This window comes from Taudactylus pleione, unplaced genomic scaffold (assembly GCF_031769625.1).
Source record: "Taudactylus pleione unplaced genomic scaffold, aTauple2 ptg000256l, whole genome shotgun sequence".
Classification (NCBI taxonomy): Eukaryota; Metazoa; Chordata; class Amphibia; order Anura; family Myobatrachidae; genus Taudactylus; species Taudactylus pleione.
Window position 1 is genome coordinate 1,059,449 of NW_028284658.1, and position 144,179 is coordinate 1,203,627.

General features: G+C 44.6%; 1 protein-coding gene across 1 annotated transcript; it reads right to left on the reverse strand.

Moving 5' to 3' along the window:
- Window positions 1–14,558: 14,558 nt before the first annotated feature.
- Window positions 14,559–103,502, reverse strand: LOC148514861 (bactericidal permeability-increasing protein-like). The gene is made up of 15 exons (XM_088480775.1): window positions 103,394–103,502; window positions 103,196–103,298; window positions 102,945–103,073; window positions 100,330–100,485; window positions 99,977–100,040; window positions 96,535–96,595; window positions 75,772–75,863; window positions 73,764–73,940; window positions 71,437–71,490; window positions 68,601–68,768; window positions 43,972–44,042; window positions 25,748–25,790; window positions 23,224–23,287; window positions 23,056–23,132; window positions 14,559–14,639 (listed from the first exon to the last, which is right to left on the reverse strand). The coding sequence occupies exons 1-15, from the start codon at window positions 103,491–103,493 to the stop codon at window positions 14,559–14,561; spliced, it is 1,440 nt and encodes a 479-aa protein (XP_088336901.1). The 5' UTR covers window positions 103,494–103,502.
- Window positions 103,503–144,179: the final 40,677 nt, after the last annotated feature.

The window sequence follows — 144,179 nt, forward strand, 5'->3', positions numbered from 1 at the left end:
GAATCCCGCTCACTTCCTAGTAAAGTGGGGAGGATGGGGAATTTGCGGGTCTGTATGGAGAGGGCGGAGCTTAAATGACACGACCATGCCATTTTAGCCCTGTCACCTGCTCACAGACCCACGAATCGCTGCATTTTGCCACGACAGGGTGGGACCTAATGATGTAAAGGGCCCAGCAACGCTCCCTACATGTTGAGGCTTCTCCCGGAAAAGAGATTTAAAATGACGGCAACTATGTTTTGTAGTTGATAATCATGCTGGTACTGTAGATACCAAAGGGCATATTATACAATATTATTTTGACAAAAAGTTTGTGAAAACGGGTGTTTTCACACCCATTTCACATTATTTTAGTATCACCTAATTGTATTAAAGGGCAATTGTAGGAGAATTCACCAAAATTAATTTTACATGATTGCAATGGGAAATGTGATCTGCTCAGATTTACAAAAGTTGATATGTAAAAAAATACCGGGTGAAGCCTTGTGATAATAACGCCACCTGGAGATGACGTTATTAGGGCTTTCCCCGCTTCACTGACTCCTGCTCTGCACTGACAGGCAGAGCAGAGTCTGGTGTCAGCACCTGTGATCAGCCTTGTGTGTCTAATTCAGGGATGGGGAACCTCCTGCCCGGGCGCCGAATATGGCCCGCGGAATCATTTGGTCTGGCCCTCTGAGCTTTCTTCTGCTAGCCTCATCTGGCTAACATGGTGCCTAGAATGGCACCCTGCAGCCAGAATCTATGCAGCAGTGCCACCTGGAGCATGGCCTGCATCGGGCCAACAAATAATGTTATATATATCAAAATGGCCCTCGGCAGAAAAATGGTTTCCCACCCCTGGTCTAAATAGACCACAGATTACAGTACAATAGAAAACTATATAAAAAAGAAAAAAGATACACTTATCTGCAGTCAGAGGTCATTGAACGGTGATCCGGTGAACTTCTTCATGATCCGGTCAGCTGATCTCCGGTCTCCTGCTCTGTGACTCCGGTCATCTGATTGGTGCTGTAAACTGGCATCTCAGTTTACAGCACACATCAGACAACCAAGAACAGGAGCCCGGAGATCAGATGACCGGATCACCTGAACAGAGGTAAGTGTAAGTTTAGCAGAGTGATTGGGACGGGTGTTTAGCTGGCAGTGGTGGCGGTGCAGTCACATTCTCAGGGTATTTTTTGCAAAAAGTGTGGATACTTGATTCACAGGGACAGAGCTTTCTCAAAAGCTCTGTCTCGGCATGCAACATTTCATACACAATATATTCAAATATTGCATGGCAAATTTATCACGTCCGCCTCTGAGATGTGGATTGTGATAAATATGCCCCAAGGGGCACATTTATTAAAGCTATTTTGCATAGGGATCACCGCAAAATCTAAATACCCCCAAGATGTAACAAGGAGGGACCACAGCAGATATCTGCCACTGCTTTTCCATTGTCGACCACAAAAGCAACTGCCATAGGTTTCTACATACATATATACAGTACAATGTTTTGCTCATGGTGTCTTCCCTAGACACATTACACTTCCTGTCAGTAAGCCTATTGGACAGCATTGCATGGATTCTTTCTGACCACAACATGTAGTTATATTAAGGACACAAAATGCATTTTATATGAGTGGAGTGGAGTGTCATAAAATTCTAGAGCAAGGAAGTCTGATGCTATCACAATTTGGTATGGGTTAATGCTGTTGCTGGGTTTCTTAGTTAGCCTATAGCAGGGTTACAAGGTTGTAAGAGAAGGAGTTAGTTAGTTTGAGGGTGCCATTTTAGTTTAACAGTCTCTTCTTCTGGAACATTTCCAACCCTCCTGCCCTGTTATTGGGGGGTCGGCTTTAGCGGTGGGACGGCCTTTCTATGTGAAAAATTATTTGTTGATGCAGTGGGGTACGGAGAGGAGGTGAGGTGCCTTTCTGTGGGAGGGGGAGTACCATCAAGTCTTTCTCAAATGGGGTAACCATAAAGGCTGCATCTTTGGAGGGTTATACGATGTGGTTGGCAGAAGGCCACCATCCTTGAGTTGTTGCCCCGAAAGGGTAGGAGCAGTAGTTGGCTCTCCCCCTTTTCGAGGTGTAAGGGAGTTTGGGACGAAGTTCATGTTGAATTATGTACATGCACACTTATTTTCAAATCACATTTATTCATGTTCAGGCTGTCCCATTGGCCTCCATACTCATGACTGAAAATTGGATTTAAATAAAAAGTGACAATTATTAATATGCAATCTTGGTGTCTGTGTCATTATTCTATGTATTATAAGAGTAAGAATTGTGGGGAAGAAGACAAGGTGTGGACGATAGAGGTGTTATTGCACTGTAATTGTATACTATTAATCATTGTATAATAAAACTTTTATATACACATTTTTGAGTGTGTGATATACTCTTTTTTCACAATGCTTTGTACATTATGGTTCTTTACAGTAAATATTTAGTACAAAGTTGTCAGTCATGTTAAACTATATATTTTACAACCAGAAAACATGTCCAGCCAAATCTTGAAAAGTGCACCTGACAGACTAGCAGGCGAAAGCTGTATAGGCTTGTGAAGAGGTAAGGGTCCTGTTTTTTTTGCTGATTGGCTGTCTTGACAGCCTTGTTACTAGGTAGATTAGCTGAGTTATTGGTCAGGTGGTTGGTTATCTGACCAATGGAGTGAATTGTGGGTGTGTTTGTGAATTATGTATAAAAGAGGTGGTTGTGCATGTGATTAGCCTCTTTATCATTTCTGGAGCCCACCCTCCTGCCCAAAACTTTGCTGCTGGTGTTTTGTTATGCTAACTTTTTATTCCTTGATTCAGAGAAGGTGCAGGATGGCGGGAGAACGATGCATCTCAGTGGCTTTATTGTGGTGCAAGAGAGCTGGACCTCAATGTATAAGCGAGTTTGTCCTCTCTGTGCGAGGGGACCCAAGCGCTTTTGTACGGAAGCGCTAGGACTAGGCCCAGGAGGGAGGCGAGTCCTTCGCAGCGTAACTGTGTCTTTAGGGGGAGCATTTCAGTTGTTCCCTGTGTATGTCTCCAACTTGAAAGCTAGAACTGAGTGCCACCTTGGTTAGGTGAATTAATTAATTGGTAAATAAAAGTTGTGACCTTTTAGCCAAGCTGTTATTGTGTCCGTCTCTTTATATATTAGATAAGTTAAGTGTTAAGTTAAGTAAGGATGTTTAAGGTATTAATCAGCAATAAACCAACGGAGGTCTTATTATAGTTGTATGCTTCATTTAACTAAATACATTATTTTTACAAGGTAGTGCAAAGGGTTGGGCAGCATTCCATGTCTCTTAAAAATGCTCCAAGCAAAATATTGCTTGCTTGGTTGCCATGGAGAGTACTGAGGTGTGAGCCAGTGCCAAATCTATGTGCCAAGTCCCGATGGCAAATTTGCATACAGTTCCCAAAGACACAGTTCTGCATTACACTTATGATGACAATAGACAAAAAAATGCAGTTTGTGTGTCCTGCCAAAGACAAATAAATATGTCCTTAATGTTCTCACATTGTAAATTTACTTTATGCTGTAACTATTATAGGCAGTACATGCAATGACCTTGCTGGAAGTGGGAACCCGTAGGTAAACACTTGTGATTGAGGTAAAGCTATCTTTACCCATAGCAGCTTCCTTTCTTGTACTGATTTGTACCCTGGTAATAAGCGTGTAACACCTGTTAATCACCAATAGTGTGTACAGTGAAGAAGAAAAACAAACATGAAAGGAAATTACTAACAAAGCTGTATAGATGAGCCGCAAAGCCAGCAGCCAGCAGGACACTGAATGGCCTATTTATCAGAGCCATAACTAGACATTTTGGTGCTCTGTGCCAGAAATAGCATTGGTGTCCCCCCTATTTTGTAATTATGGACAGGGTTTGTTGAAGGCGTAAGCCAAAAATAAGTGTGTGGCCTCGCAGGAAAGGGGTGACGCCACACAACAGTACCAATTCAATTTATGCCACATAGTAAAGTCCCTTTCACATTATACCATACAATAGTACACATTATGCCACATAATAGTATCCCTTATTGTTAGTTATGCCACGCAGTATAGCCCACAGTAGTACCCCTTATTGCACATTATGCCACACAGTAATATTATGCCACAGTAGTACCCCTTATTGCACATTATGTCACACAGTAATACCCTTATTACACATTATTCCACAATATAGCTCCATATTCACATTATGCAACACAGTAATGCCCCTTATTGCACATTATACCACAAAGTATAACCCCTTATTTACATTATGCCAGAGTGGTACCCCTTATTGCACATTATGCCACCCAGTTGCACCCTTATTGCACATTATGCCACACAGTATAACTTCTTATTCACAATATGACACACAGTAATGTCCCTTATTGCACATTATGTCAGACAGTAGTGCCCCTTATAGACCACAGAGTACAGCCTCTATACACAGTATGCCATACAGTTTGGGCTCCCATTACCTCTCTGTTAGTAAAGAGTGGCCTGGATTTAATGCCCAGCCATTCACCAGGGGCTCATACTATTGCCTTCATATCTTTGGTCACATAAATCGACCTGGGCCTAGTGCCTAGAGTCACTTATACTACGCTCTGCCTGCCTAACATGCCTCACAGGCCTGATTGCACCCATCGGCCTAATGCCTGACACCTGGTGATCTAGGGCGGAGGGGGAGTAAATTACGGGTGGCCAAGGCCGCCTAAAGGTAAGCTGGGAGAGGCTGCAGTGGGGAGCTTCGTTTAGCTCTCTGCTTCCCACCAGCTGGAACACTCTCCTGTCCTCAACTTCTTTCTTCTGCCACTGGCCCGTCCTGGCCAGCAGTGACGTTTTCTCACCTCTTCCACGGCGGCCGGAGCTCTTCATCAGACGTTTCGGTCACCGCCGATGCAAAACTGAAATCTCCTTCTGGCGGCGTCTGTCAGATGCCGCAAGCGGGTGGAGCTATGACATGGTGAGACATGTTTGGGTTATTGCGGTTGCTTGTGATTGGGTGCCAGTCCATGAGCTGTGATTGGCTCACGGACGGTGCCAAATTTAAACAGGTGCCACACAAGCTTGCTGGTGCTGTCAGCAGCCCAGCCATTAAAGATAGCGGTGGCAGGTGGTACCGCCCACAAGGGCGTTCTGCTTCCTGAGCCTCTGCACTGACCACACTGCCCTAGTTACGGCCCTGCTATTTATTAAATGGAAAAAAGCTTTGTAACAATGGGTGTAGCAGCGTTACTGTCATTGGTAGCCCTTTCCGGAGAAAGGATTTGCCATGAAAGTTCCCCAAGACTATTCAACAATGATCGCTTCGAAATTAGTACCACCACAATCCATCTTCTGCTATAACCATCTCTGGATGATAATAGCAGGAAAAATTTATTTTAATAATGATTATTTATTCAACAAAGAATATTTGCATTCATTTACGACATTAAAATGTTTTTTTCATATTTTTATTTTTACTATTTATTTAGCCTGGGCTCTTAGTTCTACTGTGCCTACACAAATTGGCTAACAGGCATTCACATCCTATAAAGAAATTGTGCGCTCTGGGTCTGATTCAGAGCCGGACGCTATTTGCGCTTGCTCGTTCAGAAAAAGGGGGTGGCTATTTAAATTAACCATTCACTCTTTGCGGTCTGTTGATGCCTCCATGTCTGAATGAGCGAACAAAACATGCGGTCGTTATTTTGAAAAATACGCCCCCTGGCCGCTTGCATCATACGTCATGTCCGCTATTTATTGGATTAATCGAGTACATCGAACAGCGTATGAACTGCTCGCTATTCTTGTGGTTGGTTTTTCCTACCGCAATCATGCGAGCAGTTCTGGCTAAAAGACACCCAACTGACGTGGTCGATGACGCTGCTTTGTTAATTATGCACACCCCGTTTTGACCTTTAGGCACGCCTGCATTCTGATTTCCACTCCCCGTTTTCAAGCACCTTCCCCTGTTACCACCCACAAACGCCTCACTCTGTCACTCAAATTAGCAGGCATTCGCTATTTTGCGAGCACACGATTTTCGGCCGCACTGACTGGTTCGCGCATGCGTATTACAACCCGTACGCATGCGCAGATGTGCGACCATCGCTCGGAATGAACGAGCAGCAGCTTACGAGCGGCTCTGAATGAAGCCCTCTGTATTAACTTTACAGACCACTAAGCCAGGTAGCTGCTAACACAGTGGGGTTTGCTCCCCACAAATAGAAACATACAAAAGGAAAAATGTGAAGCGCTTACCCTGAGTTTAGTAGATGAGTCAATTAAAACATTTATTAATAGGTCTCAAAAGTAATCAATACAATCATAAAACAGTTGTATAAATCACAACTATAACATCCATAGATAACACTCTGCGTGGTGCAACAGAGAAAAAAAAACTGTACACGAATCTCTAAATGTAAAATGAATTAAATGAGCAATGCACTTGATCTGGTAAATTGCAACAATGTATTCTTTCACTTCTAGCATATATTCATTTGTGCAGTCCCTGGATGTATAGATATCCTTCAGTGAGGGAGTGAAGCTGAATATCCTTTTAAATGGGAACAGTGTTTCTATGGGAAGTGAAAGGAGGAAACCAGTGAAAGTTCTGGCCCGGCTAAAGCCGCATACACACTTCAAGATTTTCTGTCCAACCATCCAACTAGTTGATTGGTTGGAATGAAAATCTGCTAAGGTATGAAATCAAATGACAATCAGCAATTTGCTCCCAAACGGACAAAAACTGTTGTGTGAACAAATTGTTTAGATCAAAACATTTAACAAACTTGTCTGAACGACCATTTTCATCTGTTTCCTGGCATTTAGGAGCAAATTGCTGATCATCAGTTACTCCCATACATTACCAGATTTTCATTCCAACCAATCAACTAGTTGGATGCTTGGACAGAAAATCTTTACGTGTGTATGCACCTTAAGAATTAAGCTTATTGCTGCAGATTGATAAATACACCCACATCGGAAGGTGGTTCAGGTCCACTTCAAAGACATGTGGCAATCACGCAAAGTAAAGCAAAAGCATGTAGGCAGATGCCATAATGAAAATGGCACCAGGTATGAGTAGAGTAGAACATATTACTTAGCTCTTGGCCTGGCCTTAAATAGAGACTTTAGTGCTGGGGTGTTGTGTAGTACATAAATATGCCTGAAGTACTCATGCCAATGCACTGTGGAATATTAAGATGCAGTTCTACAATTGCAACTGAATGTACCCCATTAGCGTCCCTAAAAACACCAACAGCGGAACACTATGATTAAATGGCTACGCATGTACATAAAAGGGTGCCCATGATGACTTCCTTTTAATTTACATTTGCCTAATAGAAGTAATTAAATAATCATTTACATAATGTTCCAAATAATATGCATGTAACTACAATTAATTTGTCATTAAATTATAAAAATGAAAGTTACTGGAAGGAATCTCTCACAAAGAAAATACACCCATCTTAATCAGCTGAATTATTTCTGTTACTGAGATTAATAAGCTAATGAAGCCATTGTTCACACAGTCTACACTGGGCGTAACTTATTGATACATTCTTCTATTGGTCCTATCATGGATGACTCTGCTTGTTACATACTGCATAGTCAGAATTCCGTGCGTGTAAGAGCTGCTGCCTTGTGATGCTGGAAGCAGAAATACTCATTTTATTTTTATGTTTGTAAGCTTCACTACCAGGCTTGACACACCTTTAACAAGTTGGTGCCAATGTCATGGATGCAAGGGACCCAGCCTTGCAGAACATTACTGTGCTAAGGTGTGGGGGTGTTACTCAACCATGAATCAGACTTAATACACAGGTTTGATGTAGACATGGCCCAGATAGCGTCTGGGTCTGGAGTACAGCACAATATCTATGTATGAGGCATGTATTTGTTTAATGTATGTATGTCCACTATATCTGTATGGCTATGTGTATGTATATAAATTGCTCTTAGAAAAGTGAAAATCTTTACACTGTTGTCATTTCATGTTATCTTTACCTCCAAATGGCCAAAAAAGAGTTATGGAGCATACACACGGTCAGATTTGTCAGAATTGTCAGATCTGTCAGATGAACATTTGAACGATTTGAACGATTTTACCAAAGATTTGAACGATTTGAATGATTGAACGATTTTTGACTGCATTAAAATGAATGGAATCGTCCAAGTCTGACTGCAAACACATCAGATGTCAGATATCGTTATCTGACCATTGGGATCGCGCATCGTTCATCGTCCAGGCATGTCACATATATCAGATTTTCCTTCAGATATGAATGATTGAATGATTTTTTAAATCGTTATCGTTCAGATCTGAAAAAAAATCTGACCGTATGTATGCACCATTAGATTGTAATGAAATTTCCAGGTGAAATGTTAAATTATTATTATTATTATTATTATTATTATTATTAATAATAATAATAATAATAATAATAATACCCTTTATTTATAGGATGCCACAAATTATTAAGTTATTTATATAGTGCACACATATTCAGCAGTGCTTTACAAATAATATTTCAGTCAATCACATCAGTCCCTGCCCCAGAGGAACTTACAATGTATATTCCCTAATATAAAATGCTGGCTGATTTGAGCAACTACCATTTTATATTACTGTTCTGAGAGGCATGGATGGGACCAGCATTTAGAAGGGTGTGCTGAATCCTGTAGTGCCATTTGAAGGATTTGGCGCTCAATTTACATATATTAATGTATGTACTATTATCATGTAGCCTAACAGTATGCAATTATAGGACCCAACATGGGTGCTATTATCACGTAGTGTTAGGGACCACCAGAATAGAGAAGCCTTGACGCGGCCTGGTGGCTTAAATATATTTTAATATATGCAAACTGAGATCTCTGTGTTTCTAATACATCCAGTATTTACGTCTTCTTGCTGGTCCTTTGCAGAATGCTGGGTGACAGTTTTCCTATTACTTGTCTAGATTAACCCCTTCATTTTCATGCACCTGTGAAGGGCCATTATGTGGATATGAGCAACCACTATTTTTAATTACTGTTCTGAGAGGCATGGATGGGACCAGCATTTAAAGGGTGTGCTTATTCTTGTAGAGCCATTTGGAGGATTTTGTGTTTCTTCCAGGTGAGTTGGTTCTCAATTTAGATATATTATTGTATGTGCTATTATCATGTTGCCTAACAATATGCAATTATATGACCAAAAGTGGGTGCTATTATCACGTAGCATTGGGGACCACTAAAACAAAGAAGCCTTGATGCGGCCTGGTGGCATAAACCAGTGATGTGCGGTCAGGTGAGGCAGATTAGCAGAGCCTTTCTTATCATACTTAGGTATACAGGTTGAGTCTCCCATATCCAAATATTCCGAAATACGGAATATTCCGAAATACGGAATATTTTTAGCATGACTGAAATAGTGAAACCTTTGATTTTTGATGGTTCAATGTACAAAAACTTTGTTTAAGGCACAAAATTATTAAAAATAAAGTATAAAATTACCTATAGGCTGTGTGTATAAGGTGTATATGACATATAAATGAATTTCATGTATCTACACAAACTTTGTTTGAGCCACAAAATTATTGAAAATATTGTATAAAATAACCTTCAGGATGTGTATATAAGGTGTATATGAACCATAAATGCATTCTGTGTTTAGATTTGGGCCCTATTCCTAAGACATTTCAAAATGGTATGCAATTATTCCAAAATACGGAATATTCCGATATCCAAAATACCCTTGGTCCCAAGCATTTTGGATATGGGAGACTCAACCAGTACTGCAAAGTTTTGACTATAAAAATGATAAGAAAAAAATTAAAGAAAATATTATAAATATCTTCTTTGTATTACAGGTTGAGTCTCCCATATCCAAATATTCCGAAATACAGAATATTCCGAAATACGGATGAAACCTTTGATTTTTGATGGTTCAATGTACACAAACTTTGTCTGAGGCACAAATTATTAAAAATATTGTATAAAATTACCTTATGGCTGTGTGTATAGGGTGTATATGAAACATAAATTAATTTCATGTAAGTACACAAACTTTGTTTGAGCCACAAAATTATTGAAAATATTGAATAAAATGACCTGCATGCTGTGTATAAGGTGTATATAACACATAAATGCATTATGTGTGTATATTTAGGTCCCATTCCCAAGATATTTCATTATGGTATGCAATTATTCCAAAATACAGAATATTCCGTTATCCAAAATACCCCTGGTCCCAAGCATTTTGGATATCAGAGACTCAACCTGTATTGTAATCATTTTTATAAGCAAAACTTTGGAGTAAAAAGTTTATGACAGGTGAGGCACTGCCTCCCCTGCCTACCTTTTCCGCCCATCCCTGATAATAAACAAATCAAATTTCCAGCACTATATACTGCTGCACCTCTATATAATGCCCACATGAACCCTCCGGTTCATATTGTATGTGTAAATCTGGCTCTGATATGAGCCAGTGCCCCCCCCAGCCATTTACCTCACCGCACGTCACTGGCTTAAACATATCTTTGCAAATATATGGTAATTTAGATCTCTGTATTTCTATTATCATATAGTATTCAATTCTCATTGCTGGTTCATTGCAGATTGCTGGGGGAACATTTTTCCTTTTTCTAATCTATATTCCCTATCATATGGCCACACATACATACTAGGGTTAAGTTTTGTTTTTGTCAGAAGCCAATAAACCTACCAGTATTTTTTTTCAGAGTGTAGGAGGTTGCAGAGCATTCAGAAGAAACCCACAAACACGGAGAGAACATACAAACTTCACACACCTTTATCAGAAATGTAATTTATGAATTTAGAACTGTAAGGCACTAATTCTAACAACTACACCAACTGTAGTGACATTCTGAAGATAATACTACAGGAATATTTTACTTATCCTGAAAAATTAATTCAGGAACCCAAAGAAAATTAATGCTGAATGGTTTGGCCATTCTCTGGTCTCTCCAAAAAATGTGTGCTCCAGGACAAACATCCATCAATGAAGTCCAGCAATTGCAACATCATTGCAGGACTTTTCGTGACTGACTAGGAAAGGGCTCAGAATACCATTACTCGGGCTGTTTGCAGTGGTGGAGTATCACTGTCCTGTCCTTTTGATGATTGGGATATGTTTCTAGTTGTTTTTAGGATGAATTTCACAATAATATAATGGCTTATCTAGCTTCCCCAAAACCATTAGATCAAATTTAATCTTGAGCTGGTAAAAATAGCAAAAATATGAGCATGAGATATAGATCAGAAGTAATCTATCTAATCTATCATTGGTGAATATAAATGAGACTCCAAATAAAGCAGTTTTATTATGGATTTTTTGTGTTTTAATAAATGTGCCTTTTTAAAACTTTTTAAACTTATTTTGGGTATATGAATAAATCGTATTTGACCATTTGAGACCAAAGGTGGAGTCTTTTGAAATTTGTGAAAGTACACGCTAGGTGCTGCTGGACCAGTGTTAAACCGTGAGTGCCTCATGTGGGCGGGCAACCCTGATAGCTATTCTACTTTAAGGTGTTGGTGTATACCATTGGATTCATATCATAATATGCCTAAGACCAGCGCACAACTGTGAGTGCTATGTGTGGGGGCAAACCCATTAATCTTCAGCTCTTTAGGGAGTGGACTAATAAGATTATAGCCACATGATATGTACCTTATATGATGAACACTGTACAACATAATATATACAAAGGATTCCACGATTGGTTGTTGTGTTTTTATGTCTCTACTATGTTACCCTGAAATATGAATCCATCTTGTAAAAATAAGAAAACAGGATAAAACAGGGGAGTACTATTTTCATTTATATTTATCAGGAAGCACCATTACACTCAATAATATTTTTTGTTTTAGTTATACAGTTTTCTGGTGTAACTTTTATTATTATGGTGTATAGGCTGCATTGGATAGCACCCTGGGAGATACCATTTTCTAAAACTTATCAGTGTACCCTATGGTCTAGCTGCATATCGCCCGTTCTCCTGAGACTGCAAAAGAAAGCAGAGTTATTCCAGGTTTAGCATGCTGAAGTCTTACGTTTGCCAGTGGTAGAATTATTTAAACTAACTGCACATATTTCACAGCAAGCCTGCTAATTCATCAAATAAAAGTCATTTACTGTACTTAACTGAGTATCAACTGGGAAGCAATTACTTTTCCCGGAAACAAAGCTGTATTCAAACAAATGGAATGTATTCAAACGAATGGAACTTCCCAATTATTTACTTTATGCAGTCCATTCTGGGAAATGATCAATCTGTATTCACAAATCATATGATCAGCAGCAGTGCTAGCATTCTTCATATCTGTATAATTCAGTTAGTCATAGAACGAACCAGGGAACTAGCCATTCTAATGTGCTGAAATAGAGACTACATGCCAGCTTAGGCATTGTGGGAAGGCATAAATGAACTGCGCTGTGGATATGTAATGCCAATTGACTATAAAAAACTGCAAATGTGCCCACGTGTATATAAGATAATACGATTTATTAAACATATATACATCCAATGTTCAGATATAAATATATACCATATTTAATAGAAAAAATATATAAAGAATATGTATTTGGGTGCATAATTATAACACCACAATTAAAACCATATCACTGTATTGGTGAAAGTATTATATTGTGTCAACAAGTATATGCATAAAAAAAAATTATCAACATGAAATTTAAATGAAATACTCTGCAGCCCCAGCTTGTATTGTGTTACCCTATAGCCACGTCCGGAAATAGGTATATGATAGTTCTCACCTCTTAGATTGGCACATGTGAGCTAAGTATTTGAGTTGGTGTGGCAAAGGTGTCCAGTGGTGGCTTTTAATAGGTGTAAATAGCCACTAGAGTTAGGAGCAAGTAACCTGTTTTACAATCCTCCTCTGGTTATTCCTATGCTATAAACATCTGGTTATTTACTCTGAGGATACCAGTTCTACTTTATTAATCTGGGACATCCTTGTGGCTCCTCCCAGATACATGCATATGTGCTTTCCCTAGGTGAGGGAGTAAGGGAATGCCTAGTTACAGTTCTGTATCATAGACACATGTTTTATGTTTGTACCCTCCCAGTGCCTGAGAGTCCCCTTTTATTTCAGTTTGTGACCTAAGGACTGGGGAAACCCTTATATCTCTTTAGGCTGCAGGTACAGTGTACCCTTTGGCACAACCCATACCCCATGAATCCCACTATGCGATATGTCGTTCGTACAGCCGATAAACGACATATCAAATAGTGCATCTACAGGTGTGTACAGACAATTTGTCTGTGAACAACGCTGTTCACAGACATATCAGGTCAGCCCTGCAGCACAGCTGATGCCTATATATCTTGCAGATATATTGGTATGTCTGCCTGTGTGTACAGATGACCAACAGATCACCCGTACACTGGCCACAGGAACCGCCAATACTGACATCTCAACTGGGCGGGCAAATGTAAATGCCTGTCCTGTTGTGATGTCTGGTCAGACATATGGTCATTTGGTAAGTGTGTATACGGTAGCTTATCAAATCGTCCGCTTAACAAATCAGTGTGTACCCCCAACTCTTGCTTACCCACCTATGGAATTCCCCAAATAGACGTTTTTCCATGCTTCACACTTTTAAATACTTTTGTATGTTCCTCTGTTATACAGGATCTGTTCATCCCATGGATATTTACAAATCAACAACATTAATGTGGCCACCATGTGTGGGCAGGGGCGTCTTTAAAAAGGAGGGGGCCAGTGTCCACTCCCTGTCTGGGACCCTCTCCTCTCTTCCCGGCAGCCAACTGATGCGGCTGGCCGGCCACCGGCTTATTAGTAGACTCTGGGCGCTAGAGTGGGCTCGGAGTCTACTGTGCATTCGCAAAACAACAGAAAAATGGCTGCGGCGGCCATTTTTCCATTTTTTTGTACAGCGCTGACACCTGGCGCAGGACCTCGGAGAGGGAAGATTTAAACAATATGGGTGCAGGGTGTGCGGTGCGGGTCCCCACTGGACCGGGGGCCCATGTGCACCGCACACCCTGCACCCATTATAGATACGCCCCTGTTTGTGGTGTTGGCATGGCACTATGTATCTGTTCCAGTGATTTGGCCAGGAACTCTTACTGTGGTTTCTGGCCACCACACAATAGTTTTCCAATAGAATGTTGAGTACAGCTATGAATGGAAGTTTTTGCTTTCACACTAAGAGAAATCCTGTTAGCTAATAGGTAGTATGTAGCAGGAATTTCTATTGGTGGAAGAACACCAGTAATTGTAATGGATATGTCTCTCAGCTGCTGTTAGCTCAAAGTTACACAGCAATTATCAATGTTGGCTTCATGATAGAAATTATACCATTATTCCTGGCATTAACTACTGAAGCTGCAGCACACTCTTTCCTGTTCACATGCCTACAGTATGATCCATGAAAGAATACAGTAGCCATTACTAGTCAGTGAAATGTGTTTTATTCAAATGAAACACAATGAAGTATAGAAAGGTGTCTGGTCCCATAGCATACCATGACCATATTTCTTCCATAAAAGATGATTTGTAATTTGCTTGTATACTGGAATAAATGTGTGGGAAGACTCATGACCGTGGTTTGGGTACAATGCCCATGAGTCCTCTCCAAGGTATGTAGTACATATCCGTTGACACCAATAAACAGCCCTAAAATTAAAAGACATTGACGGCTGTAACTATATAGCAGTCTAACTTCTAACCTGTATTATACAGTACATACATAGATGCAACCTTATGTGGAAAATTCCATTAGCTGCCAATTTGGGTCCTGCGAGCCATTCTCGCGGCGAACTCACACCATGAATTTCAGTTGCAAATCTTTGCAAACTCGCATTGTTTTTTTTTCTGTGCACCGCTCTGAGCAGATAGGGAAAATCATTATCTTTAGGAACAGATGTAGGAACACAGGGGGTGATTCAGCAGTGAATCCTAGCGCACTGCTGACTGTAGATTCCCGATGGTCGGGAATCTGCGCATGCGCCAGTCCTGTACTGTTCAGCAGACTGTAAGTGATTGACAGTCTGTTGCCATTTCTGGGCGTGGAGGGGGCGGCCATGGCTTCCATTTTCCAAAATGGAGGCGTGTCACCGCCGTTGGGGGAAGAGGGAAGAGGCCAGGATCTCCGTCGGCTGATGCAGATTTCCAGGCCTCTTTAACCCCATGATCACTCACCCTGCCGATTGAATTTCACATGATCTGATGCTGCGTCCTTGGACGCAGCTTGGATCAGTAATGCATGCAGGAGGCATGACGCCTCCTGCTGCATTACCATTACCATGTTAGCAGCTGTGATAGCAGATCCATCCTCTGCTGAATCACCCCTCCCAATGAAAATTCATACACTTGTATGGCCTAAATAGCATAATTTAGCCAATAAAGATATGACAGTTTTCAGGTGAATTTCTTTGAAAAACTCAATAATGGGATAAATGATGTGGGAGAGGTATGTGGAGGTGTAAATGATGTGGGACAGGTATATGGAGGTGTAAATGATGTGGGACAGATATGGGGAGGTGTAAATGATGTGAGACAGGTATGTGGAGGTGTAACTGGTATGTGGAGGTTTAAATGATGTTTAACAGGTATGTGGAGGTGTAAATGATGTGAAATAGATATGTGGAGATGTAAATGATGTGGGACAGGTATCTGGAGGTGTAAATGATGTGCAACAGCTATGTAAAGGTGTAAATGATGTGAAATAGATATGTGGAGGTGTAAAAGATGTGGGACAGGTATGTGGAGGTGTATATTATGTGGGACAGGTATGTGGCGGAGTAAATGATGTGGAACAGCTATGTAAAGGTATAACTGATGTGAAATAGGTATGTGGAGGTGTAAATGATGTGGGACAGGTATGTGGAGGTGTAAATGATGTGGGACAGGTATGTGGAGGTGTAACTTGTATGTGGAGGTTTAAATGATGTTTAACAGGTATGTGGAGGTGTAAATGATGTGAAATAGATATGTGGAGGTGTAAATGATGTGGGACAGGTATGTGGAGGAGTAAATGATGTGGAACAGCTATGTAAAGGTGTAAATTATGTGAAATAGATATGTGAAGATGTAAATGATGTGGGACAGGTATGTGGAGATGCAAATGATGTGGGACAGGTATGTGGAGGAGTAAATGATGTGGAACAGCTATGTAAAGGTGTAAATTATGTGAAATAGATATGTGGAGATGTACATGATGTGGGACAGGTATGTGGAGGTGTAAATGATGTGGGAGAGGTATGTGGAGGTGTAAATGTCATGGGACAGATATGTAGAGGTGTAAATGATGTGAGACAGGTATGTGGAGGTGTAACTGGTATGTGGAGGTTTAAATGATGTTTAACATGTATGTGGAGGTGTACATGATGTGAAATAGATATGTGGAGGTGTAAATGATGTGGGACAGGTATCTGGAGGTGTAAATGATGTGCAACAGCTATGTAAAGGTGTAAATGATGTGAAATAGATATGTGGAGGTGTAAATGATGTGGGACAGGTATGTGGAGGTGTAAATGATGTGGGACATGTATATGGAGATGGATATTATGTGGGACAGGTATGTGGCGGAGTAAATGATGTGGAACAGCTATGTAAAGGTATAAATGATGTGAAATAGGTATGTGGAGGTGTAAATGATGTGGGAAAGATATGTGGAGGTGTAAATGATGTGAGACAGGTATGTGGAGGTGTAACTGGTATGTGGAGGTTTAAATGATGTTTTACAGGTATGTGGAGGTGTAAATGATGTGAAATAGATATGTGGAGGTGTAAATGATGTGGGACAGGTATGTGGAGGAGTAAATGATGTGGAACAGCTATGTAAAGGTGTAAATGATGTGAAATAGATATGTGGAGGTGTAAATGATGTGGGACAGGTATGTGGAGGTGTAAATGATGTGCAACAGCTATGTAAAGGTATAAATGATGTGAAATAGATATGTGGAGGTGTAAATGATGTGGGACAGGTATGTGGAGGTGTAAATGATATGGGACAGGTATGTGGAGGTGTAAATGATGTGGGACAGGTATGTGGAGGTGTAAATGATGTGGGACAGGTATGTGGAGGAGTAAATGATGTGGAACAGCTATGTAAAGGTGTAAATTATGTGAAATAGATATGTGGAGATGTAAATGATGTGGGACAGGTATGTGGAGGTGTAAATTATGTGGGAGAGGTATGTGGAGGTGTAAATGTCATGGGACAGATATGTGGAGGTGTAAATGATGTGAGACAGGTATGTGGAGGTGTAACTGGTATGTGGAGGTTTAAATGATGTTTAACATGTATGTGGAGGTGTAAATGATGTGAAATAGATATGTGGAGGTGTAAATGATGTGAGACAGGTATCTGGAGGTGTAAATTATGTGCAACAGCTATGTAAAGGTGTAAATGATGTGAAATAGATATGTGGAGGTGTAAATGATGTGGGACAGGTATGTGGAGGTGTAAATGATGTGGGACATGTATATGGAGATGTATATTATGTGGGACAGGTATGTGGCGGAGTAAATGATGTGGAACAGCTATGTAAAGGTATAAATGATGTGAAATAGGTATGTGGAGGTGTAAATGATGTGAGACAGGTATGTGGAGGTGTAAATGATGTGGGACAGGTATGTGGAGATGTAAATGTTGTAAGTGATGTGGGACAGGTATGTGGAGGTGTAAATTATGTGGAACAGCTATGTAGAGGTGTCAATTATGTGAAATATAGTAGATATGTGGAGGTGTAAATGATGTGGGACAGGTATGTGGAGGAGTAAATGATGTGGAACAGCTATGTAAAGGTGTAAATGATGTGAAATAGATATGTGGAGGTGAAAATGATGTGGGACAGGTATGTGGAGGTGTAAATGATGTATGACACGTATGTGGTGGTGTAAATGATGTGGAACAGCTATGTAAAGGTGTAAATGATGTGGAAATGCACAGACAGTGTAGTGGTTAGCGTTACTGCCTCACAGCACTGAGGTCGTGGGTTCAATTCCCACCACGGACCTAACAGTGTGTAGTTTGTATATTCTCCCTGTGCTTGCATGGGTTTCTTCTGGGTGCTCCAGTTTCCTCCCACACTCCAATAATATACTGGTAGGTTAATTGGCTCCGAACAAAAATTACCATAGTGTGTATGTGTGTAGAGAATATAGAGTGTAAGCTCCACTTGGGAAGGGACTGATGTGAATGGCCAAATATTCTCTCTAAAACACTGCAGAATATGTGTGTGCTATATAAATAACTGATAATAAATAAATAATAAATAGATATGTGGAGGTGTAAATTATGTGGAACAGCTAAGTAAAGGTGTAAATGATGTGGAACAGCTATGTATAGGTGTACATTATGTGAAATACAGTAGATATGTGGAGATGTAAATGATGTGTGACAGGTATGTGGAGGTGTAAATGATGTGAGGCAGGTATGTGTAGGTGTAAATTATGTGAAACATATATGTGGAGGTGTAAATGATGTGTGACAGGTATGTGGAGGTGTAAATGATGTGAGACAGGTATGTAGAGGTGTAAATGATGTGAAATAGATATGTGGAGGTGTAAATGATGTGGGACAGATAGGTGGAGATGTAAATGATGTGGGACAGGTATGTGGAGGTGTAAATGATGTGGTACAGCTATGGAGAGGTGTACATGATGTGAAATAGATATGTGGAGGTGTAAATGATGTGGGACAGGTATGTGGAGATGTAAATGATGTGGGACAAGTATATGGAGGTGTAATTTTTATGGGTCAGGTATGTGGAGATGTAAATGATGTGGGACAGGTATGTGGAGGTGTAAATTATGTGGAACAGCTATGTAGAGGTATAAATGATGTGAAATACAGTAGATATTTGGAGGTGTAAATGATGTGTGACAGGTATGTGGAGGTGCAAATGATGTGAAGCAGGTATGTGGAGGTGTAAATTATGTGAATATATATGTGGAGGTGTAAATGATGTGTGACAGGTGTGTGGAGGTGTAAATTATGTGAGACAGATATGTAGAGGTGTAAATGATGTGAAATAGATATGTGGAGGTGTAAATGATGTGGAACAGGTATGTGGAGATGTAAATGATGTGGGACAGGTATGTGGGAGTGTAAATGATGTGGGACAGGCATGGGGAGGTGTAAATGATGTGGGACAGGTATGTGGAGATGTAAATGTTGTAAGTGATGTGGGACAGGTATGTGGAGGTGTAAATTATGTGGAACAGCTATGTAGAGGTGTCAATTATGTGAAATATAGTAGATATGTGGAGGTGTAAATGATGTGTGACAGGTATGTGGAGGAGTAAATGATGTGGAACAGCTATGTAAAGGTGTAAATGATGTGAAATAGATATGTGGAGGTGAAAATGATGTGGGACAGGTATGTGGAGGTGTAAATGATGTATGACACGTATGTGGAGCTGTAAATGATGTGGAACAGCTATGTAAAGGTGTAAATGATGTGGAAATGCACAGATGGTGTAATGGTTAGCATTACTGCCTCACAGCAATGAGGTCGTGGGTTCAATTCCCACCACGGACCTAACTGTGTGTAGTTTGTATATTCTCTCTGTGCTTGCGTGGGTTTCTTCTGGGTGCTCCAGTTTCCTCCCACACTCCAATAATATACTGGTAGGTTAATTGGCTCCGAACAAAAATTACCATAGTGTGTATGTGTGTAGAGAATATAGAGTGTAAGCTCCACTTGGGAAGGGACTGATGTGAATGGCCAAATATTCTCTCTAAAACACTGCAGAATATGTGTGTGCTATATAAATAACTGATAATAAATAAATAATAAATAGATATGTGGAGGTGTAAATTATGTGGAACAGCTAAGTAAAGGTGTAAATGATGTGAAACAGCTATGTATAGGTGTAAATGATGTGAAATACAGTAGATATGTGGAGGTGTAAATGATGTGTGACAGGTATGTGGAGGTGTAAATGATGTGAGACAGGTATGTAGAGGTGTAAATGATGTGAAATAGATATGTGGAGGTGTAAATGATGTGGGACAGATAGATGGAGATGTAAATGATGTGGGACAGGTATGTGGAGGTGTAAATGATGTGGGACAGCTATGGAGAGGTGTACATGATGTGAAATAGATATGTGGAGGTGTAAATGATGTGGGACAGGTATGTGGAGATGTAAATGATGTGGGACAAGTATATGGAGGTGTAAATTTTGTGGGTCAGGTATGTGGAGATGTAAATGATGTGGGACAGGTATGTGGAGGTGTAAATTATGTGGAACAGCTATGTAGAGGTATAAATGATGTGAAATACAGTAGATATTTGGAGGTGTAAATGATGTGTGACAGGTATGTGGAGGTGCAAATGATGTGAAGCAGGTATGTGTTGGTGTAAATTATGTGAAACATATATGTGGAGGTGTAAATGATGTGTGACAGGTATGTGGAGGTGTAAATGATGTGAGACAGGTATGTAGAGGTGTAAATGATGTGAAATAGATATGTGGAGGTGTAAATGATGTGGGACAGATAGATGGAGATGTAAATGATGTGGGACAGGTATGTGGAGGTGTAAATGATGTGGGACAGCTATGGAGAGGTGTACATGATGTGAAATAGATATGTGGAGGTGTAAATGATGTGGGACAGGTATGTGGAGATGTAAATGATGTGGGACAAGTATATGGAGGTGTAAATTTTGTGGGTCAGGTATGTGGAGATGTAAATTATGTGGGACAGGTATGTGGAGGTGTAAATTATGTGGAACAGCTATGTAGAGGTATAAATGATGTGAAATACAGTAGATATTTGGAGGTGTAAATTATGTGTGACAGGTATGTGGAGGTGCAAATGATGTGAAGCAGGTATGTGGAGGTGTAAATTATGTGAATATATATGTGGAGGTGTAAATGATGTGTGACAGGTGTGTGGAGGTGTAAATTATGTGAGACAGATATGTAGAGGTGTAAATGATGTGAAATAGATATGTGGAGGTGTAAATGATGTGGAACAGGTATGTGGAGATGTAAATGATGTGGGACAGGTATGTGGGAGTGTAAATGATGTGGGACAGGTATGGGGAGGTGTAAATGATGTGGGACAGGTATGGGGAGGTGTAAATGATGTGGGATAGGTATGTGGAGATGTAAATTATGTGAAATTGATATGTGGAGGTGTAAATGATGTGGTCCAGGTATGTGAAGGTGTAAATGATGTGACATTTATATGTGGAGGTGTAAATGATGTGGGACAGGTATGTGGAGGTGTAAATGATGTGACATTGATATGTGAAGGTGTACATGATGTGGGACAGATATGTGGAGGTGTAAATGATGTGGGACAGGTATGTGGAGGTGTAAATGATGTGGGACAGGTATGTGGAGGTGTAAATGATGTGGGACAGATATGTGGAGGTGTAAATGTTGTGGGACAGATATGTGGAGATGTAAATGATGTGGGACAGATAAGTTGAGGTGTAAATGATGTGAAATAGATATGTTTAGGTGTAAATGATGTGGGACAGGTATGTGGAGGTGTAAATTATGTGGGACAGGTATGTGTAGGTGTAAATAATGTGGTACAGGTATGTGGAGGTGTAAATGAAGTGGCACAGATATCTGGAGATTTTGTATTGATGCAACAGGGGTTTTTGAAATTGCAGATGGGAGCTAAAAGCGTTTATACCAAATTTTTACAAACTTATAAAAATACTGAAAAATCACTGTATTAACATTATCCAGTACCCAAAAATGCTAGAAAGACTTTAATTTGATGAAAAACACTTGCTGGATATCATTTTTCAACCATTATCACAAAGTACAAGTAACAGATATTTTACACCTTTTAAAAACCTCCAGTACTTCCTTATGGCCACTAACAGCCTCTGTATGGTCCTGCTATCTCAGTTGTGACTTTTTTGGGGTTCAGTACAATTTTCACACTTTTTCATGCTCTTCTCCCAGTTTGCTTTTTGATCAAAATTGGCATTTCTAATTGGATTGTGCATTTCTCAGGAGCGCGCATTAGTGCAAAGTGTGCAAGTTTCGTAAAGCGAATGCCAGTTCTCAAACTCACACCTCATTGAATTCCCCTTATATGTTATTGAGAACCACCACCAATAGGTAACAAAGTAAATGGTCCTATGGAAGATAATTTCAAGTGGCTAAAGAATTGTTTATTTATACCCTCTGCCTGTGTCCCCTTTTAAATGCTCCGAGTTCTTGGGCAAATGCTGTACTCACTGCACATCACTTATTCCCCTCCATCAATTCTCTAATTAAATCAGATTACTTTTATATTGTTTTATAGTAGAAAAACATCATTCATATATATATTATATATATATGTATATATATATATATATATATATATATATATCTGTCTGCAAACACCTAGACTATTCATTATGTGATGTACTCCTGAGGAAATACATTGTACACAGTAGCAAAACTCTGAAATTGCTGTTGATCACAGCTGTACCAAAGGTGGTGTGACCAGTTTTGGTCCCTGAATAGGCTACCAGCTTTCTGAAAATCCAGCTCAACGTGACATATACATTTTAGAGATGTGCGCAGATCCCCGTGTTTTGGTTCAGTTTTGGATTTCTTTAAAAATTTATAAAAACAGCAAAAATCTGGTAACTTGGACCTGTTTTTGTCCCTGTCATATTATTAACAATAATTACATTATTTTGCTGTTATTTCCAATAAATTTTTACCACCTTACAACACCGGAAATCACAAGGGAGGGACTTAAATGTAATCCAAAACACCCGAGATCCGTTTTTTAGTTGGGACTCAGTAGTGCAGAACCCCAAAGCAATCCGAGCCAGGACCTAGTAAGACTCGGGACCCCAAAGTTTGGATGTGTTTGGTTCAGCAAAATCGAAACAGCTCATCTCTAACTCAGGTACGTTACTGCTGCTGATTCACAGCAACATGGCAATACCGTCTACTTCAAGGGAAAATGTTGATTGACACCTTCCCTGCTTCCTGCACTAGATGAAATTGTGGCTGACAAATGTTAAGTCTTATTTTGAATAGACAAGTGAATAGAAGAAAATCCTCCATATATGTCTCCAATATCAATGATAAGTAAAATATATCTTACAGGAGTGATTGATATTGCTGATTCCTGTAGCGTTACATTATCAAGTGTAGGCATGGGAATACCACCACGGAGTCCATCTGGAAATGAAAGTAGTATATCCATTTTAATCACCAAATGTAGGAAATGAAGCGATTATACAAGAAAGTGAGACAGATATGAAGATCTTACGGTTTATTGCGTGCAGTATAGATTCTTGCAAACTGCGCCCTAGAGAATTTTCTAACTTTGAAACCTGTAAAGTAAGTCAGTAACATGCTTATATTAATTATAGTATGTAAGTTATCCTGAGTGTAAAGGTCTCACAGAACAAGTATTTTTATCACTTCCTGCACTACTTAGTAATATGTTGCTTTTGAGTGTAATTTATATATTACTTTTAGTCTATACAGCACCTACTCATTATGCAGCACTTTACTGAGAATATTTTATCCTTCAAATGCCAATGATCTCATCCCAATGAGATGTGAGCACAAAAAGGGTGAGACTTTCTCTCCAGTACTTGCCAGCAATGTGCAAAGTTCCTAGAGAACCTGACTGTAGTCATAGTTTTATGTGCCGGCTATGAACATAGTTAAAAAATTATGTCTGGTATGTATTTGCCTGTTCACTGCTATATTTCCTTGACAACATGCCAAGGCCTCAATGTTTTGTATTGTGGGAGGATTATCAAATGTCAGTTAGATTGACAGGAGAGTTCTGAGATTAGATAAAGGAATTATGTGGAAGAGAACGCAAACAATGGAGCCATAGTAAATGGTGTCCTCTTTAAGCGCACCTACCATCACCATCAATATCAAAACTATTTTTATGCAATAATCTCTAAATAATTACATTACACAAATACAAAGGGGACTGCTTAGCTCTAAAATGCACTGACACACAGTGACGTATTAACAATGGGTGCAAAGTGTGCACTGCACACGGGCCCTAGAGCTTAAATACTACAAGATACTAAATACTACTTCTGCCAAGGGCCAGAAGTAGTATTTAGTATGCAGTATAATTGTCATCCCCATCAGTGCGGCCTTTGGCTCCCCCCTGACCTCCCATGCTGCAACTGCATCCGGGACTCGATAAACAGGCAAGTCGCAGACCAATCAGCGCAGAGGCTCAGACCACAATGAAAGGATTGTAGCAAATCTCTTGCTATGCTCCTGCTTGACCCTCTCCCCTCCCATGTTGCTAGAGGGCATTGCAAACTGGCCAGCTATTTTCTTAATAAGCCCCTACCGAAACCTATCATTCCTTATCACTGCGTACCACGGTTATAAGGAACAATTTTTACGGTCAATTTATCAAAGTGCTGATACTAGGACAGCTGCTTCGATAAGCAACTATACTGGTGAATGCTACATGCTGTAATTTTGCTGCAGATGGCAGCAGCAAAAATGTACACAGCCGGGTTCCTGCCCATGCATGACGTTAGGTCGCACATGTGCACTAAAACAACTGGAGAGAGCAGAAGGCTCTGCAAAGATCCCTCTTCACACTTTTCCTAGCGCCTTCCAGATGAAGACAAGCTTGATAAATGGCACAGTGTGCACCGATGCTACCATTAACACAGGAGAGATTTGTAATATCTTGCAATTTTTAGAAACTGCGCATGAGTCAGAGTCTGCAAACGTAGCTTTAAACAGCTACAGGTAATTCAAAGTCATACGTACTGTATATCAGCTGCATCTCCACTTGTGGCTGAGTAAGTGTAACTGAGTGCCACTCAGTGGCGTTCCCATGTAGGATAAGTGTGCTGTGGGCATGTAGTCGGGATTGCGGGCTATTGAGATAAGCGTAAACAGAGATTCGCCTGATTTCAGACGTATCTCTTGCACCAAGGAAAGGGCTGGTGTAAATACATACTGATAGCGATGGCGGCTGATTTCACAAGAGGATGGATAAGGTGGGTGTTTCTGCATGTTTGTTGCCAGCTCAGAATACAGTCGGGGATTCACATTTATATCTAAGCCTGCACTGTAGATGCAGCCAAATTCAGTCTCATTCTAAATACTGTTTTTGTGCCTGTTTCATCTTGTTTAATGACATTCTCCACAGTGTCGTGTGGTGTGCGTTGGAGTTATTTCTGTGTTAGGATTACGAAAGCATCAGGAAGGATGGGGCGTTCTTATGTATATTGATAGAGCAGCACTTATGTGACAAGGGTAATTGAAATGAGATTGGTAATTGGTTCATATTAGAGATGTGCGGGTTCGGTTTTACTCGGTTCTTTTCGCCAAAATTATTGCAAGTTCAGATTAGTTCAGATTTATTTTATTGGCTATACAAAGCACGTGATAGCCTATAGCCAATGAGATGCTGTTTTTTAGATCCGAACATATCCGAGTAAAAACGAACCTGCACATCTCTGGTTCATATGTGTTTGGGTATGACTACTGTATAACCTATTCATGTGTGATGTAAAGAAATAGCTACAACTGTTCTATTAAAATAAACCGAACATCACTGTATATTTTGAAAATGTTACTTATTGATGAGAACAAGAAGACATATTATATTGAGACTGTTCTTGAAAACTGTGCTCTCTGTCTTATATCAATGTCTGAATGTTATGTAATGTGCCATAGTAACAGTGCCTTTATGCATTCCAATCTTCAATATTTTTTTTTTTTTAATTTTGAACAGCAAATCAAATACTTTGTAGCTTGTTGCTCTTGTATATGGATGACTATATACTTACATTAATGGGACCAACAGCACTGCTGAACTCATAGAACTGAAACCTAAATAGGAAAGGAAAAGAGATTGTGGACCTGCTGCAGTCACGTCTACATCTTTATGCTAATAAAACACTTGTTGTTATGGTTATAGGATGAATAAACTAATGTGCCTATATGACCAACAGTTGCAGTAATCTATAAGAGCTGTGGAAGCTCACTGATAAACTTTCAAAGTTGAAACAGAAATCAATAAACTACAAATAAGATACCGAGCTTATATAAACAATTGGCATTGGCCTGGCATTTTGCTTCTAAATGTAAGCTTTATCAAAGCTTTGATAAAGCTTACATTTATGTAACACCGCTTTAACCTCTAAAAAGGGACTCTTGGTTACTAACTCCTTTGTGGCTTAGTGTACCCATTATATCCTCCAACTAAGTGGTGTACCCATTATATCCTCCCACTAAGTGGTGTACCCATTATATCCTCCACTAAGTGGTGTACCCATAATATCCTCCCACTAAGTGGTGTACCCATAATATCCTCCCACTAAGTGGTGTACCCATTATATCCTCCCACTAAGTGGTGTACCCATTATATCCTCCCACTAAGTGGTGTACCCATAATATCCTCCCACTATGTGGTGTACCCATTGTATCCTCCCACTAAGTGGTGTACCCATTATATCCTCCCACTAAGTGGTGTACCCATTATGTGGGCCTACTTGGAAAAACCATAATTTTAACGTGTTAATAAATAATAAGAAATGGAATATGTTAAGTATGTAGACTTATATTTTAATATAGGATACATATTAAAAATGTTTACAACATATGCTAGGACTAAGTATTAATGGGTACCTGCACTACCATCTACCTGCACATTGCACCATTACATACACCAACATATACTTATTACCATAAACTCACTTCCCTTGTCCATTACACTAAAACAGTTACACAATGAATATTACTATATTACTTTACACTAAACATTTATACAAATACCTATAACCAATACTTGCATTTAAAATAGTAATACAACCCAAATGTTTGGTGATGAAACTCACAGAAGGATGCAATAGGAAACTTAACTGTATTATGGCATAACAATATAAATGGTGACATTCATTACTATTCCCACTGAGAGTGATGGTTAGAATTGGTTACTTATGGTGTCCAAATATAGTTACATATATAACTGTAACATCGATTCACAATCTTTCTCAAGGTGGGTTGAATTAATTCCTGAGAGTATAGTTGCTTATACTCCTGTTAGCTTTTATATAGGCGACTATTTATATGCCTCAGCATTAGTTTAAATGTCTCTGTAAGAACATTACTTAATGCAGTCTCTTCACATGACTGCACTTAATGGCTCCCCAGCGTTTCCCTCAGGCAGTCATCTATGGATATAATGAATCCTATCCAAGTCTATTTTAAGTGGCTTGCACTGCTAGCACAGGTAAGTGATCCATAACAGACCTCCCTTCTCCACCTTTCATTTAGTGCCGGCCTCTGCGCTGCTGCTGAATCTATTATTCTAATGACAGCTGTTATGGCAGTCCTGTGTACGCTGTCGTTCTCCTCCACTGAAAAGAAACCTGGGCTCCCCCAAATATCTCCACTACCTGTACCCAGGGTAATTTCCCCTATCACATCTGTATGCCTTCAGGCTCTCCTCACACGTGGCCTCCAGGCTCTCCTCACAGGTGCTGCTGTAATATTAATACAAATAGTATGTATGTTTACCTGTATGGCTGAGTAGCGTCTAGCTGAGTGTGGTGGATTAAACGGTATTCACTATGGGCACGGCGCTACTGCCATTATCCACTTGCCACTGGATGCTCTCCACTAACATCTCCTAGTGCTACTGAAACACGCTCCCTTCAGACAGCCTACAACACCGGATACACTGACAGCGCTGTCTGGTCAGGCTATGTGCTGACTGGTTACTAGCGCAGCAACATCTCTTGGAATTCTTTGTTGCTGTGAATATACCTCCTGTTCCATACAGCTGCATGGTCTACAGTAGCCGCTCTGGTACCTTGCAAAGTGAGTTCACACCGGACTGAGGGGGTCATTCAGACCCGCTCGCAAGCGGGTCGATGTTGGGCGCATGCGCGAGACCCGGCAAGCAACGAGGAATACAGCGCTCGGGGTCTCGCACCAAAGGGGGCGTGCTGTCGATGGCGAGTGACAGCACACCCCCTTTGGTGGGCATGCCGGGGGCGTGGCTGCCAGACGGAGGTGTTCCCATGGGAACTCCTACCGTCTGGATCCGGCCCCACTGACATCACTAGTGATGTCAGTGGGAGTGATTTTGGCTCTGATAGAGCCAAAATCACTCCAGGGCTTGCGGTCACCGAGACCCTACCGAAGGGTCTCGTCGCAAGCCCGATGGTTGCGATGGTCTGGACCAACGCGACCATCATCATGGACGCTCGCATAAGCTGTGGGTGGTAACCCACAGCTATGCGAGCGTCCAAGAGGCTGCTCCATTTTTAGGGAGGAGGGCACTGATTCAGAGCGAGCGCTCTGGTCAGAGCGTCCGGCTCTGAATCAGGCCCTGAATTTCCAGGGAAGTGGCACTGACTGTAGTAGTATCCATATAGGGATCCTCACCGAAGGAGCATTGTATCAACACTGCACAATTTTAGTGGTAAATAAAACTCCTTTGCACGTGGTTTGGATCTATAGCAACTATACGTGCAGCATAGGACTCAAGTAGTTCTGTGTGTTGGACTCTCCTCTGGCCAGTACATCACTGATTAGTAGTGCAGTGTACTGCTATTTATTTTTATTGTGCTTATAAGGACATGAATATCTTGAGTGACATTTCTGCCATTCCAATACCTTTTGTTTCTATGAGCACAGTATCTGATATGTATGCTACAGTAATGCCACATACAATTTTTAAACAACTGAGATGCCCACTTGCAGCATCTTAAACCAGCGCATTTCTGTCACTGTGCGGATTTAGACGCACCATAGACGCAGCATTGAAGTTTGCACCAGCTATATGGCAGAAACAGATTCTCCGTCCGAGTATGGCCTCCTGTGTGAGTGGCGGTGTTTGAACATAGCCGCTTTCAGCAACATGCCCGCAACCAGTGGCGTAACTTCATCCCAGGTGCCCGGAGGCAAGATAAATGTTGGTGCCCCCCCAAATTAAAATGTACCACCCCCCCAGCACCTATGCCAGCCCCAGCTGCCACCCCCCTATGCAGTTCCCCCAGTAGTGGTCCCCCTGTGCAGTGCCCTCTGTAGAGGTCCCCCTATGCAGTGCCACCTATGTAGTGCCCCCCAGTAATGGTCCCCCTATGCAGTACCTCCAGTAGTGGTCCCCCTTTGCAGTGCCCCAGTAGTAAGGGCCCCTGTAGTAAGCCCCCTGTAGTAAGCCTCCAGTAGTAAACTCCCTGTAGTGTCCCCAGTAGTAAGCACCCAGTAATGCCCCCTGTAGAAAGACCCCTGTAGTAAGCCCCCAGTAATGACCCCTGTAGTAAGCCCCTTGTAGTAAGCTCCCTGTAATGCCCCCTGTAATGCCCCCTGTAGAAAGCCCCCTGTAGTAAGCCCCCATAATGCCCCCTGTAGTAAGCCCCCTGTAATGCCCCCTGTTGTAAGCCCCCTGTGATAAGCCCCCGTAATGCCCCTGTAGTAAGCCCCCAGTAATGCCCCCTGTAGTGAGCCCAGTGCTGCTGCCGTCTGTCCCCGACGCCCGCTCCTCGGAACTATGGGAGTGATGCCATGACGTCACTCCCATAGTGCATTGCGGGACCCAGAAGCGGAGCTCAGGAGTGAGCTCTGTTCCTCCAGCTACCGCCGGGGGGAAAGAAGGGGCCAGGCGCCCGCTAGTAACACACTCAGCGGGCGCCCGGCAAATAATAGGGGGTGCGAGCGCACCTCCCGTATTGCAGCAGCTGGAGGTGGATTGCCGATCATCTCCATAGCAGTGCCCGGAACGGTCCGGGGGACAATGGAGCCAGGTGCCCCCTTAAGGGCTGGTTCCCGGCAGCAAATGACTCCATTGTCTCCGGGAGTTCCGCTACTGCCCGCAACACGCCTGTTTCGGCTTTGCCACCCCCATTACTTCCCAGGAACGTCCACAGAAATTCTCAGACTGTGCGTTCCATTTTGTGCTGCATCTCTGTGTGCAATCAGGGTGCATGCATGTCTGACTCAGAGGCCTATTCATCATTACTAGAAAATTGATGGAGGTAATTAGGTTTAGAACTCGCATGGAGTTCTACCTAATTACCGGAGGAATTCATCATTCCTCCTCTCCATAACTATCTATTCCGAAAAGCTGTCATTTTTGCTTGACAGCTTTTCAGAAAATAGATACTTTTCCCTATCTGCTCTAACTTACCGCAGCTGTAATCAGTGCTGTGCATGCACCGTTACATCCGTAAAAGCGGCGCATGCGTAGCACTGATTACAGCTGCGGTAATCCATCCTAATGTATGGGGAGTGTGGAAATTAATGCAGACAGACTTAACCAGGAGATATCAGTGAATCAATGCCAAAAAAACAGTAATTAAGGAAAAATGTCCTAATTTTAGTGTTGATGAATAGGCCCCACAGACACATACACAGGTCCCTATTTACAACAATCCGCATTTCAAATGCGTTTGTAGTGTGATATTTTTGCCTATATTTGCATTGCAAATTTAGGAAATATCGCAGGAATTTAAACAAATCCCTTGCAAGGACAGAGCTTGCGAAAAAGCTCTATCCCTGCGAATCCCCTCCGCAGTGTTCTCACTGTATTTCTTCTACAGGGTCTATAGGGCTCCACAGGGGAGACAATGTGGTATAGGCAGGGACGGTTCTAGGGGCGGGCTAACAGGGCTGTCGCCCGGAGCGCCGGCCCCTAGAGGGCGCCGATGAGTCCCCCTGTCATTTGCAGGCTTTTTTAAAATGTAATTAGAATTGCTGGCTGCTGGGCTGCTGCTGCTACTGGCAGCTGGATTTATATAGCAGCAGCATACTCGGAGGCTGAAGCTGGCCACACAATAGACCAACTTTCATCCAACCATCCAACTAGTTGATTGGTTGGAATGAAAATCTGGTAACGTATGGGAGTAAATGATAATCAGCAATTTGCTCCTAAATACCAGAAAACAGATGAAAATGGTCGTTCAGACAAGTTTGTTAAATGTTTGATCTAAACAATTTGTTTAAACAGGTTTTGTCCATTTTCCAGCATTTGGAAGCAAATTGCTGATTGTCAATTGCTTTCATACCTTACCAGATTTTCATTCCAACCAATCAACTAGTTGGATGGTTGGATGTAAGTTGGTCTAGTGTATGGCCAGCTTGAGACTGAGAAGCTCCGCCTCCTCTGCTCTTAATGTCAGTGCTCTGATCTCTGGGAGCTTCCCGCCCGGGCATGACTGCTTACATCGAGTGTGTGTGATGATGATAGCAGACTACTCAGGTAAGGACTAAAAAAATAACTAGTGTACTGTGGAGGGAGAAATGTGCAGCTGGGGTGTTGGTAAGGGGGGGGAGAAATGTGCAGCTGGGGTGTTAGTAAGGGGGGGTGGGGGGAGAAATGTGCAGCTGGGGTGTTGGTAAGGGGGGGAGAAATGTGCAGCTGGGGTGTTGGTAAGGGGGGGAGAAATGTGCAGCTGGGGTGTTGGTAAGGGGCGGAGAAATGTGCAGCTGGGGTGTTGGCAAGGGGGGGAGAAATGTGCAGCTGGGGTGTTGGTAAGGGGGCGTGGGGGGAGAAATGTGCAGCTGGAATGTTGGTAAGGGGGGGAGAAATGTGCAGCTGCGGTGTTGGTAAGGGGGCGTGGGGGGAGAAATGTGCAGCTGGGATGTTGGTAAGGGGGGGAGAAATGTGCAGCTGGGGTGTTGGTAAGGGGGGGAGAAATGTGCAGCTGGGGTGTTGGTAAGGGGGGGTGGGGGGAGAAATGTGCAGCTGGGGTGTTAGTAATGGGGAGGAGAGAAATGTGCAGCAGGGGTGTTGGTAAGGGGGGGAGTGTGCTGCTGGAGTGTTGGTTAGTGGGGGGTAGTGTGCTGCTGGGGTGTTGGCTAGTGGAGGGGGAGTGTGCTGCAGGTGCTGGGATGTTGGTAAGGGGTGCTGCTGCTGGTGTAAATGAGGGGGGTGTTGCTGCTGGTGTAAGGGAGGGGTGTAACTGCTGCTGGTATTAAGTTTGTGGTCAAGGGAGGAGCGAGTAATGGAGGCAGGCTCAGAAACATACCCAGGCAGGTACCCCTAACCACTAAGAGGCATCCATATACACTTGGGGGCAACACAACCAAGGTACACCTTCTGAAGCAGTAGGCTCCTCCACATACCCAGGTACCACTCACCACTGGAGGCAGGCTTCACCACCTACCTCTATACCTTTTTCTACTGTAGGCAGGCTCCACCACATACCCAGGAACCAACAGGGCCAGCGCTTCCATTAGGCAGCTACCTATGGGCGCCGGGACCTGAGGGGCGGCATCTGAGGTAATGGCTGCTGCTGCTACATCCACTCTTATCACCCACTGGACTGGCTGGTCAGTCACACAATCACAGCAGTGCTCGCTACACTGACAATGTGACGTGTGTTGTGATGCAGCCTCCTCCGCTCACCACCTGAGTGAAGCAGCCGGCGCAGCCCGCCCCTTGTGTGCTGATAGCCGATCACAGAGTTTGCTGTTTGGGATCGATTGCCTCCACCGCCCCGCGCTGCTGCTGGCGGTAAAGGCAGTAAACTGTAGAGTAGAGGATTCACTCCCCGGGCAGTGCGGTGGCCGGCGCCAGACACCTGTTAGTCCTGGCTCTTTACAGTCCTCCGGCTGTGATGTGACAAGCCGTGAGCGACGTTTTACTAATACTGACACGGGGCCGAGGGGCAGGAGGCTGGATTCTGTCAAAACTGTAAGCCTAAGCGGAAGAGGGGTGATCATTAAATACATAAGTGCTGGTGGTGAGAGGGATAATTAGAGATATAAGGGCTGGGGGTGAGTGGGATAATTAGATAAATAAGGGCTGGTGGTGAGGGGGATAATTAGATATTTAAGGGCTGGTGGTGAGGGGGATAATTAGATAAATAAGGGCTGGGGGTGAGGGGGATAATTAGATAAATAAGGACTGGTGGTGAGGGGGATAATTAGATAAATAAGGGCTGGTGGTGAGGGGGACAACTAAATATATAAGGTCTGGGGTGAGTGGGATCATTAATTATAAAATATATTTGGGTGAGGGAGAAAGAGAAGATCATTAACTATATTTTAAGGGGTGGGAGTGATGAGTTGTTGGGAGGGGGAAAGACAAAATCACACACATATATATATATATATATATAGATATATATATATACATACTATATATATATATATATATATTCACACATATATATATATATATGATAAATATATATTTATATTTATAATTAGTGGAGGCACAGTCAGGGCGGGGGCAGCATCACACAGTTGGTGAGCGGAGGAATGTGGGAAGGTGCTGCATCAGGTATTGAAGCACTAACTATGACGTTTTGTTCATAGGCATATAAAATATATTTAAGCACATTTCACTTGTTTTGGGTTGTAGGTATGTTGGTGAAGAATAATACCCCTTTTCCACCTAAATTCCGGGTCTGACCTGGAGTTGGAACTGGGTTCCTATTGGGATCTGACCCGGAATTTATCCAGCGCCAACCCAGGACATTCCCGAGTCGGCGCCATTCACACCGGAGTCGGGTCTGCATAGACCCAGCTTTTCCGGCGTTGAAGTGGACGCTTGGAGATGACGTCATCTCCAAGCGCCACTGAAGCCGGACCAATCGGCCGGCTTGCGGCACGCTCCAGGTCATCGTGACCCGGAGTGCGCCATTCACACTGCAGGGTTTCATGGGTTACGCCCGTGTCAAACCCTGCTAGTTACCTGGGTTGGATTGCCGGGTCACTTGACCTGGCGATCCAACCCTCTCCTCTTTTACACCAAGGAGCTGCCCAGGTTAACCCTGCAATAACCCGGGTTTTAGGTCCGGTGTAAAAGGGGTATAACCAATAGCAAGTGTGCTTCTGCCCTAATATTTCAATCCTGTGGAGGATTTGGCCCTGTGACACTTTGTAGAATGTGGTCAAATCTGGTCTTTGTAGACATTTGGTGTTCCTGGCTCTGCCAACATATAATACTGATCTCTCTAATTAGTGGGATGCTGCTGTATATTTTCCCATGTCCCCGTTATTAATATTGACTATGTATTTATGTATTCTGTTCCAAATCAATCTGTTTTATATTTATATTTTTATATATATATATTTTTGTTATTGATGTTATGTTTATTCCATTTGACTTGCAAATACAGTCTTATTTTTATTGGTGGGGGGTGCTGAAGTTTTGCCTAGGGTGCCGGGAAACCTGGTACCGGCCCTGGGAACCACTCGCCACTAGAGACAGGCTCCGCCACATACCCAGGTAACACTTAACCCTAAAGACTTACACTGACTACTGGAGGCAGTCTTATTCACTGAAGAATGGCTCCTGCAATGTATTCTAAAGGGCATTACTGCATGTGGCATAATATGTTATAAAGGGCATTACATGTGTGTGGCATAATGTGTTATAAAGGGCATTAATGCGTGTGGCATAATGTGTTGTAAAGGGCATTACTGTGTAAGGCGCATTACTGCGCACAGCAATTATGCATCATGAGGGGAGAGCTTGGGGTAAGCACAGCACTTCCGTAAGTGCTGGGCACGACCCAAAGTGTGATGAATTGGGGGTGTTCTGCAAGGACACGCCCCTTCCACGATCAGTCATGCCCCCTTTCCGGAAGCGCGAGCTGAGGACGCAGTCTGTAAGAACTGTATTTGTGAAGGCTGTCACATACTACGTGTGTTGCACGCTGCTCAGTGCCATATTGTGTGTTATACTGTCCATGTAGCTATGTTTAGCAAAGGTAAGAGTAACAAGTAGGCTGCTGCTCCTATACTGGTCTCTTGCAGGTCTTGTTCAGCAGGATTAACCCAGGAGGATTTAATTCAAGATGGTCTATGTGCATCTTGTTATACTGCCCCAGGCCAGTCAGCCCCTCCAGCCCCTGCTCAGGAACCCCCCTGGGCTTCCTTTTCACAGGTGCTGGCAAAAATTGTGGAGCGCCTAGCAGTCCCTGCGGTAGCTCCCCCTGTGGGATTGCCACAGCAGGTCCACCCACCGATTCCAGTAACTCCTTTGCCTCCTCCATGGGTAGACATGCTCTCTACCTCAGTGCAGAGTCTAGCAGCTACTTCTACAGCTTTTCAACAAATGTTGCAAAGTGAAAGGCTCTTACCCAGTAAAGCTACGTAATGTATTATCCTCACAGTCAACACAGTTCTCGTATCATCTGGGGAGGCAGAAAACGCAGATCTCTCTCTCAGTGAGTCCCTCTCGTGCGAGGAGGAGCTTCAGTCTAAATTGAATGTACCTGCACTAGTGAGGGCTGTCAAATCAATTCTTCAAATAGAAGATGCAGATCCCATTCCTAAGGCAAAAGAGCCACTCTTTAAGCAACAGAAAGTGGTTTTGGCATAATTTCCTCACTCTGATCAGCTTTCTGAACTCATGAGTGAGGCATGGAATACACTGAGTAAAAAGTTCCAGCTGCCAAAACGCCTGCTTTCTTTTTATCCTATTCCAGTAGCTGATTGCGCTAAGGGGGAAGTTCCCCCAACGGTGGATTCCCACGTGACACTTCTAGTTAAAAGCTCTACTTTACCTATTTCTACAGAATCCCCCTTTAAGGAGTCGATGGATAGAAGGATTTAAGCTTGCCTCAAATTTGCGTCTTCTCTTACAGGAGCTGTTACTCGTCCAGCCATGGATACTGCCAGAGCTGGCCCTAGCCAAATTAGTGCCCTAGGCAAGATTTTGGGTGGTGCCCCCCTCCCTGTCGGATCCTGAAAAGGGATGTGGCCAGCACAGCACGGTATCAGCATCCACCCCCACCCACCACCACTATCCCAGCAGAGCACCCCTCTCCAAGCAGTGAGCGCCACAGCACCCCAGCCCACTCCCAGTTCCAAACTTCCTTTACTCTAGCGCAGCCTGCAGAGCTGTCCAACTCAAGGTACAGCAAGCTGCGGGCGGCGGATCCGCTTTTCCCATCTCTGGCTGGCAGGCCACGGCTGTGTGATGATTGCTGGAGGTGGTACCCAGAGCTGTGAGGTGTGACTCACTACTCCTAGCTCCGCAAAGGCCCATAGTGCAGCAGCCCTCCCATGACCATTTACTTATAGTCCTGAATGAGCCTTTGCCCATGCACATAAGCTCCTTCTGATTGTGTGACGCCTCAAAGCTGGCCCATCGCTAACCACTAGCCGCCGTCCAGGTGCTCCGCCCCCACAAACTGCTGCTGGCTGCTCTGCTGCTGCCCGCTCACTGTTTGCTGCTGCCAGGCCCAATAGGATCTGTCAGCTGAGCTCCGATCGTGGACACTACACAGCTGCAGTAGCAGCTGCCAGAGTCTCTGCCCAGCCAGCAGCAGGTGCCCCGGCCGTTCATGCACCAAACCTCCACCGGCCCTAGGAAGACTTGGATAACCCTAGGCATTCCAAATGCCCTAGGCATTTGCTTAGTTTGTCTATGCCTAGGGCCGGCTCTGTCTACTGTCTGGGTGGCCAAAGCCATTGAGAGCTGGGCAGATGCCCTAGAGAACTAATTTCTCTCTGATGCTTCTCGGGAACAGCTGTCCTACATCTCGCACATCAGGGATGCAGCCTCCTATTTAGGAGAAGCTGCTTTGGATACTGGTCTCCTAGCTTTCAAGACATCTGATACTTCGGTGGTAGCCTGCCGTATCATTTGGCTTCATTCATTGAAGGCCGACACAGTCTCTAAGAAAGCCTTGGAATCACTGCCTTACACTGGGGAGATCCTGTTTGGCCCAGAGTTGTACAAGATTGTGGCTACCTTGGCAGCTTCTAAGACAGCTTTCCTGCCCTCCGCATCTACACCAAGGCCTCGGATGTCATTCTTTAGGTCCTTTCATCCCCAGGGAAAAGCTAAAGGTCAGTACTTTTCACGGAAGTCGGCTTCCACAAAAGCCTCCAAGCCCAGGACCAAGCAGGCCTGGGCTACTAGACGTCTAGCTGCCAAATCCGAGGACAAGTCTTCACCCTGATGGGGCAGACCTCCCCCTGGGGGATCCCAGGGTGGGAGGCCAACTTCTTCAGGTCGTCCAGTTCTGGCGTCAAACCACCACAGACGACTGGGCACAAGAAGTGGTTTCTCACGGGTATGCCCTCTCATTCCTGAGATGGCCCCCCCCTCCATCAGACCCGAGCAAAGCCCTGCTCCTCTACACAGCCATTCAGTCCTTGCTGCACTCGGGGGTGATAATTCCGGTCCCATTGTCACAGCGAGGTACCGGTTATTACTCTACCCTTTTCTTGGATCAGAGGCCCAATGGGTCTCATCAACCTATCCTCAATCTCAAGTCTCTGAACAAGCTTATCAGAGTGCCCAGGTTTCGGATGGAAACCCTCTGCTCTATTGTCCTAGCTATGGAATGGGACTTTATGGTGTCTCTGGACATTCAGGACGCTTACCTACATGTATCTATAGAGCCCTCTCATCAGCAATAGCTCTGGTTTGCTGTCCTACAGAAACATTTACAATTTCAAGCACTGCCTTTTGGGCTTTCTACAAGATCATGGCAGTTATGGCGGCCCACCTTTAACATCAGGTGGTTTGGCTACTCCCATACTTGGATGACCACTTGCTGTTAGCACACTCTCCAGAGGTTCTTTACCACCATCTTCAGATAACCATATCCTTTCTACAAAAACATGCTGGTTGATCAACTGGAAAAAGTCTTCCCTGACCCCTTCTCAAAGGATGGTACATCTGGGAGCCCTTCTGGATTTTCAAGTTCCGAAAATCTTCCTGACAGCAGGTTATTCCACAGTCGCCGAGTGTCCATTCACTCAGCAATGCAGACCTTGGGGTCCACGTATCCACCTTCGGCATGGTGGAGTTCACTCAGTTTCACTCCAGGCCCCTACAACACCTAATCCTCTCCAGGTGGAATGGGCTGCCCCATCTGATCAGATCCAAGATGATAGTCCTCTCTCCGGAACTTAGTCTATCCCTTTCCTGGTGGTTACAGACGTCCCACCTAAACAGGGGTGGCCCCTTATGGATTCCAGATTGGGTGCTCCTCACCACAGATGCAAGCCTCCGTGGGTGGGGTGCAGTGACCAGTCAGCACTTCTTCCAGGGTTGTTGGACTCCCACCGAGGGGGTCCTACCAATCAACGTCCTGGAGCTTTGAGCCATCTACAGAGCCCTCACTTTGGCTCAGGACATTCTTCAGGGCAGGCCAGTACAAGTACAGTTCAACAATGCCACGGCGGTGGTCTACCTTAATCACCAGGGAGGCACTCGCAGTCAGACGGCAATGGCAGAAGTGGCACGTATTCTCACATGGGCTGAATTCCATCTACCGGCCATCTCTGCGGCGTTCATCTCAGGGATTCTCAATTGGAAAGTGGATTTCCCTCAGCCATTGGTGGTCTCTACACCCTGAGGTCTTTCAGCTCCTGGTGGACAAATGGGGTCTACCGGACGTGGACCTCATGGCCTCACAACACAACTACAAGCTTCCAGTATACGGGTCCAGGACAAGGGACCCCAAAGCAGCCTTTGTGGCTGTCAGTGAAGTGGACCATACCTCTTCTATTTGGCATACCTCTTCCTCCCAGTCTCCCTTCTTCCTCGGGTCCTTCAGAAATTCAAGCAAGAAGGGGGCACGTTTCTGTTGGTAACTCCGGTTGGCCCAGATGCCTTTGGTACTCCGATCTTCAAAGATGCTCCTCTGCAACTTTGGACCTGTTGTCTCAGAGTCCCTGTCTACATCCAGATCTGGCCCATCTGTCTTTGACAGCATGGCTATTGAGATATCCCTCCTAAGGTACAAAGGGTCTTCTTGCTCTGTGGTCCAGAGCATGCTCAGAGCGTGTATGCCAGCCTCCGTCCGGATCTATCACCGTGGGGTGGCATACATACTTGCAGTGGTGTAATACCAGAAGCTATGACCCTCAGGTTTTTTTGGTTTCTTGGATCCTTACCTTCTTTCAAACTAGATTGGATCTTGGACTCCGCCTGGCCCTCTCTGCTATTTCCATCTGGTTCCAGCGCAGAATTGCTCCACTGCCGGATGTTCACACCTTCCTTCAGGGTGTTCTCCATAGACAACCTCCCTTTGTCCTTCCTGTGTCTTCGTAGGAATTTGTCAGTGGTTCTCCATGCACTTCAGGGGCTTCTGTTTGAACCCCTGGACTCAGTAGATATCAGATGGCTCAAAGTAAAGACTCTTCTTCTGGCTATCGCATCTGCCCATAGGATATCAGATTTGGGGGCACTTTCCTGTCACTCTCCATTTCTCATCTTTCATCAGGACAGGGCTGTTCTTCGAACTCGCCCTGGCTTCCTTCCCAAGGTGGTCTCTCCTTTCCACATTAATGAGGAAATTGTAGTTCTGACCTTCCAATCACCAGACCTCTCGGCAGGTGGTCTGTGCTCTACATGGTCTGTACTGGTTCCATCAGGAAAACTGATTCCCTCTGTGTCATATATGGATTCCACAAGAAAGGCTGTCCAGCTAACCAACAGACTCTGGCCAGATGGCTTCGCATAACTATTTCACAGGCTTTCACACAGGCTGGCTTTCCTATGCCGGATACAGTACCTGCTCATTCTACTCACTCTGTGGGTCCATCATGGGCAGCCTGCCGTGGCATGTCTGCCGAAAAACTATGCATGGCGGCCACGTGGTCTTCTGTCCACACCTTTCTTAGGTTCTATGCCTTTGATACTTTTGCCTCTCAGGATGCTTCCTTTGGGCGTCGGATTCTCCTCTCAGCACCCCGCCCTTGAACAACGGCTTTGGGACATCCCCATTGTCTCCCCTGTGGAGCCCTATGGACCCTGAAGAAGAAAAGGAGAGTTATGGTAGACTTACCTCTGTTAACTCTCTTTCTTCAAAGTCCATAGTGTCCACAGGGCACCTGCCCTGACACACCTGGCTTCTATGGTTTTTTTTCTTGGACACCGGTTTCCTTGTCTATTGTGGTGAGAGTGTGATTCTTAAGTGTACCAGTCTTCCCTCGTTCCTATCTTGCTCCTGCCTTGGGCTTGTTGACAAAACTGAATTGCCTCAGGCTGAGGGCGGGGTATAGGGGGAAGGATCGGAGCATCCTGAGACAGAAAAGCGTTAACTCTTGATGTCCAGTCCTCCTAACCACCATCTATACCCCATTGTCTCCCCTGTGGTCCCTATAAACTTCGAATAAAGAGAGTTAACAAAGGTAAGTCTACAATAGCTCTCTTTTTTTCACAAAAAATACAGTGAGGTGTCTGCGCATGCGCTGCCGACTCATCAATCCCCTCCCCATGACCCTCCACCTGCCCCCTTACACTTACCTCGGTGATCGGTGCTCTGGTGAAGTCCTCCCTCTGGGGCTCTGGTCAGCTGGTCTCCTGACTCCTGCTCTATGCAGCAGCTGACCAGGATCACAATGTAGGAGTCCGGAGACCAGCTGACCGGAGCCCCAGAGGACCTCACTGGAGCACCGATCTCCAGTCCCTGGAAGCAGGTAAGTGGGTTTTTTTAACTATTTTTTTTTCCAGTAATCAACTTGTGGTCTATTTAGACCACAAAGCTGATCACAGGGGCTGGCTCCCTGCTCTGCTCTGCCTGTTAGAACAGAGCAGGAATCGGGGGACCAGGGGGAAAGCCCTAATAACGCTATCTGAAGGTGGCGTTATTATCACAGAGCTTTCCCACTTATTTTTTTAATAATTTATTTTTAGTAAATCTCAGGCAGATCACATTTCCCATTGCAAGTATGTAAAATGTGATGTGCATACTAAAAATCTGCGAATTAAAGGGCATAGAGTAGTTTTCATGAAAACTACTCTAATTGCCCATTAATAAATTTATGTGATACTAAAATAATGTGAATAGGGTGTGAAAACACCCTTTATCACATTTTGTTTGTAAAAATATTGATAAATAGGCCCCAGTCTTAAACATTGGTCGCTTGCGAGCAACATCTACACTGCATCTACCTCAGAATCAGACCCAGATCGGTATGTAGCTGATGAACAACATCACAGTAGCATCATTTTTACTGGATCAGCTAAACTAAGGATGAGTCCAATTCTGCTCTCAATCAGAATGCATCATAAGCAAACTGCAATAAAAATTAGCAATGTATCAGGATCGTGGAAAGCCGTAATAGGAACCATGGGTCTCAGCAAAATACCAGAACTGTTTGAACGGCAGTCACTAGGACTGCAGCACAAACAATTCTGTGACTTTGTTTATCTGGATAAGCTTTTGAAGAAAAACTCCAGTGAATCCATAACTACAGGACCACGCGCTCTACCCACCTAGTTGAACTGTGATGCTTTATGTCCACGGTTCGGGTTATACCCTCACCAACAGACCAAGATTTATTGCTAGACACCAAAGATAAATGCTATGGGCCCCAAATTCTGAGGGCTTCAAAATGTTATAACAAATTAAAAAGAATAATTTTTAATTCACATGGAGAAAATGAATTAAAATACGGGGTCACAGCTGCTATGGGGACATCGGCCGTGCCCCTTGCTGGACCCAGAGTGGGCCACACAGGCTCTGCATACCTCTTGTGTTATTGTGTAATAGCACACTGTGGGGCCTATTCATCATAACTAAACTTTCTCTGGAGGTAATTAGGTTTAGAACTCGCATGGCGTTCTACCTAATTACCAGAGGAATTCATCATTCCTCCTCCCTATAACTATCTATTCCGAAAAGCTGTCATTTTTGCGATGACAGCTTTTCAGGAAATAGATAGTTATCCCTATCTGCTCTAACTTATTGCAGCTGTAATCAGTGCTGCGCATGCGCTGTTACATGCGCAGCACTGCCTACAGATGCGGTAAGTTTGTGTCCCCCCCTCCGCTCACCTGCCCCCCTCCCCCCCCGCTCACCTCCCCATGTGTCCAGCACTTACCTGCCTGCGCAGCAGCCTCCGGCTCCGGCTCCTATGCTGTCATGTGGTCTCCCAACAGCACACAGTACTGTTTAGAAAAAAAAAAAAAAAACATTTTTTTTTTTTTTTTACTAAACTTTATTGTGTTCTGCTGGGAGAACACATGACAGTATAGCAGACGGAGCCTGAGGAGAGACCAGAGCGCCGGAGGGAGATGCCGGGGGACCTGCCCACGCTGACACAGGTAAGTGTTACCTACTATTCGCCACCTCACAGTGGCGAATAGTAACTCCATCAAATTCTGAAAATACATAATTTTTGGAATTTGATGAATACCATAATTTCCATATCCCCATACTAATGTATGGGGAGTGTGGAAATTAATGCAGGGGGACTTAGCAAGGAGATATCAGTGATATCTCCTGTGTTAAGTCTCTTCATGAATACTAAAATAACGTTATTTAAGGAAAATGTCCTTAAAAACTTTATTTTAGTGTTGATGAATAGGCCCCTGTGTGTCTGGGTTGATATAATGCAGTCAGACTGCCATGGGCTCCAGGCCTTGCCCTGTGTGATGAGGTGTAGGGCCTGAAGAGATTTCTGCTCCCCAGTAACACTTTATCCATGCAACGTTGAGGACATGATGTATTGACGTTATGATGCACGTTTCACTTAAGCTTGTTCACATGAACAAGCTTATGCAAAACAAACATCAGCATTTCTGAGACCTCAGTTTAAAGTGAGAAATACTGTATGCTCTGCGCTGATAATTGTCAATACTAAAGGGCATCCGAGAATAGGATTGTGACCTCATGAACAATTAATATGAGGAGCAATGAGACCAGCAATTTTTCTGAGTATTTGTAATTCTAAGTAATTGTAATTTATGTCTGTTAGGAGCCAAAGCAGATTGAGCATACAATTAGCCATTCGGTACTAATTACATAAAGTTCATCTTGTTGAATGCGTGTATATTATTTGTCAATTTAGGAATGTACGGGGATTATGTTATGTATATGTTTCAATAAGATCAGCTTAACGATACCTAGGTATAAAAGCAGGGAGTTATGTACTAAAGATTGAATACCCCTAATTAACCTACAATATTAGGTAGGATATAATCCTTTTACTAATTAATACTGAGTTTAGCCATTAATGAGATGGATATCCATCAGGGGCCTAGGGAATTTTTATTTGGCCTTAAAATACTGGGTATTAAAATTCCAATTTGTAAAACAAAATTAGTAATAACCACTGTACTGTCTACACAGGTTCACTATGTCACTTAATCACAAGGTAGAGAGAATATATGACATCTATATGGCAAAATAACACATCATCACTATACTTGAACTTTAATATCAATAACTACAACATATACCTATGCCCAATGTTAGAGGTTACCTTTGCTAAAATATTAATGTGCTTATTTATACTTGCTAAAGCTGTCTACATGAATACACAGAGATACCATTAACAGGTATTATCCAGCAATCAAACAAGCATTATAAAATTGATTTGGTCGGGAGCCTCCCGACCTCCCGGGAAGGCAGGTAATCCAAACCTCCTGTCCCCCCGCAATAACCCCTGCAACCCCCAAAGCAGAGGGGGGGCAGTGACGTGATTCGCGTCATTTTGGCCCTGCTCCCTGCTTCACAATGCCTATATTATCGGCATTGTGTAGCGGGAGCGGGGCCAAACTGACGCGACCGTGTGGCGCCGCCCCTGCCACACCCACAAGTGCCTCTCAACCATTCAGCCACTCCCTCTTGTTCTGGCCATGCCCCCCATTCCCCCCCGGCCTGCCGATCTGGCTGCTCCCTCCCGGATGGAGCAGCCAGAAAGTCGGCAGTTATGGATTATACACCTTGAACATTTCAACACACTGTATATAGTGCTTACTCCACTCGGGACCTCCGAATCCACACTGCGGTCGGCGCTACACTGGCTAACTAGGGCGGGCCGGACCGTGGCCGGCGGCGCCCCCCGCGCCGCTGGTCCCACGGCGCCCAGGGCACACACCCTGCTCGACCCCCCCTAGTTACGCCACTGCCTGGTGGTGATCATAGTCCTATTTGATTCAGGGGATCTAATAAATGACAGAAGGTACAGGAAAGCAGTTTCACTGTGGTTCTAACAGCTTGGAATGATCTGCAGCTCTGGAATCAGAGGTTATCAGTGAAAAGCTGGTTCCTCTAACATTGGGTGAAGGGAGTAATGTTATTGATGAAATATTTGGCTAGGTCTATGAATTAAAATTAATCATATTCAGTATTACCTTTCAATACCAAAGGAAATAGCCAAGTTCTGATTTAAGAGGTGTATTACATCTGCTACAAGAGTTGCACCCTGCAATGAAAATAAATATGTCACTTGGGTATAGCCTGGTTTGGATGCAATTTTTAAATACATGTATTTTTTAACATGGACTTTGGCTTCTATTCAAGGAATGAGAAAATCCATACTTTATCATGCGTATGGAGTACAGATGCTTTATCTTTATGTGAAGTGGAGCAGATGAAATTTAGTGATTCCCTTTAACCTTTGACCTCTTTTTTTTCTACCTTATATTCACTAATAACACACCATTCCATGTTACATAATCATGAAAACATTATCAAGGGTTTCATCTATTCCAAACCTCCACCACACCATAGTTTATTCAACAGGGAGCCACTATAATGGTGCCTTTGGCAGTCACTGTTTCTCCTGCACCCTGCACCATACTTGCCTAGATTTTTTTTCCTCCCCGGGGAGGAGAAGGAGGTGGACGCCGATGGGGGGTGGGACCTGATGTGTTACATCATTAAGCCCCGCCCGCTCATTGTAAATTGCCATGATTAGCCAATATTTAAATAGGGGGTGGAGCTAATTGACACAATTCTTGTAGAATTGCGTCATTAAGGCCCACCCCCTACTCTGAGACCCCCGATCGTCGTGGAAATTCTCCCCATTCTGCCCACTTCACTAGGAAATGGGCAGGAATGCGGGAGAAGTGCCTACTCTACCGGGGGTGTGGGGGGGTTACCCAAAAAATCGTGAGCCTCTTGCGACTTCCGGGAGGGTAGGCATGTATGCCCTGCACCTATAATACATTTACACTTTACCATACAAGGACTCCTCCACCCGCTCTGTGCCAGAATCTCTGCTATTTTCTGTGAATATACAGTACCATCATTTCAAAGACATTATGGTAAAGATACTGCTGCCAGCATGTGGGTAAATAGATTGGGGGTGGGGAACCTGGGAATGCTGAACACAGACTCCCTATTTATTAAAATGCCCCTGACTGGAGCATTCTTTTCTTAGTACAGATTAGGTGCCGTGGTATATCTGTCATGGGTTCAGGGTGTGCAGTGCACACCCAACTTTGTACTTTTTCGCCCCCTTTTTCAAAGTAAGTTTTTGGGGCCTTCATTTTTTTTTAGGATTTTTTTGACGCAGTTATGCTTTGGGGGGCTGTCCCAAGGGTGCTGAGTGGTTTCCCATCGTTTGCACCCCAAAACCGCAATTCTGCACTTTTTTTCACCACCTATTCATAGGCAAATCTCTTTCGCCTATTCATTGCATTGCGTTTTCGCGTAGGTGAAAAGTCTTTGGAATTGAATACGGCGATACTTTTCTGCCTGGCGAAATTACATCACCTGCGATACTTTTCTGCGGAAAACGGCTTTTCGCGTCTAATTGAATACTGCCCATGGTAGGAGTGGATGTTTGTCTAGGACAGTGGTTCTCAAACTCAATTTGTCACTTTTTCTAGGTCACCCAGCAGGTGTATTCATTACTCACTGACATGTTTTAAAACATCCACAGGTGGAGCTAATTATTTCACTTGTGATTCTGTGAGGAGACCTGGAAAACGTGTACTGTTTGGGGTCCTGAGGACAGAGTTTGAGAACCTGTGGTCTAGATGCAGGTCTCTTGATTGCCCACTAATGTTCTGCAGTCCTCAGAAAGGTTTAGTTAGAAGAAGCAAGCAATCAGTGATTTGTGACTAAATTTAACTTATGAAATCTAAATCTCCTGAGTGTCACATTTTCCATACAAAAACATATTTATTTTATTCTTGCTTATCTTTCCATAATTCACCAACATTATAGTGAAAGCTAATGTAGTGTCCTATCACTAGTTTACCTTATTTGGGACCTACAAAGAAGTAGGACTTATATTATGATATTAGTGGCTGAATAAATGTCAGGTCACATGGATATCCATGATTTTTATTTCAAATGATATATGGAGGCATATAGGGCTATATTCAATTTGAAGCAAAAATTCTGTTGCCGGACTTTTCGCTGTCATCTGAGGTTTTCAGGCCAAAAACTTATCGCGCTCGTCCCCGCGTATCCCCGTATTCAATTCCAAATCGGCGAAAACGGGACCCGCAAAAACGAAAACAGAGAAAAATCCTGTCATTTTTGGGGAAATCAGCCTGACCCCCCCCAAAAGATGCTCTGACATGGGGGTTCACTATGGGTACCCCTGAATAGCCCTGCTAAATGTATTTGGGTTTTTTAAATGGTCTCAATAGGTGCTATTTAGCGTCTTTCAGCAAGTTGTGAATAAAAGTATTTACCACTGTTTTTTTTTTAAATAAGTAGTCCCATCAAATTTGGGGTACATGAAAATGGGTGCAAGCATATTTAAAATCGCTAAAGTCAAGCATTAAAAAGCACAAAAAAAACACCTTCAGCAAACACCTGCAATCAACAAAACACCCCCCATACTTGCAGACCCCCCCAAAGGCTATTTCGCTAGTTTTTGAATTCGTACCCCCACTATGAACTTTTTCGACCACATTTTCAAAGTGCTTTTTTGGGGTGTCCTTTGTGTGTTTTAAGAGTTTTTTGACGCAGTTAGCGTCAAGGGGGGTGTACAAAGGGTGCAGATCGGTTTCCGCACCTATGCACCCCAAAACCAGCAATTCTGCACTTTTTTCCGCCGGGTAATCATAGGCGAAACTTTTTCACCTATTACATTGCATTGCTTTTTTGCACTAGCGAAAAGATGCTACAATTGAATACGGGCATAAGTGTGAAATGCGAAAATGATGTCATTGGCGAAAAAGTTTCGTTGAGTACGGCTTTTCGTTCCAAATTGAATAGGGCCCATAGTGTGCATAGGCATTAAAATACTCCTAATAGCTTAATCAGTACCTCAGTCAATTTGATTTAACCACTTTTGCTCAACCATGGATATTGCTAAAACTTGAACTGTTTGGGAGCCTTGAGGACCGCGTTTGGGAACCTGTGGTGTAGATCATTTGTCTATTCCTCATGTGTAACAACAGTGACATCTGCTGGTAATGCAACAAATAAAGCATTCTGTTCAAAATTAAAGATATTTTTATTGCAAGCTATGAAATTACTGTAATATTAGGGTGCATACACACCTGTATGTACGATATCGGCCCTATTTGGCTGATTTAGCCAAATCGGAATGACAAATCGGGCATATCGAGCAATGTGTATGGTCGCAAACGATATCATGCGATTGGCTGTGCTGCACAGTCAATCATACGATATCGCATGTGAGCATGTACAAGTTAATGAAGGACGGAACAGTAATTGTTCCGTCTTTCAGTAAATCTTTCAAGTGTGTACCGACAATCATGAGATGTCCAGGGTGAAGGCAAATCACCCTGAACATCGGCACGATTGGCGGTCGTTCAGGTGTGTACCCTGCCTAAGTGAGTTCATGTTACCCCACTTGTGATGTGTGAGAGAATGTAACGCCTGCAGGGATACTTCGAGAACTTTCAGTGAACCCTAGTGTTTAGGACTCAGGATCCTGAGCTGGGCTAAGCTTCTAGATCAGTGGTTCTCAAACTCAGCCCTTTGGAACCCAAACAGTTCATGTTTTCCAGGTCTCCTAACAGAATCATAAATGAAATAATAAGCTCCACCTGCGGATATTTTAAAATGTGCCCGTGAGTAAGTTCCCATTGCTAGGGAATGAAATGTGTTGACGCGCACATCGTACTTTGAGCAAACTCCCAGCAGCCACTGGCCAGTGGATACTAGGACCCTGGCTGAGGCGGAACTATCCTCCACCCTGGTGTTTCTATCAGAAGATCTTGGTTACAACAGTGCTGAAAATGATTAGATTGAGTCTAAATTCAAGTTGGCTAAAGGAACATGATGCTTCCCCTCTCCCTCTGCTCCTGCAGCCTAACCCTAACCACCCCTCCCTGCAGTCTAACCCTAACCGTCACCCACCCCTGCAGCCTAACCGTAACCGTCTGCCCCCCCACAGCCTAACCATTTCCTCCTGTAGACTAACCCTAATTGCCACTCCACCTGCAGCCTAACCACCCCTTACCCCGCAGCCTAACCCTAACTACCCATTCCAGTAGACTAACCCTAATCACCCCCCCACCCACAGCCTAACCTTAACCGCCCCTCCCCCCACAGCCTAACCCTAACTGTCCCCTCCCCTGCAACCTAACCCCAAACCTCTGCCCTCCACAGACTAACTCTAACTGGGTCACATGGTTGTGACATCATCAGATGTCCTTTAGCCCACTTGGATGCTTTTTCTATGGGCTGGGTGAGTCGGTGCTGGCTGGCAACAAGTGGGGGCAGATCTGACGATGAGAGGGGACGGACCGGATGGTGAGTGTCGATAGGCCAGATGACAAATATGGGCGGGCCGAATGATGAGTGGGGATGGTGCTGACGGATTGCGTCAAAGGAGCCGTTGCATTTGAATATACAGGAGGAGCACAGTCATCCCCTGTTAAGGGAGCTAAATACAACTGGGACATGATTATAAATTTTGAGTTGACTTCTTATTAGTTCCATTACTGTATACCAACTGTTTATTGTATCAAACTGTTACTAATTGGATACAACAATTCTACATCTAACAATTCTGCCTATTAACTATGGTATATCAGCCAGTGCCAATTTGCTTTGATAGAACATTGCATGATTAATAAATCCATTTCTGTTGGGAGTTATGCCATTTATTTAATTTATTTATTATATATTAAGTATTTACAACGTCATTATATGTGATGTTTTATCGATTATTTTTATGTTTTGTGACATTGGGCCTGATTCAGAGGAGGACGCAGGGTCGTCGTCTGTGCAGTTGAGCGATTGTTTGGGCATGCGCGAAAAGTCATGTAAACCCCAACGGCAAATGCGTGCTACTAAGTGTACGCAGAGATCTCTGTTGCGTACGCGACTCCAATTAGAGCAGACATGTAAAGCAATTGGTGTTCCTGGAAGGGGACTGGAAGGCAGTTTGAAGTGATCGTAAGGAAAGGCTATGAGATGGGCGTGTTATGGGAGTGTCACAGACGTGTCAGTGAACACAGCTGCATTCTCAAACGCACAGCCGCAGCCACAGAGGCCATGTTCAGAGCATGCCCGCAACATTTTTGCTCTTTGGCCTTCCTAAAACTGTTGCAAGGCATGCTGGGATTTGTAGTTTAACAACAGCTGGAGGGAAACTTGCAAGGCATGCTGGGATTTGTAGTTTACCAACAGCTGGAGGGCCACTTATTGCCCACCCAGGTGCTATCCCATTCAGCTTTATTGAATCAGGGTGTATCTTTTAACTCACAAAGTGCCTAGGCTTTTTTCTATTCTTTCGCCTTTGAATCAGGCCTATTCTAATGTTTTTGTTTATATGGGTTAGTGAATATTATTTCCTATTAAATAATTTATTATTTTATAATTTTTTAAGTGTCCTTATTTCTCATATCAAAAAGCAGATATATCCTCTGGTACTTTAAATATCATTAGCACAGTTAATATTTATTTTTTGAGCTCTTCTTTTGAGGCATTCACACAGCCTGTTTATCACTAGCAGCTGATTTTGGATATAGGGTCTCATTCAGACCTGGTTGCAAGCACCGATGTGCTCGCAACAGGGTCGATAGTTAGCCCTGCACACGCGCAGCGGCCGCACTCTACAAAAGGGGCGGCTGTCAATGTTGATCGACAGCTCACCCCATTTTGTAGGCGGGCCAGGGGGGTGGTTTCCAAAACTGAGGCGTTCCTTATGGAACGCCTACCGTTTTGTGGGCGGCCGCACTGACATCAAGCCCTGGGGCTTGCGGCTGCCGAGACCCAACCTTAGGGTCTCGTCATAAGCCCCGATGGTCGCGATGGTGTTCACTATCGCGACCATCAACCCGGTCGCGATAGTGAACCCACAGCTTACCTAACGACTAGGAGGCTGCACTTCAAAAATGAAGAGAACGAGTGCTCGCTTCTTGCGAGCGCCTCTGAATGAGGGCCATAGTGCACTGTTGAAGCACCAGGAATTTTTATTTCTTTTTGTGATCTCATGATTACATAAGAATTTTTGTTCTGCATGTGAATTGAGGAATGTGAGTAGGGGTGCACATTCATGTAGAAAATGATGGCCTAGAGCCAGTGTCTCCTCAGCATGCGACTGCACACTCTTTCAAGGGGGAGGGGGCCCACTGACATCTACCCATCTTTTCATGAAGCAATAAAAAGGCCTTTATCAGTGATAACAGGGCTTTTCTCTGCTTCTCCCTATTCATAGAAGGGGGTGCCCCAGCTCTGTGTTAGGATCGCTTCCCCATACAGTAGTATGGGGAGAGAGATTCATAGAAGCACAAAAACCTCAGCTTTCCATTTCGCTTCTATTTTTTTTCTCCATCTCAGGATGGAGGTGACAGCCTCCTGAGGGACAAGAGCAGGGAAGACAATTGTCTCCCTGCCTTCTCCCCACCCCCTTGCCTGACACCGGCCAATCAGCGGTGCATAGGGAGAAAGTGGGAGGAAGAAAAACTCTCCTGCTCTCTGTGTTACAGGGACGTTCGGGAGAGTATAGTGAGGTGACCCGAAATATGCATATGTCGGGTCACCTCACTTTGCTGACTGGCAGTTGCTCTACTTCCGGCACGCTCAGCACAAACCCCGCTGCCGCACTGTTGTAACTCCCCTTTACTCTCTATAAGCAGGTCCGGATTAAAGGGGGGGCAACAGGGGCGATCGTCCCTGGGCCCCCACACCTGAAGGGCCCCCACACAGGGCCGCCATCAGGGGGGGACAGCCGGGACTTGAGTCCCGGGCCTGGACGCTGGCAGAACAGGGGGGGGGGGCCCGCTGGCTCCTACTACTCGGGCACAGCCAGCTGCTTATAGTGGCCGCCGCAGACATGGTCCTCCTTAAGTAAATGGTCGGGCCGCTCCTCCAGGCGGGCACACAGAGACCTGCCGGCCCCTATGTACACTAAAGACGTCCCTGTAGTCAGTGCTTGTGACGTTATGACATCACGCTGCGCCACTGAGGTGAGAGGTCGGAGGAGCCGTGTTGATCGAGGAGCAGCGTCTGCCGGGGGATGTGAATAGTCAGAAGGAAGAACTCTGAGCCTTCTTCAAGGAAAAAGGTAAGTAAGTCAGAAAATGCTGGGCAGGGCTGAAGGCTTGTGTGTGTGTGTCTATATATATATATATATATATATATAACAAATTGTGTTTGTGTGTATATATATATATATTAGGGGTGTGCACCGGCCACTTTTCGTGTTTTGTGTTTTGGTTTTGGATCTGGATCTTTCTTCGTGTTTTGGATCTGGATTGGTTTTGCCAAAACCACCCTTCCGTGTTTTGGGTTCTGGGTTTTGTGTTTTGGATCTGTATTTTTTTGAAAAAAAGCATAAAAACAGCTAAAATCACAGAATTTGTAGGTTTTTCTGCTCCTATGCTATTATTAACCTCAATAACCTTAATTTCCACTCATTTCCAGTCTATTCTGAACACCTCACACCTCACAATAGTGTTTTTATGTCCAAAAGGTTGCACCGAGGTAGCTGGATGACTATGCTAAGCGACACGAGTGGGCGGCACAAACACGTGACCCATCTAGGAGTGACACTGCAGTGGCAGGCAGGATGGCAGTTAGAAAAACTAGGCCCCAAACTGTACATAATGCAAAGAAAAAAAGAGGTGCAAGATGGAATTGTCCTTGGGCCCTCCCACCCACCCTTATGTTGTATAAACAGGACATGCACACTTTAACAAATCAATCATTTCAGCGCCAGGGTCTGCCACACAACTGTGGCTGAAATGATTGGTTCGTTTGGGCCCCCACAAAACAAGCTGGCAATTAATGTGTCCCTGCACAAACTGGCTCTACGGAGGCAAGATGTCATCCTCATCCTCCTCATCCACCGATTCCTCACCCTCTTCAGTGTGTACATCCTCATCCTCACAAAGTATTAACTCGTCCCCACTTGAATCCACCACCACAGGTCCCTCTGTACCTTCTGGAGGCTGGTCTCCCTGGAAGAGCTGATAATTCATTTTGATGAACATCATCTTCTCCACATTCTGTGGAAGCAACCTCCTACGCCTTTCGCTGACAAGGTTCCCGGCTGCACTAAACACTCTTTCGGAGTACACACTGGAGGGGGGGCAACTCAGGTAAAATAGAGCCAGTTTGTACAGGGGCCTCCAAATTGCCTCTTTTTCCTGCCAGTACAGGTATGGACTGTCTGACATGCCTACTTGGATGCTGTCACCGATGTAATCCTCCACCATTCTGTCAATGGTGACAGTATCATATGCAGTGACAGTAGACATGTCAGAAATTGTTGCCAGGTCCTTCAGTCCGGACCAGATGTCCAAACTTGGTCCTGCCTGCCCTGCATCACCGCCAGCGGGTTGCTTAGGATACCTAAGTTTTTTCCTGGCAGCCCCAGTTGCGGGAGAAAATGAAGAAGGAGCCGTTGACGTGTCACGTTCCGCTTCAGCTGACAGTGTGTTCACCAGCAGGTCTTTGCACCTCTGCAGGCTTGTGTCGGCCGGAAAGAGAGACACCACATAGGCTTTAAACCTAGGATCGAGCACGGTGGCCAAAATGTAGTGGTCTGATTTCAACAGATTGACCACCCTGGAATCCTGGCAAAGCGAATGAAGGGCTTCATCCACAAGTCCCACATGCCGAGCGGAATCGCTCCGTCTTAGCTCCTCCTTCACTTTCTCCAGCTGCTTCTGCAAAAGCCTGATGAGGGGAATGACCTGACTCAAGCTGGCAGTGTCTGAACTGACTTCACGTGTGGCAAGTTCGAAGGGCTGAAGAACCTTGCACAACACGGAAATCATTCTCCACTGCGCTTGAGTCAGGTGCATACCCCCTCCTTTGCCTATGTCATAGGTGGATGTATAGGCTTGTATGGCCTTTTGCTGCTCCTCCATCCTCTGAAGCATATAGAGGGTTGAGTTCCACCGCGTCACAACCTCTTGCTTCAGGTGATGGCGGGGCAGGTTCAAGAGTGTTTGCTGGCGCTCCAGTCTTCGGCACGCAGTCGCTGAATGGCGAAAGTGGCCAGAAATTTTTCGGGCCACCCAAAGCGTCTCCTGCACGCCCCTGTCGCTTTTCAGAAAATTCTGCACCACCAAGTTTATTGTGTGAGCAAAACATGGGACGTGCTGGAATTTGCCCAGATGTAATGCCCGCACAATATTGGTGGCGTTGTCAGATATCACAAATCCCCAGGAGAGTCTAAGTGGGGTAAGCCACTGGGCGATGATTTCCCTCAGTTTCTCTAAGAGGTTGTCGGCGGTGTGCCTCTTACTGAAACCGGTGATACACAGCGTAGCCTGCCTTGTAACGAGCTGGCGTTTCTGAGATGCTGCTACTGGTGACGCTGCTGCTGTTGCTGCGTAAGGTGATACATCTACCCAGTGGGCTGTCACAGTCATATAGTCCTTAGTCTGCCCTGTTCCACTTGTCCACATGTCCGTGGTTAAGTGGACATTGTGTACAACGGCATTTTTCAGGACACTGAGGACACTTTTTCTGACGTTTCTGTACAGTCTCGGTATCGCCTGCCTAGTGAAGTGGAATCTAGACGGGATTTGGAACCGGGGACACACTACCTCCATCAATTGTCTAAATCCCACTGCACTAATGGCGGATACCGGACGCACGTCTAACACCAACATAGCAGTCAAGGCCTCAGTTATACGTTTTGCTTCAGGATGACTGCTGTCGTACTTCATCCTCCTCGCTAAGGACTGTTGGAGGGTCAATTGTTTAGTAAAAGTAGTGGTGTTCCTACTTCCTCTCTGGGATGATGAACGACTCCCAGCAGCAGCAGCAACAGCAGCAGCGGCAGCAGTAGGCGTAGCAATGCAGGATCCTCCGGAGGAATCCCGGATAGGAGAGTCAGTCATGCCAGTGATATGGCCTGCAGGACTACTTCCGATCCTGACTAAGGAGGAAATTGACGAGGAGGGAGTTGACGGTGTGGTTTGCAGGCGCTTGGATACAACAGGACAACGGGATTTAGGTGTCCCTGGACTGCTTACGGTCTGAGCCAAAGTTTCTGAACTTGACAGTAACTTTTTATGAACGCGCTGCAGGTGCCGTATAAGGGAGGATGTTCCTAGGTGGTTGACGTCCCTACCCCTACTTATTTCACCTTTACATATGGTACATATGGCAAGACAGTTGTTGTCCGGATTTGGATAGAAATATTGCCAGACCAAAGAGGTGGAATGTTTGGTCTTCTGCCCAGGCATGACCGTGATGGGCTTTTTCATCCCACGGACAACAACTGTCTCCCCCGGAGCCTGATTTAAACAAACCACATCACCATCAGAATCCTCCTCGCCAACTTCCTCCTCAGCGCCAGCTACACCAGTATCCTCATCCTGTTGTACTTCAACAGTGACATCTTCAATTTGCATATCAGCAAGTGGACTGTGGGTGCTCCTTTCAGCACTTGCAGGGGGCGTGCAAATGGTGGAAAGAGCCACCTCTTTCCGTCCAGTGCTGGGAAGGTCAGGCATCGCAACCACCACCACACTTGGACTCTCTTTGGGGATTTGTGATATCTTCTTAGAAAGCACAGTTCTTCGCTGTGCTTTTGCCAGCTTAACTCTTTTGATTTTTTTAGTGGGAGGAGTGCTTCCATCGTCATGTGAAGCTGAACCACTAGTCATGAACATACTAGGGATCGACCTTAGCCGTTCCTTGCCACTCCGTGTCGTAAATGGCATATTGGCAAGTTTACGTTTCTCTTCAGCTGATTTAAATGTCTTTTTCAAGGTCATTTTCCTGAACTTTGCCATTTGGGATTGTATGTGCCCTCTACTATGACATTGGGCATCGGCCTTGGCAGACGACGTTGATGGCATGTTATCGTCTATGTCATGACTAGTGGCAGCAGCTTCAGCACTAGGAGGAAGTGGTTCTTGATCTTTCTCTATTTTATTTTTATCGGAGAAAGTTTGGTCCTCCATTTATGTTATATCGATTTGATATATACGTGCGGCTAAACACAGAAAATAAATTTTTTTTTGGTTCGGACTGGAGTGTACTTTGTGGGTTACAGCACCCTTTAACGGTCAAGCCAGCCGGCCCTTTACTTATGACACAGGCGCACTCTTGGCACTACTTTGTTGATGCACGTGCGGCTACTGCGCACACAATTCACAAACACAGAAAATAATTTTTTTTTGGTTTGGACTGGAGTGTACTTTGGGGGTTACAGCACCCTTTAACGGTCAAGCCAGCCGGCCCTTTACTTATGACACAGGCGCACGCTTGGCACTACTTTGTTGATGCACGTGCGGCTACTGCGCACACAATTCACAAACACAGAAAATAATTTTTTTTTGGTTTGGACTGGAGTGTACTTTCGGGGGTTACAGCACCCTTTAACGGTCAAGCCAGCCGGCCCTTTACTTATGACACAGGCGCACTCTTGGCACTACTTTGTTGATGCACGTGCGGCTACTGCGCACACAATTCACAAACACAGAAAATAATTTTTTTTTTGGTTTGGACTGGAGTGTACTTTCGGGGGTTACAGCACCCTTAACGGTCAAGCCAGCCGGCCCTTTACTTATGACACAGGCGCACGCTTGGCACTACTTTGTTGATGCACGTGCGGCTACTGCGCACACAATTCACAAACACAGAAAATAATTTTTTTTTGGTTTGGACTGGAGTGTACTTTCGGGGGTTACAGCACCCTTTAACGGTCAAGCCAGCTGGCCCTTTACTTATGACACAGGCGCACGCTTGGCACTACTTTGTTGATGCACGTGCGGCTACTGCGCACACAATTCACAAACACAGAAAATAATTTTTTTTTAGGTTTGGACTGGAGTGTACTTTCGGGGGTTACAGCACCCTTAACGGTCAAGCCAGCCGGCCCTTTACTTATGACACAGGCGCACGCTTGGCACTACTTTGTTGATGCACGTGCGGCTACTGCGCACACAATTCACAAACACAGAAAATAATTTTTTTTTAGGTTTGGACTGGAGTGTACTTTCGGGGGTTACAGCACCCTTAACGGTCAAGCCAGCCGGCCCTTTACTTATGACACAGGCGCACGCTTGGCACTACTTTGTTGATGCACGTGCGGCTACTGCGCACACAATTCACAAACACAGAAAATAATTTTTTTTTTGGTTTGGACTGGAGTGTACTTTCGGGGGTTACAGCACCCTTAACGGTCAAGCCAGCCGGCCCTTTACTTATGACACAGGCGCACGCTTGGCACTACTTTGTTGATGCACGTGCGGCTACTGCGCACACAATTCACAAACACAGAAAATAATTTTTTTTTTGGTTTGGACTGGAGTGTACTTTCGGGGGTTACAGCACCCTTAACGGTCAAGCCAGCCGGCCCTTTACTTATGACACAGGCGAACGCTTGACACTACTTTGTTGATGCACGTGCGGCTACTGCGCACACAATTCACAAACACAGAAAATAATTTTTTTTTGGTTTGGACTGGAGTGTACTTTCAGAGGTTACAGCACCCTTTAACGGTCAAGCCAGCCGGCCCTTTACTTATGACACAGGCGCACGCTTGGCACTACTTTGTTGATGCACGTGCGGCTACTGCGCACACAATTCACAAACACAGAAAATAATTTTTTTTTGGTTTGGACTGGAGTGTACTTTCGGGGGTTACAGCACCCTTTAACGGTCAAGCCAGCCGGCCCTTTACTTATGACACAGGGGCACTCTTGGCACTACTTTGTTGATGCACGTGCGGCTACTGCGCACACAATTCACAAACACAGAAAATAATTTTTTTTTAGGTTTGGACTGGAGTGTACTTTCGGGGGTTACAGCACCCTTAACGGTCAAGCCAGCCGGCCCTTTACTTATGACACAGGCGCACGCTTGGCACTACTTTGTTGATGCACGTGCGGCTACTGCGCACACAATTCACAAACACAGAAAATAATTTTTTTTTGGTTTGGACTGGAGTGTACTTTCGGGGGTTACAGCACCCTTTAACGGTCAAGCCAGCCGGCCCTTTACTTATGACACAGGCGCACGCTTGGCACTACTTTGTTGATGCACGTGCGGCTACTGCGCACACAATTCACAAACACAGAAAATAATTTTTTTTTAGGTTTGGACTGGAGTGTACTTTCGGGGGTTACAGCACCCTTAACGGTCAAGCCAGCCGGCCCTTTACTTATGACACAGGCGCACGCTTGGCACTACTTTGTTGATGCACGTGCGGCTACTGCGCACACAATTCACAAACACAGAAAATAATTTTTTTTTTGGTTTGGACTGGAGTGTACTTTCGGGGGTTACAGCACCCTTAACGGTCAAGCCAGCCGGCCCTTTACTTATGACACAGGCGCACGCTTGGCACTACTTTGTTGATGCACGTGCGGCTACTGCGCACACAATTCACAAACACAGAAAATATATTATTTTTTTAGCACTTGGGGGGAGCACCCCTGATGGACAGAGCACCCCCTGGACAACACTACAGCACCCCTTTAGGACTGGGACACTGCACAGGACTTTGGAGTGGACACAGCCCCTATGGAGAACTGACTGCACAACACAGTCCAGCCAGCCCCTATGGACTTTGAAGTAGTGGACACAGCCCCTATTAACAACAGCAGCACAGCACAACACAGCCAGCCCCTATGGACTTTGAAGTAGTGGACAACAGCAGCACTACACTACACTACACTACACAGCACTAACTCCCACCCTCCCTCTTCACTGTCCACAGCCGAGTGAGAATATGGCGCCGACGCGGGTACCTTATATAGGATCCAAAACCCGCAAGACTCGGAAGGCGGGATGATGACGTTTTGCCTCGATGTCAGATCCGAGTCAGGCGGGAAAAGTCGAGCCTGACTCGGATCGGACTCGGATCGGGGGGGCTCGGGGGGGTTCGGATTTCAGAAATCCGAACCCGCTCACCCCTAATATATATATAATGTGTGTGTATATATATATATATATATATATATATATATATAATGTGTGTGTATATATTGTGATAGGATCACTGGTAAAGTGGTCTGTGGCAGGTACATTTGTCCCAGATTCCTGTCTTATGTGTTCTAAACCCCCAGGAGAAAGTCTGCAGTGTAGCAGGCTTGAGTCTCGGCTTTTTGAAAAGCCGGTTTGGGACCTGGGGGCTGTGGGTGAGAGGAGAGGGAGGGCTCCACCCACGGCCACTCCAGGTTTTGGTTCTCGCAGCCTGGTAACAGGCTTGTTAGGGTTTCCACCTGAGAGTGGCCAATATAAGCCATGTGTGTTTAGGGCTGAGTGTCTCACCTGGGAGAGCAGGCAGGGAGTTTGCTCAGAGACACTTGAAAACCTATTTGTAAGTGCTGTGCTGTGCCTTTGTTGCTGGTGAGGGCATTAGGCCCTGCCAGGTTCTTGTAGTGAGGGAAGTCACTTGTGAAGTTAGTGCCCCGACAGGGCTAGGATTTATGTTTGTTTTCTTTATGTTATTTCTGACATTGTACAATAAAGACTGGCGCCGACCAGCTTGTACCCGAATCCAATCTGGCGTACTGTTTCCCAGCTGCTGTGTGTGAAAGGAAGGAGTCCTCTACCCAGGAGAGGGACCCCCTAACCTGACTGCATCACAATATGGTGGAGAATGCAGGCACCCACACACACTGAAGTTGCAGCGAGAGGAAAACTTTCCGTTTAAAAATTAAAGGGACAGACACCCAATTGGTGAGTGTGGAAATAACACTGTGTCCTTGGAGTCCCATAGAGGAGGCGTCAGCCAATGCTCAGAGAGGCAAGGTTCAGCTTCCAACCTACACCCCAGTACAAAATGGAGGACATTATTAAGGCCTTGCTCCAAGCTACAGCAGCTCAGCAGGAGACAAACAGAGTTCAGCAGGAATCCACCAGGGTGCAACTGTTGGCCTTGGAGACAGCCCAAAGGCAACAACAGGTCGCCGTCGAGGAAACCCGTCAGGCCTTAGCGGAAAACAGCCGGGCCTTAGCGGAAAACTGCCAGGCCATAAAAGAGGTGGTACAGCACCTGGTCGCCCAGCCCAGAGATTTTACTACTGGTCCTCCCACCACCACTCACTCCATACGAGCCAGTCACTTCCTCCAAAAGGACTTCAGGCGATGATGTGGAGGCCTACCTCACTGCATTTGAAAGAACGGCCGAAAGGGAGAGTTGGCCCAAGGAGCAGTGGGCACGTCTGGTGGCACCTTTTCTGTCGGGGGAGCCACAAAAGGCCTATTTCGACTTATGCCTGGCTGATGCCAAGGACTATAAAAAACTAAAACAGGAGATCCTAACTCGCTTGGGAGTCACCACCTTTGTTCGTGCCCAACGGGTCCACCGCTGGGAGTTCCATATGGACAAGCCTCCACGTTCACAGATGCATGACCTCGTCCATCTGTCCTCAAAATGGCTACAGCCCGAGATGCTGACGGGACCACAGATCGTGGAAAGGGTCGTGATGGACCGGTACCTGCGATCATTGCCTGTGACTCTGCGCAAGTGGGTGAGCCATGCAGACCCTAAGTCCGTGGACCAGTTGGTCGAGCTGGTGGAGAGGTACGTGGCGGCTGAGGATCTGATGAGTATGCCCCACCGAGCCCCGATGGCGCACCGGCGAACTCCCACAGACACTGGTAAGACTGTTCCAGGGGAGAAGGGTGCTGGGTGGTGGAATGTACCTAAGACTGAGGGTGTAGAACCTGGAGACAGGCCTGCCAGGCCAGGAAGGTTCTTGCCCCGTAAACGACTAGACATTAATATGACTCAGTGTTTCCGATGTGGTGGCTTCGGCCATATTGCCGCTAATTGTTCACTTACAACTGAACCAATGCAATGTGATACTGCTCATGTCTACCGCAGGGGGTCTTTCTTTGCACAGACAGCCTGTATGGCTGACCGGCAGGCTGAGACTGATAAGCACATGTGTGTACTCACTGTAGATGGCAACCGAGTAGAGGCACTGTTAGACTCTGGTAGCTTGGTGACTCTTATGAAAGCTGAGCTGGTGAACCCCTTGAGGCGTAAGGGGAAAACTGTTGGTGTGACCTGCATACATGGGGATACTCGATATTATGTTACTGCCGAGGTGAACATCGAGACACCATGTGGTTCTGCTATAGTTTCTGTGGGTTTGGTGCATGGTCTGATGTATGATGCAATATTGGGGAGAGACTTTGCTCACTTCTGGAAGTTGTGGGAAAGCCGTTTTGTTCCAGAAGTGAACAACCCCGACCCATTTGAGAAGGTTGTCGATGTAGTGGAAGAGGGAGTTTCTTCTGAGGCAGAGTTATTCCCTTTTTCTACTATGATTGGCGAACTAGAGAATGCGGAGTGTGACGGTGGCCCGGCAACTGATGTGCCTTCCCTTGAGGTGGGAAGTGTTGTTGGGCCAGGTGATCATCTGCCTGATTTAGAGGTCAGAAGAGAGGTCTTTGCCGTGGAGCAGTTGAATGACCCTACTTTGGTAAAAGCCAGGGAGAATGTAAAAGTAGTTGATGGTAAACCCGTAGACCCTGATAGTCCTTTGTCCTATCCCCACATGGCAATGTGGCAGGATTTGTTATATCAGGTGACTAAGAAGGGGGAAGATGTTGTGGAACAAATAGTTCCCAAAGCCTACAGAAGAACAGTGTTGGATCTGGCCCATGGTCATATAACGGCAGGCCATCTAGGGGTAGAGAAAACCACTGAGCGAATAATGCAGCGGTTTTTCTGGCCCGGGCTTCATAAAGAGGTATCTGACTTTTGCGCATCCTGCCCTGAGTGTCAGTATCATGCTCCCAGGCCACATTTTAAGGGTCCACTAGTTCCATTGCCTATTATAGAGGTGCCGTTTGAAAGAATAGCGATGGATTTGGTTGGACCCTTAATGAAGTCTGCCAGGGGACACCAGTATATTCTGGTCATAATGGATTACGCTACCAGGTACCCGGAAGCGATCCCGTTGCACAATACGTCAACCAAGACCATTGCCAGAGAGCTAGTTTATGTCTTTAGCAGACTGGGTATACCTAAGGAGATACTAACTGACCAGGGTACACCGTTTATGTCAAAAGTCATGAAAGAGTTATGCCGCCTGTTCAAAATCGAACAGTTAAGAACTTCGGTTTATCACCCCCAAACCGATGGGCCGGTCGAGAGGTTTAACAAGACGTTAAAACACATGCTTAGGAAAGTGGTCGACAAGGATGGTAGGGATTGGGATTACTTATTGCCGTATTTATTGTTGGCCATAAGAGAAGTTCCCCAGTCCTCCACCGGGTTTTCACCCTTCGACTTGTTGTATGGGAGACACCCAAGGGGGTTACTAGACATTGCCAAATAGACATGGGAGGGGCAGTCTAGTCCTTACAAAACAGTGATTGAGTATGTTTCTCTAATTTAGGAGAGAATTGCTGCGGTAGTGCCGATAGTGAGAGAGCACCTGCAACAGGCTCAACAGGCACAGCAGAGGGTATACAACCGCAATGCTCGGTTACGCAGCTTTGCTCCTGGGGACAGAGTGTTAGTATTGGTTCCCACTGTGGAAAATAAACTTTTGGCTAAATGGCAAGGGCCCTTTGAAATCTTAGAAAGAGTGGGGCAGGTCAATTACAAAGTTTACCAGCCGGGGAAAAGAAAGCCAGAACAGATATACCATATAAATCTGTTAAAGCCCTGGAAAGATAGAACGGTACTGTCGGCCATCCGAGCCCCTCCAGTAAATCCAGGGCCCTTAGTTCCCGAAGTGACAGTGGCAAAAACCCTGTCGGCAATTCAACAACAAGAGGTCAAGGAGTTTCTGATCAGAAATAGGGTGCTGTTCTCTGACGTACCTGGGAAAACCTTGGTCATTAAACATGACATCATCACTGACCCAGGGGTTAAAGTTAATCTAAAGCCCTATAGGTTACCAGAAGCACAAAGAGAATCGGTGTCGAAAGAAATTAAAAATATGCTAGAGTTAGGGGTTATTGAAGAATCACATAGTGAATGGTCAAGTCCCATTGTGTTGATTCCAAAGCCCGATGGGAGTGTGCGTTTCTGCAATGACTTCCGAAAGTTGAACAGTGTTTCAAAATTCGATGCCTACCCGATGCCAAGAGTGGATGAACTGATTGAGAGACTAGGGACGGCAAGGTATTTAACCACTCTTGACCTAACCAAAGGGTATTGGCAAGTACCGTTAACCGAGAGCGCCAAACAAAAGACAGCTTTTTCAGCGCCAGAGGGCTTGTTTCAGTACAAGATGTTGCCCTTCGGGCTACATGGGGCACTTGCTACCTTCTAAAGAATGATGGACAGGATTCTAAGGCCCCATAGACGGTATGCGGCTGCTTATCTGGATGACGTGGTCATTCACAGTCCTGATTGGCAGTCTCACTTACCCAGGGTACAAGCAGTGTTGGACTCCATCTATAAGGCAGGTTTGACAGCCAACCCAAAAAAGTGTTGTCTAGGCATGGAGGAAGTAAAATATCTGGGATACACCATTGGCAGAGGCCTGATAAAGCCTCAGCTCAATAAAGTTGATGCCATACAAAACTGGCCACGGCCTCTGAATAAGAAGCAGGTGAGAGCCTTCTTGGGAATTACGGGGTACTACAGGAGGTTTATACCCAACTTTGCCACCATGGCAGTCCCACTGACTGACCTGACCAAAGGCAAACAAAAAGTCATGGTAGAATGGAGTCCTGAGGCAGAGAAAGCTTTTCAGGAGTTGAAAGTAGCATTGTGTTCCCAACCAGTCCTAATGACTCCTAATTTTGAAAGGGAATTCATAGTACAAACCGATGCATCAGAAGTAGGTATAGGAGCGGTCCTGTCCCAGAACAAGGAGGGTGAGGAACACCCTATTTTCTATCTTAGCAGAAAGTTGAATGTACATGAGAGAAACTATGCCACAGTGGAGAAGGAGGCGTTGGCCATAAAGTGGGCATTAGAGGCTCTCAGGTACTACTTGGTTGGAAGAAAGTTCAAATTGATACTGACCATGCCCCTTTGAAGTGGATGTCCGAAAATAAGGACAGTAATGCGAGAATTACGAGATGGTTCTTGGCGTTACAAACTTTTAAATTTGCAGTGGAACACAGGCCAGGAAGCCAGCTGGCCAATGCAGACGCGTTGTCATGCGTTCATTGTTTGGGGGCTTCAGTTGTTCTGCCCCACGGGTCGAAACAAAGGGGGGATATGTGATAGGATCACTGGTAAAGTGGTCTGTGGCAGGTACATTTGTCCTAGATTCCTGTCTTATGTGTTCTAAACCCCCAGGAGAAAGTCTGCAGTGTAGCAGGCTTGAGTCTCGGCTTTTTGAAAAGCCAGTTTGGGACCTGGGGGTTGTGGGTGAGAGGAGAGGGAGGGCTCCACCCACGGCCACTCCAGGTTTTGGTTCTCGCAGCCTGGTAACAGGCTTGTTAGGGTTCCCACCTGAGAGTGGCCAATATAAGCCTTGTGTGTTTAGAGCTGAGTGTCTGATCTGGGAGAGCAGGCAGGGAGTTTGCTCAGAGACACTTGAAAACCTATTTGTAAGTGCTGTGCTGTGCCTTTGTTGCTGGTGAGGGCATTAGGCCCTGCCAGGTTCTATATAAAATGTGTGTGTGTGTAAAAAATAATATATATATATATATATATATATATATATATGTAGACCAGCACTCAATACAGCAGCACTACAGCGTGCCCGGGTGCCCCTCCAAGTGGAACTCGTATATAGCAAAAAATAACAGATGGCACCCCAGGTCTCAATAAAGAAAATCACGACTTCACTACTTTAGTTTGTCGTGATTTTCATTATTGAGATCTGGAGTGCCGTCCGGTATTTCTTTCTCTCTCTCGCTCTCTCTCTCTCGCTCACGGTTTCTGAGCTATATATGGGAAGGGGGGGCCCTGCCTATTTTCTAAGTCCTGGGCCCCACAATTTCTGATGGCAGCCCTGCCCCCACACCCAGTCATCGGGGTTAAAGTGAACCGGAGGAGACGGAACCAGTTCCGCCTCCTCCGGACACCTAACCCCGATGCCGCACGGAGACACCAGGCGCCCGCTGAGATTGTAACCAGCAGGCGCCCGGCTCCCTCCCGCAGCAGCAGCCAGAGCCGGAGACTAGAACTCACACGTGAGCTCCAGCTTACGGCTCAGGCAGTGAACTATGGGAGAGACGTCATGCGTCTCTCCCATAGTGCAGAGGAACAGCGCCAGCCGAGCAGATCAGAAGGGAGCGGGGCTTAAGGTAAGTATGATTTTTTTTTTTCTCTTTAGTGCAAGCGGCTTTTCCACTGCTGGGGGAGAGATTACTATAGGGGGCATTACTCGGGGGGGACATTACTACTGGGGGCATTACTCGGGGGAGGGGGCATTACTACTGGTGCCGTTACCACAGGGGGCATTACTACTGGTGCCACTACTACAGGGGTATTACTACTGAGGGCATTACTATTGGGCACACACAGGGGGCATGACTACTGGGGGCACAACTACAGGGGTATTACTACTGGGGGTATTTATACAGGGGGCATTACTATTGGGAACACTACTACTGGGGGTATAACTACAGGGGGCAGTGCATAGGGGGCACTGCATAAGGGGCAACATTCCTGGGGGCACTACTACTGGGTGCACTGCATGAAGGGCACGTAATAGAGCCCCCACATGTTTGTTGCCCAGGGGCCCCCACAGACCTTAATCCGGCCTGTCTATAAGGGACACTAGGTTACTAACTTCCATGTAATCTCTTTTACCTACCCTTAACCTCTTGCAAGGGGTGTACCTCTTTTTGTTAGCAGTGCCTGCATCCAAGTATTGTAATGATGTAGGTTATTTTCTGGTCCTTACCACCATTGCTTCCGTGTCACTCCGCCAAGAAAGTACACTCCATCAATTACAGGAAATAACAGCTTTATCATGGATAAATGACATCTATTAACAGTAAAGTCTTTTTCAATTATAAGTCAGTTCACCAACATAACATTTGCATGCAATCAATTACTAGTGCCATACATTGGTACACACATAAATAACATAAATAAACACTATTTTAACTCTGAACATATCTTTGCAAAATATGATTTCATGAAGGCTAACCGTTACTATGTTTGGTTCATTTTCCAGTTCTCACTTATCCCCAGAAGTGTTTATAACGGATATCCAGTGGTTTCTATGTCCCAGCTGTAAAGAGTTACTTAAATCAATTTCTCAGGGTTCATATTTATTATAAAGTCTAATCCACTAGCAAGGTTATAATAGCGGACTGTGGGCCTGATTCAGACCCGCTCGCGAGCGCTATGCACTCGCAAGAGGGTCGATGGTGGCCCAGTGCGCATGCGCACGACGGAGCCGGCTCCATCGTGCACATGAGCGAGACCCGGATAGCGACGGGCAAACCGTCGCTCTGGGTCTCGTACCAAAGGGGACGTGCTGTCGATGTTGCGTGACAGCACGCCCACTTTGGTGGGCGTGCCGGGGGCGTGGCTGCCCAGACGGAAGCGTTCCCATGGGAACGCCTACCGTCTGGGGCCGGCCCCACTGACATCACAAGTGATGTCAGTGGGAGAGCTTTCGGCTCTGTTTCAGCCGAAAGCTCTCTTGGGCTTGTGGCAACGAGACCCTACCACAAGGGCTCGTCGCAAGCCCGATGGTCGCGATGGTCTTGACCATCACGACCATCTTCCTGGCTGCTCGCTATAGCTGTGGGTGGTCACCCACAGCTATGTGAGCGACCAGGAGGCCGCTCTAAAAAAACAGAAGGCCGGCCCTGATTCAGAGCGAGCGCTCTGTCAGAGCGTCTGGCTCTGAATCAGGCCCAGTGTTTTCGAGAGATCCTGCATAAATATATTTGTTCCCTTCTGGAGTAAATTACATTAACATCTACTTTTTTCTATATTATCCACTCTTGGAAAGACCCAGTATATTTCTACACATAAGATGCAATCAATAGTCTCAAGGTCTGGTATATATATAGCTGAGTTGGAGGGTCCACTATACAAGAAACCAAAATATGGATTTATGTAGATTAGTGTAGTCTCTGGATTCCCCAACTGCTAAATATGCTCTCAGTAAGATACTTTATGCTATTAGCTTCTTCTTCCCTCTAAAGTCTTGTTGTTATATACTTGTACTTCCCCAACTCTTTTCTTAATTACTGCATATATACTGTATATCAATATCCCCTGTTATGGAGATTCTTTCAATGCCTGCTGTGTGGTGGGTACTTGGTATGCTGCAGTCCGTATAACCCCTTTAGCGCTGCTCAATGAACTCCAGACCACCGCTGTCCTTGCTCTACTAACTGCAATGACATGAAGACAAGAACCACCTTTTGTCTTGACAATTTCCTTCTATGTTGCTATCTTTCCTGAGCTTGTAACCTGGGACAGCTCCACTATGGCATATCTGTCACTCCTCCAGCTGCCCATAGCTACACTTCTGCCTCACCTGGCTGGGAACTCTGGCCTCCCTTTCGGACAGCTGATGTACACCGCCTTGTAGCAGCTGATCAGCTGCTTGACAGTAATCTGTGACTAGCTGTTCAATACTACATCTGCTCAATGGAACCTGCAGGAAGCTGAAGGAGACCCACTGACAGCATCACTCTGGCATCCCTCTTCTGACTCCCAGTCACCAGCTCTGCCATACAGCAGCCCCATCAGGCACCTCTTTTGATGGGTGTCGCGCTGCTGCCACTAGCATCACAGCTCCTGCTGTGACATGCTCCCTCTCCTGCTCCACCCCCGTGCCTGGCAGGGCACAGGAGGGGGGGGGTTTGAGCACTCTAGGAAGGGAACTCCTAACTATCTCTCAACTGCTGCTGACAGCTGTTATATACCTCACTATGGCCCCCATTTACTAACGAGTTTTATCACCAAAACGAGTGATACATTTCATTGTGTATGATAAATGGTGCTCCAGCCAATCAGCTCCCAACTGTCATTTTTCTAACAGTTGACAGTTGGGAGCTGATTGGCTGGAGCACCATTATCATACACAGTGAAATTTGTCACTCGTTTTGGTGATAAAACTCGTTAGTAAATGAGGCCCTACAACCGGATTCCCTTTTGCTGACAGGAACCAAACCACTCCCAGACATATCACTCCGCCCCTTTTTGTACAGTGCATGTGTATCCCATACACTGAAGCATATTTTGAGCTCAAGAGGGTATATTAATACATATTATACCCAAGCGTACCTCCCAACTGTCCCGGATTTAGCGGGACAGTCCCATTTTTCTGGGACTGTCCTGCCCGCGGGCCGCAGTGTCCCGCGTTGGGGGAAGCATACACCGCTGCTCTCCTATGCACTGCATCAATTCAGTATGGGTGAAGCCAGGGGGCAGCCTAGCATCTCGGAGATGCTGGGAACACCCCATTAGTGATGTAAACGGGGGCGTGTCATCAAACCATGCCCCCTTTATGATCAGGCCACACCCCATTTTCGGGCGCATATGCCTTCGCCGCACGCAGGTCCCGACTCCTTCACTGCAAATGTTGGGAGGTATGTACAAGTTATATAAATGTACATTCATTTATACACAAGTAACCTCAATAAACAATATAGATAAATAAATTAACATATATCTGTATATATAGTTTTACCTCACAACTAGTACATACAATAAATATATATTTTATATTTTACCTCAATATTGTCATCAATACAATATTTCTTTTAACCCTCAACCAGGGTTACACTGTTTTATATATAGCTGAAGAGACTCTGGTCCCTTCAGACTGCCACCCACATGGCACGCCACTTTTCCCCAAACCCCGCCGTGGCGCTGACCTTTGTAATGCTTATTTATGAATTGCTACATAACTAAGCTATATATTGCATTGAATCGATGTGATATGTAGTGAAAAGTAGCAATTCACACCACATGATGTACATGAATAAACCGCTTAGTCTTCAAACACTCATGGACAAACTCTTGCAAGAGTGTTAGCCCAGTGAAACTACTGTCTCTGGGCCTGATTTACTACCAATAGCAACTGCGATTACACACACAATCGGGTGATTGTTGCGTTCTGCACATGCGTATGCATCGCAGTGCGCGAACCGGCTACTACGATTGGGACTGCGATCACAGTGACTACACAGACCCATTGCAGAGTGATTGACAGGAAGTGCCATTTGTGGGTAGTGATAGGGGCGGTGGTCAGAGAAACCCAGGCATGCCAGTGCATTCATATGCCGTTACAGGGCGGGCATAAATTATCCACTGAGATGCCATATGCAGCTTGAGTACACACAGCTTGCGATAAAGTTAGCAATTTCTTAGTAAGGTCTGACCTTGTCCGATTGTACTCAATGTTACCATTGGTTTCATAATCTTGCTAAGGATTACGGATGTGTGTAAGGTAAAGTGGGCGTCCTTGTGTACTGCTGCGACGGCATAGCGATCGCAGTGGATTAGCTTAATATTGCAGTTGAACTGCGTGTGTAATCGCTATTGCAAACGCAGTTGCGATCAGTAGTGAATCAGGCCCTATGTAACTAAGTGTATATGTTTTTTTTAATCATATGAGATAGCCATTCACATCAGCACTGGTAACTGTACTCCTCCACCTCCCATATATGTACTTTTTCGTACATGTAAAGGGGCACCAGTTTCCAGTTCACCAAAAGATGCCTAAAGTAAGATTCAGTAAGCGTCAGCGCTACCACATAAAAGATAACACTTACCACGGGGACAGAAAATACTTGTCTTGTGAGTAAATACGGCAGGACAGCCAAAGCTTGAAGAACTCCTTCTATTTCCATAGTTAGCTGGGATGTCAGGTGCACCACAGGAGGCTTGGTGGCTCTTAAAGTAAGTATCATAGCCTCAGACTCAGGATAATATTTCTTCATCTTCAGTAAGAAAAACACAGCTATGTTCAATTGTATCAAATTTTATAAAGTCAATTTAATAATCATTGATTTGAATGTGTTTTTGTACTGGGTTTCCTATTTGGCCCGCCACAGCAGGGATGCTGTTGATGTTTCTCCATCAATGGATTCATTCCATTGATGGAAAGCCCCGATGGCAGCACTGATTGAGACCATCAATGGTGAACCTTCGATGGCCATTCCTTTTTCACAATTTTCATTAATTACTTAATTAGAGACTTTCCCCAGACAATGAGCGCCTGATTTTGAGTCATACGCAATGCCAATATGCATGTATCAACAGTAGGTAGCAAAAAAGTCGCACAGCGCATGCCTACCATGGTGTTAGCGTACAAAGGGGCTGATTCAGAGATGGACGCTAAAGGCACAGCTGCTGAGTGAAATTACGCAAAAGATGCAGTAGACATCTTTAGTAAAAATATGCCAGTGCAGGCTTCTGTGATCCGCTGCTGCGTCCAGTGGCGTATCTATGGGTGCACTGTGTCCAGGTTCTTTGCTCCCTGCTGCACATGTGCTGTCTTTCCAAATATCAATGGAAAGATGACAGTGCCGGGACCACTTACAGTACACAGGATTGCCGGAACAGGTATGGGAGGGCTCCGCTGCTTAATTGGGGGGCCAGCTGCACACGGACCCCCTCATCTGTTAAAACGCCCCAGGCTGTGTCCAAAGACTATGTGAACATCGGACATCTGAGTAACCCTCAGGATGTCTGGTGTTTAGAGGCAGCCACTGATTTTGGCACGCTCAGAAAACAGGGCTGACATCTCCCCATTTTCTGGAACGCTGTAAGTCGACGCTCCCAAACACCAGCAGCATTTCAATCATGCTGCACCTTTTGGGGCACTGCGAGTGACATCGCAGAAACAGATATGCTTATGCGCAGTGTGGCTTCTGCGCATGTGCAAACATTGGAGAGGTACATAAATAACAAATTGATGTACTTTTCCGAATTACAGAAGGCCCAAAGTCACAAAACAATTGACACTCATGGTCTCAGAAATGTATTGGGCATTCCTGGGCAGTGACTGGGAGGTAGCTATTAAGACATGGAGATGTACAGTCTTATCGGCGTATAATAAGAGTGTCTCAAGTGCGCTGCTGAACCGGTTACGAAATCAGAAGCCCCATTACTCACATTGGAGATTCTGCACCTAGCAAGTTTTGATGGTGCATCCAATGGTTGCATCTAAAGATGCACAAAGCGATATTGTGGTGCCCAAAGTAGACGTCTCAGGCCTTGCACATTAGACGCAAGGATATATACCAGGATAGGGCTTCTACTAGTATTTAATATAAAGTCACAGACCCAACTGCACAAAAAATGCACACACGGTCACCTCTGTGTACGAATCAGAATCAGCCGCCTGATAGCCAGTTTATATTCTGGTAAACCATGCTAAATACATTACTGCAGTCATAGGGATCACTAAAGCATAAGCTACACACAGTGCTATTTTTTATTTTTCAGCAGGAACAAGCAGGAACTCAGGAGCTGATTCAGACCCGGACGCTAAGAAGCGTTCGCTAATAGCTGCAGATAGTTCGCATTGTGCGTGCTCAAACCACTGTGAAAGATCGGGAATCGTTTGCTCGCATAGACAGCCCACCAGAGTGAGTGACAGGAGAAGTTGTTTGAGGTGGTAACAGGGGGCTGGCCACTAGAAACGGGGGAATATAGATGTGAACGCAGGCGTGCCTGACTGAAACAACGTCATTTCAAAGGCGTGCATACTTAAAAGGAAGCATCATAGTACACGTCATCTGGCTGTTTTTTACACTCAAGTGATCGCAGTGCTTGAGGTAGGGTATAGTCAACCTCAAGCGCTGCGTTCGCTTCCTGATGAACCGATGCCTGCATACACTTCCTGGAGATGACGTGCTTTAGTGGGCGTCTTAAGACAAGCTGGTGGGGGCGTCTGCATACATAAAGTGATCGTACGCCAAGACATAGAGGGCATGCATATGCCTTGCCGTGCGATCGCCTGCCGTGCCGTCACTTAAGAATAATACAGATAGGCATAAGCAGTCATGTTACTAAGCCTTGGAAGCAATCAAAAATATTTTGTTTTAAATCTATGTTAGATGCATTTACTCATGTAATAGTGATAAACTGGTATTTGGCCATTCATGGATAAAGTAGAGCTGTTCTGACACATACAGAAAGTAGTACAATTAAAAAAAAAAATTTAGGTTTAGTTCTAATGTAAATATTAGTAAATGATAGCAGTAGCTATCATTTGGGTTGGGTTGGTATACGTTGAGGATGTTGACATGTAGAAATGTCAATGCAAAAAGGTCGACAGGGTATGAATGTTGTCATGAACAACACTACCCTAACAATAGCCTAAACCTAATCCTAACTCTAAAATCAGGTGTTAACATTCACAATGTTGACTTTCTGACAATGCCGACATTTTGAATGTCGGCATTGTCAGAAAGTCAACATTGTGAAAGTTAACACCTGAGTTTAGAGTTAGGATTAGGTTTAGGCTGTTGTCAGGGTAGTTCAGAATTCAATAAGAAAACGCATTATCAACATGCCGACATTCTGAATGTCGACTTTTTATACAGCACCCAATGTGAATATGTCTAGAAATAAGGCACAAAGCTGGGAGAAATCACATACCTCAGGGATGATTGATCCATAGTCCCCTGTTCGCAGCCAAAATGCATGTGGGTACTGTTATATAAGAGACATCATTTTAATGATATCGAACACATTAAGGGTATTTTACAAATCTGCAAATCTAGTGTAAATGCCATTTCCCTGTCTGTCATTACTTTATGCACTTATTTTTGTTTGACCCATCCATTTATACATCTACACCAACGCCAGTATGCAGAGTTGCATTCCTCTATGTGGCTGCAGCCGCCATCGCTATCAGTGTACAATCTCGGTATTAGAGATGTGTGCCGACCCCTGTGTTTTGGTTCTAATTTATCACCGCATTTTGGTTTTGCCAAATCCACCTCACGTGTTTTGGTATTGGATCTGTTTTTTTTTTTTAAATGCTAAAAACAGCTAAAATCATGTAATGTGGGCCTGTTTTTTTCCCCTAAAGTATTGTTAACCTCATTTCCAGTCAATTTTGACCACCTCATAACAGGGTCAGACTGACCCAAAGGGTTACAGGGGAAATCCCCAGTGGGTCCCACTTCATGAGGGCCCCATCCCCTCCTCTAGGGGTCATGTTCCAGACTGTGCACTAAATTGTACATTGTTACTCTATTAGAGGATCAGTTACCTTGTGGAGCAGGACCATTGGTTCTTGGTGTACTTCTACAGAAAGTTAGAAACGATATTAATATTTGCCTAATGGTTAGCCAAGCAACTGTGGTGGCTGGCCACACCCTTTCTGGTGGTTGACCAGACCCCTTAAGTAGGGGCCCCTATTACTGCATCCCCCCCAGTGGGCTTTTTATGCCCCAGTCCGACACTGCCTCACCAATATTGGCCAAAGGCTGGCTGGCTAAACTAAGCAGCAGAGCAGCGGCACAAACACACAGCAGTTATTTTTGTTTAAAATATGTTGCAAAGTAGTAATGTGTTAGCAATAACCAACTCACAAGTACTTTCAATAGAAAACAATACAACACAGAAATTTACTAAGAATAGTGTGTGGAATATCAATACTCAAAAGTAGTAGTACAGTAGTTAGCAAACATCAAAGAAAAAAACCCTAACCCATGTGTAAAATAGCAACAGCAGAAGTTGATGTCCCCTACATTAGTCCACACACCCCCAGCACATGCCTATTCTCTATGCCCAATCTGCACCTCCCACCTGGAGGCTCTGGACTACTGATGACTGGCACTCTGGATACAGTGAGTGTCAGATATAGTGCGTGTCGGATATAGGGCCTGATTCAGACCCACTCGCGAGCGGCTGTCCGCTTGCAAGTGGGTCGATGGTGTGCACTGCGCATGCGCACGACGGAGGGAGCTCCGTCGTGCGCATGCGCGAGACGCGACGAGCGAAGGACTTTCCTTCGCTCGTTGTGTCTGATCAAAGGGGGCGTGCTGTCGATGTTGATTGACAGCACGCCCTCTTTGGTGGGCGTGCCAGGGGCGTGCCTGCCAGACGGAGGCGTTCCCAAGGGAACGCCTACCGTCAGAAGCCGGCCCCACTGACATCACTAGTGATGCCAGTGGGAGTGATTTTGTCTCTGATAGAGCCAAAATCACTCCTGGCCTTGCGGTTGAGAAACTCAACCACAGGCTTCTGCTCGCACTGGCGATGGTCGCGATGGTCAAGACCATCGCGACCATCATCCTGCACGCTCGTATAGGCTGTGGGTGGTGACCCACAGCTATATGAGCGTCCAGGAGGACGCTCCATATTTATGGAGGTGGGCCCTGATTCAGAGTGAGCGCTCTGGTTAGAGCGTCCGGCTCTGAATCAGGGCCATAGTGCGGGTTGAAAACAATGCGGGTTGGATTGGATATAGTTTAAGTAGACATGCCAGCTCTAGGCTAATAGTCCACTTACTGTGACAGCAGGCGAGAAGGGGACCCATGGTGGTAAATGTGGTGGTGGTGTCTGTGAGGATGATGATGGTCTGGGCGATGCAGTGTACACACCTATCTCTCAGCTGTGCCTCAAGTCAGAGTGCGCGGCCATGGCTGAGAGCAGTGAGAATAGCTCTCTCAGCCAATCAGCTCATAGGTTTCAATGGGAACTTAAAAATTGCGCCAGAATCCAAAGCACGCGAGATCTGACGCTGGGAAAATGACGTTTTTCCTAGTTTTCGGATCAGGGAGATCCGAGTCCTGACCCAGATTAATGGGTAAGTTCGGGTGGATTTGGTTTCCTGGAAACCGAACCGTTCATCACTACTATCTATATTACTTTGCAAGGAACACATTCTTCATACGTTACGTGTCAAAGAACTGACAAGGGCTTCTTAAAATTTAAATGATACACTCATTCTATACATCCCTCTCTGTTCTTACCTGCTCCTGTGTCAGCTCCAGTTTTAGAACTGTAGACATGAAGTAGGTTTTTCCTAAAGTGTTGAAAAAATGTTCAGACAATCCAAGCATGATCATGGAGGTACTCGTGTCAGGTAATATTATGGGGGCTCTATTAAAGTCTTGCTGTTCCTCAGCTCCAGTGTGTTGTGTTGTTCCCTGTGTAGAATAAATTTTACAAACACTACACATTACACAATATTTTTAACACAAGTATTTATGAAATAATGAAGACACTCATCTCAAAACATTGTTTCTGTATTGTTTGAACAAGGTGATAAGGTGAAAATCCTCTTATTTGTAGGCAACAAACATTCTTTCTACACTCTCTGGGCCTGATGCTGAGTTGGATGCGTCTATTCGCTTATATGCAGAGTTGCAAACAATGCTCCCGCCCCAATCTGTATGCTTGGTGTGCTACTCGCCTTCATCATCAGGTGGCACTTGCAAAGGGGCACATGAAGAGAGTGGGGTGGGTACTAATTACCTGGACCCGGGCTGCTAGAGGGGCACAGTGGGAAGCCTGGGTCCGGTGCCGCCCCCTCCTCAGCATGCAACGCTGCTGCTAAATATTTTTTGTAAAAAAAACAAAAATCCAAAAGGGGCGTGGCCATGCCTCCTGCAAGTAAGCCACGCCCTAACTGAATTCTTTCTATGTGAGCGTGCCCCGTTACATATCTTCAGTTGTAAATGTAGCTGCGCTCATGATGAGTACAACCAGGAGTGTAACAATAGCCCACGCAGACCCCGCGGTGGCTTGGAGGCTGCAGATTCCATGCAGACTAGCTGTCCGCATGGAATATGCTTAAAATGCCCCTCCAAAAAATAACTGCTGCCTAAGAGGAGACAGATGCTAGAGGTCCTACTGGACATGTAAGGTGCATTACGGTGTGTGGCATAATGTGTGAGGGGCATTACGGTGTGTGGCATAATGTGTAAGGGGTATTACTATAAGGAGGAAAAAATACAAATAATGTAAACTGTTTATGTGTGGTCGGGGCGCATAATTAACTGTTTGCACTGGGAGCCAAATTGCCTCGAAATGGCCCTGTATTAGTTTTACCAAAATGCCATGGGTGGGTGCCAGAAACTTTTTTGGCAGGGGAGAGGGAAATTTTGAGTTATGCCATTCACACAACTCACCCTTACTTGCATACATGTGATTCTGGAGGGTGAGGGTGAGCAGTGAGAGTATATGCATGAAACACTCCACAAACAGGTGTATATCATACTTTCCTACCCTCCCGATTTGGTCGGGAGCCTCCCGAAAATCGAGTGCCGCTCCCGACCTCCCGGGAAGGCAGGCAAGTCTCCCGGCAGCTGCCGACCCCTCCTGCCCCCCACCGCAATTACAGGTCACAATTCACGTCGAATCGCGTCATTTTGGCCCCGCCCCCTGCTTCACGCTGCCTGTAATACCGGCAGCGTGTAGCGGGGGCGTTGCCAAAATGACGCGATCACGTGGCTCTGCCCCCTGTTCCGCCCGCAAACTCATTAAATCTGTCCGTCCCCGCCCCCGTTTGCTGGCCACGCCCCCCAGTCAAGCCGATCTGGCTGCTCCCTCCCGGAAGGGGCAGCCAGATAGTCGGCAAGCATGGTGTATATTCAGCTTTGATTCCCGTTGTCCGTATTCAGAATGCATCTTTGGCAGAGCCTCCTGATTGCTGATGAAAACACAAAGATGCTCTGTCTGCACTAACTTATTGGGGGGGGGGGGCAGAAAACAGTGCAGGATGTAAAATCACAGAGAGTTTATAGAAGATGATGGAAAGTAAGGACCGGTGGTGAAGACGGACTAATTGCTGTGCTTACCCTTTTCCCATTTAAACAAGTATGTCCTTGACAAAATATAGGCGGTAATTTAAAAGAAGTGTAGTTGATAAGCATGGAAAAATATTATGTTTGGAGATTTTTGTTTCTGCATTTAGAATGCATGCCATTTGCAGGAAATAATGTTTGCTTGTTGTAGTGTTCAAGTTTGACCAGTTACCTTTAAATCCAGGTCAATATGAGTTTTTTCTACCCGTGGATGATTTATTAGACCATACTCAATTTTATTATGAGCATCAAGGTTTGCAGTGACTGTAAGACACATCATGAAGTTAAGATTAATATTCGGCTCCACAGTTGCTGCTGTTTTATCTCTATACATGCATAGGTTATGGGAGATTAGCACCTGGTTATTTTACTAGCAGCTGTTTTTTTTCAATATATTTCGTCAAGAAGTCACTACATTATCTTTTAATCTTTGAGCTAATAATATAGCATAATAGAGCATCTCTAAACCTTCTATCGACTGAAAGGTGTCACGTATGCACATCACATAACATAACTATAACATACTAGCCATAAATAAAGACATGGAGACATAGATTTGGCAGAAAAAATATGTTAGTTATATCTTTAAATATATTTAAATTTAAAAAACTAAAAATAAATAGACAGAGACGACTAAACAACAACAATCAAGACGACATCATCTGATTGACTTTGGAGTGTTTCAGTTTGCACAGCAATGAACTCTCGATGACAAGAACATCAGGAACACGAGAACAGAGCATTGTTGTGTCCACCCATTTAGAGATGACCAACTACAAAATTCAAAAAGCCACAAGAAAGGACATTGAAAATGCCAAATGAAACAAAATCTCCTTGAAGTGGCACACCGTAACATATGAAACAGCCACGAGGATAGAAGGAAGGTGATAAATTATCAGGGCACCTTTGTGCCCCAGGAGCAAGACGAGCCCAACCCTTTAAGTTCTTCTGAATTACTAAACTTTTTGTAAGGTTGGGAAGGCCTTTTAATTTAGAGAAAAACGAGATTCCAACAAGGGTTTGAGAAACACATGTTCTAGATCTGCTAGAGACTCCAAATAACAAAAAAGCATCATGCGATAGCTACTTTATGTCTGCTACAATGGGAAATAGCTTTCCACGCTTCCCAAGCTCGGTACAAGAGACTGTTTGGCTAAGCCCTCCATGCTGGCTCAATCATCTGTCAAACATAATATTGCATTGTAAACATATTATAGCTAGCAAATGCAAAACCTGACAAATTAGAGTGTGTACACTACACACCAAGGTTTTCATAACTCGGCAAGATACCGCGATTGCCAACCACTCACCCCAAATTTCCAATACAACCATGATAGGGAAGACTTCAATAAACAAAAGATCATTCATTAAGCCTGTCCACTCAAATTACTCAGGCCAAGGAGTAATGCACCAGGATATATTGAGGCAACAACCAAAACCTGTAAATCCTTGAATAGCTGCAACTGGAAATTATAGGCAATTGGGGCAAGCCACAACTGAATACCATTAAAATCCTCAAGAAATGAAACACAATCAGATAGGTCACGTTCAATTTCGGATGACAAACAAATTAAATGGTGAGGTTTAGACACCCCAGCTGTTGTCCTTTCCAGCTTCTGGCAAAAAACCCTGTCCATGAGTATCACCTTACCTGTACATGCAGAGATTGGACCTGTTGCACAGTAATCTACTGTACTAATTGTGCTATCATTGCAAAGCTTATTGACCTCTTTCTGAGGAAGATAGCAAGACCCAGCACAGGTATCAATCTCGATATCCAAAAAAGACAAACAAGTACTCGGGCCCATGGTTTATCCTGAGCAATGGGAACTATTAAATTAAAAACTAGCACCTGGACAGAAAACAAAAGAGTGGCACAGCAAATTAGCGGGACCCATGTAAAAGAAGTCATTGAGATAATAAGCTATCCCATGACCTAGACACCGAACATCCCATAGAGAATTCTACGTAATATCCACTGTTTAGGTGAAAACCCATGAACCTGAAAGAATCAGGATTAAATAACAATCTTAGGGCCTGATTCACTACCGATCACAACTGCGTGCAATAGCAATTATGCACGCAGTTGAACTGCAATAGTATACTAATTTATTGCGATCCCTATGCCACTGAAGCAATACAATGGGACGCCCACTTTACTTTACACACATCCGTAATGTTTAGCAAGACTGCAAAAACATTGGAACAATAGAGTACCATCGCAGCCTCACGCACACTTGCACAAGCTCTGACCTTACTCAGAAATTGCTAGCTTCAGTGCACGCTATGAGGCCTCAGGCCTCGTAGGGCATTACAGTGGATAATTTATGCACGCCCCTGCAACGGCGTTCAAATGCACTGGCATGTCTGCGTTTCCCCGACCACCCCCCATCACCACCCACAAACGGCACTTCCTGTTAGTCACTCTGCTATGGGTCTGCGAAGTCAATGTGATCGCAGTCCCGATTGCAGTGGCCGGTTCGCGCATGCTAACTGCGATGCATGAGCAGTACACAACAATCGGCCGATTGCATGCGTATTAGCAACTGCGATCCAAGCTGAATCAGGCCCTTAGTCAGCAGAGCACACATACCCACACGATTTCCAAAGCATCATCAAAGGATTGGTAATAGCACTGAACAGAACTCCGGTGGTATGCTGTAGCATCATTGACTTATGACTCAGTTGCCTAAGATGAGCCTAAATGTGCCAGGAGTCTTTTTGTAAACAGGTCTAATCCCTCCAAAAGCAGTTTCATAAAAGGCCCAGCTTTAAGCCATAACCTCACCACTTTCTCCACCTTTTCACAAACTATAACTGGGAGTTCCACTGCAGATTTAAGCTTCCGAGGGGAACTCACGTGAACCTTACCAACGTTGGGCAAATGAAAACTAAACTGAAAACCGGAAAATAAAAACTGGGCGTCCAATCTGTTTGGGTACCGGTCCAACCATTTAGCCATAGCACCCAAACAGACCGGTAAAGGAGCTGCTGCCTGCTGGCTTGGCTGATTGCTGTTGGTCTGCCAACCAGAAACAGCTAGAGATAGGGTGGACTTCACTGCAGCACTAGTTGAGGTGTTTAAATCGACACCGTTGACCCTGCAAGAAGGACGCAAAACATTTGCCTTTATTAGAAACCTACACAGAAATGTCACCTGGGCCCTGAGCATGACGTCCTGGAGGAGCATTAGATGTTACATGTGGAGGTTGCATGAATTCAGGCCACATCGCCACATCTTTACAACCAAAATCAATATTACTGAAACCATCTTTCTTTGGACGAAATTCTTTGATGTAAGCATACCAGATATTGCCCCTTAGACCCATGCTGAATACTATGAACCAGGTGCACATACCGTATTACATGGAATCAGTATGTAATACCGGCGGTTCAAATCCCGAAACGAGAAGCCCGACAGCAGCAGCAGATCCCGGTAAGTACCCTAACCCTCCCCTCTCCCCCTCTAGCCCTCCCATAGGGGTACCTAACCCTAAAAGTCCCTGGGTGGTGCCTATCCCTAAGTCCCCCCCAGGGGTGCCTAAACCTAACTCCCCCTTCCCGCAACCAAAACCTAACCCTCCCGGGGGGGCCTATTCCTAACCTACCCCTAGGGGTGCCTAACCATAACCTTCCCCCCCCAAAACCTAACCCTAACCCCACTACTCCCTAAACCTAACCCTCCCCCCCCGCGGCTAACGCTAAATTAGCCCTGGATTTACCTCGTTCGGGCTGTCGTCCTTCGGCGTTCCAGCAACGTGATTTAGATAGGCGCTGGTATTTTGACGCCTATCTGAAGTCCCCCATCTGGCTTCTCGTGTCGGGATATAAACCGGCGGCATTTAGTCCACCGGTCTATAAACTGCATCCCGTATTACATTAATATGCTCCTCTGGCCAGGTCTCTAAGTAGCAAGCAGCAAATATGTAAAAACCCGCTAGCTAATTGCTATAAAAAAAATAAGTTTTAACTCTGAATCCCCTTTTCATCTTAGCAGCATTCATACTGTATCTATCTTATCATGACCTTTCAACACAAAAATGTCAAGACCCTTTATGAGTCTTATGGTGCGCACACACAGCGATTTAAAAGAACGATTTGAATGATAATGATATCGTTATAATTACCATTATCATTCAAATCACTCATTTAATGTCCCTACCAACTTACCATCGACCAGCAATGTGCGGCCAAGTATGGACGATAGCGATATCGTCATCGGCCGTGCATACCGGTCAACTTGCTTGATATTGAGCAGGTTACCATAGGGATCTGCGATCGTTGATCGCGGGTCGCTATAGTCGTCGGTAAGTAGGTGGTGTGCTGGATGATCGATATCGATCATCAATACACACCAGGGAGAGTGCATAACAATCAGCCAGTGATATTGTATCGCTGGCTGATCGCTACGTGTGTATGCACCATTACTCTATCAACAGGAATGGAGACTTTGCAAAACTGCCATGTTGTCACAGTAGACAACACCCTCCACCAAGCCCTGATTAGCAACAGTGGTATTGCTTAGGCCATTTAATCGCTTTAGCAATTCTACTAGTTTCGTACTTCTCATATGTCACGCTCGCCTGTGTGCCTTGACAGAGCTATTAGAGTTCGATGCCAGAGAGGAAGAGGAGGCAAAATAGGAGTATAATAATTAGAAGCAAAAGGAGACACACCTGAGGTCCCTGGCTGATCACTTACTGAGATCTTAGACCACGACCCATCATCCTCTTCTGTGATGTCTCCTCGTTTGAAAAAAACAGGAGATCTCCATCTGAGAATGAAGCTCCAGATGCAGGCACATGAGGATGCTGACGCTCGCTAAAAAATCGCAGAGATATGCCATGGCAGTGAGCCCATTGCCTGCATAGCTGGAATACACTGTTCAGCAGATTGCGCAACCTATGCAGGCCCAGAGACTTGTTTGAGCTGACTAGCCTCAGGCCCTTGTACAGACCTGGGGGACAAGGCAGCCACAAAGGGGGCAAACGTAGAAACCATGGATGACATTAAAACCATAAAAACGGCTAGATTAACCGTTACAGTTGATGCCCATGCTTAGGCCAGATATCGCTTCACCCATGGGAGCAGCATTCACTCGACTGAGCCCCCTGTGCCTCCTACCACGACGAGCTGGGGGCTGCTCACCAGGCACAGCAGGGATACCGTAAGAGGCCATCTGGAGCAATCCCTGCACTGGTGATGGCCATCGATAGTTGATGTCTTTAAATCATCAGTAGAAAACCACTGCAATCAATGGCTGAGTACTGCATATGCACAGAAGTCCTACCAAAATGGCAGTTAAGCACATTAGGAGTATCACTCCAACCAGTGGAGGGTGCAGGCAACTGTGACCTGCCACCCCTCGACTTGCCAGTATACCCCTCAGTGACTTTAATACTGGGCAACCACTCTGGGCTGAGGGAAACAACAGCCACAACCTGGGCTTGGCAACTCTGCAGCATGACCAGTTGCAGCTCCTGGTAGTAATCCTGCTCAGCACCGGGCATCACCATCCAAGGTACCAGTCTCAGTGCTCTCGCATCGATATCAGAGCTCTGGAATGCCAGCCGCCATGATGCATGTATGCGGTGCCCAATCGCCGGGATGGGAGTGGAAGTATATATAAATGTAGTTTTTAGCAAGAGTCATGAAGAGCCTAGTCTAGCTGCTCCGAGATTTTACAAATAAGAGAATACAAACATTAAAAATTCAAAAATATAAAAATGTATATAATATTAAAATAAACAGCATAGTTGTTTACAATATCATAATAATATACAGTATACAGACTTTTTAATGTTTGTCTACTCTTTAAATTTTTTTCTTACCAGTTTCTTATGTAATATTTTACCTGTACAAAAATGGCTATATAGTAAATATAGGATGACCAAAGATAAATACACACACATACGCACGCACACTTATTAACTTTTGACATATTGTACTACACTAGATGGCGTTGTTTCTCATTTATTGCTTTAGATCAGTGATTTTCAACCTTTTATAACTTGCGGCACAGTAAACAAAATTAAAACTGCCAAGGCACACCATTCGTTTTTTTTTCATATATAATAACAAATACTTGTTTTTATGGGGGGGGGACCCGGACGAATCTGCACGGCAGCCACTGCGCTTTACGGCAGAGGGATCTTGCACAAAGTGTTCGCTACCCCAGAGGGTAGCAAGCACTTTTGAGTGAATCTGGCATTCGGCCAACATGGCGAAGGGTGCGAGACAGGCTGCCGTTGCCGCTGTTTAAATGCTGTGGCAAAGGCAATTCGCCTGCAATTGAATTCCCCCCCTATTTCTGTTAAAATTAGTAGAAATTAAACACAATCCCAATGGCCACCACAGAAAAAAATACAATAACAGTGGCCCCCACAGAAAAAAAACACAATAACAGTGGCCCCTTTACAAAGGTCCCCACATAAAAAAAAAAACACAATAGTGGCCCCCATACAAGATACTCATTCACAATGGCCCCCACAGAGAAAAAAAAAAAACACAATAATAACAGTGACCCCCACAGCAGAAACACATTCACAATGTGTTCCACAGAGGAAAATAAACACAATAACAGTTGCCCCCACAGAAAAAAGCACAATAACAGTGACCCCCCACAGATGAAACAGATTCACAATCCCCACAAAAAACAAAAAAATATGGCCCCCTACTTTTCAATAGCAGAGAAGATTGCAGTTGTCCCTGTCCCTCAGTGGCGGGAGTTGCTGCAGCACTGGAGTAGATAGAGGCTGCTTAGTCACTCACAGCAGAGCAGTGAGCACTGTGCGGGCGTTAGGGACAGCGACACGGCGTGCGTGATCTATGATGTCACGCCACTGCGTCTCCATAGGTCAGGACATAGGTTGTGGCATGGGCCGCGTCTCAGCAATCTATAGGAGCCCTGAGCTGCCTGGGCCTGAAGTTTTAAGATAAACTGGCGGAGGCGGCAGCAGATGCGCACTGGTGGGCACATCTCACACCTGAGAACCGCGGCATAGCGGTTGAAAAAATGCTGCTATAGATGTACTGTGTTTCAACCTGATTGAGAGTTGTACGCTAATGCACAGCTGAGAATTTGTACGCAGCTGCCATGCAAAACTATGCAAATTTCGGGAGATGTATTGAGACTCCCACCTGCGGCTTTGCAAAACCAAGTATCTGCATATAAAGACGCAAAATGTATGTACAATAATTAGAGATGTGCTCCGACCCTTGTGCTTTTGTTTTTGATTTGTATCTGTGGGCCTGATTCAAAGCCGTTCTCTAGATGCGATCGCTTGCACGATCTGTATGCAAATAGCATAGGCAGTGCTGTCGCACAGCAATGCATTAGCACGCCTAGTATCTCTTAGAGAGCGATCACATAGTGTATGCAGACACCCACCAGCCTGTTTTAAGACACCCACTTGTGCACGTCATGTCCAGGAAGTGTATGCAACCATCGGTACATCGGGTAACATCGGATGCTATCACAGCGCTTGAGATTGACCATACCCTGCCGCAAGCACTACGAGCACTACAGTGTAAAAACAAGCCAGGTGAAGTGTACTATGATGCTGTCTTTTAATTATGCACACCTCTAAAACGCTGTTGACATGCTCAGGCACACCTGCGTTTGCACCTCCAATGGTCAGCCCCTGTTACCACCTACAAATGGCTTCCCCTGGCACTCACTCTGCTGGGCTGTCTATGTGCAGCGAACGAATGCATTGTGAACATTTGCACATGCGCACTGCGTTCAGGGCCGGATTCAGGGATTAAGGTCTCTGGGGGCCCCTGGGCAACAAACGTGGGGGCCCATATATATATATATATATATATATATATATATATATAATCTTACATGGGAAGCAGCACTCCTGGCACATATGAGGCTTGAGACAGCGTATAGTAGGTCAACGTTTCAAAGCTCTTTAATACCGCTTTTTCATCAGGACAATACAAACAAAGGAACATCTTACCTTAAGTAACTCCACCAAGTGACTAACGCGGTGCACCCGGGTCGGGACCACACCCCCGTCGGGAAGCGCCGCCTGATGACGTCAGCGACATTGCGGTCACATGTCCCGCTCAGTCAGATGACGTCCCTAGTGCTCACCATCACCATGGAAACTAAGGAAATATAATCAACGGACTTAGAACACTCCAAAAACTGCTCGACATTGTACTCCACGCTAATAAGCTTTAGAAGAATGTCACCAATAAATTAATGTTCATATGCTCACCAATATCTTTAAGTATGGAATCGCTATAAACATATATAGTATAGAGAAAAATATCACATACACAACAATGTTCAAATGCTCACCAAAATCTCTCAGCATAACATCACTATAAATATAGCAACTAATATGTTCAAATAAATATAATCTATAACTCAGAACTAAGGCCCTCATTCAGACCCACTCGCAAGCGGGCGCACGTACGTTAGGCGTACGTACAAAAATATTTAAATTCAAGGGCTCGCTCGTATTTTCGAACGCATCTAAAAATCCTCCCCAAACTCAGACGACCCCTCCTCTAACTAACGAGCGTGCAAAATAGTGAGCGTACATCCCCGAAATGGCTTGAAGGGAACGCACGCACAAGTATAAACCGGAAGTGGCCTTGTCAGATGTCGATTACCTGCTCCTTTATTCTGCCTACCTCCATCAATCGTATCATGCCAATCAATGTATCAATTAGCTTAATTGTTTTTTTTTTTTCAACACAATGCAAGAAACTTTACTCTTGTCCGTGTTTGTGTTTTCCCGCAGAATACGTACGGCTTAAACATTCGCTTTTATTGCTCAAAAAACATGTTACCCACTATTAAACAATTGTTGTATTGCTTTGGATCCCCGCATATTTCCCGGGGTTCATTTCTTTATTTAAATTTGCTTACGCATGTCACTGCATCAAGCCTATCATAACTCTCCAGAGATTTCTGGCCCTGTCGAACACATGACTCATACACTAACCAATAGAATTGCTCCTGTTAATTTCCCAAATACATTAGCCAATCAGAAATTTTTTGGCCACTTTATCAAAAATTATTTTTAAGAAAAACACCATTGCCATCATGAGAGCCTCCGCATTCACCAGGCGCGAGCTGCTGGTGCTAACGGAGGTGATGGATAGGCGTATCACTAGCCAGCCTCCACCCATCACCAACCGGCAGAAGCGTTCCGCATATGCGGAGGCACGGGCCCGCCTGCGCTCCTTCGGCTCACGCCGCAACATCGGCCAGCTGGAGCGCAGGTGGTCGGACCTGCAACGGCGAACGCCCCGCTTGCTGGCATGCTTTCGCATGCAGATCTCAGAAAGTAAGTTTTATGTATTGTGGTTTTCATGTTTGTCTTTGTGGCCCACTCTCCCCAACCCCCAGCCAACACTCCACCCCCAATAATTCCCCTATTCCCCACTCCTCCCCAGCCTTCCAAGACCCTCTCCCGGAAATGTCGGGCCTCCTTCCCCTCCGTCCCACTTCCCCCTCTCCTCCAACCACCCCTCTTCCAATTACCCCCTCCCCGGAGTCCGTAATAACCCCGCCCCGATCTTTGGGGAATGGAGGCTCCTCCGAGGAGGACGATGGTGGGACTTTCGGAGCTGCCGTTTTGTCTACCGGTATGTTTTTCTTTAGCCTTTTTTTTAACCACAAACTGTTTGTATGTAATCATGTGTCGTTCCTTTATTCGTGGTTTTTGGGTAAACTTTTGGTGATTTAGCAGATTGCCTTTACCTGTTCCTGCTGATTTCAACATACACATATCCCACCTGTGGGAATTTGTACATAGGCCTTGTATTTTTTGCAGCCCCCATTTCAGTGTTTTTTTTTTTTTTTTTTTTTGGAGTGATTTCGTTGTTTTTTTGAAATTTTAATGTGGTTTCCCTATTGTTGTATTAATCCACACACTTTTCTCACCCACAGAGGAACAGAGGTGTCGGCAAGAAGTCCAAGACTGTGTGGCCCAGATGCGCCAACATATAATTGGGGTGCTCATGGCCCTTGACCGTCTGTCTGGCATCCTTCGTCAGTAGTTTTATTTTTGGTTTTTCTTTTTCAAAATAAATTGTTATTTTCAAACATACGTTCTGGCTCATTCGTTTTTTCCAAACCAAAGATTGTTTACCCTGACATAAGCAGACTGTTCCTGCAAGGATTTCCATTTTTTTAAAGTAAGATTGTGTTTTGTATTTGTATGTAAAACAGCCACAAGAAACACATAACAGTCACAATGTCATTTCCCTTTTTGGGTGTAGTGTCAATTAGATATTTCTACATTTTACAGGTTCCTAGTTGGTGTGCAAGCTGCTTAGGCCAATCTTACAAAGCCAAATGATTGTACAGGCTTCCTTTTGGTGTGGGTTTGGAACCTGAAAACATATTTCATTTTAGCTCAACTGGCGTCAGTACTGGATTACCCCTTAGTCAAATGTAACGTGTGTGAACCTGGTTACACTTGCTGGTAACGTCCAGAAAAAGGAAGAACATTTCACTCTACAAACATTTATTCACAACATAACTGATAAATCAAAGTGGTCACTCACAAAAAAAACACACAGTGATAATTTCAAATACAACACATACCAAACAAAAACAAACCAAAAACAACAAATCAAGAACTGGTTGACGAAGGACCATGCCAACATGATTCCACAAACATGGCGTTGCGATATGGGTTCCAGAATATATTCCCAAAATGTCCAGATCCAGGTTTGGTAAGGGTAGCAGGAAGTAGTGAGCGTTGGAGTGCCAAAGATTATGTGAACAAACAGAAGATGGTGCAAAAAACAACAAAAAATTAGATGTTCGCAAACAAACCCAAACACATTAGGTATAAACACTGTTGTTTTGTTAAAACTTACCTAAAAAATCTGGCCACCACATCATCGCGTATGGCCCCCCCACATACTGACCTCCGACCAACCTCGGGGGGGCCATCCTCAGGTAAGGCATCCTCTGGCTGCATTGGGACACCACTCCTTATGGCGATGTTGTGAAATATCCCACACAGGACCACAATTTTCGACACCATATCCGGCAAATACATGAGCTCGCCACCAGAGCGGTGGAGGCATCGGAATCGGTCTTTTAAATGGCCGATACAATGCTCCACCACTTGCCTGGTGGCTGCAAGTGCAGAATTATACGCACTTTGTGGGCCTGGTGTGGGAGCCAAATAAGGAGTGAGCAGCCAGGACATGCAAGGATATCCACTGTCTCCTGTGAAAAAGAATAGACAACATCAGGAACACTGTGTATCAAGCTTAACATTGTTATGTACTAAAGGTCTCCACTTACCCAGAAGCCACGCATCACCAGCTTGTAGGTTGTTTAATTTGTGCTATATCCCTGATTGCCGGATGACGAAGGAGTCATGTGCACTTCCTGGTAATTTTGCATTCAGGGACAGGATCTAGAGGGAGGCATCACATACCACCATTACATTCAGGGAGTGATAGTGTTTCCTGTTTCGAAATATGGCCTCCAGCCGTGCTGGAGGCTGAAGTGGTATATGAGTACCATCCACAACCCCTATGATGTGTGGGAAGCCAGCTATTTGGTAAAAATTGGCCTTGGCCACACTAAGGGCACCCATATCCAAAGGCATTTGAATAAAATGATGGAGGTGCTTGAAAAGTGCCTCCATCACTGCCCTCAGGATCCGGGAAAAGGAGGATTGGGAGATGCCCGCCACTATTCCCACCGTTGTTTGAAACGATCCTGAGGCACAGAAATGTAACACCGCCATAAATTGCGTAAGTGGTGGTATTGCTGTTGGACTGTCAATTTGCCGCTCAAGATCACTTTCTATTAATGAGAGAGTGTCTATGATGATTTTGGGAGGTAGACGGTAGCGTCTTAAAACCTCATCATCGGGCATTCCAAAAAGGGTGACACGTGTTCGAAATATCTGGGGCCTTGCATGCCTACGATGCCTACGCCTGGGACGAGATTGAGGTTGGTCGGCTTCCGGGAGTATGGCCAGAACAATCCGCCCTAGATCGACCTGAAATTCAAAGATTTCAATGTAAGGCTTTTGACCCACCCCAAAAGTAAATTAAAACAACTTAGCTTGATGATACCATCCATTGCTGCTTACATGCCGGGGTATTGTCATGATATGTCCAAACTGAAATTAATCACAAAAATTATTTGACAAATTTCACTCTGTGCATTTTTGTTTTTTAATTTTGTGCTAGACCAAACTTAAAATATGCAAAACACACATTTGGCAAAACGACATTGCACACAGTACATCAAAATGGGTTGAAATGTTTGCACAAAAAGCGAAAAGGGCAACCTCCAAAAAGTTAAAATGATTAATAAGCATTTAAAAATGCGCTAATTAATTCGCAAATACAAGTCACAATAGTAAGTAGTAAAAATGCACTAATTAATTCGCAAATACAAGTCACAATAGTAAGTAGTAAAAATGCGCTAATTAATTCGCAAATATAAGTCACAATAGTAAGTAGTAAAAATGCGCTAATTAATTCGCAAATACAAGTCACAATAGTAAGTAGTAAAAATGCGCTAATTAATTCGCAAATACAAGAAAAAAAATGGACTTACCAAGAGCAAATATATAAGAGTCCAAATCAAAAGGTCTTTTGGTCCGAAAATAATCAAAAGCTAAAATAGATGAAATTATGGAACCAAAATTTTAAAAAAAGAAGAAACACAATGAACCAACAATTGATCAAAAGTTAGACTTCACAAAACTTACCAAATCAAGAAACGAGGTCCCAAAAATATAAACCAACAAAGAGAACGGAAAAAAAACGCAAATCTACCAAACAAAATAATCTCCAACCGCCAACTCCTTTATACGCAATCAATAAACTCCAGCCAAGGTAACCTCCAACAATCCTAAAACGCCACCTCGACTCGAGACACACCAAGCCATAAATAGTGTTTCGTTTCCCGCACAAATTAAGGAGGGATCATAGGAACGCACAATCAATGATGCGGCCGCCAAATAAGGACGCATGTATAAATACGTCACGAAAACACATTAAAATTCTGGTGTATTTCTTGTTTGGACCTCAGACATGGCGACAGACCAGGGAAACAATGCACAAGAGTCAGGCGGTAAGTCTTTCATGCATTTTGTATCAATGATTAATTTGAAACATAAGATTGGGCAAGTTGGGATTTTGTGAAATCTGAATATTTTCACAAATAGGTGAGGAGGATGACATGGAAGAGGCTGCTGGGCCCAGTATTCCGGCCAAAGCTGAAAAAAAAAAAAGGCAGCCACATTTCACAAGAAAGGAGATGGAGGTTTTGATACAGAAGTGTGTGGACATCCTGCCACAGGCAGACAGAAATATGAGTCTAAGCCAGAAGTGGAGAATGTGGGAAGAGGTAGCCGTTGCTGTCAATAGGGTGGGTGATTATGTCCGTCTAGCCCGGGATGTCAAACGGCGGTAAGTAAACACTTGCCCCCCCTAAAAACAAACACCATTTTAAACCAAAGGATAATGGCTTCCATTTTTTCCCACAGATGGGGCGACTTCAAATATCGCCTAAAGCAAAAACTCGCGGACAGGGCTAGGCATGCAAGGGGGACAGGTGGGGGTCCCACCCCTGTGTCATTGGAGTTGACGGATTTAGAAGAGCTGGCACAGGGGTGTGTGCAGCCTGTGGAGGTGTTTGGCGTGTCCAACATGGATACAGACATGCCAGACTTTGCGGCTCCTCATGTTGTCCCAGGTAAATCTTTGGATGTCATCAACTCTGAAATGTTATTGTGCCAATATGTAGATTCTAATGTGAGGCTTTTCTCTTTTTTCCTAACAGAGACACAGGCGGATGAATCTGCTCCAGAGGGGAGCCTTGGCCGCCGAATTTCTGCTGGCTCGGCAGGGGAGGAACCAGTACATCCGGCTGAGGACCCTGCAGAAGCCAGTCCAGGGCAATCCCCCTCGCAGGCAGTGTCCCTCCTCACAGAACTCAATTTCAAATCGGATTTCCATACGGAGATTCTGCAGAGGATGGACGCCAGTCTGCTACGGGTGGCTGAGGCCCTGGAGCAAAATGCTGCGGCCAACGTGACCATTGGTCAGGCCCTGGCGGAAAATACCAGGGCCAACATCTGCATCGCCAATGCCCTGGAGCAGCTCGTTCGCCAGTACATGGTGGAGCCGACCTCCCTTCCTGCCGGAACATCAGGATCCTCCACCTCTGGCACAACATCAGCCAATCCTCCAAATGTGCCTAGCCCTGTGCCTAGTCCAGAGGCCACAACATCTGCCTCTGGACAGGCCAGCCCGATGACATCCCGGACCCGGTCTGGCGCCCTCCCTCCCCCATCCAAACGGGTGAAAAAACGATGACAGCAATGGTGACTTTTCCCACAATTGTGCTTGGCTCATATTCCTTTCTGGTCAAAACTTCCCTCTCCTTTCTTGTGAAATGTTTTACATTTTTTGTTGTATGTTTATGTCAACAGTTATGTTGGGCCAATTTGTTTGATTTTGGAACATATCTTTGGCCAAAAAAGATGTCCCCAATATTTTATTTTTTTTTATTTATTTTGGAACAATAAATTGAAACTAAAAATCTGACATTGGATTGTGAAATTATTGTACAAATGGGTTACATTTAATCCTGGACCAAAAGGCAAAAACTGGCCGAAAAAAAAAAACATGGGCTCTTTAAGGAACGTTTAAAAATTCATATAACGAGGCAAATTCAAGAGGCACAAATAAAATGGTGCGAAAATTAAAACATGATGACATTATTGTTACAATAGGCCCTAACCACCAAATTGAGGGCAAAATAAACCCCCACAAATGTACGCAAATTGATTGTGTCATCCTGACATTAGCAGCTCTGAGTTCCACCTGCGTACGGTTTTGTGCTATCCCAAAAAACTGATTTCAAAACACATACCAAGCCGGTTCTCAATCCAACACTAATTGCTTTTCTGCCCTCCCGCGATTAATCGCAACAACATCGTGGAGTCCCGGGACGGAGGAGAAGGCCATCGCCAATGTGGTCGAGTAATCCAGACCCTAAGCTGTGCGAGCATTTTGAAGTGAAAGAGGATCATCCAGTGACGTATGAGTCGGTCCGAACACATTTTACGCTCGCATCTGCTAATGTATGTACGCCCCAAAAACGCCTCGCCACGCCTGCGTTTTTCCATCTCCACCCCCGTCAACACCCTAAAACGCCCTGTTCTGTCAATCACATTTGACATGTCACTTCCTGTACGCTATTTTAGGAACGAGTCAAAAAAAGCTCGCAATCTGCCGTACGCACATGCGCAGTGTAACACCGACGCATGCGCGGTTAGTCAACATCGGAACGCAACGAGCGTACTGCTGTTAACGAGCGGCTCTGAATGAGGGCCTAAATGTCCTGAATTAACATGCACGGCTAGAAATTCATCAAAACATCTTTAACAACACCTTAAACACGCAAAATCTGGATTTATATTGAAATTATCACAAAAAGTAATTAAGACCATGCTGTTCGTTGAGCCCCTTGGGAGCAAGTGTCCCCAACCGATGGATCCAGCGTGTTTCACACTGCATAAGTCTAAGGGATCGATTCCCACCTCTAATCATAGCAGGGATAAAGTCTATCATCCTATATCTCAAAGATGCCGAAGAATGAGAGGCCATGGCAAAATGTTTAGCTACTGGCTGTTCGCTAGTACCAGAATTAATTGCTGCACGTATGGCCGATCGGTGTAATGCCATTCTTTCCTTAAAAGTACGCTCGGTTTTCCTGATGTAGGAAAGGCCACATGGGCACAAGATCTGATACACCACAAATGAAGAATTACAAGCCAACGTATGTCTAATCTGATACTGTTTGCCTGAATAAGGATGATAGAACTTATCCCCTGCTATTAAATATCTACATGTCATGCATGTGCATCTGATACAGCCCAGTTTACTCTTAGTGCCTGTTGATCTAGTAAGGGAACGTACATCCGTTTTAACGAGAATATCTCGTAAACTACGACCTCGAGAATAACAAGGCATAATTCTAGTACTAGAAAGATTAAGTTCACCATCGGACTGTATCAATGGCCAGAATTTTTTGGTAGCCTTATTGATCTCAAAACTCGCATTATTGAAATGGTTTATCCAGGGGAAAACAGGGGAGCTCGAAGCACCCTTATCAATTTCTTTATCACATCTCTTAAAGAGTAATTCACGTCTATCCAAATTTAAGACCTTTTGCTTACTGGCTTGCAAATCAACTGGATTATATCCTCTCTCAATAAATTTCATAATCATATCATCCATCTGTTTTTCCGCAAGAACAGAATCTGAAGTAATCCGTTTGATGCGGAGCAATTGAGAGAAAGGCAAACCACGTTTAAGAGGTAAGGGGTGACAACTCTTATAATGCAACAAGTTATTTCTATCCGTACTTTTTGTATATAAGCTAGTGTGGATATTTCCATTATTGATAGAGATCAATAAATCCAAATAGTTGATTTCAGTGTTGCTGATATTAAAAGTAAATTTCACAGGACTCGCACTAGAATTATGATCATTAAGCAACTTAATCAAATCATCGCTTGGACCCCTCCAGAATATCAATAGGTCATCGATGTACCGCGTATAGAATACTATTCTATCTGCTATAATAGGGTCTGAAAAAAATAGTTCCTGTTCAATCATAAACATAAAAATATTGGCATACGATGGGGCCACATTCGACCCCATCGCACAACCATTGATACAGTCCGATGGTGAACTTAATCTTTCTAGTACTAGAATTATGCCTTGTTATTCTCGAGGTCGTAATTTACGAGATATTCTCGTTAAAACGGATGTACGTTCCCTTACTAGATCAACAGGCACTAATAGTAACTGGGCTGTATCAGATGCACATGCATGACATGTAGATATTTAATAGCAGGGGATAAGTTCTATCATCCTTATTCAGGCAAACAGTATCAGATTAGACATACGTTGACTTGTAATTCTTCATTTGTGGTGTATCAGATCTTGTGCCCATGTGGCCTTTCCTACATCGGGAAAACCGAGCGTACTTTTAAGGAAAGAATGGCATTACACCGATCGGCCATACGTGCAGCAATTAATTCTGGTACTAGCGAACAGCCAGTAGCTAAACATTTTGCCATGGCCTCTCATTCTTTGGCATCTTTGAGATATAGGATGATAGACTTTATCCCTGCTATGATTAGAGGTGGGAATCGATCCCTTAGACTTATGCAGTGTGAAACACGCTGGATCCATCGGTTGGGGACCCTTGCTCCCAAGGGGCACAACGAACAGCATGGTCTTAATTACTTTTTGTGATAATTTCAATATAAATCCAGATTTTGCGTGTTTAAGATGTTGTTAAAGATCTTTTGATGAATTGCTAGCCGTGCATGTTAATTCAGGACATTTAGTTCTGAGTTATAGATTATATTTATTTGAACATATTAGTTGCTATATTTATAGTGATGTTATGCTGAGAGATTTTGGTGAGCATTTGAACATTGTTGTGTATGTGATATTTTTCTCTATACTATATATGTTTATAGCGATTCAATACTTAAAGATATTGGTGAGCATATGAACATGAATTTTTTGGTGACATTCTTCTAATGCTTATTAGCGTGGAATACAATTTCGAGCAGTTTTTGGAGTGTTCTAAGTCAGTTGTTTATATTTCCTTAGTTTCCGTGGTGATGGTGAGCACTAGGGACGTCATCTGACTGAGCGGGACATGTGACCGCAATGTCGCTGACGTCATCAGGCGGCGCTTCCCGACGGGGGTGTGGTCCCGACCCGGGTGCACCGCGTTAGTCACTTGGTGGAGTTACTTAAGGTAAGATGTTCCTTTGTTTGTATTGTCCTGATGAAAAAGCGGTATTAAAGAGCTTTGAAACGTTGACCTACTATACGCTGTCTCAAGCCTCATATGTGCCAGGAGTGCTGCTTCCCATGTAAGATAGTTCATATTTACTTGTGGGCACCCGGCCAAGTTGCCTTTCTTATAGGGAGTGCCAGACCTTGCTGTATTCTATATATATATATATATATATATATATATATATGTTATTGCTGAAATTGCTGATTGGGGACACACTACGAACAGTGGGTGTCTGGATCAGTGATGGATATTAATGCGAAAATATGCTACTGATAGCAAAGATCGCCAGAACATAGGGATGCCAACTGCTGCCTTCTCATATGGGTACGACGTCGCTTACGTGTGTAAATATCAGTAACATCGACTCACATCGAGCAGCCATCTTGCCCTTGCAGCAGGTCTGTCCGGTTGCAAACACTGCAGCTTTCCTCGCACGCCAAGATCTGTCATGCTGCATATGCAATTGCAAGGGCTAATTTTTGCACTCTCATGAAATGATGGTCAAGAGGTCAGCCACTTCTGCATTTTTCTCACAATCCCACTGTTACCACCCCCAAATGCTGACTACCTGTCACTCACTTTGTGAGTGGATTCTCTGTGCGACTGTCATATACACATGTGCACTGGCAAACAATCGCTCGATCTGCGTAAATATCGCTATTGCGTCTGTCTCTGAATCAGTCCCAGTGACTATTACAAGTTGAGATAAAAATCTCCTATATCAGGCACCATAGGCTGTGTGGTACTGTGGGCCTGATTCAGACCCGCTCGCGAGCGCTGAGCGCTCGCAAGCGGGTCGATGGTGCCCTAGTGTGCATGCGCACGACGGAGGTAGCCGTCGTTATGGGTCTCGAACCAAAGGGGGCGTGCTGTCGATGGTGAGTGACAGCACGCCCCCTTTGGTGGGCGTGCCGGGGGCGTGGCTGCCAGACGGAGCCGTTCCCATGGGAACGCCTACCGTCTGGGTCCGGCCCTACTAACATCACTAGTGATGTCAGTGGGAGTGATTTTGGCTCTGATAGAGCCAAAATCACTCCAGGGCTTGCGGCAACGAGACTCTACTGCAGGGTCTCGTCGCAAGCCTGATGGTCGCGATGGTCTTGACCATCGCGACCATCATCATGGACGCTCGCATAAGCTGTGGGTGGTAACCCACAGCTATGCGAGCATCCAAAAGGCCGGACGGAAAAAAAAAACCACGCCCTGATTCAGAGCGGGCGCTCGTTCAGAGCGTCCGGCTCTGAATCAGGCCCTGTGTGTTTTAAATCCTGAAGGGGAATTGAACCAGGAATCTCTTGCTTTGTACCATGCACCGTAAACAGTTACAGAACTCAAAGTGATTTTATCCTTATTAGTGGCATTGGTTGTATCTACTGACTATCCAAAAGAGCTTTTTAAGTTGTTTTGTATAGAAGAACAGTGTGTTTATGAACTTGTGATTGTATAATAAATTGATGTTTTTTTTTTAAATAGTTTTGGATGGTTGTTCAATAGTTTTATGCACCCCCTCCCATTGGTGAGTCTCACAAAAAAAAAAAAAAATTATTATCAAAAGATCTGTGATCTAATCTTTGTACGGCATTGCCTGGATTTGCAAAGCCGCAAGTGGGCGTATCAATACATAATCCTGCGGCTGTAACATTTGCTGCGTACAAAGCTGCAACAGCGTAAATCATTACACCCGGTGCGGCACTCATCTAACCCTCGGCGTGCATGAAAGAGATTGTGGACTTGTGCCTATGAGACCACACCCCCTGGTATGCCACGCACAGCACAGTGTGGATGACAGATTAAACCATCACCTCTTCAGCGCTGTTCAGTGACACTAAAATAGTACAGCAGCTCTGCTATTTTAGTGTCATTCCCTTGGATGTGTCACCCGGTGCGGCCCACTCAACCCATACAAGTGAGAGAAAGAGGGTAAGGAGACATAAAATGCTTCCTCTCCCCAATGGCATCCTCACCTTTAGTTGCCACCGGTGCGGGTGTATAAGCATGAGCGCGGCGCAGCCGCGCGCGCCGGGGAAAGGGGGCGGGGCCTTGGATCAAGTGGGTGGGGCCTCGCATGTGGGGGCGGGGGCACGCACCTGAACCCCGGTTTTAGTGACTCCGGGGGGTCCAGAAGGTGCGGGCTGCCCCCGGGGACTAGTGTGTTTGTAGTGCTGGCTCCCTCACTGTGACAGAAGCCAAGTGCTAAACATAATTGTACAGTGCAGCACCCGGCTCCTGTCACCAGAGGGGGAGTCTGCACTTTGGTGTCACGGTTAGGACTAGACTATACAATGCAGATGGACCTGTGACGTCACACCCACGTGACCCAGCCTGAAAGGGGGAGGAACGGGGATGCTAACGGGGGACCAAAAGTGTCCCCTCGCGGGCTCGCTACGCTCGCCACGCTTCGAGCACGGTGGCTCGCTGCGCTCACCACAAATATTTATTCCCCTTATGCCCTAGTGGATGGTAACGCAGGAGCGGTCCAGCCTCCTGCAGCGGTCACGTGGTGGATACGTCACAGAGGTCCTTTAGCGACATAGGAAATAGCAGCAACCTTGGTGTCACCGCTCGGCACCCCCCTTGTGACGCCACTGCCTCTCTCTGTAATGGTTATTATCTTTCTCATGCTGTCAGCCACGTGCTACAGTGATTACAGGAAGAAGCGCTGGATGGTGCGTTACCTTGCTCTCCTTCCATAATCAACTACTGCAGAGCAGCCTGTTGACTGGAGCACTGAGGGAGGTGAGAAGGTGTGGAAGGTGCACTACTTCCTAAGATGAGATTCTAACCTTATCTCATGGGAGGAATAGTCCTAAATAGGTTGATGACTGTCATTTCATTCTTGCTAGGTTGATAAATATTTAGTTTTGCAGTAAATATGTTATTTCTGTAACTTCTTGTACTTTACAGTATATTATAAAGATTTTAGAGAGTGAATGAAATTATCATAGAAAAACTAGTTGCAGAGCAAGTGATGTGACAGCCATTCAGTTACTTAGCGCTCATTCCTTTTCAAATATGTTTTATAGATTCAGTATTTCTTGTGAAAACATCAAATAAATCGTAAGAAAAATGAACACTTTGAATTCCCACCTGTAAATGTGGACAGCTCCTTCTGCAGAATTTTCATTACATCATTCACTTTTGGACAGAGCTGAGAAACAGACAGTCTTGAAATAAATGCATTTGGATATACTGTAGGTAAAGGTTTTGTACTTATGTTAGATTTGCTGTTACTACAAAATAAAGTGTCATGCTTGCAGAAGACAGTGGTCACATTGGATCATACTGTACATGTTACTTATAACACATGGAAGGGATTAGAACTTTACCTTATCTTTATCACTGGAGAAAGTGTATGTTTACATGTTTACAAAAAAGCTAAAGGTGAGTGCTTTCTACTATTTGCCATATTCTGGATTAGCGTAATGTTCAGTAATGTATATATACTTGTAAATGTTTCATACTTGCCAATATAGGAGGTACTTGTGGCCATCAAAGGACTCAAACCATCTGTGGCTCCGGGTCCAGATGGATTTACGTCCCAATACTATAAGAAATTTGCTTCTGTCCTATCACCCTTCCTCAAAATCTTTTTTAATGATTTATTAGATGGTGCTTCTTTTGACCCATTGATCTCCTTGGCTAGCATAGTTGTGATTCCAAAGCCGAATCGTGATTTAGAATCAGTCATTAATTACAGACCCATTTCTTTACTGAATGTCGATATCAAAATCTATGCCAGACTCTTGGAAAATAGATTGGGTCCTTTTCTCCCCAATTTGGTTCATCCCGATCAAGTTGGTTTCATACATGGGAGACAGGCCCTTGACAATACACGCTGAACAATTGATCTGATCCATGCTATTCACAAACAAAAATTGCCGGCCTTGGTGCTGGGGTGGACGCTGAGAAGGCGTTTGATCGGATCCATTGGCCCTTCATGTTTCGCGCCCTCCAATCTGTGGGTCTTTCTGATCGTTTTTTCCATGGTGTAACCACTCTATATAGATCCCCCCGGGCAACTGTGCTGGCCAACAGGATCTCATCTTCCCCTTTCCCGATCTCTAATGGGACTCGACAGGGCTGTCCATTGTTCCCCCCCGTTTTCGCCCTGACGATAGAGCCTCTTGCGGCGCATATACGTGCCAATCCATATATAAAGGGTATTAAGATTGGGTCTGTCGAACATAAGATATCACTTTACGCAGATAACATTTTGCTCACTATATCCGATCCAGCTCATTCCTTACCTCATCTTTTTTGGGAGATAGAGGATTTTGGTGTACTCTCTGGCTTTAAATTTAATGCACAAAAAACGGAAGTTGTTGACTTCTATATCCCACAAGCTGTTAAAGATACCCTAGAACAATCCTTCCACTTTCGTTGGAATCGACGCCAATTGAAGTACTTGGGGGTCTACATTACCAAACACTATAGACAACTTTTCCAAGCAAACTTTCCACAATTGCTAGCACAATTTCAAAAAGATCTTAAGGACTGGGGAGGTTGTCACATCTCCTGGATCGGCCATGTTAATGCCATCAAAATGAACCTATTGCCAAGGTTGTTATATCTATTTCAGACTCTGCCTATCCGGATACCTCCTTATGTTTTTAAGCATCTACAACACATAACTGCACAATTTATTTGGTCCAATAAACGACCTCGGGTGGGACGCGGGGTGATGCACAGGCACGCTTCTGGTGGCGGCCTAGGGGTCCCCAATTTTAAACTATACTGTTTTGCCACCAGATTAGCACAATGTGTATTGTGGAATGGACCTAAGTCTGAGAGGGTGTGGGTCATGATAGAAACTAATGAACTTAAACTGCATTTCATTTCTTCATTGTTGTGGCTTCCCAAAACGGCTCGCTCTCGGGCTGCCCTGCATCATCCTGTGATTTCTCATTCTTTAGACATTTGGGATACGGCTAACCACCAACACAATATTGCCCCACATCCTAGTCCTCTGATTCCACTGTTTGACAATCCACTTTTTCGTCCGGGCTGTCTTTCCTCCGCCTTGGTGCATTGGAAGAACGGTGGAATTAGATTACTAAATGATATTACGCAGACCTCGTCCTTACCCACGTTTTCGGATATACAGGCCAACCTTTCCATCCCTCATACCTTCTTTTTCCAATACCTGCAAATACGACACTTTCACTCCACATTGGTGTCCCAACTTACCCACAGGTCTCTCACCACATTGGAGGGCCTGGCATCCCCTAAAGGACTCATATCCACGTTATACAATTTGCTCCTGTCCCCATCACCGGACATTAGAGACTCTCATGAAAGGGCCTGGGAGGCTGATTTAGGAGAAACCTTAGACAACGATGACTGGACTGATATCTATTCTAACTTGGTCAAAAGCTCAATATGTGTTCGCATAAAAGAAAATGCGTACAAGTTATTTTTTAGATGGTATTCTGTTCCTACACGTCTTAACAAAATGTATCCTGGGACTTCCTCATTGCGTTGGCGATGTTGCATTACAGACGGGACATTCCTACATATTTGGTGGAGCTGCTCGAAATTAGTTCCCCTTTGGAAGGAATTGTGTACATTGGCCAATTCTGTCTTGAGTATTCAGGTCCCTTTTAGCCCTAAATATTTTCTACTCCCTATAGGCACCCCTGGGGCATCTCCCCACCAAAATAAATTATTTACTCAGATGGTATTGGCAGCCAGATGCGTTACTGCATCAGCATGGAAGAAGTCTGAAACGCCTAGTATGGGTCTGATTATAGCTAAAATATGGCATGTCCACTCCATGGAATACGTCACTAGCATAATGAGGGGCTCCTCCACAAATTTCATTAAGGTCTGGGAACCCTGGACCTCTTATTTTCAGGTCCCCCCAGCATTTCTGTGAACACTTATTGATATGTTCATTTGATATCTTATCCCAGTTTCTAGTTTATTGTGCTATCTTGCTGCGGCCACGTCCAGTCAGATCTATCCCTTTCCCTCTTCCCCAACCTCCTTCTGTCCTTCTCTTCTGTTGGTTTTTTTTATTTTCTGTTTCCTCCTCTTCTCTCTTTTTTCAATATTGAAAAAATTAGATGAGACTGTTTTATTGCACATCTGTTTATTATCGATGTACTGTGCATTTACTAATTTTTGTAATATGGTGTGTTTATATGTTTAGACCTTTGTGTAGGTCGTTTTCATATTGTCTCTCATCTTACTAATAAACTATGTGTAAAAAAATAAAAAAATAAAATAATAATGCACTAATAATGCAATTAAACTGTGACACTTTAAATCTTATGTTAATGCTTGCTACATCACAATGTGAGGGAAGGGAAGGGACAGGAGTAGTCCCCAGTAGTGGAATGTTTGTATACACCAGGCAGATATACTGTACCAGGCCATTTGTTCACAATAAAATGTTCTGCCAGTAGAATATGTTTTGCAATTAGTACAGCCATTTTTTCTTGTTTACAGCACTGATGTTTTGCATTACTTTTTGTGTCCAGAATTTTACAAACTTTCAAATAAGCCATATTACATTGCCCCTCTATACCTTTCGGTTCAGGTTATTTTTGATGGGTGTTTCCATAAAACCAGTGAAGAGATTGTACAGCCAGCTGTTAGATGCAAAAACAGATTAAGTAACATTAGAGTTAAAAATATAAAACTGATAAAGCTACAGAGATTTCTAAAAAGGATAACTCATCCTTGTCAAACAGGTTTCATGTGTGCACCTATTGTTTTCATCCAATGACAGATTGTGCATTTAATTCCTATAATTGCTATGATTTAGGTTTGGTAAACCCGGCTTGTGTGAAAGATGAGATTCACATTTCTGTAGCATAAGGAAGGTGTGATAAGGTAACATAGTTCCAGGTGGCTTGTCAGGAGAATGTGCTAACTTACCTGGCTCCTCCAGAGAGGTGCAGTTTAGCCTTATTCACTACTGAGTAGCAAGCAGAAACAGACACAGACGGATGACCAGATGAGTCTTTGGAGGTAGTTAACTGAGCTGCTAAAGTCACTCCAGAGATCACAAGGGAAAAAGAGCCACTGTCTTTTCTGAAAATGCAAAATTGCAGACATGCACAGATTACATGAAATCCTTAGAAGACAAAAAAATATTATATTTCATTCAATATGCTTAAAGAAAGGGTTTGGCAAATAACAGCTCATCAGTGCTAAACACAAACAAAGGAGACTCAGTGCTCTATTCATCATCACTTAATTTCTACAAAAGCAGGTGTGCCTGCAGTTGTAGAAATTAAGTTTTCGGGCCAATCATCAAAAGGGTAAACAGTAGGAGACTTCACAGATATCTCCTGCTTACCGGAATGGCCCGCTGTCCCCATACACTAGTATGGGGACAGAATTCATCAAGCTCTGAAAATACAATATTTTCAAAGCTTGATTGCGGGATCATTCGCCATCTTCAAATGACGAGGGCTTCCACTACCCGCTCCTTCCTTATGGGAAGGAGTCCCGGGTCGCGAAAAGGGATCCTTTCGGATACCTTTGTCCCTGTCCGACTCCTTCCGCCAGACGTCGGGGCTTTTGTGCTGTGTACACACCTATAGATATATCTATCCAATCTGTCTGGTGGGAAGGAATTTATGGTAATGTAAGGGAGCAAATAACAATAGAAATTTTCTCCCTAACACTGGAAAACAGACCATAGTTTCCTTCCCACCAGACAGATTGGACAGATTTATCTAAAGGTGTGTATAGAGCCGAAGGTGCCCATACACGGTGCGATAAAGCAGCCGATCCGATGGATTGGTACGATTTGGCTGCTCTATCGCACCATGTATGGGCCTAATGTCGAACCAAGCACGCACCTGTGGGGTCTTACATCGCACCCCCAGATCTTACTGCAGGTTCAGTCGATCTGGGGATGCGATATGCGATTCCATGCAGCGCTATGCAGGAGGGGGGAGGCGGCATATCGGGCGGTCGGTCACCCGATCGCACCGTGTGTGGGGACCGTCCAATATGTCGGACGTCGGATCCCCCATCGCATTGCACAGTGCATATCGCAACGTGTATGGCCAGCATTATGGAGATGGGTAGAGGACACAGAAAAGCATCTTAGGACAGCCATCTGGGCCTGGTCAATAGTCTGAGCAGGAAGAGAGATTAGACACGCAGGGTTAGCCTCAATGTGCTGCTGAGTGTGCTCATAAACAGGAATTAATGGCTTTGGGTGGCATGGTGTCTAGCTTGAAATGCCAAAATAACTTGTACCAAGCCAGCACTATATATAAGAAATACTGACAGTTTTGTAGCATTGAAACAATGCTTTGAAAGTGTACTGCTTTCCTTAGGAAAAAAGACAAACTTGTGTTTTTAATAGTCCTAAATTCAGAAAAAATATATTTTATTATTTACAAGACTCATTAGCCAGGACAATGGGCTGCAGTGCAACTATATAGAGTCACCTTTTCTTTTATGCTAATTTAGGCTGCCTGAGGGAAAGACGCTGCAATCATATTTTTGTAATGATGATAAGCAAAACTATATTTATATACCCTTTAAATTTTGGCATGTTTGTATCTGGTTACAAAGAATAGACAAGAAGAAAAAGTGGAAGCGCAAGTAAGCTATGTAACATTGAACTTCAATTATTGTGCCCCAACTTATTTGCAGACACAAAGAAATTAATAGGAATTACAATGTAGAACAGCCAATTATGAAAATATATATAATATTTAAGAGAATGTAATACATACGATACAGTATAATAAAAATTCCAGCTAAAATAACAATCCCCTGATACCACTGTCGGTCAAACATATAAGCTTATATGAAAGAAAAATATATAAAAAATTATAAAATAGACATGACAATTTAGATGTTCAAAATGTAATATGTCCCGTAACAATAAAAAAGCTCAAAAATATAAGGAAAAGTGCTCCTCAGACTGGCACATGTTTTTCAGATGTCTCTTATTTAGAACTCTAGTGCTTTATGTCCAAATAAATATCTGTATATAGCATAAATTTAATCAACAGTATGATGAATAAACAGTTAGTATAGTAACAGCATTTTTACTCTTACGGGACATATTTACATTTTTAATATCTAAATTTTTAGGTCTATTTTTTTTTTTGACTGACATAGTGGTATCTGGGAATTGTTATTTTTTCTGTCATTTTTATTATACTGTACCGTATGTATTATATTCTATTAAATATTATATATATTTTCATAATTGGTTGTTCTAGATTGTGATTCCTATTAATTTTTCTGTGTCTGCAAATAACTTGGGCACAATAATTGAAGTCCAATTTTACATAGCTTACTTGTGCTTCCACTTTTCCTTCTTGTTTACTCTTTGTAACTCTGGAGGGGCTGATCACCCCTTATGAGGGAGCAGCATTAAGCTTTTGTCACGTAAGCAGAGCATTTGGCGCCTGAATCTATTTTGCCTTTGTATCTGGTTAGTTTAACATGGCAAGTTACTTAACTAATAGTAATAATGCTAAATCAATAAGTACATCCTCATAATTATGGATTCTTACATTAACCAGTGTTTTATTGCCCACTGCCCGTACACTTTGGCCTTTGCACCTTCAACAGTGACGTGTACATCTGTCGGTGGTACTGGGACAGCTACAGCAAGAGAAGTGTTAAACTCCTGAACAAATATTCTGTGAGGAAAAAAGTAGAACATGTTGAGTTTATTCTAATTATTGGTTATAAACATGATGTTTGTGTCATAGGATTAAACCATTTAATTACACAGGATAATTGTTCTCTGATAATTTCTCACCCTGAAATTGCATAGTCAACCATGCCATGTGTAGAACCAGAGATATTTGGAAGACTGTCGCGTTGCAGCAGATGGCGGAAAACATCTGTTCCCTCTGAACGAACTGATGACACAAGAGTACATTACTGTACACTCATACAGGGCATTATATCAAACCTTTGAAACCCTGACACCTGCTACACATTTTAGGCTACTTACTGTAGTTCAGCCATTTCTGAGTGACTCTCATAACAACACCAGGACTACAGTGTGCAGACAACGAGAGACAACCCCACCACAGCAACCATATTTGCCTCATTCTTACTGTCAATGTTCTGAAAGAAAGAACATACTAGATTTTAATGTCAGATAAATGATTTCAGCAGGAAAGAACTGTTACTGCCAATACTTTTCAGCCCTTAAAGCTGACATACCTGGGAGCCCTAAATAGTAGTAAATACGCACTAAACTACATATTTATAATATATTCTCACAACCCCTTATCACTGGCACATGTGCATAGTTGTAGTATATAGAAATGAGTTCCATATAGAAGAGTGTGAATGTAACAATCTGGTGGTAAGAAATGCCCTAGTAAGGGCTTGTTGGCACAATTATTTATATTTGGTAGTTATACACATGGGCAAGGAGAGGGGATAGGGTGGGTACTGAAAACCAAGCCAGGGGCTTGTCTAAGGAGCCCAACCAGCCATGGAGGTGGAGGAACTCCCCTCCAATTTTTGTAGTGAATCTACTTCTGAGTAGAACGTTAGTGACCACGTCCCCATGCTTGGCAACACCCCTCCCTAGCAATGAAACCCACAGGATTTCTCAGCAGCCCTTCTTATACAAATCCTTTCTTGTCTCTAAAAGGGTGCTGTTATATGGCACATGGATGCTGTACTAACTGACAAATTAGATACATCCCAATATATTATTTTAGCACACGTGCCTTTTAAAATGCTTGTGTCACATTTGCAATATGCAGTATGAGTCAATATTATATCAATGGTATTAGAAAAGCATGTAGTTAATAAACATTAGGAAGTTGTATGGCTTTGTTTTGTTTTTTAAAACCTGTTAGATGGACAGGTTTTAAAAAAGAAAACAAATGTTTGAGAGTCACTGGTCCTTTACATCTTCCATTAGTCAGTCCTGAAACCATCTACAGTAAATTAACTGACTAGCACTTATACCAGGTAAATGTGAGAAAGCCAACATGTCCCATGGTTTAAAAATGTCTTATGCTATTTTCTATAAAATGCATTCATCAGCATTATGTTCAAGTGCTTGTTGCTTCCATGAGGTTACATAAACGAAACATAACAGTGTGACATCAATAAATTGTGGCGAATATTCAAAGTACTGTAGGAGCGGATGAAAATAATTTTATATATTGATTCACATGGTGGAAACATTATTGTTTATACAATGACTGAAGGCCCCCATACATCAGCGACGCATTGTCATAATCCCCTGATCACCTGATGTCGAGGTCGGGGAATTGGTGAAATCAAACATGTTGGATTTCCCTGATTTGCTGATCCCTACCAAAATATGACCGTGTTCAGCAAATCAGGGTTTTTCAACCAGGAAGAATTTCACAGATTCCCCATTGGATTGGCGATCATCGATGGCCGCCGATTGGCATTTCCGACAGGCAGATCCGGTTGGATCGGGGAAACTGCTGCCTGATCTATGGGGCATTTTGCTGAAGAAATGGTTTGGTAAAATAAATGTACAGTAGAATGTGTAATTCCCAAATTGTCAAGAAAGTTGTGTATAAAAAAAGAGGCAGAAATTAGAAAGAATGATTGTATAAGGAGGCAAAAATCATTTATAATTCTTTTATGGGGAGAAAATAATTTTATTCATATGTTAGGAGTCTAGATTAAAGTTTATTTAAGTATATTTTTGAACAATATTACTTATTAATTATATTAAACGGTCAATATTAATCAATTGTAAAAAAGTGTCTATGAGACACAAAATCTCTGAAATTTATACAAATAATGAATTAATCAATGAAAAACAAAAACCATAGCACTCCCTTGCTAGCTAACACACACAAAGTCCCTACAAGATCCCATAACTATGTTGAATTTTTTTTAATGAATATTACGAAGTACCATAAAGCCATCCAGTCAAAAGTATGTTCTACCATTTGTACCATTCATATGTTATACGACAATCATGTTCACCTTTCAGTTCCAAAATAGCTAGAGAGCCATAGATAGTTAAAGCAATTCTGCACTTATATATAATAAAATCACATATAAACTAGGATATTATCTTAAAATATAGTAATTTGCAAAGTGCAGGTAATCTGTTTAAGATAATGTTAACAGCGCTAAATAAAAAAAAATTATTATGTCTGTGCTAAACAATCCAAGAAAATATGTCCAGTTGTGACATAAGTCTGCTGCACACTTATGTTCTACCTGCACTCAAATACTTGCACAGAGAAGAACAGAGGCGTGAACTGACGATGGTTGGTTGTCAGTCACACTGCAGTGCTGGAGATGGTCTGCTGCATGCACTTGTACTGAAAGACAGACTGTGACAGGACTAGTTGGCTGTTCCACTCTTGGTGTGACCTATTACTTGACCAATCACCAGTGTAATGAGTAACAACACATACACATAGAGGTGCCTGGCGAGTGCTGTTCAGTAGTCTCGAGGGCTCACCAGCCACCAGAGCCAATCAGAACAGTTGTGGTATAAAAGATGGTTAAAAGGTCGACAATGTCTAGATAGACACTACGGGGTAAATTTACTAAGATTCGAGTCTGGGAGAGTTTGCAAACCCTGGAGAGTTTGGGCATTTTTTCCCATGCTCAAATTTACTAATGTAAACTCGGGAGAGAGATCTCCTTTGCTACAGGAAAATACTGGAGAGTTAGCAAACTCTCTTCAATTCACCATCGGCAAAACTCGAGAACCTTTTCACTAGTGAAGATAGGATTCATGAATTTACCAAGCAGAGAGTTTCTAAACTCTCATGAGAAGGGAAAACTCTCCTGTAAAAACTCATGAAAAAAATTCACCTGCCTGTGATCTGCGAGTTTGGCAGAAACATACACAGATCACTGTGATTCATGTATGTTTTTGCCAGTAAATAGAAAAAAAAGATTAAAAGTCTTTTAAAAAATTACATAGGGTCCGCCCCCTAAAGCTTAACCAACCCTGGACTTGCCAGCCAGTCCTGGTGTCTAAAATTACGGGGTTCCACCGTAAATTAGAAACCTACACCAGGCTGCAGGGCCAGTCCTGGCTTAAAATATAGGGGGAAAGAAATTGTGTAGGGTACCTCTTATATTTAAAACTAGCACCGGACCCAAAACGGCTGGGCTGTAATGCCACAGCACGAGACCCTATTACCAGGGCTCCGTGGCCAAAGCATTATCAGCTCAAGCCGCTCAGGCCAAACCAGGGATCTCAGGGGAAGTGGGTCCCCCCCTTAACCCCAGGCTTGGACTGAAGATCCTGGCGCTGGTCTCCGTAGCATCCCAAGGACTTGTCAAAAAAAAAAAAACGACTTACCCGAGCCACGGACCAGATACAGATAACTCACGAATGCCAGCTGACGGGACTGCACGGCTACTGACAGTTCCCATGTCGGGCCGCGAGCCAATCAGCGGTGGCTTAACATTAGCGGCCGCTCATTAGCTGGGCCCCACGTGGACTTAGCCAATGAGCGGCTCCTCCTTTGAAGTCCACATGGGTCCCAGCCAATGAGCGGCCGCTAATGGAAGCCGCCGCTGATTGGCTCGCGGCCCGGCACTACTGATAGCTCGTTCTCCATGAGCTGTCATTCACGTACTGTAACAGCATGCCGAAGCATGTAGTTACAGTGTGTCCGTGGCCCTTATTGGATTTCAGCGGAGAATATCGTGGGACAAAAGGTGAGTATTGGATTTTTTTTCATGTACTTCCATAGGATACTTTACGTTGAGAAGGGGACGTGAACATCTGGAAGCAGGTGAGTATGTGTGAGTGTGTATGTATGTAATAAATCTTTATTTTCACGGTGTGTGTGTCTTGTGTTTTTTTACACATTTCTTTACAGGGGAAGTACACGTACCAGCGGCCCCTTAATGCCCCGCATGCTGGTACTTGTGGATCTCCAAGTACCAGCATACTGGAGAGGCTTGCTGGGACCTGTAGTTCCACTGTAAAGACAATGTGAATAATTGACATTTTTATACACTACATACACTATCAACCTGCCACCCACCACCCAGGGGTGGCGTGGATAGCCCCGGGCTATCAACCTAGGCCAGGGGTGCCCTGGAGAGGGGGACCCCTTTATTGAAGGGGTCCCCAACTCCCCAGGGATCCATGGCCTGGGCTGACTAGTGGTCAGGACTGATGCTGCAACTTGGGGGCCCGGTGAAAGGGCTCCCCTTGCTGTGGCATCAGTCCCCTGCTAGAAAGGGTCCAGAGCTGGTTTTAAATATAGGGGTAACCTCATGCACATTTTTTCTCCCTATATTTAAAACCAGGTCTGGCCCTGCTGCCTGGTGCTGGTTCTTACATTTCTGTGGAACCCTATGTCATTTTTTTTAACAAAGTTTAACCTTTTTTTTTACAGCTACAATACAAGCAGCTTACACATATCTCACTAATCTGTGCAGGCTGCTTGCTCGGGATAGTTTTGCAGAGAGAAGACACTGCAATCTCGGGTGAGTAATCTCCTGCAAAACCTGCTACTCGGGGGAGATATCTCGTTCTGCTTCACCATCGAACATCTCACTCTCAGCTAAACTCACTTCTTGGTTAATTTGAGAGTTTCAGGAGCCTCAAATCACCTGAGTTTCAGGGAAGTTAATCGAGTTGAAAAAAAAAACTCTCCCAGACTCGAATCTTAGTAAATTTAACCCTAGATGTTAGACAGGCATTAGGTCAACACAGTAAAGGTCAACATGGAAGAAGATCAACAGGGACAAATAGTGTAAAGGGTCAATAGGTCATCACAAAAATGGTTGACACATTTTTTTTCTCTTACCCAAATCTTCACCCTAACCCTAACCCTCCCCTTGGTGTCAGCCCTAACCCTCCCTCCTTGTGCCTAATCCTAACCGTCGGGGTAGGTGCCTGACTCAAACCGTCCCTTCTAGTTTCTAACCCTAACCCTTCGGCAAGTGCCTAACCCTTCCTACTGTTGCCTAACCCTAACTGTTGGGGTAAGTGCCTAACCCTAGCCCTCTGGTAAGAGCCTAACCCTAGCCCTTTAAAAAAAAATGATGGCGCTCATTTTCGTGGCGACCTTTTGACCCTGTCGACCTTCTTCCATGTCAACCTTTTGTCCTTGTCGACTTTTTGTCCTTGTCGACCTATTGACTGTCTAACATCTGGTGTCTATGTAGACATTGTGGACCTTTTAACTGTCCATCTATAGTCTGGATACCAATCGGAACACAGTGGCAAAACATCGGAACCAAACCATCAATGGGGATTGCCCACTCACCGTCGACGAGGGAAAAACTACTGCCAACTGACGCAAACCATCCATGTTTGTGATATGTCATTTTTCGATTCCCATCCCTACACAGGGGCAACATTTATTATATAGGCATCATTTACATATCCATAAAATAATAAATGCTGTCCCTGTCAACATTTTTTACACCAGTTAAAATGTAATAATAATATTGTCCTCTTAATAAAATTTAACATTATTTTTGCTACTAATATATTAAAATGTTGCCCCATAAGAGAATTATTAATATAATTTGCTTCCTGATTCAATACATAGTTATTGCCATCTTATAAGTGGATTGTAATTCCTTATCTTCTGATTGGCCAGATAGCAGAAAGAGTATGCTTTTTCACCTATCTTGCCTGTCACAACCACCTTATATTCTTTGGCTGTGTTCCGGTGGTGTGAAAAACAGTCTATTGATACATTTATTGGTTTCTAGTCTTCACATCTTAAAAAAAAAATGGCAAACAATAACTTTTATCCATAGGATCTCTCAGACATATGAGAACACTTGTATTGTTGCATGAGAATAAGCATTAAGTGATTTAGGGCTCTATTTACTAAGCCTTGGACGGAGATAAAGTGAACGGAGATAAAGCACCAACCAATCAGCTCCTAACTGCCATGTCACAGGCTGTGGACCTGATTCAGACCTGCTCACTAAAGCGCGATCGCTCGCTGTGAACGATTTTTGCCCATCTGCGCATGCATATAATTCGCAGTGCACGTGCGCAAGCCATTCATTGCAATCTGATTTTGGTAGCTTGTAGGCCACTATCAGGTCGCTGTTTTGAGTGACAGATAGTGCCGTTTGTGGGTGGTAACGGGAAGGTGCTTGTGAATGGGGGAGTGGATGTGCGAACGCAGGCGTGTCTGCCCACCAAAACGCTGTTTAAAGGGCACGCATAATTAGCAAAGTAGCGTTATTGTACATGTCACCTGCATGTATTTCAGTCAGCGCTGATCGCTGTGCTTGCAGCAGGCTAAGGCAACCCCGGGGGCTGCAAGCTGCTCCAATGGCTCACGATGGTTCAGATTAATCCTTCATTTCCCGGATATGACGTGTGTTGCGAGTGGCAAGGGAGCGTCTTCAGACATTTGCGAGCGCACTTTGCCGTAGCTCGCTAAATCATAGTGGGCAGTGGCAAAGGCAGGATTTCTACAGAGGGGTTTCCAAATGCTTGATTTTAAAGTGAGTGTGGCCAGTCCATGAAGAGGGTATAATTAGCACTTATCCAGCTTTAATATGCTTCATACAAAGTATATTGTGTGTCATAATTCCAGCATATACAGGACCAGCAATTACAGTAAACCATTATATGCGACATTAGGACCATCCTGTCTGAGCTGAATGTTTTTATTTCAGATGTGGGCTCCATTCCAGAGCATTAGAGGAAGTCCATGAGCAGCAGAATAGCCTAGCACTGCCCTGGACATATATGTACATATTGGGCTCTATAGCAGCATATCCCTAACAGTGAATGTTTTCCAGATCTCCTAGTTGGTGCACAGGTTATTTATTACTGACTGATACATGTTAAAAGATCCACAGGTGGTGCTAATTATTTAATTTGTGGTACTGTGAAGAACATGTAGCACTAGTAAAATTCTATTGTATTACTATATCTATTGTGGTCATGGTGCGGGCTGGGGAGTGGGGTTTCCAGGCAGACGGAAACCCCCCCTGCATTTGCCTATTGTGGGCATCCTTACGCGACGCAGTGCGAGCGCTTCATTTAAATATACGACCCCCTTTTGCCAGCTAGCGATCGCATCTTGAATGAGCTCCTGTGTTTGAAAAATTACAGTTAGAAGCTGAATGGATGGTACTTTATCTCCGTCCACTTTATCTCTCTCCAAGGTTTAGTACATAGACCCCTTAGTTCTAGTCTATAACAAATGTTACATGATAAAAATAGTCAACATTCATAATCTTGCAGTTCCTGCAAGGTAGAGGATTCATTTATGTAACTCACCTCTGCTCAGCCTGCTTGATATTGGATATTGAAAGCCAGGTGTATGATTCAGCCTTCTCTTTTATACTGAACATATCATTGACTTTCCACGGAAATAGGATTGTTCTTATTTGGAGATTAAATTGACACGAGATTAGGAGGTTTATTTATCAATCGGATGATTTTCTGTGGTTCTTCAGCAGTTTTGAAGTGGATATTAAGTGGAATTCTTTTTTTAAAGGCACTACATGCTGTGTGCTACCTGTAAGAAAACAAAAAAAGGAACACAGGCCCTGATTCAGAGCCGGACGCTCTGACAGAGCGCTCGCTCTGAATCAGGGCCGGTCTTTTTTTTTTTTAGAACGGCCTCCTGGCCGCTTGCATAGCTGTGGGTGACCACCCACAGCTATAGCGAGCGGCCAGGAAGATGGTCGCGATGGTCAAGACCATCGCGACCATCGGGCTTGCGACAAGACCCTTGTGGTAGGGTCTCGTTGCCGCAAGCCCCGAAGAGATTTCGTCTCTAACAGAGCCGAAATCTCTCCCACTGACATCACTCGTGATATCAGTGGGGCCGCCCCAAACGGAGGCGTTAACATGGGAACGCTTCTGTTTGTGCAGCCACTCCCCCGGCCCACCCACCAAAGGGGGCGTGCTGTCACTCAACATCCACATCACGCCCCCTTTGTTGCGAGACCCGAAGCGATGGAGTGCCCGTCGCTATCCGGGTCTCATGCATGCGCACTGGCCCACAATCGACCCGGTTGCGAGCACACAGCTCTTGCGACCAGGTCTGAATTAAGCCCACTGCTTTAATCTCATGGAGAAACTGACAAACCCCCCTGAAACTCGGAATATGTTCCCCTTACATACTGTATGCTTGCCATATCATTTCTTTAATTTGGTACACAGATAAATTACATAGATTCTGTGGATGGCATTTACAAAAGTTCAATTTTGTATTCGATTTTATGTTTGATTTAACTCACCTGAAATCAAATCAAATCGAATTTAGATATTACTGTCAAAATTGCACATTTACTAAAATTCTTTTTTGAGTTCTATTTCGATTTTGACTGGTGATTTCTTGTTTGGTCTTGGATGTCCTTTTCAAAACCGAACAATACGGGGGATCCCTACGTCCCTTCCCCCCTGTATTTTCACAACCAATACCGGCTCACATAGCTTTTTTTGGTGGGAGGGGGGGGGCACATCATTATTATTCTATATTCTTACACATACAGTACATACACATAACACACAAGAAACATGCTAAAATCACCAGCATGAGGCAGGTGCTCGATTTTGTGTCCAATTTCAATTTGAAAATTAGTAAATTAGGGGGTCCTATGTTAGTCTATGTAAAAGTTCAGATGTTTAGACGATATAAGTGTATTAATACACTTTGATTAATACAGTATACCTCCAAGCCCCGTATTCAATTACAGGTGAAAACCCGTTATCAGCGATAATTTATCACCGATTACTTCATTTTTGCCTAATGTAATTATCCCCGTATTCAATTACAAGGACTTCTCTCTGTCAACAGCTGGCCAGACTTTTTCTAATTGATGGGCTAGTGCCCTTTACTCTCTTTAGTGAGGGATTCAGGTGGGGGGAATAGTTTTGGCAGGAAACCAGGCTTAACAGTTGGGGCCAGGTAGCCCTTCACTCCCTAAATGTGACCTTAATTGACACTGGCCTGCTGTTTGAAAGAGGAATGCACTAGTCTAGGCCTAATGGCCAGGCTTCCCAGTGGGGCACATTTCAATTGCCTGGACTTAATTCCCAGTTTTACTACTTATAGGCATGGGCCTTGTGCCCGCCTACCTAAACATCAGAGTCACCTAGGCCTAATGCTTAGATCACTCACCAGGGGCTCAGTGCTCTGAGTTCAGTTTTGGCCATGTTGAGTTTGAGAAAGTGCACAGACATTAAGAGGAGGGATGGGGAGAGATCAAGAGAGATGAGGTAGAGTTGAGTGTCATTGGCATAGAGGTGATACTGGAGGCCAAAGGAACTGATGAGTTCATTCGGGGAGGAGGTATACAAAGAAAAGACCAGAGGTCCGAGGACTAAGCCCTGCAAAACTCCCACTGGTAGGATGGACGGGGAGAGATGGAATCAGAGGCAGAGAAGAAGCTGGAGGTTGACGAGGTAGGAGGTGAACCAGGAGAGAACAGTGAGAACCAGGAGAGTACAGTGCCAGAGAGGCCAGTGGTGTGGAGAGTGCACAACAGGGTGGTCAGGAAGTTGGAAGGGAGCATTTTAGCAGTGAGAGCACACAGATCGGAGAGGGGAGGAGATCCATTAAGAAAGGCCAAAAGAGGAAGAAAGGATGAGAAGATTGGTGGAAACAGGGTCAGTGGGGATATCAATGGGGTTGTTAAAGTCACCTAGGATGATGGAGAGGAGGTCATATTAGGAGTAGTGGGAAAGCCAGGCAGCAAAGTTCTCAAGGATTTGGGAGGTGGGGCAAGGGGGATTGTAGATGAATGCAACATGGAGATAGTTGTGGTGGAAGACATGGATAGAGTGAATTTCAAAGGAGAAAGGAAAAGGAAAAGGAGAGCTTGGTAGATAACACGAAAGTTGCATTTGGGCAATAGAAGGATGTCCACCCCGCCATCTGGACAGTTATTAGGTCTGATGGAATGGGTAAAGGACAGACCCCCATAGTAGAGAGCAGCAGGGGAAGTTGTATCAGTGGAAGAAAGCAAGGTTTCAGTAATTGCAAGAAGGTTGAGTGAGTGGCTGGGTTGTTGGTGTAAAAGAATGGGCTGGCTCTTGGAGGGAGATTATAGCAGGGGGTAAGGATGGGTACAGTGTGTGTTTAAACTAGAGAAGATAAAATGAAATATTAACAGGAAAAACAATACTATTTATATTGTTGCTGGCTCTTCCCAACTTCAGCGTTGGGAAAGCCAGTGCACGGGTGACCAGCATGCTATCTCCCCTTCTTCCAATAGATGGGGTTGATACCTTGGCTGGTTATGGGGCACACAAAAGCCAGCATTCCCTCACAGAAGTATTTAATTAACTCATGGACATAGGTTATTTACAGGGTATTACACAGATTGTGTGCAGCAGACGTATGATAAGGAGAAAAAAGCAGGAGCCACCTGGCCAGGTTAAAGATAAGTAAGATACAGTAGTTGGGTGATGATGATAAAATAGGGACTGATAATATAAAAACAGTGCTAGACCAGGGGTGGACTGGGCCGTGGGGCAATTACCACCCTCGTCTGCCTCATATTGGGATGTATTGGGCTGGTCTCACAGTAAGATAGTCAGTTATTTTTTTAAGCCAAATCTATTAAGTGCCGGGCCAAAACACTGGCTGTGAGGCTGCATCAGGGACTGATCCACTGGAGCTTACAGTCTTAGTGGGTGATTCAATGTCCTACGCTGTTGCTGTCACAGCTGCTTTCATGATAGCACTGTTATGGTAATGCAGCAAGTGGCGTCGCGCCTCCTGCATGCATTACTGTTCCCAGCTGCATCCATGGATGCAGCATCTAAACATCTGCGTGTTCCTCTGCCGGCTTGAGTGACAATCACTCAAGCCAGCGAATGCAGTTGCTCAAAAGAGGCCATTAAATCTCTGTCAGCCGACGGAGATGCTGATCTCTTCCACGCTTCTATTTGGGGAAACGGAGGCCGTCGCTGCCCCTCCTCACCCAGAAATGGCAGCAGTGTCAATTACTGACAATCTGCTGTTGCTCTGTGTGCAAACATGCAGGACCCGTACTGCACAGGTCTTGCACTGGCATAGACCAGCACTTTTGGAGATGTGTGCTAACTATTGGGTTAGCGCACATCTCTGAGTTAGGCCCTTAGGGCCTGACTCAGGGTGGATCGCAAGGCTTCTTTCGCATGCAGCCAGCTGATGTTTGCATTCTGCGCATGCGTATAAGATGCAGTGCACATGCGCGAACCGGCCACTGCGATCGGGAAGCAATCACAGTGAGCAAGCAGGGACTTCACATGGTGATTGACAGGATGTGACCGTTTGAGGGTGGTGACGAGGGGTGGTCAGAGAATCGCAGGAATGCCTAGGCATTTAAACGCTGCTACAGGGGCGTGTATACTTAAGCCCCTGTGATAGTTTACACTGGCAGAAGTCTAGATGACGACAGGAAGTTTAGCAGTTTGTGCGGTAGGGTCAGGTCAAACTCAACTGTGCGGATGGTTCCGATGTTACTCGATGTTACCGATGTTTACGCTGACTTGCGGATGCATGTCATGGGAAATGGGCGGCTTTATGCAGTGGTGGGCATCTTGGTATGGGAGGAAGAAACCCATGCAAACATAGAGAAAACATACAAACTCCACACATATAGGTCCTGATTGGGAAATGAGCCAGAAATGCTAGCCACTGTGCAACCATGCAACACATGATTTAAATACTTTGTAAATAAATTCATATTAATTTTCAATTACTATGCAATGCCCTAATCAGAAAATAAGAATGAAGTTTTCGGTAAATAGACCAGTATGAGCAATTCTATTAATAGTTGGTATTCATATTCATTTATAGAGTTTTCCAAAGTGAACATACTCATTGATTTATTAAAATGATTTCTTAAGGGGCGTGGATAGGTGGCCATCGGCAACGGCAACTTACCTCCAGAGCTCCATTTCCTATACCTGAGACACTGGCAATCTCTACCCTCTCCCACAATCAGGGCAGCTGAGGCTGTGTTCTGGAGGCTGCTGCTTCATCTGCAAACCACTTCTGTTAAATGGAGCCAGGATTCCCTAGATGCCCAGATCCCTGGCTGAATTAAGCAAGCCTTGTGACCCCCACGGCACCGCGCAGGCTGTATCTGCCTTCAGTGAGTGGTCCTGCCACCTGAGACACTGCTTCCAATATTTATGGCTCCATCTTCCTAATCCCCTGGTGGCAACCAGACTCTCCATCTACCGTCTGTCTCTTGCTGATCCACTTGGGACACCTTACTCAGTGCCTGCATGTGCCCCTACATTAATAGCCCCACTTGCTAAAACCTGGCTGTTGACCTCTCCCCATCCATACTCACCTTGCACACCCTTTCCATCTGCACATACATCATACCCTTGTTTCTAGCTCTACTGTTTTCCTGCCTTGCAGAGTGCTGACCCTGAAATTTTCTGCCAACCCAATTTTCTGGGTGTATCATCACAGACCAGTGCCTTGACCCACCCCTGCTGCCAAGTCTTTCTGTTATCTACTCTTTTTTATGGACATAGCCTCATTTCTCATGGTATTGTTCCGTAATTGGGTCACCATGCATCAGTGCAGTACCAAAACTAAGAGGTTGATGGCCAGTGATATCACTCACCATTTTTCTAAGACAAACACATCTTTCTCAGACCCCCCCCCCTCCCTCCCTCTTCTCACTCCATATTCAGTCAGGCTCTGACAACTCCTCTACCCCCACACCATCCACCAAGGATGACAGTCAAGCATAGTTTCTCATGGTAGAACTTAAAGAATAACTATAACTTAAACTTGATAAGGCTGTGAGGTTACCTCCCTTTCCACCAGAACATTCACACTTGAATCTCGCCAAGATGCTTTTCATAAATTTCAACAGGAGACCAATAGAGTCCTGGATCAAATCACACACAAGCTTAAGGAACTTAGGGCTTGATTCAGACCCGCTCTCTAGATGCGTTTGCACGCTAGATGCGTATGCAAATTTCGGCAAGGCAAGCAATTGCATGGGAAGGCATTAGCACACCCACTATGTCTTGGTGTGCGATCGCTCTGTGTATGCAGGTGCCCACCAGCCTGTCTTAAGACGCCTACTTGCGCACATCATCTCCAGGAAGTGTATGCAACCATCGGTACATCGAGTACCATTGGAGGCGAATGCAGCGCTTAAGGGTGACCATACCTTACCGCAAGCACTGCAAGTGCTTCAGTGTGTAATACAACCAAGTGACGTGTACTATGACGCTGCCTCTTAATTATGCATGCCTCCGAAACGGCGTTAAGACCCTCAAGCACACCTGCGTACGCACCTCCACTCCCCTGTCTCTAGCGGCCAGCCCCTGTCACCACCCACAAACGGCTTCCCCTGCCACTCAATCAGCTGGGCTGTTTATGTGCAGCGAGCGTACTCTTCCCGATCGTTCGCACTGATACGCGCACATGCATTGCGATGCAAACAATCGGCTGGCTGCGTGCGAAGGCATCCTAACGAGCGGGTCTGAATCAGGCCCTTAGAACCAAGAACAAAGCCCTAACAAATCGAGATAAGTGTAACTACATCCGCCTTCGCAATCTTCCAGAATTGTTTGTCCAAGACCGTTGGGAACCCTATCTTCAGAACTTAGTTGTGCCTCTCCTTCTTGACCTTGGCTCTTAACATGACCCCCTTGAAAGAGCTCACAGACCCCTTTGTCCTAAACTGTGTGACTCTGGACCCCTTGAGATGTCATGATTTGGTTTCTGAGGGGCCTATTCATTATTACTTAAAATTCTCTGGAGATAATTAGGTTTAGAACTTGCATGGAGTTCTGCCTAATTACCGGAGGAATTCATTATTTCTCCTCTCCATAAGTATCTATTCTGAAATGCTGTAATTTTTGCAATGACTGTTTTTTGGAACATTGGGCCTAATTCAGAGCTGCTCACAAGCGACTCGATGTTTCTGGCCACTGCGCATGTGCCGCGTACGTCGTGCGCATGCGCAAGCCCCGCAGAGCGACTGAACTTCAGTCGCTACGGGGCTCGCTACAAGACGGGGCGGCTGTCGATGGTGAGTTTTGCAGGCGGGTGGGAGGGGGGTGGCTGCACAAACGCAGGTGTTCCCTTAGTAACACCTGGCATTTGTGGGAGGACCTACTGACATCACTAGTGATGTCAGTAGTGGACTTCCTGCTCTGTTAGAGCAGGGAGTCCACTCGGGCTTGCAGCAGCTAGACCCTACCCCAGGGTCTTGTCGCAAACCTGATGGTCGCGATAATTGTGACGGTCTCCAGCCCGCCCGCACAAGCTATGGGTGGACACCCACAGCTTTGCGAGCGGCCTTGAGACAGACAAAAAGAAAAACGCCCACAGACCCTGCAAGCTGCCTGTGGCATCGAGCGCGCTCTGAATCAGGGCCATAGATCCTTTTCCCTACCTACAGTGCATCCCCTTCCATCCTCTGTCTCCCTCACCCACCTCTGCACTGCACTGTCAGCGCTGTGCATGGATCTGTCCCTCGGCGGCATGTCTCGGCTCCCTCCACTGCCTGCTCCATCTATTTTACAGTCGCAAACTTCCCCCCTCAATCTTCTGTCCTATGGAATGTAGCAGCCGCGGACCCCCGAGCCCCCCACCACCAGGTCTACCTGGCTGCTGCATACATGATTCAGGGGGTATGGAACTCACACGTGCCGGTGGGGAGATGCTTTTTCTGTATCATCTGCGGCTCTATGTCGCAGGTGCAGTTTGGAGCTGGGCACCGGTGGCAGGCTGCAGGCAGGACCTGAGGGCAGAGGGGGCTACTTTTTTTTTTTTAATACTTTCCTATGTTCACCCCACTGCAACGCTGCTGCTGCTGCCGGGCAGCATCTCCCTTCTGTGTGTTCCCCAGTGGAACTTGTGAGTGCTTCTTTATTTAACTGTTTATAGAAAATAAACAGTTAAATGAAGAAGCACTTACAAGTGCCACCGGTGCACAGAGGGGAGACGCTGCCCGGCAGTAGTAGCATGCAGTGGCGGGCAGAACACACAGTCCAGCCAGAGCCATAGGACAGAGCGATGGAAGGGTCTGGGGGAGGACCTGCTCACGCTGAAAGCAGGTAAGTATGTCCATTTCCTGCACAAGCTGCCGTGTAGCTGCAGCTTGTGTACACTATCGGGGGCTGTATGCCATCTGAGAATGGCGTACAGTAACACCATCAAATTTAGAAAATACATAATTTTTGGAATTTGATTACTAGCCTAATTTCTACATCTCCATACTAAAGTATGGGGAGTGTGGAAATTAACAAAGACGAATTTAACCAGGAGATATCAGTGACATCTCATGCGTTAAGTCTGCTAATGAATACAAGAAGAAAGTAAATTAAGGAAAAAAGACCTCCAAAACGATAATTAAGTGTTGATGAATAGGTCCCTGAGTCTCAAAGACAAGGGACATATTATTTTGACTACACAGATAAACTTTACGTGCTCTACAACAACGATAAATTTCAGTTCTTTCAGGACTTTTATCCACTGGCTACCACTAAGAGAAGGTACCTCTCTGACCTTACCTGCGGCCTTTGTGACCAGGGCCGGACAGGCCATCTGGCACTTCTGGCAAATGCCAAAAGGGCTGATAGCCAAATGGGCTGATCCGGATTAGCGCAGACTTACCCGACACTACAGCTCCTTGGCGGCGCCATGTTTATTATGTGCAGCAGCCGTAATGATGTCATGATGCGGCTGCGTCATGATGTGATCACGTGTCCGGCGGCTGTGTGTGAGAAATATTGGGGCATTTGGAATATGGGTGGGCGGCCGTACGCTATTCGGCCAGCTTGTGTGAGCTGGCAATGTGCAGGGCTGCCCTGTGTTATGTGGGGCCGCCACGTTATAATGCCAGGTAAGAGAATGCACGGCAGGGGTGGGGCACTGGGGTAATCTGGCTGGGCGCCATTCTAACAGCTCCTGTGAGCTGCCCAGCGGCACCGTGCTGAGGACAGGGTGGAGAGTGTGACATGCGGCTGCGTCATGACGCGGCCGGGTATGAAAAACCTAGTGGGGGCGGAATGTGAGCAAAGCCTTCTTCAGAGACCTTATGGATGCCACCTACTACAGATGCCAGACAGATGCTATCTGCAGACGCCAGCGCCGTACATGTAATGTACCAGTAAATTTTTAATTTTAGCCAGATCTGGTCTTATGTCTTAACAACACTGGAACTTTATATTTACTCATTATACCTGATTGTGGGCCTGATTCAGCAAGGAATGCACGAATGCAGACGCACGCACCCGGCAGCTGCGAGAATATGCTAATGAATGCATATGCACAGCAATCGCAGCACAAAGATGCAGACGCCCAGCACTACATAATGCTGTCCCCTTTACCGTCCGCTAACGTCCATACTGATGCACAAGGCTGAGAAAGCATCAGGAACATCGAGTAACATCGGAGAAGCACGCAGACTAAAGGTAGATCTTACCCTGCCGCGGGAGTTGAGAGACTTCATGCACGCAGAGGGACGCAAGGCTGCGTCCGGCATCTCAGTGGCTAATTTATGCGCGCCCCTGTAACGGCCTGCGTTCAGCCGACCACTACCCGTATCCACCCACAAATGGCACTTCCTGTCAAGCACTTTTCCCCGGGTCTGCGTACACACTGCGCTCGCTTTTGCAGATGCAGTGAGCGGATCGCGCATGTGCACTGCGACCCAGACTGCGAACATCGGCTGATTGCGTGCGTCTGCATCTGTGCGTTACTTGCTGAATCTGGCCCTGTGTTATTATTTCAAATAACTGTTGTACCCCCCCTTCGCACCCCCAGGAACCCTCTATTATTAGATCATTTCTCTTATTGCTTTCTTCTCTCTGAAGATTATTTATAAAAATGGAGCATGTACATTTCAGGCAGATATACCTGCACTCGTATTTATATAAATGAACCCATTTTTATAGTGAAAATAGATTTGCTGGCCACGAGGGTGGTCTCTGCAGGGGTGCAATATGTTCTCATCTTTCTATGGGAGAAGCTGGGCGGGTAGGGGTTGTTTCTGGCTGAGTGCTGGCTAGGCATACAAATATGCATTATCTTTGCAATACAAGACTATTTAAGCAATCGGTATGTTATGCCGGCTGTCCGGATGCCTTCTGTCAAAATACCAACAGCGGCATCCCGATGGTTGGTATCTTACCCTCCCCCCTTCTCCCCCTAACCCTCCCTTCTTTTAGTCTAACCCTAACCCTCCCCAAACCTAAGTCTCCCCCGTTTCTTCCCTAAACCTAACCCCCCCAAAGTGCCTAAACCTAACCTTCCCCTCCACGCACCCTAATCCTAACCCTCCCTCCCCGGTGCCTAACCCTAACCCTCCCCCTAGTGCCTAACCCTAACTCCGCACCCTAACCCTCCCCTAACTGGAGATACTGACCTTCTGATGCCGGCGGTCTGGATACAGGTGCCGGGATCCCAACGCTATTGGTATTTCTGCGCCGGTATTTAGACCGTCGGCATCCCACACACCGGGATGCTGACTACATCCTATAGGGATCATTGTGCCTTATAACCAATGAAAAGAAATGGCAGTGATAATCCCATTTGAATGAATATATCTCTGATTTTTTTTTTCTTAAGTATACAGGATTACAGCTACGTAATGGGGGTAAGGTGCAATCAGGGAGATTTCTAGACTCTTCAGGGAGTCAAGGAGATTACTACTGCTTCAGGGAGTCTCCCTGACAATGAGGGAGAGTTGACAAGTATGGGTGTAATGTGATAAAGGGGCACTACTGTGTGGCATCATTTGAATTGGGGGTACTATTGTGTGATCAAGCCCCTTCACAATGAGACCACACCAGATTTTTCTGATGCGTACCTGCGGCGCGCACTCTCCCTACGCCGCTGTCTCTCCCTAATTCAATTGTGGATGGGGACACCAATGCTCTTTATGTGCACAAGGCATCAGAATGTGTAGTTACGGCTCTACTTTGGTGTGCACAGATGTATCTTCCGCTGTGTTCAGGATTCCTATTCTAAACATTTCCTACAGTGATCACCATCTAATCCTCTACAATTGCTAAGCTAGGACTTGGTCAATTGGGAAAATGCCTTCCGTTTTCTTTGTGTGTGACTTACACCAGTGATTCTCAAACTCGGTCCTCAGGACCTAACACAGTTGATGTATTCCAGGTCACGCAGCAGGTGCACAGGTGTATTCATTACTCACTGACACATTTTAAAAGATCCACAGGTGGAGCTAATTATTTGGCTTGTGATTCTGTGAGGAGACCTGGAAAACATGCACTGTTTGGGGTCCTGAGGACCGACTTTGAGAACCTGTGACTTACACCAATGAAGTGCCAGCTTTACCTAACAGAACCAACCAAATCTCTGACTATGGTACATGTTTGAATCCCCTGTAGGGTAAGCTCTAAGCTCTGTATGTGTATTTCAATACAGAGATTATTGCACACTTGTATGTTCTGATATTAATTATATTTGTAATGGCATAAGCTAAGTGGGAGGAGTCAGGAGTAGTAGGGGGAGGAGTCTATGTCAGGAGCCAGATGCTGACGTGAGGTGGGCCTGTGTAATATAAATGCCAGGGCCTATTTTTAGTCCCAGTCCGGCCCTGTTTGTGACCATGGAATACTCTACAAGTGGGGATTTCCATTCAAGCTGAATCTAGACCTTAGTGCTAAGACTATTGTTATCTGTGACTAAAGGGAAGGTAAAGACTTATTGTCCCATATTGAGGAATCGGGCCCTAACTAGACCGATACTTTATTCGCATTGTACCTTTTCATATTTTCACTTTTTGTTGTCTAATTTGCACACTATGGAACTGATTCAGTAAGGATCGTTATTGCTAAAGCGTACGCAGGTGGTCGATTGTTGCATACTGCACATGCGTATGCAGTGCATGTGCGCAAAGGCACTACTGTGATCACTGCGATCACAGAGACCACGCAGAGCCATCGCAGAGTGATTGACAGTCAGTGAGCGTTTGGGGGTGGAGACGAGGGAGACGCAGGCTTGCCTGACCGTATCAACACCATTGCATGGGCGTGCATAAATTAGCCATTGCGACTGCATACGCAGCTTGAGTACTCACTACGTGCAACAAGGTTAGCAATCGCTAAGTAAGGGATACAGATGTAAGTGGCTACGTTGCCTGTGAAGTCTAACGATCAACCCAGAATGCAGCCAGGAACAGCAGGAGCTTTCAACAAGGCCCCTCAAAAGGATAATTGTATTGTGAAGTGGTTCCGGCGCTTCCTGTGATCTAATGAAAGTCTCTTCTTTTTGGTATTTTTCTCCAAAAAATATATATATAAAAGAAAGAGATAATATATAGTGTAAAACCATAACAATGTTTTATAAATCGTGGAGAAAAATTCCAAAAAAGAAGAGGCTTTAGATCACATTAAGAGCCGGAACCTCTTCACAATACAATTGCTAAGTAAGGTCAGGGCTGCTGTAATTCTGCATGAGGGGACGATGGTACTCAATGTTGCTGTTGTTTATGGAGGTTACGGCAGTGGGAGGCAGTGGGTATCTCTATGCTGGCAGGGCAATGGCATTGTGATAGCAATCATTAGCATATTTTCGCAGCAGCGTGTGATTAGGGAGCTGCGATCGCATTAGCGATCCTTAATGAATCAGGCCCTACAGTATGTCTCTTGTTCATTATAATCTTGTTTTCCTGCCTGTAATATTTAATTTCTGAACTGTTCCATACCTGTTTGCATATCCTATTCCTCCTACATACAGATGGCTGTTATTGTTCCTTCCATGCCAAGCCTTATTGTCCCTGGGTGGAGGGGAGGCAGTTCGGGTGTAAACCTCTTCTGGTACATGGTTCTCCTGGTTTCACTCGGCCAGCCCAGCCCCTCCATCCCCCTCGGGCAACCCCTTCCTGCCAGTTCATGTTTATATGTATTTACATTTTATTGTATTCACTGCAAATTTACTGTTATTTTGGTTTGCTCAGTTGTTGCATAACCCTTCTCCTTATCATTTTGCAGCTGTGTTATCCTGTGTATTCTTTTCACCATCCTTCCTCAACTTCTATTCAATTGTTCCATCCTGTTTCACCCTATGCCATCACCACTCTCTACCCTCCCCTTCCCTCTTGGGTCCCTCTCCTACCCTTCTCCCTCTTTTTTTGTTCTTCTGCCCTCCCCACTGGTCGGTCTACAGTATGTTACTTTGGGAGTCATTCTGTTTATTTCTTTTTATGTCTTTCTCTCCCATTCACTTTTTTATTGCCTACACCTGGGCACGTTTGTAGCTCTGTTCTCTCCGTACATCCTTCATTTCCTCCTGTCTCACCTCTCCTCCCATGCTCTCTCTTTTTTTAACTTTACACTTCTCTCTTCCACACCCATGCAAGGTTTTCTCAGTAGACTTTCTAGGACCTTTTTGTCCTAACTATCTGGGCCTCTCCATCCTACTTGTTTGTGGGTAAAGCACCCTCATCCCTTATTCTGGTTTCATTCCTGACACATCCTCTTCTTTTCTCCCCACTTTCCTACTCCATCTAAGTTCTTTTCTTCTTCTTCCACCCATTCCTTCCACTCCACTCGTCTATTTCCCTGGAGCGGGTCTGTGGCGATTAGCATTCCCCTTCAAGAAGCTCTCATTTTCTTATTTGTTATGCCTCTTTCTGTAGCTATGTTGAATGCAAAAGGCCTCAACTCACCACAAAAGCGCTCTCTCCTGTGACTTTAAGGCAGATATAGTCTTATAGTACTATTCTTGCAGCTGCACAAAGCACAATGGGGTAGCCATCTTGCTGCTTATCTCTTTCCCCTTCACTGTCTTCTCCACCTCCTCCGACAAAGATGTACTCTTTGTCATCTTAGTAAGCATATTGGACCACCATGATGCTCCAAACATGCATAAAATCGATTTCTTTGCTATACCACCTGACCGGAGGGGAGTCATCACCGGAGCCCCGACCACCGGTCAATGGAGTCTGGTAAGTGAATTTTCTTTTGACTATTTTTTTTTTGCACTGTATCAGCTTGTGGTCTGTTTAGACCACACAGCTGATCACTGGGACCGTCTCCCGGCCCTGCTCTGCCTTTTAGAGCAGAGTAGGAGCCTGGTAACCGGGGGAGATCCTGGATAACGCTACCTCCAGGTGGCGTTATTATCACAGGGCTTTCCCCGATAGTTTTTTACAATTTATTTTTAGTAACTTTGGTCGGATCACATATCCCATTACAATTATGGGAAATGTGATCTGCTTACTAAAAATAAGTGATACTTAGGGGTATGAGTAGAATTTTCCGAATTCTACTCCAATTGCCCTGTAATAACTATAGGTGATACTAAAATAATGTGAAAAGGGTGTGAAAACACCCTTTTTCACTTTATTTTAGTAAAAATAATGTAAATAAATAGAGCCCTAAGTGAAAGCCTCCTGAAGATCCCCAACTTCCAATCTGCAATTGTAGACTGTCTACAGACTTACTTTTCCACCAATGCTCAGAGTCACCCCTGCTCCCCTCTTGTTTGGGAAGCCTATAAGGCAGCTATCAGGGGACGAATAATTACTTATGCTGCCCATTGCAATAAGCTCCATGAACAATTACTTTTATATTTCACCAGCAAGCTTCTACGCTTAGAACAAGCTCATAAACTCCAACCAACTGATCATAATTTTAACTTTTATCGTCCACATGACGGGATCTTAAACTTTTATTAGCCACCAAAAAGACTCTAAAATTCCTCCAATTGCTTAATCATTGCTTCTAAGATATAAGTAATAAGGCAGACTTCATGCTGGCACAGAAACTTAAAGCACATATTGATTTCTTTATTATCCCCAGGATTCAGGACTCCCATAACACTCCTCACTAAAACCCCACCAAGATTACCAAACACTGTATAAATTATATTCTGGGGCCCCTTATGACCCTGACCCTCTCACTGCAGTCATAGACTACCTTTCTGTTTGTCCTCTGCCATGGCTTACCACTAATGAATCATCCTTCCTGAGCCTTCTCATCACAGAGAAGGAAGTACTTGCTGCTATTGAAGCATAGAAATCCTGCCCAGATGGTTTCCGATGTTTTACTACAAGACTTTCCATTCAGTCCTCCTTTCACTCCTAACCGATACGTTAATCAAAGATCAATTTTTCCATCCCAAAATGACCAAGGTGAGGATCACCATTCTTCTTAAACCTGAAACAGATCCCTCGATTTGATCCATCTATCGCCATATATCCCTCCTAAACATGGCTCTAGTTGACTTTATCTCGTCTAGTTGGCTTTGTCACATCCAGGCAGGCAATGGATATCACCAGGTGTACAATCAATCTCATTCATAATTTCAAGTCTTAAAATACCTTTGGCGTGGGCAAGGCCTTTGGTAGGATACTCTGGCCCTTCATGACTGAAACTCTCTTAAAATTTGGTTTTATGGGAAAATTCCGACAATCCATCCTGGCCCTCTACCACAGCTGCTCTGCCTCTGTCCTAGTGGCGGAACCCTCTCTGATAGTTTTCCTATCACTAAAATGTGGGCATCCATATTACTAGGTCAAATGCCCAACTTTACAATGCCAAGTATCACTCTCTCATTGTGCAGATAGAAAAGGACCTCTGGACTTGGCATAAATACTATATTTCTTGGATAGTTCTTGTTAACGCAATAAAAATTAATATCCTTCCACGGCTTTTGTATATATTCCAAACACATCCAATACCAGCACTGACCTTGGTTCTCCATTCCATGCAAAGCTCCTGTTTACAATCTGTCAGGAACCACCGAAAGCCACGTGTTAGCAAGAACTTGATGTTTAAACTCACCATCGTCGGAAGCCTGCACTTACCTGACTTTCATAGATACCATGAGACTACGCAAATCAGCCAAATGCTGCTCTGGCACATCCCACCATATGTTAAACATTGGGTCGACCTAAAGAGTGATCTGGTGGATGCGAACCCGCCCTCCTTGGCTCTTAGCAAAATATAGGCCCAGCTCTGCATAGTTAGTCTGCACGGTTGCACTCATGCTTTTTCTTTGGGACAGGATCAATTCCTCCCATCAACTCTCCAAACACCCCTCTTCTATAACTCCACTGTGGAATCATTCACTCTTCCCTCTGGGCTTTGACTCTGCAATGGCCTCTAGGTGGGCTGCACTGGGCATCACTAGAGTCAACCATGTCATTAGTAAATTTGTCCCAAATTAATTCCAAGAACGCCAAGAAAAACACGGTATCCACTTTTTTCAATAGTTACAATTGCATTACTTTATCCATTCTCTCTTCCCGACCTCCCCCATTAGAAATCTCTCACTCATTAAATGTTATTATATATACAGAGTCACCATCTCCTGTCTCTACCATACTATTCCTGCACCAGACTCTACCCACATCTCACCCCAGAGACAGGCCTGGGAACTTGATCTCGGTCACGAGCTAGCCCTGGAGGCTTGGGACCTGATACGCTCCAACACCCTCAAATCCTCTATCAATGAGGCCATCAATGACAATGTATAAAGTCCTCACCAGATGGTATCTGGATCACCTACACAAAATGTACCCTGGTGTGTCTTCTCTCTGCTGCTGACATTGTGGCCACTCTGGCAACTTTTTCCACACCTGGTGGTCGTGCCCTGTCCTCACCCTGTCCTGACCATGATTAAATTGCTCATTACACAAAACTATGGGCCACTCATTATCTCTCTACCCAATGCATCTTCTATTCTGTCTCCCTCCTCGCAATACTACCTAACATACCACCAAGATGATCCTTTAAATTTCATGTGCACCAAGGTATCAACTAGCACACAACTGGAAATTGCCTAAACCCTCCTCCAAACAAGAGGTGGTGAATTGGTGTGGATTGTGTCCCAAATGGAGTATATTACTGGAATTGTCAACAACACAACTGAGAAGCTCCACAAAGTCTGGACCCTATGGTTAGCTTATCATGGGGTATTTGTGCCTAGCTTCTACTGACCGATTAGGGTACTCCACTATTCCTTTTCTCATCTCTCCCTGGTTTGCTTCTCCAACTCTCCTGTTCTCTTTCCTTCCCACTCTCCCCTAACCCTCCTCACCCCCTCCCTCTTCTTCTTCCTCTTTCCTTCATGTTAATTATCGACTCCCCACTTGTTCCCTACCAGTAATATGTTACTCCTGATTGTATTGTAGATATTTCCCTGTAAAATGTTTGTCATTCTCTGATATTGTTGTTGGTAAACATGTTATTCTCAACAGTTAATGTTGTAATATGTTATATACTACTCATCTATTTTTTAAAATAAAATGATTTCTTAAAATAAGAATAATTAACAGGTATTTATATAGCACCAGTATACTATGTTGTGCATTACATTTGAGAAAAAAACAGTAATGAAACAAAACTGGGTAGTAACAGACAGACCGAGTTCTCTGTTTGCAACCTTGCAATCTATAGGATAACCGAAGTAATGCATGAGTTTAAGTGCCACATATTGTATTGGTCCAGGTAGTTTGCAAACGTATTTGTTGGGCTATATGTTGGTATTGGGTCAGAGGGTTGTTTAAGTGTAGAAATAGAATACTTAACACCCCTCTATGAGTGTTTAGAGCCAGAGCTGGATTAAGGCTTTGGGGGGTCTGTGGCACTTAAGACAGGGGGACCCTAAAGTCTCAAATTGAAATCAAAGTAACATCATTCACCAGAGAGAGATACAATAAGGGGGAGGAAATGAAGGTGTAGAGAAGGAAAAATACATGAGGGAAGATGGGTCCTGCTTGTGAAAGCTTACAATCTATAGGGGAAAAGGTTGTCAAAAAGAGATGACACAAAAGGGTCACTGAGCTTGGGCAAAAGGGGTGGGTTAGGAGGGTAGTACAGTATTATTCATTACTAATAAAGCCAGAGCTGGAATATGGCCTATGCCCCCTCCAGGTGTGTGCTGGTTAGTATACATTATAAACAACATTCAAATATTTAAACCAGAAATAATTACACTCCCTCAGGACACCATTTTAATTACACTGTTTCTCATTGGCTCACAGTGCCAGTCCTCCTTCCCCCTTAAAAAATGTGTAGAAGAGAATATGCACTACTAGTATTGTTACTGATTTAATTATTCACAATTTCATTGTCTCTCATTGTTTGGCGTCTCACCCTCACACACACATTTTAATTGCTCACAATCTCACTATCTCTCTGAGGGCTCTATTCATCATGTTAATTATTGGGGTCAGTTTGTAGTACACTGAGCCTACGCAGTCTGTCTCAGCATATCTCATTGGGCAGCTGCCAGCAGCACAGCTCAGTGAGCAGTTCCAATGCATGTGATGGTTGCCAGTGGCTGCCAGCTCTGTACATCGGTGATAATGATCCAATTGGTGGCTGGCGATGAGGGACCCACTGAGATAGGGATCTCAGGACATGTGCCACCGGTTCCCGCCCTTAATAAGGCTCTGTGCAGAGGGTTGATAATTGGATAGAATAACTTATGGAGATTATGTGGGTGGTTCAGGAATTTGATCATTTTGTCTGAAGAAGTAAGTTTTCAGGGAATACTTCAAAATTTTGGAGGCTAGACAAAACCTTATGTGAGGCTGGTCATTCTGCAGAGTGGGTGCAGCTCTAAAATATAGTTCTGCAACTTTTGAATGGGAGCAGGTAATGATGGTGGATGAGAGATGCAGATCTTGTGCAGAGCGGAAGGGTCAAGTTGGGATATATTTTGAGATAAGTGAAGAGATGTATGTTGGTGTAGTTTTGTTGATAGTCTTTTATGTCAGCATAAGTATTTTATATTGAATCTATAAGATGCAGACAACTAATCTAAGAACCGGCAGAGCTGAGTAGAGTAGAAGAACGTTTTGAAAAAAAAAATAGTCTACATAGCTGTGCCCAGAATAGGCTGTAGGGGTGAACGTCTGGTTAAGGGAAGACCAGTAAGGAGACTATTGCACCAGTCAGTGCAAGAGACAATGGGCCTGATTCTGAGTCACACACAATGTCGATGTTGGCGTAGTTGAGCAGTTGCTTACTACTGCCTGTGTGCGAAAATCCGTAAAAACTCCTACGCTGCATGCAATACACAGAGGGCGCATGCATAGGCGCTGTTGCGAATTGCAATTGAGATGCACAGTATCAGAAATGTCTTGAAAAAGTACTGGGCGTTCCTGGCTGGTGACTGGGAGGTGGCTAAACAGACACATGGAGATGGTGCGTCTTATGTACGTGTTATGGGAGTGTCGCAGTCATGTCACTAAAGTGTTTGCATACTCAGACACTCAATCATTCAGTTTGGAGGCCATACTCAGATGGAAAATCTGCACCTGCCATAGGGCTGTTGCAAATTTCAATGGGTCGACCGATGGCGGTGTCTAAAGACGCACCAGGTGATATTTCAGCATCTCAGTCATTGTACATTCATACGAACGGATGTACAAAGTCGCAGACAGACAACTGCCAATAGATGCAGCCGCGGCCACTTCTGCACCCACCTCTGAATCGGGCCCATGAGTGCATGAATGAAACTTTTTGCCTTATGTGAGAGATGTGCTCATTCTGGAATGTGTCTTAGGTGTATGTAATACACATTGCAGTCACAGTGTCCTGCTTATGACCTGAATAACTTAAATGTGTCCCAGGAATTGTTTTTAAAATTCCAGGTGACTCACTGGAAAAGTAGGATTCTTTTGAAGGGTGTTTACATATGTAAGAACAAAATCTAGGAGTCACTATAATAAACTGCAATGTAAACGTGGATGATGCCCTCCGGTATATTGTTAACACATGTGATGGCAATTATAAACAGCATGGCTAAACCCTAATGATGTGTGAAAACTGATTATTATGCATTACAATAAAGCTCCTCTGGTTATCTCTTTTAAATCACGTATTTTAAGTAAAGGTTTATTGTTAAAAAACAAAAACAAATAAGGGTACACGTGTCAACAGGCAGTATGGATATCAAGAGGTAATAATACCAAGAAAAAACTTGATTGAAAGTTAATGAGCACAATGAGTATTATCGTAAGTTATTGCACACATCGATACAAATAACAAGAACACTGAAAAGTAAAGACAGAGATACAGACAAAGACATACAAAGAGATACAGACAAAGACAGAGGTACATAATTCAGAAGTTGGCATTTAAATATAAATTTGTATGAAATCATAGGATCACCATGAATACAGTAAAGTCTTAAGATTGGCACACAGAAAAATAGCGAAGAGACTGGCGAGGACACCCAGTAAGTAAGACACTAAATAAAACGAAAATAAAGAGGGTATGGCTAATCAGGAGTAGGAGGCTCAACAGCATATCTGGATGCTAGCCAAAGGGCCCAAACTCTGTCATACGTAAGAGGACATATTTCCTCTTATGGTACATTAAACATTCATGGGAATTAGTGACATTTACCAACACGATCCATACGGAAAAACAAGGGGATTGCGTCCATCCATGTTCTGGCAATACATACACAGGCTAAAACTAGAAGATTGTTAACATACGGTTTCAAAGATGCTCAATGAATCCGCCAGGGTGAGTCCAAAAAGACAAATACAAGGAGTAAATAAAGGCATATGTATTCCAGTCTTCTCTATACACCCAGCAACACTTGTCCAGAAAGAGGTGATCCGATGACAAGACCAAAGCAAATGACACAAATCAGCAGATGACAGTGCACACTTAGGACATATGTCTGTGGCCAACCCCCCAAAAGCTATGAAGGCAGATGGGCGTCTAATAAACTCTGTGCAAAATGTAACGTTGTATTTGCTGATATCTGGCATATGCTGTGGAAACTCGGGGCGAAGCCAGTAAGAAATCCCAATCCTCATCTGTAAAAGCACCCAAATCAGCATCCCAGTGAGATCTAAGAGTACATAGACCCGTGGCTCCAAATGTAATCAATCAAGAAGAGTCTGCTATAGAAATTGACTTCCACCTCGGGAGGGTGTGAATCAATGATCAAACTGGAGATTCTATAATAACCGGAATATTAGCTGCAGCAATCCAGACTCTACATGCCTGCTTCAGCAAAGGGGGGGTACTGAGAAAGCGAGGCCCTAGCCAGGTAAAATTTAAATGGAGTTAAATCCAGCCGAAGCCCTTTCAAGAAGAGTTATAGGATCATTTCTATGCTCCATAGGAGTTACCCATTCATGTGTCGGGTAAGGCCTATCCCCCCTCCCCCGTGCCCTAAAAAGTGTCTTATAAGCAATAGAGGCCCTCATATTCGCCCATACAAAGGAACACATGTACCTAGCAATTATAGCAAACTGAGATAGTGGGACATAAACAGAGTTATGTAGCATATACAAAAATTTCACCTGAACCACCATTTTTATCAAGTTAACATGGCCCATAGCTGATAAAGGAAGTTTCTGCCAAACCAGGGACTTATTGCAGTGAATAATTTCAAGTTTAACTTTATTGAGCCGGAGAGCAGAGGCATAACTAGGGTTTATGGAGCCCAGGTCAAATTGAAAAATGGCGCCAATAAAAAAAATCTATAAAAGAACTACAAAAACTATTAAACAGATTTTCCTCAGTTCTCTCCAGTAGGAGAGCAGATAATCCCTAAGGACCATGCTTTACTCCCACTTCAAAAATATAACATGACACTGGGGGAAGTTTAAATTACACACCTGTAGAAATAGGGAGAATGTTTTTTTTTTATTTCTCTTTTTAATATATTTATTTTATAGCACTTACTCTATTGCAAACCACTGTTTATTAATTTCTTCATGCAAACAACACAGGAAAAGAGTGAAAACATTGAATCAATAACAAACAAAATGCATTATGGGTTAAATCATATACATATATTCAAATTGGGCTATCAATAATGAATATTCTTTTAACAGCTGATGTTATAGTTACACTCTACCAGGTAATTCACTAGCATTACATGTGTGTAAAGATGTGTACAGGGAATACAGCCAATAAGGGTCCTGTCTAATCCCCCACATAGGAATAATGACAGCCTATAAGGATCCTGTCCAATTCCCTAAATAGGAGTAATCACAGCCCATAAGAGCCACATCCAGTTCCCCACACCAGGGGGTGAGTTAAACATACCAAACTTACACTGGGGGTAGTTTAATTCACACATAGAAATATAGATAGATAAAGTATAGCGCCACAATGTCTGACCCGGACCAAGAAGACACCCAATCCAATGTTTTTTTATTTATACAAAATCTCAGAATATTTTTATATATATATATATATATATATATATATATTATATATATATATATTCTAAAATAATCATATGCATAAAATATATAACAATCAGTAGTACAGACAGCAATTCAATGATGAATGCCCTGCTGATATGGGAGGATAAATACCCTTAATTTACACCTATAAAAAATATCACCAGTTGTGTGCCCTGTTTGCAAACAGTAATAATTGTATCCAATGGTTAAAAATCAGAAACAAAGTTGCATATGCTTATCATAATTATCCTTTCCGTGATTGTGCAATATGATGCTGAAATGCTCCACAAGCTTGGACACAGGTAGGATGTGTTATCTGGATTGGGTGTCTTCTTGGTCCGGGTCAGACATTGTGGTGCTATCCTTTATCTATATATATTTCTATTTGCATTAGGGTGTTGGGAGGCCCCTAGGAGAGCTGCCTGTCATTTATTCCACCACAGATAGGTGGGCACCCATATACATTTCTCTTCTAGTTTAATTTACATGCCTGTAGAAATAGGGAGACAATTTTTATATATATTTATATATATATCAAAAAAAAATTTCAGTTATAACACTTACTACATGCAAAGCACTGTTTATTAACTTCTATATGTCAACAACACAGGAAAAGAGGGCATCAATAACAAACAAGAAGCATTCTGGGCAAGACTAATGCATATATGCAAATTACCTTGAGAATAGTGCATTGTGATTGATGTGGTGCTTGCACTCTTTTCCTGCATGGTTGACATATGGGAATCAGTGGGTGGTGATGGGTATGTGGTGGGTATTGTGGGAGAAGAGATATATTAGAAAAAAAAGAAAAACCATTCAATCTCTCTAATTTTAAATCTTTCTGATATTAATGCCTGGTATGCATTAGTAAGTTAATGGAGGAGACTGGTAAGAGCAGAGGAGAAAGAAGGAGACCAGAGATCATTTGCTCTTGACTTTTGAGTCAGAGCAGGAGGCTAGGAGAGCAGCACATTGTGCAGTGGCTGATGGCACCCCCCTTCCCCTCTGTTGGTGCCCTGCTCAACGCCCCCTAGATATGCCACTGCTGGAGACCAAGAATTTTGGTCAAATTTTAATATTGGTGGACAGGAACGAGATGGCATGGCAGGAGCCTGGGTATACAAGGTCCATATCCAGCTTTGGAAAACCACAATAAGAGCTTCAGTCACTGAGGGGGCAGTTAAAATCGATCAAAATTGATTAACATTGATGTTGTGTTTCTGGGGCTAAATTACACATTTACTAAAACTTAAAAAAAATACATAAAAAATTGCATGTTAGTACATTTGTGATTTAGCCCCAGATTTGAAATCGATTAAAATCGACCTTTAATAAATATACCCCCTAGTGTTTGATGGCTTCAGCGAGGCATAATACTGTAGAACTACTGTTCAAAACTCTCCCAAACAACTTAACCTAATGCAAACAAATTAATAGAGATGTGCGTCGACCCCCGTGTTTTGATTTGAGTTTTGAATCTGTATCTCCTTTGTGTTTTGGATCTGGTATTTTTTTCTAAAAAAATCATAAAAACAGCTGAAATCACATAATTTGAGCTTGTTTTTGTTCCTACAGTATTATTAACCTCAATAACATTCATTTCCAGTCAGTTTTGACGACCTCACAGCTTACAATATTGATTTCATCCAGTTTAATCCAAAAGGTTGCACCGAGCTAGCTGGCTGACAAAGCTAAGTGACAGCAGTGGACGTCACAAACATATGGCAGTTGCAGTGGCAGACAGTATGGCAGTTTATTAAACTACTAAAACACGCTAAAGCTGGGCATCCACTATACAATTTTCTGTCAGATATCTGTCCAATCTGGCTGGTTGGAATGAAAACCTGGTAATGTATGGGAGCAAATGACAATCGTCCATTTGCTCACAAACACTGGAAAACAGACAAAAATGGTTGTTCAGACAAATTGGTTAAAACACACAAATGTAACCAACTTGAACAATTTTTTTTGTCCTTTTTTCAGTGTTTAAAACTATATGATCGACTGTCATTTGCTCCCATACATTACCAGGTTTTCATTCCAACCAGCCAGATTGGACAGATATCTGACAGAAAATTGTATAGTGGATGCCCAGCTTAACGGTACGGCCTGAGGCGTCACAGTAATTGTGTTATGAATACACACTGGGGTACGGTCTGAGGCATCACAGTACAGTACTTGTGTTATGGATACACACTGGGATATGGCCTGAGCAGGGGCATTTCTAGAGAGGAGGGGGCTGGTGTGCAGTCTCCGACACGGGCCCTCTTCTCTCTGTCTGGCGGCCGGCAGCGCACTGAGCTGTGCGCGGCCAGTGCCTGAGTTATAGACTCTGGGCACTAGAGTGCGCCCAGAGTCTATAGAGTATGCGAAGGTCACCGGAAAAATGCATGCGCATATGCAGGTCACCTGTACTGTGCATGCGCAAACGACGCAGGCAGCCATTTTCCAGTCGTTTTTACAGCACCGGACCCCCGCGCCAACGTGGGACTCCAGAGAGGTAAGTAATACTATGGGTGCAGGGTGTGCGGTGCGGGGCCCCCCTGGACCCAGGGGCCCGTGTTCCCCGCACACCCTGCACCCATTTTAGATACGTCCCTGGGCCTGAGGCATCACAGTACTTGTGTTATGAATACGTAATGGGGTACGGCCTGAGGCGACACAGTACTTGTGTTATGGATACACACAGCCTACAGTGTCACTGTACTTGTGTTATGGATATACTAAGGGATACATTTACTAAAGTGAGAGATTTGAAAGTGGAGATGTTGCAAATAGCAACCAATCTGATTCTACTTAGCATTTAACTAGCACCTTCTAGAAGATAATAGCTAGAATCTCACTTTAGTAAAAATACCCCTAAGGGTACAGCCTGCGGCGTCACAGTACTTGTGTTATGGATACACACTACGGTACGGCCTGAGGCATCACAGTACTTGTGTTATGGATACACACTAAGAGTATAGCCTAAGATGACACAGTACTTGTGTTATGGATACACACTACGGTACGGCCTGAGGCGTCACAGTACTTGTGTTATGGATACACACTAAGGATACGGCCTGCAGCATCACAGTACTTGTCTTATGGATACACACTTGGGTACGGCCTGCAGCATCACCGTACTTATATGGATACATTGGGGTATGGCCTGCAGTGTCACAGTACTTATATGGATACACTGGGTTATGGCCTGCAACAACACAGTACTTACAGTACAGTATATGGATACACTAGGTACAGCCTGCAGCGTCATAATACATGTATGAATACACTGGAGTACAGCCTGCAGCATCACAGTACTTGTGTTGGAATACACTGGGGTACAGCACAAAAAAAATATAAATATATATATTTTTTTGATATTCATTTTTTAGCTTTTTTAAAAACTTTTTTTAAACTTTTCTTTAACTTTTTAAACTTTTTTTTAACACTGGACAGGTGCGTCGGCAGTACTGGAGCAGATATGGACACCGGACAGGTGCGTCGGAGGCACTGGAGCAGATGGACACTGGACAGGTGCGTCGGCAGCACTGGAGCAGATGGACACCGGCTAGGTGCATCGGAAGTACTGGAGAGGATGGACACCGGCCAGGTTCATCGGCAGCACTGGAGCGGATAGACACCAGACAGGAGTGTCGGCAGCACTGGAGCGGGTGGAAACTGGAGAGATGCATTGGCAGCAGAGGAGTGGATGTACACAGCACTGAGCACAGGAGCAGCCACTGGAGTGTATGATTGTAGCACAGCACAGCCCCTGGACAGACACAGCACAGGCCCTGGATGGACACAGCATAGCCCCTTGATGGAATCAGCACAGCCCCTGGATAAACTCAGCACAGCCCCTAGACCAGAGATGGGGAACATCAGGCCCGGGGGCCATATAAGGTTAGCGGAATCATTTGGTCTGGCCCTCTGAGCTTTTTTCTGCTAGTATCATCTGGCTAGCAGGGTGCCTAGAATGGCACCCTGCAGCTAGAATCTATGCAGCAGTGCTACCTGGAGGACACTTCAGATGGTCACACTGCTGCCCTTACAGCTCCCCAGATGATCCTCAGGATGCTCCGGGCATTGCTGTAATCATCAGTGATTGTGGCCCCGCCCCCATGTGATGACACACGGAGGGGGCTTGGCCTGCAGCTGGCCCGTGAATAATGTTTATATATATCAAAATGGCCCTCGTCAGGAAAAGGTTCCCCACCCCTGCCCTAGGTAGACAGCACAGCCATGGATGGACACCTTGGATGGATAGCACAGCCCCTGCATGGACATAGCACAGCCACTGGATGGACCCAGTACAGCTCCTGGATGGACAGCACAGCCCCTGGATGGACATAGGACAGCCCCTGAATGGACAAAGCACAGCCCCTGGATGGACAGCACAGCCGCTGGATGGACATAGCACAGCCCCTGGATGGACAGCACAGCTGCTGGATGGACCCAGTACAGCTTCTGGATGGACCTAGCACAGCTCCTGGTTGGACAACACAGCCCCTGGATGGATAGCACAGACCTGGATGGACACAGCACAGCACTGAACACAGGAGCAGCCACTGGAGTGTATGTATGGAGCACATCACAGCCCCTGGACAGAAGTAGCACAGCCCCTGGATGGACACAACACAGCCCCTGGGTGGACAGCACAGCCCCTGGATGGATAGTACAGCCCTGGATAGACACATCACAGCCTGTGATGGACACAACACAGCCCCTGGATGAACAGCTCAACCCTTGGATGGATGGTAAAGCCCCTGGATGGACACATCACAGCTCCTGGAGGGACGACACAGCCCCTGGATGGATAGCACAGCCCTGGATGGACACAGCACAGCACTGAGCACAGGAGCAGCCACTGGAGTATATGTATGGAGCACATCACAGCCCCTGGATGGAAACAGCACAGCCCCTGGATAAACACAACACAGCCCCTGGGTGGATAGCACAGCCCCTGGATGGATAGCACAGCCCTGGATGGACACAGCACAGCACTGAGCACAGGAGCAACCACTGGAGTGTATGTATGGAGCACATCACAGCTCCTGGACGAAAACAGCACAGCCCCCGGATGGACACAACACAGCCCCTGGGCGGACAGCACAGCCCCTGGGTGGATAGCACAGCCCTGGATGGACACAGCACAGCCTGTGCTGGACACAGCACAGCCCCTGGAAGGACAGCACAACCCCTGGATGGATGGCAAAGCCCCTGGATGGACACAGCACAGCCCCTGGGTGGACAACACTGCCCCTTGATGGACAGCACAGCCGCTGGATGTACTCAGCACAGCCCCTGGACGGACAGCACAACCCCTGGTTGGACAGCACAAGCCCTGGTTGGACAGCACAGCCCCTGGATGGACTCTGCACAGCCCCTGGATGGACTCAGCACAGCCCCTGGATGGACAGCACAGCCCCTGGTTGGATTCAGCACAGCCCTCAGCTCAGCCACACAGCAGAGTACAGCACAGCCGGAGTTAAGCAAATGGCCGATCACAGAAGGAAGGGACTTCTATGCAATTCAAAATCCGCGAGAATCTGCCGCCGGGATTGATGACATTTTGCCTCGTTTTAGGAACCGAGTCTGGCGGGAATTCCCCCTCGGATCAGGAATGTTCGCTCATCTCTACAAATTACTGGTGGGATGTGGTCACAGCTTTTATTATATCAACTGAATAAATAATATGGGTGGGCAAAAAAAATGACAGACACTCAGCTACAGTCTAAACACTATGGGCCTGCGCGTGCGCGAGCTCTGGAGCAAGCGAGAAATCACTCGCTCCGGTGCTCGCATACAAAAGGGGCGGCTGTCGATGTTGATCGACAGCTCGCCCCATTTGGTAGGCGGGTCGGGAGGGGTGGCTTTGCCAAATGGAGGAACGCCTGCCGTAGTAGTACCCCTTATGCAATTCCCCCTGTAATAGAGCCCCTTATGCAATGCCCCTGAAGTCGTGCCCATTATGCAATGCCCATTATGCAATGCCCCAAGTAGTTCCCATTATGTAGTGCCCCAGTAATGCCCCTTATGTTGTGCACTAATGTCCCTAGTACTGCCCCTTATGCAGTGCCCCCAGTAGTGCCTCTTATGCAGTGCCCCCAGTAATGTCCCTAGTAGTGCCCCTTATATTGTGCCCCCAGTAATTCCCCTAGTAGAGTGACTTATGCAGTGCCCCAGTAATGTTTCTAGTAGTGCCCCTTATGTTGTGTCCCCAGTAATGCCCCTTGTAGTGTCCCTTATGCAGTGCCCCCAGTAGTGCCCCTTATGCAGTGCCCCCAGTAATGCTCCTAGTAGTGCACCTTATATTGTGCTCCCAGTAATGCCCCTAGTAGTGCACCTTATGTTGTGCCCCCAGTAATGCCCCTAGTAGTGCCCCTTACTGTGCACCCTCCCAGTGTAGAACAGGTCCCACTCACCTGTGCAGTACTTACCTTTCTTCATGAGGAGCGCTGGGCACCGCTCCAGTCCACGCCATCATCACTCCCACCGCCCCGCGTAGACGCTGCTACTGACTGGATCTAATTAGATCCAGAACGGCAGGCGCAGGCTCCTCTCACTGCGGGAGACACGAGTTACGTCCTGATGTCACCCGCACGCTGCATCACTGGGAACACTGGCCTCTGAAGCGATAAGAGGCTTCTTTAGTCTCTGATCGCTTCAGAGACCAGCACTGCCAGTTTTAAATAGAGTAAACACTGCCCGATCGGAGCTGAGCGCCGGTCGTGGCAGGGGTGTGGGCCGCATATTATATATATTCTGCCCACACTGTCGGGCTGCATAAAATGTTTATTCTGGCTGCATGTTTGACATGCCTGCTGTAAAACATAATATTATTTATAATTTGAATTAGAACAGTGACTTACTTCAATGTATATGAGGTGACCTTTGTTTATATGGTAATTCATCATCTGCAAATTAGTATTACATGTATACACGAGACTGACAGATGTTGTTGCTATTACCATAAACAATGGAATTGAAACCAGGTAGACTGGAAATCACGTGTTAACAACAATACATCTATGAAGCCAGGATTGGAAGGAAACCATGACATTGGCGACTATAACCAGATTTTTTTTTTACCCATTTACAGTGTTTCTACTTTTTTCCCTGATTACAGGGAAATTTGGTTGAAATCGGGTAAAATTACCTATTCATCTTTGTTTTTTGTTTTTTTTCTGTACTTAGTACTGATAATTTTCATGACAGGGCCGGATTAAGTGGGGCCGACAAGAGCAGTCATCCCAGAGCCCCGCACACAGAGGGGCCCCCACCTCTAGTGCAGCTGCCGAAGTGGGGGCCTAATTATTTAAGGTTCCCGCTTTCAATAGCAACCTGCAGTTCCTGCATGTAAGTGTGTATGTCTACTGTTTGTATGTGTTAGTGTTGTGTGTATATATGTGTATGTATGTGTTTGTGTGTATATATGTGTATATATGTGTTATTGTATATGCAGTATGTGTGTATACTGTGTATGTGTTAGTGTGTATATATATTTATGTATGTGTTTGTGTGTATATATGTGTTATTGTATATGCAGTATGTTAGTATGTATATGTGTCAGTGTGTATATATGTGTATATATGTGTTAGTGTGTGTATATTGTGTATGTATAAGTGTTAGTGTGTTTGTATGTGTTCATGTGTGTATATACTGTATATGTGTTAGTGTGTATGTTATATATAAAATATAGGTTTTGCTGCATATACAGTCAGGTGCATAAATATTGGGACATTGACATAATTTTCATATTTTGGCCTCTATTCACCACCACAATGGCTTTGAAATTAAACAAACAAGATGTGCTCTAACTGCAGAACATTTAAGAATGTTCCAAACAGTTAATTTGGCCACACCTAATGTTTTTGCTATCTAGTAAACTGAAAGGAAAATGCCCCAAGAACAAGCAGGAACTGAAGACATTTGCAGTAGAGGCCTGGAAGAGCATCACCAGGGATGAAACCCAGCGTCTGGTGATGTCTATGCATTCCAGACTTCAGGCTGTAATTACCTGCAAAGGATTTGCAACAAAGTATTAAAAAGTGAAAGTTAGATTTAGGATTGTTTAGTTTGTCCCATTACTTTTAGCCCCTTATAAAGTGGGAGGCACATATAGAAACCGTTGTAATTCCTACACCGTTCACCTGATTTGGATGTAATTACCCTCAAATTAAATCTGAAAGTCTGCAGTTAGAGCACATCTTGTTTGTTTCATTCAAAGCCATTGTGGTGGCGAATAGAGGCCAAAATATGAAAATTAGGTCAATGTCCCAATATTTATGCACCTGACTGTATATAATTATATGTATATATATATATATATATATATATATATATATATATATATATATATATGTATGTGTGTGTGTGTGTGTGTACGTTTAACAGAAGGCAAGAAATCGGAGGGGGGCAGTCTCTGTGTGGCAGGGGAGGGGGATGGACTCCATGTGTGGCTTGGAGGGGGCCCCCACAACTTAGTTTCCCCAGGGCCCCCACAAGCCTTAAGTCAGCTCTGTATCATGATATGTATGCACCAGGGCATTTTAAGTGCAACTTTTCACAGGGAATATATAGGGAATTTTTGCCCGGCATAAACACAATAAAAAAGGTAGAGAAATGTTGCTTGCAGGCCAAGAAAGCTAGATAGTCATAGCTAAATTGTTGCTGAGTGGCAGGTTGGGCCTGCACAACCAACTGCTGGGTATGACGATCATACTATCCCAATATTGAATGCGTGGACTATTACTATAGACCAACACAGGGCCGTAAATAGGGGTGTGCGAGCGGTGCCGCCACACAGAGCGCAGAGCCCTGTGAGCAGAACCACCGGTCACCGGTCACCGGTCACCGGCTAGCAGGGTGCCTGGAACGGCACTCTGCAGCTAAAATCAGTGCTGCCTGGAGCATCTTTAGGATGCTTCAGGCGTGCACAACACTACTATTACAGTACCCCTAAGCATCCTGAAGATGATAGTGGTGATTGTGTTTCCAACCTCTCTGCATGACATCATGTGGTGGAGGTGTGGCCTGCTCTGGTGCTGGGACCCAAAGTTACGGCGCTGGACCAACAGGGACACATCGAGGCAATGCTGATCAAGTTTGGAATGACAAATGCTAAACCTGTCAGCACAGCAACTGACAAGAGCACAAAGATAACAAAATCTATGTGTCCAACAACAAAGGCAGAGATAGCACTTTAATGTATGCAACTGTTGGCACAAGTCCAGACATCATACATGCAGTCAGTTGTGTTAGCCAATTTGCAATTACTCCTGGAAGAGTGCATTGGATTGCTGCTAAATAACTGAGGAATACAAGTTCCCTAAAACTACAGTTTGCAAAAAATGGAAGTATGGAATTACAAGTCTTCTGTGATGCTGATTGGGGATCAGATGTAGACGGCAGACGTTCTACAGTGTATACCTGTTCATTTTGGTGGGTGCAACCATCAGCTAGGCTAGCAGGAAACAGCCTACTGTTGCCTTATCCTTGACATAAATGCTAGGTAGCGTTGAAGCGCGTAAGTGTCCTGAGACTCCTGACCACTACCCATCGCTCAGAACTAGACGGAAACCTGCTACACTACTGTCAACTACTGGGAGTATTTATTATCAGTCCAGCCAGCTGGCTTTTATTGTGTCTGAACTTGTATTACCTCCAAGTAGCATTGTAATTCTAATCTCACAGAGACTACTAATTGTCCAATAGGGACAGCATCTGTAGCCCATCCACGGTGTCACCTGGGTGGCACTTCAGCAGCTCCGGCTATGCTCCCCACGGCAGGATGAGTTGCAGCACTCTGAGGGATCTGGTCTCCCCTGTTGTTCTCTGAACATCTGAGATGCACTCATTACGGATCCATCATCTCCTCATTCACTGGCTATATTTAGCCCAATACTCGCCATCATTCTACAGCCAATTTTATATAATCAAAAGGGAAAGGAACTATTGATTGACTGCACAGCCATCCCTAGGTATAGACAAACTAAGCAAATGCCTAGGGGCATCCAAGCCCGCCTAGGGCCGTGGAGGTTTGGTGCAGGCAAGGCCGGGGCACCTGCTGCCGGCTGGGCAGAGACTCTGGCAGCGGCCGTAGCCGCTGCCCAGCATCCATGATCAGAGCTCAACTGACAGCTGTGATCAGGACTGACAGCAGCAAACAGTGAGCGGGCAGCGGCAGAACAGCTGGTGACAGTTTGCAGGGGCGGAGCACCTGGATGGTGGCTAGTGGTTAGCGCCGAGCCAGCTCTGAGGCATCACACAATCAGAATGAGCTGCGCATTGGCAGAGGCTTATTCAGGACTATAAGTAATGCTCACAAGAGGGCTGCTGCACCATGGGCCTTTGCGGAGCTCGGTGTAATGAGTCACACCTCACAACTCTGGGTTCCACCTCCAGCAATCATCACACACGGCTGCGGCCTGCCAGCCTGAGGCGGGAAAAGCGGGTCCGCCGTCTGCGGCTTGCTGTACCTTGAGTTGGACAGCTCTGCAGGCTTAGGACCTGATTCAGACCCGGTCGTTAAGAAGCGTTTGCTCATAGCTGCTGATGGTTCGCATTGTGCGCATGCGTATGCAATGCAGTGTGTGTGTGCATACCACTGCGAAAGATCGGGAAGCGTTCGCTCGCTGAGCATAGACAGCCCAGCAGAGTGAGTGACAGGAGAAGCCGTTTGTGGATGGTAACAGGGGCTGGCCACTGGAAACAGGGGAGTGTAGATGAGAACGCAGATGTGACTGACTGAAACAATGCCGTTTCAGAGGCGTGCATAATTAAAGGGAAGCATCATTATACACGTCATCTGGCTGTTTTTTACACTCAAGTGATCGCAGTGCTTGAGGTAGGGCATAGTCTACCTCAAGTGCTGCATTCGCTTCCGATGTTACCCGATATACCAATGCTTGCATACACTTCCTGGAGATGACGTGTATTAGTGGGTGTCTTAAGACAAGCTGGTGGGGGCGTCTGCATACACGAATTGATCGCATGCCAAGACATAAAGGGCGTGCTTATGCCTTGCCATGCGATCGCCTGCCGTGCTGTAACTTTCCCGAATTTGCATATGCTGGGAGCGAAATAACGCATCTGGCGAGCGGGTCTGAATGAGCTCCTGTGCTCAATAAAGTAAGTTTGGAACTGGGAGAGGGCCGGGGTGCTGTGGTGCTTACTACTGTGAGAGGCGTGCTGTGCTGGGATAGGGGTGGTGGGTGAGGGTGAGTGCTGATACCATGCTGTGCTGGGATAGTGGGGTGCTGTGGTGAGTGAGGACCCCTTACATGGGGCACCACCCAAAAATCCTAATTTCGCTAGGGCCGACTCTGATTGACTACAAAAGAGGTACAGTATTAAGCTTTTTTTAATTATTTTTTAGAGGTTTCTTTACCTCACAAGTACTGATATTTTATGTTTTAGCCACATACTGTAGGTGCTGGACTTTTATACTGTTATAATACAGGGTAGATGTACTAAGCCTTGGAGAGAGATAAAATACCAACCTATCAGCTTCTGTGATTTTTAAACACAGCCCATAAAATGACAAATAGGAGCTGATTGGATGGTACTTTATCTCTCTCCACTTTATCTCTCTCCCAGGCTTAGTACATCTCAGTCTCTTCAATGGCAAAGTAGTCATATAGGATTTTATTGCAAAAGCTGTGATGTTTCACTTCAGATTTAAATAGTTTGTGGGTCCATTTTTTATT

Excerpts from the sequence above, each read along its gene's own strand:
- LOC148514861 (XM_088480775.1), bottom strand. The coding sequence starts at position 103,493 with ATGAGGCAAATATGGTTGCTGTGGTGGGGTTGTCTCTCGTTGTCTGCA. Across the intron at positions 103,299-103,393 it reads TCAGAAATGGCTGAACTACA|TTCGTTCAGAGGGAACAGAT; the intron begins GTAAGTAGCCTA and ends TTGTGTCATCAG. Across the intron at positions 23,133-23,223 it reads TATACTGCACGCAATAAACC|ATGGACTCCGTGGTGGTATT; the intron begins GTAAGATCTTCA and ends TTTCATTTCCAG.